The sequence below is a fragment of the Somniosus microcephalus genome, chromosome 3 (genome assembly GCF_052327205.1).
Source record: "Somniosus microcephalus isolate GS21.2 chromosome 3, FLI_Smic_1.0, whole genome shotgun sequence".
NCBI classification, from domain to species: domain Eukaryota; kingdom Metazoa; phylum Chordata; class Chondrichthyes; order Squaliformes; family Somniosidae; genus Somniosus; species Somniosus microcephalus.
The window spans coordinates 255,648,740-255,792,918 of NC_140989.1; positions in this window are offsets into that span (position 1 = coordinate 255,648,740).

Below are 144,179 nucleotides of genomic sequence, written 5' to 3' on the forward strand. Positions count from 1 at the left end.
CCTACAAGCTATATATCATTTTGCCTAGGCTAACAAAGAAAACAGACCAAAGAAAAATACTGCAGATGCTGGAAATCTGAAATAAAAACAGACAATGCTGGAAATACTCAGCAGGTCAGGCAGCATCTGTGGAGAGAGAAACAGAGTTAACGTTTCAGGTCGATGACCCTTCATCAGAACTGGAAAAAGCTGGAGATTGAACAGGTTTTTAAGCAAGTGCAGGGGCAGGGAAAGGGGGGAGGGGAGGAATGAACAAAAGGGAAGGTCTGTGATAGGATGGCAGGCAGGAGAGATTAAGAGACATTAAGAGACATTAAGAGATGGTGCAAGGCAAAAGGAGATGGTAATGGGACAAGTTAGGAAACAAAAGATGGCTCTAGATGAAGTGTAAATGGCACTGGCAGAATGAAAGGCAGGTGCCATGTGGGAGAGAGAAAAAAAATAATAATAAATAAAATAAATGGAAAACAAAAAAGAATATGAGCAGAGATTATGGTCTGAAATTGTTGAACTCTATGTTGAGTCCAGAAGGGTGTAAAGTGCTTAATCGAAAGATGAGGTGCTGTTCCTCGAGCTTACATTGAGCTTCATTGGAACAGTGTAACAGGCCGAGGACGGTGAGGTCGGAGTGGGAATGGAGCGGAGAATTAAAGAGACAGGCGACCGGAAGCTCGGGGTCACCCTTACGGACTGAACGGAGGTGTTCCGTAAAGCAGTCACCCAATCTGTGTTTGGTCTCCCCAATGTACAGGAGAGCGCATCGTGAGCGGCGAATACAGTATACTAAATTACAAGAAGTACAAGTAAATCACTGTTTCACCTGGAAGGAGTGTTTGGGGCCCTGGACAGTGGGAAGGGTGGAGGTAAAAGGGCATGTGTTGCATCTAGAATTTGGACCACTAAAGAAAACAGACACATCGGAGACCAAAGGTACAATCCACTGCACCACCACTAAGACTATCAAATCAGTGTTGCAGCAGCAACACAGCCATGGGTAGACTGCAAGAAAGCATGGATATGGGCATATCTTCTTCTTCTTTGGCAGTCCCTCAGAACCGAGGATGACTTGCTTCCACATTAAAAACGAGTTCGCAGGTGACTGATGAGTCCAATGCGGGACCTACAGTCTCTGTCACAGGTGGGGAAGGGGCGGGCGGGTGGGGTGCTTGGGTTGACGTGCGCTCCTTCCGCTGTTTGCGCTTAGCTTCCACTTGCTCCCAGCGAAGAGATTCGAGGTGTTCGGCGCCTTCCTGGATGCTTCTCCTCCAATTTGTGCAGTCTTGGGCCAGGGATACCCAGCTGTCGATGGGGATGTTACACTTTTTCAAGGAGGCTTTGAGGGTGTCCTTGAAGCGTTTCTTCTGCCCACGTGGGGCTCTCTTGCCGTGCCGGAGCTCCAAGTAGAGTGCTTGTTTTGGGAGTCTCGTATCGGGCATGCGGACAATGTGACCCGTCCATTTGAGCTGATTGGGCTGACAAGGGTAATAATCTCTGGATTATTACCTGAGCCACGAGCGAATTTGGCTAGGACAAATAAAATTAGAGAGTTAAATGCGTGGCTCAAAGACTGGTGTGGGAGAAATGGGTTTTGCTTCCTGGGACACTGGCACCAGTACTGGGGCAGGAGGGAGCTGTTCCGTTGGGACGGGCTTCACTTGGCCAGTGCTGGGACTAGAGTCCTGGCGGATCATATAACTAGGGCTGTAGAGAGGGCTTTAAACTAACTAGTGGGGGGGAGGTTCCTAGAGAGCAAATAATAAAAATGTCAACAGAGAAGGTAATAGACTTAGGCAGCAGTGGGGAAATTAAAAACCAGAGCGTGTCAGGAAGGGGCAGAAGGTATGGAGTAAAAGGTAAAGTAATAAAAAGGGCAAAAGCAGGAACTAAGTGTCACAAAACATCTTTGAAAGTTCTCTATCTGAATGCACGTAGCATTCGTAACAAAATAGATGAGTTAATGGCACAAATAACAACATATGGGTATGATCTTGTGGCCATTACAGAAACATGGCTGCAGGGTGACAATGCCTGGGAATTAAACATGCCAGGTTATTTAACGATCAGGAAGGACAGGCAGGAAGGAAGGGGAGGTGGGGTGGCTATGTTAATAAAGGAAGGAATCACTGTAATACAGAGAAATGATATTGGGTCAAAAGATTAGGATAATGAAACAGTTTGGGTGGAGGTAAGGAATAATAAGGGGAAAAAACACAAGTGGGCGTAGTCTATAGGCCTCCGAACAGTGGCAACTCTGTTGGACGGAGTATCAATCAGGAAATAGTTGAGGCTTGTAATAAGGGAACATCTATAATTATGGGGGATTTCAACTATCATATTAATTGGACAAATCAAATTGGGCAGAGCAGCCTTGAGGATGAGTTCATTGAGTGTATTAGGGATGGGTTCTTGAGCAGTATGTAACTGAACCGACCAGGGGGCAAGCAACCTTAGATCTGGTCCTGTGTAACGAGACGGGATTAATTAAAAATGTCCTAGTAAAGGATCCCCTTGGAATGAGTGACCATAACATGGTTGAATTCCATATTCAATTAGAGGGTGAGAAGGTTGGATCTCAAACAAGCATGCTAAGCTTGAATAAAGGAGACTATGAAGGTATGAGAGCGGAATTGAGTAGAGTGGATTGGGAAAATAGATTAAAGGGTAAGATGATACATGATCAGTGGTGTACATTCAAGGAGTTATTTTACAGCTTCCAAAAAAAATATATTCCACTGAGAAGAAAAGGGTGTAAAAGAAAAGACAGCCATCCGTGGCTAAGTAAAGAAATTAAGGATAGTATTCGACTAAAAACAAGGGCATATAAGGTAGCCAAATCTAGTGGGAGGATAGAGGATTGGGAAAACTTTAAAAGACAGCAAAAAATAACAAAAAGATTGATTAAGAAAGGGAAGATAGATTATGAAAGTAAATTAGCAAAAAATATAAAAACAGATAGTAAGAGTTTTTATAGTTATATAAAAAGAAAAAGGGTGGCTAAAGTAAATGTTGGTCCCTTAGAGGATGAGATCGGGAAATTAATGGTGGGAAATATGGAGATGGCAAAAACACTGAATGAATATTTTACAACAGTCTTTACAGTAGAAGACACTAAGAATATCCCAACACTGGACAAACAGGGGGCTAAAGGGGGGGAGGAGCTAAACATGATCAAAATCACTAAGGAAGTGGTACTCGGTAAAATAATGGGACTCAAGGCGGATAAATCACCTGGACCTGATGGCTTACACCCTAGGGTCTTGAGGGAAGTGGCGGTAGGGATTGTGGATGCATTGGTAATAATTTTCCAAAACTCCCTGGATTCGGCAAAGGTCCCGGCAGACTGGAAAACTGCTAATGTAACACCCTTATTTAAAAAGGGCAGTAGACAGAAGGCTGAAAACTATAGACCGGTTAGCCTAACATCTGTGGTAGGTAAAATTTTGGAGTCCATTATTAAGGAGACAGTAACAGGACATTTGGATAATCATAATTTAATAGGACAAAGTCAGCATGGTTTTATGAAGGGGAAGTCATGTTTGACAAATTTGCTGGAGTTCTTTGAGGAAGTAACGTATAGGGTGGATAAAGGGGAACCAGTGGACGTAGTGTATTTAGACTTCCAAAAGGCATTTGACAAGGTGCCACACAAAAGATTATTGCTTAAGATAAAAAATCACGGGATTGGGGGTAATATTCTGGCATGGATAGAGGATTGGCTATCTAACAGAAGGCAGAGAGTTGGGATAAATGGTTCATTCTCAGACTGGCAATCAGTAACTAGTGGTGTTCCGCAGGGGTCAGTGCTGGGTCCCCAACTCTTTACAATCTATATTAACGATTTGGAGGAGGGGACCGAGTGTAACATATCAAAGTTTGCAGATGATACTAAGATGGGAGGGAAAGTAGTGAGTGAGGAGGACATAAAAAACCTGCAAGGGGACATAGACAGGCTAAGTAAGTGGGCAGAGATTTGGCAGATGGAATACAATACTGGAAAGTGTGAGGTTATGCACTTTGGCAGGAAAAATCGTAGAGCAAGTTATTATCTTAATGGCAAGAAACTGGAAAGTACTGAAGTACAAAGGGATCTGGGGGTCCTGGTGCACGAAACTCAAAAGGTTAGTATGCAGGTGCAGCAAGTGATTAAGAAGGCCAATGGAATGTTGGCTTTCATTGCTAGGGGGATAGAATATAAAAATAGGGAGGTATTGCTTCAGTTGTACAAGGTATTGGTGAGGCCGCACCTCGAATACTGTGTACAGTTTTGGTGTCCATACTTAAGAAAGGACATACTTGCTCTCGAGTCAGTACAAAGAAGGTTCACTCGGTTAATCCCGGGGATGAGGGGATGGACATATGAGGAGAGGTTGAGTAGATTGGGACTCTACTCATTGGGGTTCAGAAGAATGAGAGGCGATCTTATTGAAACATATAAGATTGTGAAGGGGTCGGATCGGGTGGATGCGGGGAAGATGTTCCCGATGATGGGTGAAACTAGAACTAGGGGGCATAGTCTTAGAATAAGGGGCTGCTCTTTCAAAACTGAGATGAGGAGGAACTACTTCACTCAGAGATGGTAGGTCCATGGAATATGCTGCCCCAAAAAGCTGTAGAAGCTACATCATTACATAAATTTAAAACAGAAATAGACAGTTTCCTAGAAGTAAAGGGAAGTAAGGGTTACGGGGAGCGGGCAGGAATTTGGACATGAGTCTAGGTTCAGATCGGTCATGGCCCTGTGGGTAGCGGAGCGGGCCCAGGGGCCGTGTAGCCTGATCCTGCTCCTATTTCGTGTGTCTAATTCTGTTAGATTCAGGAGATGGTTCTGTGATAGTGGATTGGCGGTTAGGATCAGATCAGCCATGATCTTATTGAATGGCGGAGCAGGCTCGAGGGGCCGATTGGCCTACTCCTGCTCCTATTTCTTATGTTCTTATGGTCAAAGCTTCGATGCTGGGGATGTTGGCCTGAGCAAGAACACTGACGTTGGTGCGCTTATCCTGCCAATGGATTTGCAGGATCTTGCAGAGGCAGCGTTGGTGGTACCTGTAATATTTGCATATTGATTTATCATTGGCCCGCAGGCATCTGTAAGGAATACCTATTATATTCACATGTGATCACATGCTGAGTTGTCATTGGCCTGCAGGCTATTGTTTAGAAGAGCCAGGGGGTCCTGACTCCATCTGGTCCACACGGTGCTGTTCTGCTGTGAGTCAGAAAAGACCTGATGCTTCATTAAAAGATTTTAAATTGTAATACTCCGTTGTCCTGCAATTTATTATTTTTGTACAAAGTGTGCAAAACAAGACATGGTGTCAGAACAGGGATTTGAAATGGACATCGTTGGAGCTCCCTTACCTCGAATGAATTGGGAATCTTTGAACTTACATAGAGAATGGTGCAAGTTCAAGCAACATGTGGAGTTGATGTTTTCGGGTCCACTGAAAAGCAAAGGGGAGGAAGAAAGATGCAGCTACCTACTCCTGTGGATCGAAGAAAAAGGGAGAGACATTTTTAACACATGGTCTCTCACCACGGATGAAGCAAAGGTACTGAAAAGTTATTTTGACCGTTTTGAAGCATATGTGATGCCCAAGACAAATACGATATTCGCTAGGTACAAGTTTCAGGAGAAAGTACAAGGAACTAGTGAGTCGTTTGAACAGTTCGTGACTGAGTTAAAACTGCTGGTAAAAGACTGTGTATATTCAGATAAAGATGACATGGTCAGAGACCGCATCGTGTTTGGAATACATTCAGCTAAAGTGAGAGAGAAACTTTTGAATGTTGGGTCCGGGCTAATGCTGAACAAAGCTATGGACATAGCTAGATCACACGAGATAGCCCAAGCACAGTTGAAAACCATAACCGGCGCCACGAACAGCTCGCGTGAACAGAGAGTGCACGCAGTTAATAAACACACACCAAAGAACACTGCCCAGAGAGCGTGTTTCAGAACAGAAAGAACAGCGAGAGTTCTAAAAATGGGTGACACAGACATAAAACGCTTCAAAAACTGTGGATATTGTGGAAACAACTGGCATGGAGAAAAGGAGTACTGCCCTGCCAAAGGAAGGCAATGTACTAAATGTGGTAAACGGAACCACTTTGCTAAAGTCTGCAGGACTGTTTTCAGAAAAGCAGTACATACAGTGAGTGACAGCCAAATGCCAGATAGAGAGCCAAATGCAGAGGAACTGTTTATTGATTCTGTGTCACAGGAAAAACAGATTTCAGGGACTGAGCAAGCCTATGCCGATATTGAGATAAGAAAACAGGGCACAGAGCTTAGGTTTAAACTAGACACTGGATCTCAGGTTAATGTAATTCCTCTGAGTGAGTGTCATAGCTTGAAGGATGAGTGTGAGCTACAGCCCACCTCACGCAGACTGACCGGCTATGGGGGTGAGCAGCTCATTGTAAAAGGCACATGCGTGATGAAATGCAAGTACAAAGAAACGACATGATGTTGGACTTGTACATTATTGACATTCAAGCACCTCCAGTGCTAGGTCTAAAGGCATGTTTAGACATGGACCTCATCAAGCTAGTGCTATCATTGACAGCACCAGTTGAGAAGCAGGCAGTCATGGAGGAGTTTGCTGACGTTTTCAAAGGAATCGGACTATTCCCAGGTGAATGTACTATTCACCTTGACACAGCAGCAACCCCTGTGGTTTTCCCACCGAGAAGGATACCCCTTGCTCTATGTAGTCACCTGAAGGAGGAGCTGCAGAGCATGGAGAATACAGAAATCATCGTCCGGGAAACAGAACCGACAGAGTGGGTCAACGCGTTAGTAATGGTTGAGAAACCACGTACAGGCAAGCTCAGAGTCTGTCTCGACCCCAGAGATTTGAACAAGGCTATCAAACGCCCTCACTACCCTCTACCAACGCTAGATGACATCACACCCAAGCTAGTGGGAGCACGTTACTTCAGTGTAATGGACGCACAATCAGGATACTGGACTATCAAGCTCATGGAAGAGTCATCTAAGCTAACAACATTCAACACACCATTTGGACGCTACCGATTTCTGCGTTTACCATTTGGTCTTATCTCAGCTCAGGATGAATTCCAGCGGAAGATCGACGAAACCTATGAAGGCCTCGATGGAGTAGTCGCAATCGTAGATGACATCCTCATCTATGGCAGGAATAGAGAGGAACATGACAGGAACTTCCGTGCGATGCTACAAAGATCACGGGAGAAAGGTATCCAGCTCAACCCCAAGAAAAGCATAATCAGATCCACCGAGGTCAGTTATTTCAGGCATCGCCTCTCAACTGATGGCATTAAGCCGGATCCAGAGAAAATCTCCACCATCAAGAAGATGGAGCCGTCGAAGAACCGCGCAGAGCTAGAGACAGTACTAGGCATGGTTAACTACTTAGCCAAGTTTGCCCCGAGCCTCTCCGAAATCAACGCACCCATGCGTCAGTTGCTCAAACAATCCAATGAGTTCTTGTGGGACAAACAACATGACACAGCATTTCAGAAAATGAAAGACCTAATCACCAGAGAACCAGGACCAGTTCTTGCCTACTTTGACCCCAACAAAGAGCTCAGACTACAAGTGGACGCGTCAAAGTACGAACTAGGCGCAGTATTACTGCAAGAAGGAAAGCCCATCGGCTACGCTTCCAGATCTCTCACAGACAGTGAAATCAACTATGCTCAAATCGAGAAAGAGCTGTATGCAATTCTGTTTGGATTTAAGTGTTTCCACCAGTATGTCTATGCCTGACAAGTCATTGTGGAATCCGATCACAAGCCCCTCGAGTCAATCATGAGGAAACCACTAGCTGCAGCCCCACCGAGGGTACAGAGAATGATCCTTCAGCTACAGAAGTACGACTTCACAATCATTCACCGTCCAGGCAAAGACATTCCTTTCGCAGACATGCTCTCCAGAAAGTCTCTTAGCTACCAGGACAGCAGCCTCAGTGAAGGCATGGATGTGCAGGTGCACATGGTGTACAACAGCTTACCTGTGAGTGACTCAAAACTGAAGGAGATCCGAGCAGGAACAGAGAAAGATGTACAACTCACACTGCTGAGCAAAGTCATACATGAAGGATGGCCTGAGGAAAGGAGGAAATGCCCTCAGAGCATATCTGAATTCTGGAACCACAGAGACGAACTGTCACAAATCAATGGAATCATCTTCAAAGGGGAGAAAATCATCATTCCTACCAGTCTCAGAGAAGAGATGTTGACAAAAATTCATGCTGGACATATGGGCATGGAAAAATGTAAACAAAGAGCACGTGACATTATGTTTTGTCCTGGAATGTGCAAACACATTGAGGACATTGTCGGAAAATGTTCCATTTGTCTAGAACACCGCCCATCAAATGTCAAAGAGCCCATGATACCTCACCATATCCCAGACAGGCCCTGGCAGGTCGTTAGCTGCAAGCAAGTGCATGCAAAACATGTACAGAGACAGCAACACCAAAAGAGATACTATGACAGGTCAGCTAGACTACTGCCGCCGCTGCACAATGGAGAATCCGTCAGAATCCAGGAGCATGACTACTGGAAGCCTGCAGTCGTCATCCAGCCAGCTGACACTGAGCGATCGTATCACGTCCGCACCCCAGAAGGACAGGTGTGCCGCCGCAATCGCAGGCACCTCCTGAACACCAAGGAACAACACCGTCATTCCGACGAGAGGTCAAGCCTAGAGTTATCCTTGTCTTGTGAACTGCCAAAGGGTGTAGGCGAATCGCTGCCCCCAAAAAAACTGTACATCGTTATTGAAACGTTGAGATGTTTTCAGTGCTACTTAAATGTTGAGTTTACTTATATGTTGATGCTACTGAGAACATTATGTAGAAGAAAGGTTCAAAAGTAATGGATAACACTTTTCTTTTAAAAGAAAGGGGATGTAATATTTGCATATTGATTTAACTTTGGCCCGCAGGCATCTGTAAGGAATACCTATTATATTCACATGTGATCACATGCTGAGTTGTCATTGGCCTGCAGGCTATTGTTTAGAAGACCCAGGGGGTCCTGACTCCATCTGGTCCACACGGTGCTGTGCTGCTGTGAGTCAGAACAGACCTGATGCTTCATTAAAAGAGTTTAAATTGTAATACTCCGTTGTCCTGCAATTTATTATTTTTGTACAAAGTGTGCAAAACAAGACAGTACCTACCAACCTGCCCCCGCCACACAGTACTGCCCCCTGATTATGAAAATCCACAACAAGGCCTTGGACAACGTGAACCACTTTCCATACCTTGGGAGCCTACTGTCAACAAGGGCAGACGTTGAAGATGAAGTCCAACACCGCCTTCAGTGTGCCAGTGCAGCCTTCGGTCGCCTGAGGAAGAGAGTGTTTGAAGATCAGGACCTCAAACCCGGCACTAAGCTCATGGTCTACAGAGCAGCAGTGATACCCACCCTGCTGTATCCCTCAGAGACATGGACCATGTACAGCAGGCACCTCAAAGCACTGGAGAGATACCACCAACGCTGCCTCCGCAAGATCCTGGGCATATATCCAGCCCCTAGCTCACCAGTGATTTGGGTCCCCCTCCCAGCTGTAAGAACATAAGAACATAAGAAGTAGGAGCAGGAGTAGGCCATACGGCCCCTCGGGCCTGCTCTGCCATTCAATAGGATCATGGCTGATCCGAACCTAGACTCACGTCCACTTCCCTGCCCGCTCCCCGTAACCCCTAATTCCCTTATCAGCTAGGAAACTGTCTATCTCCATTTTAAATTTATTTAATGTCGCAGCTTCCACAGCTCTCTGAGGTAGCAAATTCCATAGATTTACTACCCTCTGAGTGAAGAAGTTTCTCCTCATCTCAGTTTTGAAACGGCAGCCCCTTATTCTAAGATTATGCCCCCTAGTTCTAGTCTCACCCATCAGTGGAAACATCCTCCCCGCATCCACCCGATCAAGCCCCCTCACAATCTTATATGTTTCGATAAGATCGCCTCTCATTCTTCTGAATTCCAATGAGTAAAGTCCCAACCTACTCAACCTTTCCTCATAAGTCATAAGGGTGAATAACAATAGAAAGTACTTGTGTTGCTGCAGGCGCCAGCTGAATAGCAGCTTCTCGCCAATAACCTGCCACAATAGAAGGCTATTCATGAAGAACCATGAGAAATTGAGGCAGCTGTGAACTCTGACATTTTATCTGTCAACATTTATTGCCACCATTTTTATAAAAATAGTCCACAAGAACCAGAAGTGGTCCAAACTCAGCAAAAATAAAATAAAATGGTATTTGGAAGTTCAACAGAAATAGTTCATTTGGATTTTTGAGTTTGGAGTTCAGCTCTTCCTTCATCCTTAAATTATAACTGAAAACATGAAACATAAAAAAATTGCATTTTCCAGCAATCAATTTTTCCACCATCCTTAAGCTGCCAACATCACACACTATTTCCCAACCCCGAGAATAGTCAGATGACCAGGCCTCTGCCAACACGGCATCTGAGTTGGTGCCTGAGAGATGTGTGAATGCAACGGTTGACTCACTCTCTGATTTTTGACTTCCTTTTTCTTGCGATAGCCTGACTTCGATTGAAAACTTACCATGTGGGGAATCATGAGTATCTACCCACACTCACCAATATGCAACTGGTTTTAGTGGTCATCTTTCAGAAAGTTCATCTTCTCCCAAATAAAGTTACTATCTCAACACTATATTATCCTCTTTAGTACTGGCAAAACAGTGCCACGGTGCCTTGGAGAAGCAGGTTATGTAAATTACCCCATTCCACAGAGTTCCTGATCCCAGTCGTGCTGCTGTGGAAAGAAGAGAGGCCAAAGGTTGGGTGGGAAGAAACATCTGACAATATGCTCCTCCTGGTAGGAGGAAGAGTGACATTGACTGAGTCCTGGGAATGGGTCATCTGCTTGCCACAGGAGATGCAAGGCCTGACAACAGTTTACTGTTCATTGGCTTTAAAGGGCTTTGGGACATCCTGAGTTCCTGAAAGGTGCTATGTCTTTCTTCCTTTCTAATCTGTTTTTAGTGATGTTGGTTGAGGGATAAATATTGGCCAGGACACTGAGGAGAACTCCCCAAACCTTCTTTGAAATAATGTCGTGGGTCATTTATAGCCACCTGATCTGAAAGAAGGCATCTCCAACAGTAAAGCATTCCTACAATAATGGTAACGGGTATGAAAGGAGTGGCTTGGGCATTGTAGGAATGCCTTATGTTGTTGGCATGGGGTGGTGCCAACCTGGTGCATCATGTGGCATCCAGGGTGTACAGCATCAAGTCAAGTAAATCTGGCCACGGTGAGGGCATCCCTGGCATCCCGGGCAGCAATGTGGTCGGGTGCTGATGCCCTGTGTCCTGTGATTGATTGCGGAGAAGGCTGGTGTTGTTGTTGCTGCTGGTGTGCCCAGTGATGCTGGTGTTGGGGCTGATCTTAGTAGGATTCTGAGGACCAAGGTGAGATATTTTCAAGTGCAATGATGCTGATGGAATAGATGGCAGGTGAGGTTGAGATGACAGAAGTTGTTCCAATGAGGTGGCCCTGGATAGAGAGTTGGCTCCAAACACTTGCAAGCTGCAGAAAGCTCAATATGTCTTCCAAATGCAGTAACCAACAGTTTCTGAGAATTTAAAGTGAATAGGTGTAACATGGGATCTTTTATACAACTTTGGCAGCTGTCAGGTCATGAGATAAATCAATGCTGAATCTACTCACGACATGCTGAGCTGATGTGCTCCCCGAGCAGCGGGTAACCCGTGGGGGAGCACATAAAATTGAAATGTCAGCATAAAATAACACCTAATTGGATGTTAACAATCCATTTAATTATGTCAATTGCCTCCCCCGCTGCTTGGTGTCGGGTCTGCTGAGCACTAACAGACTCGACATCTGGGAGACTCGCGTGTCAATCTTTTCTATTTTGACAGCGGACCCGCCTCCGAAACCGCCCTCTGAGCGCTGGCAAAATTCAGCCCTAAGGCTCAGTCCTAGCACTCTCAACTCTGAACTACTCAGCTGAATGCGTGGATTTAAAAGTAATCAACAGAATAAAAGTTCTCTGAAATTGTGATTTTAATGAATTGCCGTTAATGTTCGCCAAATCAAATCCAATGGAAACAACAGATGTTAAAAGGTTGAAAATAATGTTAAAGCAATACAACTCAAAGGATTAGACAGTGCATTCATTGAATTCAATTCCTGTAGCTTCAAGATGCTGAAAGAGAGGTTTGTGGTCTGCCAAGTGCCAGGAAGTTTCAGCCCTCAATGGTTAAATCTTATAGAGAGGCTCTACTGTGTGAATGAAGGCAGAACAGTCCTCATTTATAATTGCTGTACAATGTCTTCCATACCCCAGTAATTCACAGCAAGAAAAAAACCTTATGAAATCTTTCCACCAGTCTCCTGATCAACATTTCCTCTTGCAACATGCACACACTTTAAAAAGGCCACAAAGGCCGTGAATAGGCAAATGTGGAAAATTATACAACTTCAAATTCAACACCATCCCACATAATGGAAACCGAACACACTGCAAATACGCAGTGAGTCGGGCAACATCTGAAAGAAAAGAAATCAGTTAATGTTTTGTGTCGAACCCATCATCATTCCGAATGAACGCATCAAGCCATCCTTTTCTTTTAGATGCTGATTTCCAGCCTTTTTTTGCCTTGATGTCAAATTTCCAGTATTGGAGATTGTTCTTTCCATCTCGGTATTCTACGCATGGTTTTACGCAATATAACAGAATGGAGGAAATTCAAGGGCAGTGCCGCAGACTCAGAATTTGGGCATGTGAGACCGTTCAGCTTCAATTTAAGACTCGGTGAGACAGCTCAATCCACCCCTTCCCCCACCCCCACAAGCCCCAGCTTCATGTCTATGATCCATTCATTTGCTCATTATTCTGTAGGTATCAGAAATAAATGTTTAAATAGGGGGGGGGAAAGCAAAACTTAGATGAAAAGATTAGTAGGCATTAGAAAACTTGCACTGGGATAGAGTGACATAACCAACACAACAGTGTAACAGTTTGAGAGAATATTTAAAAAAAAATTTGTGCTTAGCTTCTCCTGAATGGCAGAGATATGACATAGTGTTGGAGGATGTACCAACCTTATCCCTGACATTGGACAGTTATTGAGATGCTGGGTTGATATACAGTATTGCCGTGCATTAACTAGGTGATGGATGACTAAACTATTTGCTGTGGGGCCACGTTATACATCTCCCATTGAGAAAACAGAGACCATTCATTTCCAGAGACTTAACAGTTTCACGAAAATTATAATACACGTCACCAAACCCCCATTTGTATGAGCAATAGTTATTCAGTTTTTGGATTAACTAGAAGTGACAAAAAAAACTATGCAACAATTACTGCTCCAACACGACTAGACACGATTTAGTTCGTAGTGCATCATTGTTATATAAATGGCAATATAAAGAGATGTCAAGTTGGCAAAATTAGGCTACAGCACAAACTAAATGTAATAGCAGTAGTCCAACATCTGTGAGATATATTGATTCATCAGTGTTACTTTGCTACAATCAGACTGAATCATTAAATATAAAATCCTTTGAGCAAACTGAACACTGAATGGACAATGTACATTATGGATTGAAGAGGGAAAGAGAGCTTCAGGATTTAGCTATGCAATTATAGTCTCTAATAGAACAAACGTACATTTATCTAGTACATTTTGCATCCTCAGGACATCCCAAAATGCATCACAACCAAGGAATAACTTTTTTGCTAGGGCAATTAAGGATTGGCAATAAATGCTGGTCTTGCCAGTGACGGCTGAAACAGGCAATCACGTAGGCCATCCTTGTGAAGACCCCAAACAAAATGGCCATGGGCAGATTTAGAGCTGGAATAGAGCGGAAAGTTCAGCTCTGTAATTTTTAGAGGGCTATTATCCTCAGATTTCTTAGCGTTAGTATTTCAGAGCATCAGAATTCATTTTAACAGCTTTACAAACTGTGGTTTATAATATGAAAACTATCTATCTAGGTTATTATAAAACTAAAACAAATGTATTTTGGGATATCATAGTTGTTGGGGGATCCTTTTAAAAAAGATGGCCTTGGCGAGGTTGGTAAGATTGAATCTATAGAAATTGTATTAAGGTCTGGAGCAGAGTGGTCCTGGCGGAACCTAAACTTAGCGTCGATGAACAAGTTATTGGTGAGTAAGTGCCGCTAGAAACATTCCATCACTTTGTTGATGATTGAGAATAGGCAAATGGGATTGGATTTGTTCTGCTTTTTGTGGACAGGACATACCTGAGCAATTTTTCGCTTTGTCGGTGTAGATGCCAGTGTTGTAGCTGTACTAGAACAACTTGGCAAGAGGCACGGCTAGTTCTGGAGCACAAGTCTTCAGCATTCAGCTGGGATGTTGTCGGGGCCCATAGCCTTTGCTGTATCCAGTGCGCTCAGCCGTTTCTTGATATCACGTGGAGTGAATCGAATTGGTTGAAGACTGGCATTGTGATGGGGACATTAGGAGGAGGCCGAGATGGATCATCCACTCGGCACTTCTGGCTGAAGATGGTTGTGAACGCTTCAGCCTTGTCTTTTGCACTCCCATGCTGGGATGTTCATGAAGCCTCCTCCTCCCGTTACTTGTTTAATGGTCCATGACTGATGTGGCAGGACTGCAGAGCTTTGATCATATCCATTGATTGTGTGATCGCTTCGCTCTCTATAGCATGCTGCTTCTGCTGTTTAGCATGCATGTAGTCCTGTGTTGTAGCTTCGCCAGGTTGGCACCACACTTTCAGGTACACCTGGTGCTGCTCCTCTACACTCCTCATTGAACCAGGGTTGGTCACCTGGCTTGATGGTAATGGTAGAGTGAGGGATATGCCGGGCCATGAGGTTGCAGATTGTGGTGGAATACAATTCTGTTGCTGCTGATGGCCCACAGCGCCTCATGGATACCCAGTTTTGAGCTGCTAGATCTGTTCTGAATCTATCCCATTTAGCACAGTGGTAGTGCCACACAACATGATGGAGGGTGTCCTCAGTGTGAAGATGTGACTTTGTACTTTTTTGTAGTGGTTCAGTACAACTGAGTGGTTTGCTAGGCCACTTCAGAGGGCAGTTAAGATTCAATCACATTGCTGTGGGTCTGGAGTCACATATAGACCAGACCAAGTAAGGACGGTGGGTTTTCTTCCCTAAAGGACATTAGTGAACCAGTTGGGTTTTTACGACAATCGATAGTTTCATGGTCACCATTACTGATACTAGCTTTTTACTCCAGATGATTTAATTAACTGAATTCAAATTCACATACTGCTATGGTGGGATTTGAACTCACATCTCTGCATTACTGGTCCATGCCTCTAGATTACTAGTCTAGTGTAGGAGTCTACGTACTCCTAGCAAAAAATACTGAACTCGGAGAGGTTCAACAGAAAAGGTTTAATTCTTGAGACTGCATGTTGAACACAAAATGGCGTCAGAGCCTACACCAAGCATGACTGCCTTTTCTCAGTCCCCAGCTTCGACTGCTCCTCCCCCGCTCTGGGCTTAACTATGTTGCAGATCGAGTTTCTTAAAGGTGTGATCCTTCTTAAAGGCATGACGCCTGATTTATAGTCTACGGATCGAAAAGCGGATTGTGTCCTTTCTGTGGTCGGTACGCCACACAGCTCCCCCCAGAATCCGCTAGTAGGGAGTGTACAAACCGGCGTGGCGGCTTGATGGCACGGCCGGAACGGCTCTTGGCAGTTGGTGTCGGGAGCGGGGCGGTTGGATGCGTCAGGCTCTTAGGCGGTCTGCCCCGCGGTGGGGGTTGGCCCACTTGAACGGGTTCGTCGGGCTCTAGGTGCGCCAGCTTGAGCCGGTCGACCGACACCTTGTCAGTTCTGCCGCCCACTTCGAGGAGGAAGAACTTGTTCCCCGTCTGGAGTACCTTGTAGGGTCCGTCGTATGGGGGCCGTAGAGGTCCTCGGTGGGCGTCATGGCGCACAAAAACAAATTTGGCCATGTGCAGGCTAGGTGGTACGCGGGTTGCTGGTTCGCCGTGCCGGCCGGTGGGTACCGGAGCGAACTGTTGTGCTCGGTTGGCGAAAGCGCGGCGTTGCTGGTCAGCCGACCAGGGGGTCGTGGCGGTGGGCAGGAACTCTCCGGGTACGCGCAGCGGCTGGCCGTACACGAGTTCCGCCGCCGAGGCTTGCAGGTCTTCCTTGACCGCGGAGCGTAGGCCAAGTAGCACCCATGGGAGGTGGTCGATCCAAGCCTCGTCCTCGAGGCTGGCGCGGAGGGACGCCTTCATGGACCTGTGGAATTGCTCGCACAGTCCGTTGGCTTGGGGGTGGTAAGCCGTGGTGCGGTGAACGGCCACCCCGAGGTTTTGGGCGATGGCGGCCCGCAGATCAGAGGTGAACTGCGGGCCTCTATCCGACGTCATGTCGGAGGGGACACCGAACCGAGCGACCCAGGTACCGATGAACGCCCTCGCAATGTCAGCGGTGGTGGTGGACGTCAGTGGAATGGCCTCGGGCCAGCGGGTGGTACGGTCCACGATTGTCAGCAGGTGCGTGTGACCTTGTGATGGCGGCAGGGGGCCGACTAGGTCGATGTGGACGTGGTCAAACCTTCTTTCTGGCACGGTGAACTCCTCGAGTGGGGCTTTGATGTGCTGGTGGATTTTGGCACGCTGGCAAGCTATGCAGGATCTGGACCAGACGCGCACATCTTTGCGCGGGCCGCACCAGACAAATCGGTTGGCCACCAGTCTAATGGACGCGTGGGTGCCGGGGTGTGAGAGGCCGTGGACGATGTCGAACACCCGTTTTTGCCAGGACGCCGGGACTACGGGGCGGGGTTGTGCCAAGGAGGCGTCGCATTTGACTGTGACGGCGGACGGGCCGCAGGCGACGTCGGTCAGTCGCAGCCCTGGGAGGGTTGTGGGCGCGGAGAGCAGATCGGGGTCGGTGCATTGCTCCGCTGCCAGTTGAGCATAGTCCACTGCCAGGTGGGCGCCGTGGACGGCGGGGCGGGATAGGCAGTCGGCCACCACGTTGTCTCGACCGGAGACGTGCCGGATGTCCGTGGTGAATTCGGACACCGCGGCGAGCTGGCTTTGTTGCCTGGCTGCCCACGGGTCCGCAGATTTCGCCATCGCGAATGTCAGGGGTTTGTGGTCGACAAACGCGGTGAAGGGGCGGCCCTCCAGAAGAAATCTAAAATGGCGGACTGCCAGGTACAGTGCGAGGAGCTCGCGGTCAAAGGTGCTGTATTTGGCCTCTGGGGGGCGCAGTTAGCGGCTGAAAAAGGCCAGCGGTTGCCAGGCCCAGTCGACCCACTGTTCGTACACGGCGCCGACCGCGTGGTCAGAGGTGTCCGTGGTGAGGGCCACCCTGGCGTTGGGCTGTGGGTGAGCGAGCATGGTGGCGTCGGTGAGCGCCTTTTTGGTCGAGTCGAAAGCGGTCAACATGTCCACCGACCACTCGATCGCCATTCTGTCTTTCTTACCCCGGAGGGCTTCGTATAGGGGCCGCATGAGGGAGGCCGCTCCGGGAATGAAGCGGTTGTAAAAGTTGATCATCCCCAAGAACTCCTGGAGGCCTTTGATGGTGGTAGGCCGGGGGAACTGCTGGACGGCTTGCACCTTGGCGGGCAGTGGAATGGCTCCGTCCTGCGTGATGTGGTGGCCGAGGAATTCGATCCTGCTGAGGCCGAATTGGCACTTGGCTGGGCTGATGATGAGCCCGTGCTCACTGAGCCGCTGGAACAGGGTGCGGAGGTGCTCGATGTGTTCCTGCTTGGAGGAACTAGCTATCAGGATGTCATCCAGGTAGACAAAGAGGAACTTCAGGCCCTGGAGGACTGAGTCCATGAGCCGCTGGAAGGCCTGGGCCGCGTTTTTGAGGCCGAAGGGCATTCGGAGGAACTCGAATAGCCCAAAAGGGGTGATTATGGCCGTCTTGGGAACGTCCGTGGGGTGGACTGGCACCTGATGGTAACCGCGCACCAGGTCGACTTTGGAGAAGACTGAGCGGCCGGCCAGTCTAGCCGAGAAGTCTTGAATGTGCGGTATGGGGTACCGATCCGGCGTGGTGGCGTCGTTTAGGCGCTGGTAGTCCCTGCAGGGGCGCCATTCCCCATCGGGTTTGGTGACGATGTGGAGTGGGGAGGCCCAGGGGCTGTTGGAGCAGCGGATGATGCCGAGCTGTTCCATTGTGGCGAACTCGGCCCGCGCGATCTCCAGCTTGGCTGGATCCAGCCTGCGGGCGTGGGCATACACCGGTGGGCCTGTGGTGGGGATGATGTGTTCTACCCCGTGCTTAGCAACTTTCGCGGAGAAGGTCGGGTTGGTGAGGGCTGGGAACTCAGCCAGGAGTGCTGAGTAGTCGTCCGTTGAGCGGGCGCGGCACTGCCACGCCATGTCGGCGGGTTGGGGGGGGGGCCATGGCGCCCGGGATAGGTGACATGGCGTTCATGTCCACGAGGCGGCGCCGAGGCATGTCGACCAACAGGCCGTGGGCGCACAGGAAATCCGCACCGAGGAGCGGGGAGAGCAACTTGGCGGTGATAAACTCGCAGTGGTAGCGGCGGCCTGCGAGGTCGATGGTGACGGTGCGGGTGCCGTACGTCTGGATATCGGTGCCATTGGCGGCAGCCAGCGCAGGGCCGCGGCCGCCTCGCTGGATCTCGAGGGCGGACGCGGGGATGATGCTGCGCTGCGCGCCCGTGTCGCATAGGAAACGGCGTCCGGAGGCGCTGTCCGTAACGTACAGCAGCGCGCCTGCTTGCCCCATGGCCATCATGTAGGCCGGTGTGGGGGCGGTTGGAAATGTGCAGGGATGGCTGCAGCGGCGTGCCCGTGCGCCGAACCGGGTATGGAAGTAGCAGTAGCCCTGGGTCGGAGGGCTTGGGGGACGTGGGGGGCTGGGGGGCCTCGTGGCCGAGCTGTGTGGCCGCGCGATAGAGGGTGGAGCACGTGCCGACGCTGCGGAGGCCAGGTCGGGGGTGACGGCGTGGTTGGAGCCGGCGGACAGGAGCTTATCGGCTTCGTCAGCCAGGACCTCGAGGTCCGTGAGGCTGGACGCCACGATCGCCGGGCGGATGCTGGGAGGTAGTTGGCGGATAAAGAGCGTGTGGAAGAGGGAGCCTGGCGGTTTCTCGTCGGTCAGAGCAAGCATGTGTGAGAGCAAGTCTGACGGCGTGGAGTCACCGAGGCCCGGGAGGTCGAGGAGGTGGCAGTTGCGCAAAAATTGGGAGGCTGTGAATTTTTTAAGGAGCGCGGCCTTGAGATGTGCGTACTTGCCTTCCTCCGAAGGGTTTTGTAGTGTTGTCCAGACTTTCGTGATTGTGGAGCTGCCCAGGGAGGCGAGGAGGTAGTCGTACATCGTTGCGTCGGCGGTGATGCCGCGGAGTCGGAATTGCGATTCGGCTTGAAGGAACCAGGCGGTGGCTAGGTTCTCCCAGAACTCCGGCAGCTTCACAGAAACTGCGTTTGTGTCAGCCATGGTTACGCTTAGGAGTCGTCCTGAGCGTCGGGGTCACCAATGTAGGAGTCTACGTACTCCTAGCAAAAAATACTGAACTCGGAGAGGTTCAACAGAAAAGGTTTAATTCTTGAGACTGCATGTTGAACACAAAATGGCGTCAGAGCCTACACCAAGCATGACTGCCTTTTCTCAGTCCCCAGCTTCGACTGCTCCTCCCCCGCTCTGGGCTTAACTATGTTGCAGATCGAGTTTCTTAAAGGTGTGATCCTTCTTAAAGGCATGACGCCTGATTTATAGTCTACGGATCGAAAAGCGGATTGTGTCCTTTCTGTGGTCGGTACGCCACACAGCTCCCCCCAGAATCCGCTAGTAGGGAGTGTACAAACCGGCGTGGCGGCTTGATGGCACGGCCGGAACGGCTCTTGGCAGTTGGTGTCGGGAGCGGGGCGGTTGGATGCGTCAGGCTCTTAGGCGGTCTGCCCCGCGGTGGGGGTTGGCCCACTTGAACGGGTTCGTCGGGCTCTAGGTGCGCCAGCTTGAGCCGGTCGACCGACACCTTGTCAGTTCTGCCGCCCACTTCGAGGAGGAAGAACTTGTTCCCCGTCTGGAGTACCTTGTAGGGTCCGTCGTATGGGGGCCGTAGAGGTCCTCGGTGGGCGTCATGGCGCACAAAAACAAATTTGGCCATGTGCAGGCTAGGTGGTACGCGGGTTGCTGGTTCGCCGTGCCGGCCGGTGGGTACCGGAGCGAACTGTTGTGCTCGGTTGGCGAAAGCGCGGCGTTGCTGGTCAGCCGACCAGGGGGTCGTGGCGGTGGGCAGGAACTCTCCGGGTACGCGCAGCGGCTGGCCGTACACGAGTTCCGCCGCCGAGGCTTGCAGGTCTTCCTTGACCGCGGAGCGTAGGCCAAGTAGCACCCATGGGAGGTGGTCGATCCAAGCCTCGTCCTCGAGGCTGGCGCGGAGGGACGCCTTCATGGACCTGTGGAATTGCTCGCACAGTCCGTTGGCTTGGGGGTGGTAAGCCGTGGTGCGGTGAACGGCCACCCCGAGGTTTTGGGCGATGGCGGCCCGCAGATCAGAGGTGAACTGCGGGCCTCTATCCGACGTCATGTCGGAGGGGACGCCGAACCGAGCGACCCAGGTACCGATGAACGCCCTCGCAATGTCAGCGGTGGTGGTGGACGTCAGTGGAATGGCCTCGGGCCAGCGGGTGGTACGGTCCACGATTGTCAGCAGGTGCGTGTGACCTTGTGATGGCGGCAGGGGGCCGACTAGGTCGATGTGGACGTGGTCAAACCTTCTTTCTGGCACGGTGAACTCCTCGAGTGGGGCTTTGATGTGCTGGTGGATTTTGGCACGCTGGCAAGCTATGCAGGATCTGGACCAGACGCGCACATCTTTGCGCGGGCCGCACCAGACAAATCGGTTGGCCACCAGTCTAATGGACGCGTGGGTGCCGGGGTGTGAGAGGCCGTGGACGATGTCGAACACCCGTTTTTGCCAGGACGCCGGGACTACGGGGCGGGGTTGTGCCAAGGAGGCGTCGCATTTGACTGTGACGGCGGACGGGCCGCAGGCGACGTCGGTCAGTCGCAGCCCTGGGAGGGTTGTGGGCGCGGAGAGCAGATCGGGGTCGGTGCATTGCTCCGCTGCCAGTTGAGCATAGTCCACTGCCAGGTGGGCGCCGTGGACGGCGGGGCGGGATAGGCAGTCGGCCACCACGTTGTCTCGACCGGAGACGTGCCGGATGTCCGTGGTGAATTCGGACACTGCGGCGAGCTGGCTTTGTTGCCTGGCTGCCCACGGGTCCGCAGATTTCGCCATCGCGAATGTCAGGGGTTTGTGGTCGACAAACGCGGTGAAGGGGCGGCCCTCCAGAAGAAATCTAAAATGGCGGACTGCCAGGTACAGTGCGAGGAGCTCGCGGTCAAAGGTGCTGTATTTGGCCTCTGGGGGGCGCAGTTAGCGGCTGAAAAAGGCCAGCGGTTGCCAGGCCCAGTCGACCCACTGTTCGTACACGGCGCCGACCGCGTGGTCAGAGGTGTCCGTGGTGAGGGCCACCCTGGCGTTGGGCTGTGGGTGAGCGAGCATGGTGGCGTCGGTGAGCGCCTTTTTGGTCGAGTCGAAAGCGGTCAACATGTCCACCGACCACTCGATCGCCATTCTGTCTTTCTTACCCCGGAGGGCTTCGTATAGGGGCCGCATGAGGGAGGCCGCTCCGGGAATGAAGCGGTTGTAAAAGTTGATCATCCCCAAGAACTCCTGGAGGCCTTTGATGGTGGTAGGCCGGGGGAACTGCTGGACGGCTTGCACCTTGGCGGGCAGTGGAATGGCTCCGTCCTGCGTGATGTGGTGGCCGAGGAATTCGATCCTGCTGAGGCCGAATTGGCACTTGGCTGGGCTGATGATGAGCCCGTGCTCACTGAGCCGCTGGAACAGGGTGCGGAGGTGCTCGATGTGTTCCTGCTTGGAGGAACTAGCTATCAGGATGTCATCCAGGTAGACAAAGAGGAACTTCAGGCCCTGGAGGACTGAGTCCATGAGCCGCTGGAAGGCCTGGGCCGCGTTTTTGAGGCCGAAGGGCATTCGGAGGAACTCGAATAGCCCAAAAGGGGTGATTATGGCCGTCTTGGGAACGTCCGTGGGGTGGACTGGCACCTGATGGTAACCGCGCACCAGGTCGACTTTGGAGAAGACTGAGCGGCCGGCCAGTCTAGCCGAGAAGTCTTGAATGTGCGGTATGGGGTACCGATCCGGCGTGGTGGCGTCGTTTAGGCGCTGGTAGTCCCTGCAGGGGCGCCATTCCCCATCGGGTTTGGTGACGATGTGGAGTGGGGAGGCCCAGGGGCTGTTGGAGCAGCGGATGATGCCGAGCTGTTCCATTGTGGCGAACTCGGCCCGCGCGATCTCCAGCTTGGCTGGATCCAGCCTGCGGGCGTGGGCATACACCGGTGGGCCTGTGGTGGGGATGATGTGTTCTACCCCGTGCTTAGCAACTTTCGCGGAGAAGGTCGGGTTGGTGAGGGCTGGGAACTCAGCCAGGAGTGCTGAGTAGTCGTCCGTTGAGCGGGCGCGGCACTGCCACGCCATGTCGGCGGGTTGGGGGGGGGGCCATGGCGCCCGGGATAGGTGACATGGCGTTCATGTCCACGAGGCGGCGCCGAGGCATGTCGACCAACAGGCCGTGGGCGCACAGGAAATCCGCACCGAGGAGCGGGGAGAGCAACTTGGCGGTGATAAACTCGCAGTGGTAGCGGCGGCCTGCGAGGTCGATGGTGACGGTGCGGGTGCCGTACGTCTGGATATCGGTGCCATTGGCGGCAGCCAGCGCAGGGCCGCGGCCGCCTCGCTGGATCTCGAGGGCGGACGCGGGGATGATGCTGCGCTGCGCGCCCGTGTCGCATAGGAAACGGCGTCCGGAGGCGCTGTCCGTAACGTACAGCAGCGCGCCTGCTTGCCCCATGGCCATCATGTAGGCCGGTGTGGGGGCGGTTGGAAATGTGCAGGGATGGCTGCAGCGGCGTGCCCGTGCGCCGAACCGGGTATGGAAGTAGCAGTAGCCCTGGGTCGGAGGGCTTGGGGGACGTGGGGGGCTGGGGGGCCTCGTGGCCGAGCTGTGTGGCCGCGCGATAGAGGGTGGAGCACGTGCCGACGCTGCGGAGGCCAGGTCGGGGGTGACGGCGTGGTTGGAGCCGGCGGACAGGAGCTTATCGGCTTCGTCAGCCAGGACCTCGAGGTCCGTGAGGCTGGACGCCACGATCGCCGGGCGGATGCTGGGAGGTAGTTGGCGGATAAAGAGCGTGTGGAAGAGGGAGCCTGGCGGTTTCTCGTCGGTCAGAGCAAGCATGTGTGAGAGCAAGTCTGACGGCGTGGAGTCACCGAGGCCCGGGAGGTCGAGGAGGTGGCAGTTGCGCAAAAATTGGGAGGCTGTGAATTTTTTAAGGAGCGCGGCCTTGAGATGTGCGTACTTGCCTTCCTCCGAAGGGTTTTGTAGTGTTGTCCAGACTTTCGTGATTGTGGAGCTGCCCAGGGAGGCGAGGAGGTAGTCGTACATCGTTGCGTCGGCGGTGATGCCGCGGAGTCGGAATTGCGATTCGGCTTGAAGGAACCAGGCGGTGGCTAGGTTCTCCCAGAACTCCGGCAGCTTCACAGAAACTGCGTTTGTGTCAGCCATGGTTACGCTTAGGAGTCGTCCTGAGCGTCGGGGTCACCAATGTAGGAGTCTACGTACTCCTAGCAAAAAATACTGAACTCGGAGAGGTTCAACAGAAAAGGTTTAATTCTTGAGACTGCATGTTGAACACAAAATGGCGTCAGAGCCTACACCAAGCATGACTGCCTTTTCTCAGTCCCCAGCTTCGACTGCTCCTCCCCCGCTCTGGGCTTAACTATGTTGCAGATCGAGTTTCTTAAAGGTGTGATCCTTCTTAAAGGCATGACGCCTGATTTATAGTCTACGGACCGAAAAGCGGATTGTGTCCTTTCTGTGGTCGGTACGCCACACTAGTAACATAACCACTATGCATTTTGGGGTCACAAAACATTCATTTTGAGTTACCAAAGGTCAGTGCGTGCACAACACATGCTCCACCCATTAGTACTAGGCGCAGAAGGCTAAACCGGTGTTGCTTAAATGGATCGCTGCAGATCGCTGAGGAAAACAGGAAAGATGCGGTTATTTAAATAAAAAGATTTTTGCGGGGCTAGGGGGAGCATAAACCCTCCACAAAAATCTTCTCACCTGCTGCTGGTGCCCCCTCCATGCCCCATTCCTGCAATTGCCTCCTCTCCCCCTTTAACTCATTACTTCCAACTCAGCGCCACATAGGGGCCACATGATTTTCAGCCCCCCCTCGCCCCACAGAAATGGCGAGCTGCCTGGTTCAGCGATTGCAGTTCACCATGCATATTGACACTGCCCAAAGTCCACCTCCTGCCACCTGGCCAACGTCAGCCCAGAATTAAAACAGGCCCCTCTTAAGTTAAAAGGGCCTTGGCTTACCTTTTGCGGAGTGTCTATTGACAACACTGTGTCAGTCAATGAGTTGGAGGCAGGGCACGATTTACAACAGTCTGTTTTACAGCATACAAAGTCTATTTACTCAGCAAAAAGCAGAGAGCCTATTTAAAAAGCACACTACAGTAAACAGTCTATTTAGTCAGTAAACAGAGTCTATTTAAACAAAGTCTGTATGAACTACAGCAAACTGAACTCATGACCAAAACTACAGCAAAGTCTCCCAATAAAAGCAGGGTGAATTCTCCAGCAAAATACAGTGAGTGGAGGAGAGTTACATAATACAAATTATGTGCGTAAAATCAATCCCAGTCACTTACACCAGGCACGATTGATAGGGGAATTACTCAATCATCTCCATTCTGGCTGGGACTTGTAGTGTCACTATATGCAGCCTACGTTTTAAGTGTTTAAATACACCCAGATAACATATCCAAAAAAGATCTAAAACGCCATTTAAACTCATCAGATCTCAAAGTATGGAAGAAAATGCCATCTAATTTCAGGCTAATCCCCTGATCCTGAGGCAGTGACATGTTACATTTAGCTCCCCTCCCCACTGAGTAGATTGCACTTCTCCCATTATTTCCATTTGCAGCTTTCAATTCAAAAGTGGATTTAAAACGTTGCCAGAAGAGTGTGAGTAGAAAGGAATGTAATCCACCAAAATCATACAAAAAGCTGGATATGTATATAGCAATTGCTAATCTAAATTACCTCTCCTTCCCTTGTAAGATCTGCATAGTGTCAGAAGTGATCTTTAATTCAGTCACAGTGTTAAACGAGATGTAAAAGTTCCAATATGGAAAAAAAATCACTGCAATGAAGTTATTGTAGCACAACGTTAACTTTTGTCATTGGACAGACTTACACGTTGAATTCCCTGCTGAACCGGCCATTCATGACTGATTGAGCATGAAATTGGTGACAAGGAGTAAGTAAGATTTTCAAGGAAGTCATTGGAATGGGAATTCCTACAGGGATTCAGAGTCAGGACCGACTGGTGCACGTAATTTGGTCAATAATGAAGTTAGCTATTGACTGCTCAGAGACAAGTGACACTTGGGGCAGTCACAGAATGGAGATCCCATTGCAATTTGTCACCTGGTTACCTTGATTGTGGTGGCAAGGTAAGTCCCGATTCATTTGAGTCAAGGCTCCTCTTGCCATTGGAATGTACCTGAATCAACAACTGGGTCAACAACATTCATTTCATTCAAATGCACACCTCTTACCAGTATCAACGGCAAGTGCAATCTTCTGCAGAATCCCAACCCTTTAAATGACCAGCTCCTGCTTGTGTGTTTATATTAAAAGACTTGGGGGGGGAAAATTGAGTCGTGCCCCCTTTGGGGTGCTAACTTCGCCCGGGCGCTACTTTTAGCATCCCAGAAAAATTAGCGCCCCCGTGGCCGAAATTGAGTGGTAGTGCCCCAAGAGGGAAACGGGGTGCTACTGGAAGCGCCCCTCCTCCCTCTTGTGGCACTGCGAGGGAATATCGCGGCGCTACATGCCGCAGCGCCACATGTCACGCCACAGTATTGCAGGCATTCCTCCCCTTCTTAAAGGGGAGGGACCTTGCGCAGCGTGACCCGGGGCCCAGCTGGCCCACTGGGGATTGGAGTGCCAGCAAAAGAGCCTGGCACTCAAGAGAAGTGCCGGGCTCATGGAGCGCAGCCGGCACTCTGCAGGGGGGGTGGGTCAGGAGGCCGGGGATGGCAGTGGAGGCAGGTGCTGGCAGGCGGCCAGCAAAAAAATGGCCGCCCGGCACCTCGCCCGTAAATAGCGCCACCCCGGCTGCAGGTAGACCTCCCTGACAACTGTTGGACATAGCGTCCGGCGGTACCAAAGATGGCGGCTGGGGTGCGAGTGGGGCACTGCGCACGGCAATGACGTCATCGCCGACGGCGCAGCACCGCAGGGTGCTAACGGTTACCACCACCGCTAACCTTCCGCTAGTTGCTTTGCACCGGGAGGCGCAAAGCAACCGAATTTTTCCCCCTTGGCCTCTCCCTCAGATAGCGGCCTGCAGATAAATGACTAAATGTCGCAAGCAAACGTTTCACAAAATGAATTGGAACATTCTTGAGAACGAAGCTGAAGTTTAACACGTTCTGTAGCGTGACAGAAAGCAACTTATACAGAGCTAAATCTTACATGACAATGTACGGGCTCTGGTTTTCTAGCCACATTCTCCACGTAGTAACCACTCCTTTGGCATTGAAAGAGACAATTATTTTGATAACAAAAATTGCAATGGCAGTTATATTAAAGTAATTCTATTATGAAGATGAAGACTGCACATTGTATAAGGCTGTAATCACTCCAGATATCAGAGATATAGGTTGGCTCAGCTCGCCATCATTTTCCAAATTCCCTAGATGAAATACACTTACGGTCATGTAATGAATTGCTCAGGGTTATGTAAAGAAAGAGAGACTTGTGTTTATATAACGTCTTTCACAACCTCAAAATGTCCCAAAGTGCTTTACAACCAATGAAGTACTTTTGAAGTGTAGTCACTGTTGTAATATAGGAAACGTGGCAGCCAATTTGCGCACAGCAAGCTCCCGCAAACAGCAATGAGATAATGACCAGATAATCTGTTTTAGCAATGTTGGTTGAGGGATAAATATTGGCCAGGACACCGGGGAGAACTCCCCTGCTCTACTTCAAAATAGTGCCGTGGGATCTTTTATGTCCACCTGAGGGGGCAGATGGGGAGAACTGAAGCAATGTGAGAGGTTTCTTTATAGTCATCCAAAGATCAATTTTCTGGTCCCGACCCTAAAGCTGGGGAGCAGAACACTGGTCAAATTGTGCGGGATTTTCCAAGATCAGCCTCATTACACACTCATAAGGAGCTCTCGGCATGCATTCAGACTGGCACTGGAGCTCGCTGACTCAGCTCAGAAGGGAAGGGAGGTCACAAGATAAACAAAGCACAGCAGTAGCTCTTAAAACGTTTTCAGCTACTACTTAAGTGGACACATTAATTTTTGAAGCATAGGTCTGGAGAATTGGCTGAAGCAAGGGGCAGCTGCATTCTGCTTTCAGGCCTTCATACAGCAAGTGCAGTAATGGGGAGTTGCCCGCTTCGCTAGCCCAGGGCACCACCCTACAAGAAGTGACCAGGCTGCTTAGCAGGAGTTGGCTCACAGATTGGATGGAGTTTCAAATCTCCAGAGGACCCCAAAGCAGAAAGAGAAAAAAAATGAATACCCTCAGGGAGTCTACTGAGATAGAGGGAGCCAACATTAGATTATATCAATTAGATGAAGAAGGAACTCGCATTTATATAGCGCCTTTCACGACTTCAGGGCGTCCCAAAGTGCCGTTATAGCCAATGAAGTACTTTTTGAAGTGTGGCCACTGTTGTAATATTGGAAACGCGGCAGCCAATTTGCATACAGCAAGATGCCACAAATAACAATGTGATTGTGGCAGAGCCACTGAGGGACTTTGAGCAACTGTACATAATTCCCTTTAATGAGGTTTGACTCCAACCTAAGCCTGTACCAGTCTGTTAGTGATTTCTGTGTTTGTACATACTGTTTGCATGCACGGGGCGCGGTCCCTTTAAGACTGCGGCAAAGCGTGGGTAAACGCGATGACGTCATGCTGCTAATCACGTGACCACCCAAGCGTGGGAAAAACATGATGACGTCATGACGCCATCCACGGGACCGCCCTGGCAGTCCTCGTGGAGCCTCCGACCAGCAAAGACCTGTTTTCGTGGTTCTCCTGTACAAACTGTTTAAACTCGTTAGTTTTGCATTAAAACTCGTATGTTTGAACGCCTGAGTCGAACACGGTTCTTAGATAGGAATTAGAGACAATTCCTACATGATAATGGCAAGATAATCTGTTTTAGTGATGTTGGTTGAGGGATAAATTAACTCCCCTGCTCTTCTTTGAAATAGTGCTATGGGATTTTTTACGTCCACCCGAGAGGGCAGACGGGTCCTCGGTTTAACGCCTCATCCAAAAGACAGCACTTCCAACAGTGCAGCACTCCCTCAGCAGTGCACTGAAGTGTCAAGCTGTTTTAGTGGCAAAGTGCATCCTTTCTGCTGATGTGAGGCGTGCAATTGTGGCTGGGCATCTATATCTCTAAAGAAGCACAGTTCAGGAGTACCATAACTCATGGAAGGGCGGCGATCAGATAAAGGAACTGCTGAGTGACAAGCTGTTGTACTTGAGATGCTGCAACATATACACAGCCACTTCTCTCGGTGCTTGGAACTCCCGTGTCCTCCTGGAAACAGTTGGACAGTGTCATCCTTTCACAGTGTCTGGAAGCAGCATGAGGTTTAAAAGCTGTAATTACTTTCTCTGCTACCAGTAAGTAATTATCTATTGGTGAGGATGACTCAAGGTGCGCATTCAGCTTGTAACAGATGTCAGTGAGCATGTGTCTCTGGTAAGGAGGAAAAAAATGGACAGACTCCTGTTCGGGCAAGGTCGATTCATTGACCATTAATCATGTATAAATCTTCCAGAAGTAATATTCTCTCCTCTTTTTTTGCCCGATCTCCAATGCTGGATAAGTATTGGGATCACTTACCAGACATATTTCCTGGCTCACATCCGGGTTACGATCTGTAACCTTGCTTTAGTTGTAACTTTAGTAACACGGAGCTCGAGATTATTTAGTTTGGAAGACAGCAGTCTTTTTTTTGGTCAGATCTGCTCCAAATTAACCATCAAAACACTGGATCACATTGCAGCTGGATTGGAAAATGCAGAGCTGTAGTCATCACTTGTTAAGGGTTGAATTACTTTCAAAAAGATCAGAAGTAGAAGCATGGAAATCTGTAGCTGCAGTAAATGTGCAGTAAATGCGCAGTAATGCTGCCACTCACAGGATGATTAGGTTCTGGAAATGGTGGCTGCCAATTGCCAATGGCACCGCAAATTGATTTTTAAAGGCACCACAGAAAAGCAATAACATCTGAGGGTATTACTATTAGTTATCGGTTCAACTTCAGTGACTTACTATTCGTTACTGGTGGAATCAAAGTCCCTCCCATCTCTCGTTTCCCCCTTGCGTATCTCTCCCCATCCTCAGTTTCCTCTCTCCTCCGCCCACAGTTTCCCCTCTCTTCCGCCCACAGTTTCCCCTCTCCTACACCCTCAGTTTCCCCTCTCCACCGCCCACAGTTTTCCCTCTCCTACACCCTCAGTTCACCCTCTCCACCGCCCACAGTTTCCCCTCTCCTCCACCCTCAGTTTGCTCTCTCCTACACTCTCGGTTTCCTCTCTTCTCCACCCTCAGTTTCCTCTCTCCTCCACCCTCAGTTACTCCTCTCCTCTACCCTCAGTTTCCCCTCTCCTCCACCCTCAGTTTCTCCTCTCCTCCACCCTCAGTTTCCCCTCTCCTCCACCCTCAGTTTCTCCTCTCGTCCACCCTCAGTTTCTCCTCTCCTCCCCCCAGTTTTTTCCACTCCTCCCCCCCCAGTTTCTCCTCCCCCCTCAGTTTCCTCTCTCCTACACCCTCAGTTTCCTCTCTCCTCCACCCTCAGTTTCCTCTCTCCTCCACCCTCAGTTTCCTCTCCTCTCCACCCTCAGTTTCCCCTCTCCTCCACCCTCAGTTTCCCCTCTCCTCCACCCTCAGTTTCTCCTCTCCTCCACCCTCAGTTTCCCCTCTCCTCCACCCTCAGTCTCCTCTCCTCCATCCTCAGTTTCTCCTCTCCTCCACCCTCAGTTTCTCCTCTCCTCCACCCTCAATTTCTCCTCTCGTCCACCCTCAGTTTCCTCTCTCCTCCACCCTCAGTTTCCTCTCTCCTCCACCCTCAGTTTCCTCTCTCCTCCACCCTCAGTTTCCTCTCCTCTCCACCCTCAGTTTCCCCTCTCCTCCGCCCTCAGTTTCCCCTCTCCTTCACCCTCAGTTTCCCCTCTCCTCCACCCTCAGTTTCTCCTCTCCTCCACCCTCAGTTTCCCCTCTCCTCCACCCTCAGTCTCCTCTCCTCCATCCTCAGTTTCTCCTCCACCCTCAGTTTCTCCTCTCGTCCACCCTCAGTTTCCTCTCTCCTCCACCCTCAGTGAGAGTAAGCTTGCAGGGAACATAAAAACTGACTGTAAAAACTTCTATAGATATGTGAAGAGAAAAAGATTGGTGAAGTCAAGCGTAGGTCCCTTGCAGTCAGTATTAGGTGAATTTATAATGGGGAATAAAGAAATGGCAGACCAATTAAATACATACTTTGGTTCTGTCTTCACAAAGGAGGACACAAATAACCTCCCAGAGATGTCGGGGAACATAGGGTCTAATGAGAGGGAGAAATTGAATGAAATCAGTATTTGTAGGGAAATAGTGTTAGGGAAATTGATGGGATTGAAGGCCGATAAATCCCCAGGGCCTGATAATCTACATTCTAGGGTACTTAAGGAAGTGGCCCTAGAAATACTAGATGCATTTCTGGTCATCTTTCAAAATTCTATAGACTCTGGAACAGTTCCCATGGATTGGAGGATAGCTAATGTAACCCAACTATTTAAAAAAGGTGGTAGAGAGAAAACAGGGAATTATAGACCGGTAAGCCTGACATCGGTAGTGGGGAAAATGCTAGAGTCCATTATAAAAGATGTAATAGCAGAGCACTTGAAAAACAGTGACAGGATCGGACAAAGTCAACATGGATTTACAAAAGGTAAATCATGCTTGACTAATCTACTGGAATTTTTTGAGGATGTAAGTGGTAGAATAGATAAGGGAGAACCAGTGGATGTGGTGTATTTGGACTTTCAGATGGCTTTCGATAAGGTCCCGCATAAGAGATTAGCATGCAAAGTTAAAGCACACGAGATTGGGGATAAGGTACTGTCTTGGATAGAGAACTGGTTGGCAGACAGGAAGCAAAGAGTTGGAATAAACGGGTCTTTTTCCGAGTGGCAGGCAGTGACTAGTGGGGTGCCACAGGGATCGGTGCTAGGACCCCAGCTATTCACAATATATATAAATGATCTAGACGAGGGAACTAGATGCAATATCTCCAAGTTTGCAGACGACACAAAGCTGGGTGGGCGTGTGTGCTATGAGGAGGATGCAGAGAAACTCCAGTATGATTTGGACAGGTTGGGTGATTGGGCAGATGCATGGCAAATGCAGTATAATATGGATAAATGCAAGGTTATCCACTTCGGTGGCAAAAACAGGAAGACAGATTATTATCTGAACGGCAATAGATTGGGAAAAGGGGAAGTGCAACAAGGCCTGGGTGTCCTTGTGCACCAGTCGCTGAAGGTAAGCATGCAGGTGCAGCAGCTGGTTAAGAAGGCAAATGGTATGTTGGCCTTCATCGCGAGAGGATTCGAGTACAGGAGCAAGGATGTCTTGCTGCAGTTGTACAGGGCCTTGGTGAGGCCACACCTTCAGTATTGTGTGCAGTTTTGGTCACCTTATCTCAGGAAGGATGTTCTTGCCATGGAGAGAGTGCAGCAAAGATTCACCAGACTGATACCTGGGATGGCAGGAATGATGTATGAAGAGAGATTGGGTCGATTAGGCTTATATTCACTAGAGTTTAGAAGAATGAGAGGGGATCTCATTGAAACTTATAAAATTCTAACAGGACTAGACAGACTAGATGCAGGAAGGATGTTCCCGATGGCGGGGGAGTCCAGAACCAGGGGTCACAGTTTAAGGATAAGGGGTAAGCCATTTAGAACAGAGATGAGGTGGAATTTCTTCACCCAGAGAGTGGTGAACCTGTGGAATTCTCTACCATACAAGGCAGTTGAGGTCAGTTCATTAAATATATTCAAGAAGGAGTTAGATATATTTCTTAAGGCTAAAGGGATCAAGGGATATGGGGAGAAAGCAGGGGCAGGATACTGAATTTGGATGATCAGCCATGACCTCATTAAATGGCAGAACAGGCTCGAGGGGTCGAATGGCCTATTCCTGCTCCTATCTTCTATGTTTGTATGTTTCTCAGTTTCCTCTCTCCTCCACCCTCAGTTCCCTCTCTCCTCCACCCTCAGTTTCCTCTCTCCTCCACCCTCAGTTTCCTCTCTCCTCCACCCTCAGTTTCCTCTCTCCTCCACCCTCAGTTTCCTCTCTCCTACACCATCAGTTTCCCCTCACCTCCACCCTCAGTTTCCTCTCTCTTCCACCCTCAGTTTCCTCTCTCCTCCACCCTCAGTTTGCGCTCTGCTCCACCCTCAGTTTGCTCTCACCTCCACCCTCTGTTTCCTCTCTCCTCCACCCTCAGTTTCCCCTCACCTCCACCCTCAGTTTCCCCTCTCCTACACTCTCAGTTTCCTCTCTCCTCCACCCTCAGTTTCCTCTCTCCTCCACCCTGTTTCCTCGCTCCTCCACCCTCAGTTTCCTCTCTTATCCACCCTCAGCTTCCTCTCTCCTCCACCCTCAGTTTCCCCTCTCCTCCACCCTCAGTTTCCCCTCTCCTCCACCCTAAGTTTCCCCTCTTTGCCCTCAGTTTCCTCTCTCCTCCACCCTCAGTTTCCCCTCTTCGCCCTCAGTTTCCTCTCTCCTCCACCCTCAGTTTCCCCTCTTCGCCCTCAGTTTCCCCTCTTCGCCCATTCACGGGTGGTTTCCTGGGTCTCAGAGCATCTCACACAACAGATGCTGGCGCAAAACCACAAGAAAAATACTCAATGACAGGAGACTCAACCATTATAAGGTAAATCCAATAAAATTTGCTGATGTCATGTGATCAGACCTCCAGCTATTCTTCCAACAAGAGCTGGCAACCATAATTGCCATGGGATCATTTACACCCACCTGAGAGGGCAGATGGTTTAATATCTCATCTGAAAGATGGCGGGCTGGATTTTCATTGAGGAGGCGGGTAGGAGGCGGGACTACAACTTTCGGGGTTGTAGTCCTGCCTCCATCGAGTTCTAGCCAACCCACGCGATTTTGACTTGATTGACCTTGTTGAGCCTGCCCAGCGGGCTCAGCAGGCCAATTAAGGGCCACCCGGCAACAGGTGATGTCACAGATTGATGTTTCATCTGTCAAGACATTTTGACAGATGAAATATCAGCGTTTGACAGCTGTTTGAAGCTGTCAAACACTGACAATCTGTACTCCAGGTTAATTCCTTCCTCTCAGGATGATTTAGAGATCTCCCCGGAACAGAAAGCTGACAGCTGGAGCTTTTGACAGCTCGCGGTCATTCTGCTTTCTGTGCCGGTGAGATGAGGGACTCCCGAGACCTGAAGGAAGGAAGGCTGTAAATGTAAGTACATGTAAGTAAAACTTCTTTAAATACTTTACACACACCAAACACACTTACCTCTGCACTGATGCACCCATCACTCACCTGAACACCGGACATCTTGACAAAAAAAAAGCCCTTCATCCCGACGGCCCGCCTCGCTAACTTGACGTGGTTTGGAGCCATCGGGAATCCCACATTTCACCAATGAAAATAGGGATTAGGCTAAAAACTGCCTGTTGGCAGTTAATTGGCACTAATCCCCTTCCCGCCTTGGGGAGGCGGCTCCCAGCAGGTCGGGTATCCACCTCCTTTGAAACTGGCATGGAGGTGGGTTGGGGGCGGGATGGGTTCGTGCCCCCCCGATTTCGGGATTTTAACTCCCAACACGCCTCCAATCCCGCCTCCACGGCCCAATGAAAATCTTGCCCGGCATCTCTGACAGTGCAGCACTCCCTCAGTACTGCACTGGAGTGTCAGCCTGGATTAGATACTCAACTCTCAGGAGTGGGATTTGAACCCACAACTTCCTGACTCAAAGACAAAGGCGGAAAAATTCAGTTGGTTGACAACTCCCGTTAGCGCCTTAAGAGGGCGCTAATGGGGCGCAAAGCAACTAGCGCCCGTGCGCGGCGATGTTTACGCCACTCACAAAATTAACTAGACATTTTGCGGCGGCGCTAAACACTACCGCCACGATCTCCTGCGCCAGCAGATCGTGACATCAGCCGAGTGTGAAACGCCCCGGTAGCGCCCCAGACCGGAAATTGAGTGGCACCCCATGCCTTACCGCCTGCTGCTAGCAACGACAGGTTGAGGGGAGCATTTTGCAGTCAGGAAGGGACTGGGGGAGTGCTATTTAAAGGTGACTGCTTCCTGCCTTTTTTTGTTGGTGACATTTTTGCACCACGCATTCTGAGAGAGAGAGAGAGAGACTTCTGGAGAGATTCAATGCTGTGTAAAGGAGTTTTGGGTACTGAGCAGCACTTTGCAGGTTCATTTTGATTTGCCCTTCCTTTTATCGATTTAGAAGAGACTGTGGGGGCTGCACTCTGAGCTCTTTTCCTGGGTCTCTCCATTGTTCTTTCCAGCAGATTTGATGTAAAGGCCTCTCCAGGCCGAGATTCAAGGCTGCAATGAGCAGGGTGTGGATGGAGAGCAAAATCAACCCTCCCCTTTAAGAACTGGCCGGCGCCATTGTGTCTGTGTTCCATTGCTGACTGACATCACATGAGCTTCGCCAGTGCTCTGAAGTAGCACCTCGCTCCTCGGCCTTTGCGCCTTAAGAGAGGTGTGTAGCACTTGATTTAGCGCTCCAATCAACTCCGGGGGCGATAAAAGCCAAGTTTGCAGTTGGAGGCGATAATTAGTGCCAGGCGCTAAACTTTGTGCAAGGCCGATAATCGCGCCCCAAATGGGGCGATACTGAATTTTTCCCCCAAAGAGTGTTACCACTGAACTAAGGCTGGCACCTTACAGCACATGCAATATTGCAAAAACACAATCAAATCAGAACTTTTGCCCATGTTCTTGCTATACATATCCTGAATAAATATTCACTCATCAGGTCCTCCTCCATGTACATCATAGCCCTTTACTCAACGCAGCAGCACTGTGCCCACCCCCGCACCGTGACATCACCAGTTGCCATCGCACAGAATCCTCCATCTCGGTGATGTCACCACCCACCCCCCATCCCACCGTAGAGAGCTGGTGGTGGAGTGACCAAAAACAAGACTAGCCTGGAGTCTGGGAGGCAAGGAGGACAGACAGAGTGGGAGGAAGTGTGACCCTTGGTGTAGGGAAATAAGAACATAAGGACATAAGAAATAGGAGTAAGAGTCGGCCATTCGGCCCCTCGAGCCTGCTCCGCCATTCAATAGGATCATGGCTGATCTTCTACCTCAACTCCACTTTCCTTCACTATCCCCATATCCCTTGATTCCCTTAATATCCAAAAATCTATCGATCTCTGTCTTGAATATACTCAACGACTGAGCCTCCACGGCCCTCTGGGGTAGAGAATTCCAAAGGTTCACCACCCTCTGAGTGAAGAAATTTCTCCTCATCTCAGTCCTAAATGGCCGACCCCTTATTCTGAGACTGTGACCCCTGGTTCTAGACTCCCCAGCCAGGGGAAACATCCTCCCTGCATCTACCCTGTCAAGCCCTTTAAGAATTGTGTATGCTTCAATAAGATCTTCTCTTATTCTTCTAAACTCTAGAGATTATAGGCCTAGTCTACTCAACCTCACCTCATAGGACAATCCCCCCATCAGAGGAACCAGTCTGGTGAATCTTCATTGCACTCCCTCTATGGCAAGTATATCCTTCCTTAGATAAGGAGACCAAAACTGTACACAATACTCCAGGTGTGGTCTCACCAGGGCCCTATATAATTGCAGCAAGACATCTTTACTCTTATACTCAAATCCTCTTGTAATAAAGGCCAACATACCATTTGCTTTCCTAATTGCTTGCTGTACCTGCATGTTAACTTTCAGCGATTCGTGTACGAGGACACCCAGGTCCCTCTGAACACCAACATTTCCCAATCTCTCACCGTGTAAAAATACCCTGCTTAGTATAGTGGGTGACTGGAAGGGGGAATCGGAGCATTGGGGCACTGGGCGAAGCGGGGGGTGGGGGGAGGGAGTGACTGCGGACTGGGGAAAATGGGAACAGAGTGTAGAACCACATTCAATGGAGACAACTGCAAAATCTAATCCACAAGATTTACAACACAAAACAACTATACACCTTGTAGCACTCCTTGAACTGATCCACTCGCACTACCCATGCGCAGGTCCCAATTCTCACTGGCTTAACCGGGTTTTAGGTTCATCACAGCTGTGTAAGCTGCAGTCCGGCACTTTAGTTCATTGCCTGTGTTGCAAACTTTTTTTTTAAAGAACATAACTTCTTGAAATGGGTGAATTCCAGTCAGATCAATTCACTCCACTTAGGGGAGAGTTTTATTATTTCCTATACAAAAAAATGCAGCCAGCCCACACTTTGTTTCTTCTCACATCTACTCAGTATTGCACATTAAAGCATTGAGTAATGCCAGGGGCAGATTTAAATATTTCCATATATCCGCTGGGACCAGGTAATAGCTGCAGAGACCATGACGGCTTTCCGCCAGTGGGGAGCTGTGTTCAGTAGAACATTCTTCCCATCAATTTTCGTACCTATAAAGTGCCAACATCTGCCCCTTTGGTGCTGCCACTGTTTAGGCCTGTGAACATAAGAACATAAGAAATAGGAGCAGGAGTAGGTCATTTGGCCCCTCGAGCCTGCTCCGCCATTCAATAAGATCATGGCTGATCTTCTACCTCATCTCCACTTTCCTGCACTATCCCCATATCCCTTGATTCCCTTAATATTCAAAAATCTATCGATCTCTGTTTTGAATATACTCAACGACTGAGCCTCCACGGCCCTCTGGGATAGAGAATTCCAAAGATTCACCACCCTCTGAGTGAAGAAATTTCACCTCATCTCAGTCCTAAATGGCCGACCCCTTATTCTGAGCCTGTGACCCCTGGTTCTGGATTCCCCGGCCAGGGGAAACTGTGCTTGTGCCTCTGCCACTCTTAGTTTATTACATAGAATCTACAGCACAGAAACAGGCCATTCGGCCCAACTGGTCTGTGCCAGTGTTTATGCTCCACATGTGCCTCCTCCCACCCTACTTCCTCTCACCTTATCAGCATATCCTTCTATTCCTTTCTCCCTCATGTATTTATCTAGCTTCCCCTTAAATGCATCTATGCTATTCACCTCAATTACCCCTTGTGGTAGCAAGTTCCACATTCTAACAACTCTCTGGGTAAAGAAGTTTCTCCTGAATTTCCTACTGGATTTATTAGTGACTATCTTATTATTTATAACCCCCAGTTTTGATCTCCCCACAAGTGGAAACATCTTCCCTATGTCTACCCTATCAAACCCTTTCATAATCTTAAAGATCTCTATCAGGTCACCCCTCAACCTTCTCTTTTCCAGAGAAAAGAACCTCAGCCTGTTCAGCTTTTCCTGATAAGTATAATCTCTCAGTTCTGGTAGCATCCTTGTAAATCTCTTTTTCATCGACTCCGGTGCCTCTATATCCTTGTTATAATATGGAGACCAGAACTGTGCCAGCTAATGTATCCATATACCTCCAGTACACACTACTGCCACAATAGCAGTGGTCAAAGGAACCCTGATCAGCCTCCTAAATACCCCCCACTCCCTTCCCCCCTCTCCACAAGAAAAAATAGAGCAAGACTGCAAATCAGGCCTTGGTATAAATCATACCAACTGAGATCTGGCAGCTCAGGGCCCAAAATCTCTGGGGAGGGGAGAATTTATAACAAGAAGACTTTTGTACAGGATAGGAAGTAGTTAATAAAACATTCACATTACATTTAGCAATCTTACAGTTATGAAGGCTTACAGGACACAAAAAAGCCACGTTCTGCTAGTATGGAAGAAGAGTGACAGTGAAAGATCCTGGCGCATTGCCAACTGTGAATTCAACAGGGACAGATACACATTGAACAGCAGGCAGAAGTTAAACAGGCAGCAGCTAGTGTAATAAAAGCCTCTGAAAGGCACAGAATAAAATCCATCAATATTGAGCGTCAGGTAATGGATCTTAGCAATCTGTGCACACCAAAAATCAATGAAGACCTGCTACTGTACCGTAGTTTCACCAATCAGATTACAAATCCCTGTTGCCTTTGTTTCCAGGGAAGTATAATCGTTCCAAAAGCAGACTGTGTTCCCTTGTGCTTCAGCTCCCAGCTGCCAATCAGTAAGCTCTTCCCCGTCACACAAAACAGTGGCATTTCTGATTTGATTTGGGTTGGTGGGGGGTGAGAAGTGAACCTTTGCAGCTCGTAGATTTGCCAGCTCTGGCTGGATACATTCCTGGAGCTTTCATATAGAATCATAGAATAGTACAGCACAGAAGGAGGCCATTCGGCCCATCAAGTTGACATAGCCGGCTCTTTCAAAGAGCGATCCAGTTAGTCCCATTCCTCCGCTCTTTCCCCATATACCTGCAATTTTTTCTACTTCAAGTATTTATCCAATTCCCAATTCCCTTTTAAAAGCTACTATTGAAACTGTATTCACCACCCCATCAGGCAGGACATTCCAAATCCTAACCACTCGTTGCATAAAAAAGTTTTTCCTCATGTCGCCTCTGGTTCTTTTATCAATCATCTTAAATTTGTGCCCTCTGGTTATCGACCCTTTAGCCATTGGAAACAGTTTCTCTTTATTTACTCTATCTAAACCCTTCATGATTATAAAAACCTCTATCAAATCTCCTCTTAGCCTTCTCTGCTCTAAGGAGAACAACCCCAGCATCTCCAGTCTATCCACATAACTCTAATCTCTCATTCCCTGGAACTATTCTAGTAAATCTCTTCTGTGCCCTCTCTAAAGCCTTCACATCCTTCCTAATAAATACTGTGGCAACAAGAGCAGGTCAGAGGCTAGGTATTCTGCAGCAAGTGTCTCACCTCCTGACTCCCCAAAGCCTTTCCACCATCTACAAAGCACAAGTCTGGAGTGTGATGGAATGCTTTCCACTTGCCTGGATGAGTGCAGCTCCAACAACACTCAAGAAGCTCGACACATCCAGGACCAAGCAGCCTGCTCGACTGGCACCCCATCCACCATTCACTCCCTCCACCACTGGCGCACTGTGGCTGCAGTGTGTACCATCTACAAGATGCACTGCAGCAACTCGCCAAGGTTTCTTCGGCAGCACCTCCCAAACCCACGACCTCTTCCACCTAGAAGGACAAGGGCAGCAGGCACATGGAAACACCATCACCTCCAAGTTCCCCTCCAAGTCACACACCATCCTGACTTAGAAATATATCGCCGTTCCTTCATCGTCGCTGGGTCAAAATGCTGGAACTCCCTCCCTAACAGCACTGTGGGAGTACCTTCACCACACGGACTGCAGCGGTTAAGAACATAAGAACATAAGAAATAGGAGCAAGAATAGGCGACTTGGCCTCTCGAGCCTGCTCCACTATTCAATAAGATCATGGCTGATCTTGGGCTCAAAGCCACTTCCCTGCCCGCTCCCCATAACCCTTCACTCCCTTATCTTGCAAAAATCTGTCTATCTCCACCTTAACTGTATTTAATAACCCAGCCTCTACGGCTCTCTGGGGCAGAGAATTCCACAAATTTACGACCCTCTGAGAGAAGAAATTCCTCCTCATCTCAATTCTAAAAGGGTGACCCTTTGTTCTGAAACTGTGCTCCCGAGTTCTAGATTTCCCCATGAAAGGAAACATCCTCTCTGCATCTACCTTGTCGAGCCCCCTCAGTATCTTATATGTTTCAATAAGATCACCTCTCATTCTTCTAAATTCCAATGAGTATAGGCTCAACCTGTTCAACCATTCTTCATAAGTCAACCCCCTCATCTCTGGAATTAACCGAGTGAATTGTCTCTGAACTGCCTCCAATGCAAATATATCCTTCCTTAAATAAGTAGACTAAAACTGTATGCAGTACTCAAGGTGTGGCCTCACCAATACCCTGTACAGTTGTAGCAGGACTTCCCTGCTTTTATACTCCAACTCCCTTGCAATAAAGGCCAATATTCCATTTGCCTTTTTGATTACTTGCTGTACCTGCATGCTAACTTTTTGTGTTACATGCACAAGGACCCCCAGGTCCCTCTGAACTATAGCATTTTGTAATCTCTCTCCATTTAAATAATAATTTGCTTTTTTATTTTTCCTGCCAAAGTGGATAACCTCGCACTTTCCCACATTATACTCCATCTGCCAAATGTTTGCCCACTCACCTAGCCTGTCTGTATCCCTTGGCAGATTCTTTGAGTCCTCTGCACAACTTGCTTTCCCACCCATCTTTGTATCATCCGCAAACTTGGCTACATTACACTCGACCCCTTCATCCAAGTCACTAATGTAGATTGTAAATAGTTGAGGCCCCAGCACCGATCCCTGTGGCACCCCACTAGTTACCATTTCCCAACCGGAAAATGACCCATTTATCCCGACTCTCTGCTTTCTGTTAGTTAGCCAATTCTCTATCCATGAGCTCTTATCTTATGCAGTAACCTTTTATGTGGCACCTTGTTGAATGCCTTCTGGAAATCCAAATACACCACATCCACTAGCTCACCTTTATCTACCCTGCTCGTTACATCCTCAAGGAACTCCAGCAAATTTGTTAAGCATGATTTCATAAAACCATGCTGACTCTGCTTGATTGCATTATGATTTTCCAAATGCCCTGCTACCACTTTCTCAATGAAAGACTCCAGCATTTTCCCAACGACAGATATTAGGCTAACTGGTCTATAGTTTCCTGCTTTCTGCCTCCCTCCTTTCTTAAATAGAGTGTTACATTTGCGGTTTTCCATTCCGCTGGGACCTCTCCAGAGCCCAGGGAATTTTGGTATATTGCAACCAATGCATCCACTATCTCTGCAGCCACTTCTTTTAAGACCCTGGGATGCAGGCCATCTGGTCCAGGGTGTTAGATCCGTGTGTTAATGGAGACACGGAATGCAGGAGTTGATTTAACAAGTGTTTACTGAACAAAGTCTGGAGGTGAACGAACAACACAAGACGCTACACAGGCTTATATACCCGAGTGGTCACTACTGGTACTACAGTATACAGGGGCTTCAAAAACATAGTTCCTCTTAAAGGTACATACACTAAACAGGGGTCTTGTCATCTTTTAATCCCATTATTTTACCAAGTACATTTTCCTTAGTGATAGTGATTGTCTTTAGTTCCCCCTTCCCTGTGGCCCCTTGATTATCCATTATTGGGATGTTGTTAGTGTCTTCTACCATGAAGACAGATACAAAATATTTGTTCAGATTCTCTGCCATTTCCCCGTTCCCCATTATTAATTCCCCATTCTCATTCTCTAAGGGACCAACTTTAGCTACTGTCTTCCTTTTTATATACCTGTAGAAGCTCTTACTATCTGTTTTAATATTTCTTGACAGTTTACTCGCATAATTCATCTTCTCTCTCTATTATTTTTTTAGTCATCCTTTGCTGGTTTTTAACATTTTCCCAATTCTCTGGCCTCCCACCAATCTTGGCAACATTGTATGCCTTCGCTTTCAATTTGATACTTCCTCAGTTAGCCACGGATGGTGCTCCCTTCTCTTAAAATCTTTCTTTCTCACTGGAATATATTTCTGTTGAGAATTATGAAATATCTCCTTAAATGTCTGCCACTGCATTTCAACTGTCTTACCTTTTAATTTATTTTTCCAAACCACTTTAACCAGTTCTGCACTCATGCCATTGTAATTGCCTTTGTTTAAGACCAGGACACTTGTTTGAGATACAACTTTCTCACCCTCCAACCGAATTTGAAATTCAACCATATTATGATCACTCTTACCTGGAGGATCCTTTACTATGAGATCATTTATTAATTCTGTCTCATTACACAGTACTAGATCTAAGATAGCCTGCTCCCTGGTTGGTTCCATTACATACTGTTCTAGGAAAACATCCCGGATACAGTCTATGAACTCCTCCTCAAGGCTACCATGGCCAATTTGATTTGTCCAATCAATATAGAGATTAAAATCACCCATGATTATTACCGTACCTTTTTTACAGGCCTCTATTATTTGTTGATTTATACTTTGTCCAACAGTATTGCTACTGTTCAGGGGCTTGTAGACTACGCCCACCAGAGACTTTTTCCTCTTATTATTTTTTATCTCCACCCAAACCAATTCTACATCTTGATCTTCTGAGTCAATATCACTTCTCAACACTGCACTGATCCCATCCTTTACCAACAAAGCCACCTCACTTCCCTTTCCTTTCTGTCTATCCTTCTGAATTGTCAAATACCCTGGAATATTCAGTTCCCAGCCCTGGTCACATTGCAACTACGTCTCTGTAATGGCGATCAGATCATACCCATTTGTATCTATTTGTGCCATCAACTCATCTATTTTGTTATGAATGCTGTGTGCATTCAGATATAGAGCTTTTAACTTTGTCTTGTTACCATTTCTCCTTGTTTTGGTCCCATTTTCTGTTGCATCTTATTTTTAAACATTCTGGCCTAGAAATTCAGTTGCCTTAGCGCCGCTTTTGAGGCGCTAGAGGGACTAGCGCCAGAGTTATGGCCAGTTTTAAAATTCCCTGGGGCCCTAAATCGGCGTTGCACCGGTAGCGCTGCGCCGGCACCGATGACGTCATTGGTGTGCGCAGCGTCCCGGTTGCCATGCCGACGGGCCCCAGCGCCGAAATTCAGTTGCGGCCGCCTCGCCCGTGGCAGCCGCAACTAAGACTCTGGCAACAGAGTCCAACATGTGTTTGCGCCGGCGCATTAAAGGCCCCGCGGCGGCCGGCCGCTTTCCCGCCGGCCGCCTGCCCGCAGCTCCCTCCCCGGACTTCTCCCCCCCCCCCGCCCCCCCCAGAACAGATGCAAGCCCGGCACTTGTCCGAGGTGCCGGGCTCATTTTTGAAGAGATTTGCGCGGGCCGCGGCCGGGTGCAGGCAGCTCCTCCTTAACGGAAGGAGGAGGCCTGCACTTCCCGAGCCTGCCGCACCGCATCGGGTGCCGCAGCGCCGGAATTGCGGCGCGAAACGGCAGTTAGCGCCGATTTACCGCCGCAAAGACCCTTAAGTAGCGCCGGCAGCCGTTTGGGCGCGGCCCTGCTGAATTTTTGGCGCGCGCAGGGGGACTTAGCGCCGGCACTAACTTCCGGCGCTAAAGCCCTGGCTAAGCCAAAACCCAATTTCTAGGCCTCTGTCTCTTCCTGTCACACTCTGGTTATTATTTCCTCCATCTCTATACTGCTCTATTGTTTTCACATTTCTCATTGACTTTTTAAATTCCCGCTCACCTGAACCCTCCCCGCTGTTGTATCCGTGTGTTAATAGAGACACGGAAGGCAGGAGTTGGTTTCACAGGTGTTTACTGAACAAAGTCTGGAGGTGAACTAACAGATACAAGACAATATACAGGCTTATATAGCCCGAGTGGCCATTACTGGCATTACAGTACACAGGGGGCTCTTAAAGGCACATACACCACAATTCCTCCCCTTTTAGACAACCAGTACATAATATTTTAAGGAATCATTAATTAACATGTTACAAGAACAATAATCTACACATTGCTGCCGTTAATCAATTATAAGTCAGTCTCTCTGGAGGCTTCCTGACTCGGTCCGGATAATGCCTCGGTGGTGTAGTAGTTTCTGGTGGTGTAGCAGGTTCTTTTGGCGAGGCTGATTCGGCTTGAATGCCAGTGTCGGGTTCATCTGGTTCCAGTATCACCGGATCGGAGGTAGATACTATGGGTATCTCTGCTTCATCATTAGGCGTATAGAGTTGTGGTGTAGGTTGTCCCTTTTCGGGTGACTCTATGATCTGGTCAGCATGGCGCCTTATTATGCTTTCTCCAATGTCCACGGTATACATCAGCGGTCCTAGTCGTGTGCAAATAGTTCCAGGCTGCCATTTCTCGGTACGGTAGTCCCGGGCCAAAACTTGTTGACCTATCTGGAAGGTTCTAGTTGGCCTTTCATTCATGCCTTGAAATTGCCGGTTCTCCACGTCCCTTCTGATGTTTGGCTTGATCAAATCCAGCCGGCATCTTAGGCTTCTATTGAAGAACATCATGGCGGGAGTTTCGTTTGTAACCACATGTGTTGCATTCCTGTATGCAAACAAGAAGTTATCTACCTTATGCTGAAGTTTTTTGTCTTCATTACCCATGGCCTTTATGGCCTTCTTGAAGGTCTGGACAAACCTTTCAGCCAATCCATTGGTGGCGGGATGGTATGGGGCGGACGTGTAGTGCTTAACCCCATTGTTTTTTAAGAACTTCCTGAATTCGTCGGACACAAATTGCGGTCCATTATCAGAACAGATCTGTTCAGGCAGCCCATTCCTGGCAAATATGGTCCTTAATACTGTGATGGTTTTTTCCGTGGTGGTGGAGGACATCTTTATTACCTCCGGCCACTTGGAGTGTGCATCAACCGTGATTAAGAACATTGAGTCCATAAATGGACCAGCAAAGTCGATGTGTACCCTTTGCCATGGAGATGAGGGCCACTCCCATGGATGTAGAGGGGCTTGTGGTGGGGCGTTTTGGACCTTCTGGCATCCTAGGCAGCTCTTGGTCATACCGGGCCACCACACAAACGCTCTGGCTAGGTTCTTCATTTTCACTCCACCCAGATGCCCCTCATGAAGCTCCTTTAGCACTTTATCCTGGAGTTTGGGTGGAATCACCACTCTGGATCCACACATCAAGGTTCCTCGGCACACTGACAGCTGTTCTCTTCTTTGCGAAAATGCTGGCAACAGTGGTTCACCATGTGCTGGCCATCCCTTCACCATTAAATCGTAGACTCGTGAGCGAGTCGGGTCATTTCGCGTTTTCTTTTCAATGGCAGAATTTGTTACTGGTAGACATTCCACTATGGTTGAGTGGAACATCTCCACTGGGTCTACTGTAGATGCCTCTTCTACCGTTGGCAACTGTAGGCGTGATAAACCGTCAGCATTCCCATGCTGTTTTGATCCTTTGTATTCTATGTCATATTGGTGTGCCCCTAGGAAAAGGGACCACCTCTGTAGCCTTTGCGCTGTCATAATGGGAACACCCTTTTTAGGGTTGAATATGGAGATGAAGGGTTGTTGATCAGTCAACAAGGTAAATTTTTGTCTGCGTAGGTAATGGTTGAATTTCTTCACTCCCCATACCAGGCTGAGTGCTTCCTGTCGATCTGGGCATAGTTACACTCAGCTGAGTTCAATGAGCGTGATGCAAAAGCTATCGGCCGCTCCGAGCCATCAGGGGATCTATGCGATAATACCGCTCCTACGCCGTAAGGGGATGCATTGCACGCCAGTCTGATTAGCAGTGATGGGTTGTAATGAGCCAAAACTTCCTTGGACCTGATCAAGCCTTTGCATTTATGGAAGGCATATTTACAGTCTTCGCTCCATTTCCAAATTACTCCCGTTTGTAGCAGTTCGTTAAGAGGGTGCAGAAGAGTTGACAGGTTCGGTAAAAATTTATGATAGTAATTTATCAATCCCAGGAACGACCTTAATTGTGAGACATTTTCAGGTGCTGGGGCTTTTATGACCGCTTCAATTTTTTCAGGTGACTTATGCAACCCTTCCTCGTTAATTATGTGGCCACAATATGATATTTGTTTCTGGAAAAATTCGCACTTGGGGCGATTTGCTCGTAGGCCCCGTTCTCTCAGCCTAGTGAGCACCTGTTTCAAATTGGCAAGGTGCTCGTTGTCGTTTTCTCCTGTTATAAGGATGTCGTCTAGGTAGCATTGAGTCCCCGGAATCCCTTGGAGGACTTGCTCCATAGCTCTTTGCCAGATAGCTGGAGCTGATGCTACTCCGAAAACCAGTCGATTGTACTGGTACAGGCCTTTGTGTGTATTTATCGTGAGATACTTTTTAGAGGCTTCTTCAACCTCCATCTGTAGATATGCCTGTGCCAAGTCAATTTTGGTGAAACGTTTCCCTCTGGATAGTGAGGCGAAAATATCTTCTATCCTCGGAAGAGGATACTGTACCGTGTGAAGGACCGGGTTTACAGTCACCTTGAAGTCCCCACAGATGCGAATTTTTCTCTGTTCTTCAGATTTAGCATTATTCAACGTTTTCTTCATGACCGGGACGATGGGTGTTGCCCACTCGCTCCAATGTATCTTGGATAATACGCCTGCCTTTTCCAAATTCTCCAGCTCTGCCTCGACTGCTGGACGAATTGCGTATGGCACCGGCCTTGCTTTAAAAAACTTGGGAATTGCTGCATCTTCCACTTTTATTGAGGCGGTGATGCCTTTCAAGGTTCCTAGTTTCTGTTGAAACACTTCCTTGGCGTTGGCCAAGATGTCTTTTAATCGTTCAGGTATGATGTCATCATCAATTTTTTTCTTACTAGTCACCGTCAGTGCCTGAATGGAGTGCCAGTCTAAACGTATCTTCCTGATCCATTCACGTCCCAACAGTGGTGGACCACCATCTTGCAGAACGTATAAATACAACTTCTGTATTTCCTTGCCGTTGTATACAACAGGCACCCTTATTTTCCCTTTGGGGTATACTTTCTGCCCCGTATATGTTTTCAAGATAATGGATGTGTCTTTCAAAGGTATATGCGGAAATAGCCGCTCGTAATCCCGTCGACTTATGACGGTCAGAGCTGATCCTGTATCTAGCTCCATTTTAACTGGGGACCCCGCTATCGTGAGGGTAACCCAAATGGTGTGGTAATCTTCTTTGGCAATTACATTATGTAATTTGAGACAGCTTAGTCTCTTGTTTCCGGAATCGCTATCGCTCTTCTGGTCTTCGGAGCTACTGTCCGTCATCATTTGTACCTTCCTGTACTTTTCCTTATTGATTTTTTCCTGTCCGTGGATTTTTTGTGTCCAGATCGGCATACACGTGCAATTTGTCCAATCTTTCCGCATTGCCTGCATGCTTTGTCCTTGAACCAGCAGTCCCTCTGGTCATGGGTGGATCTGCCGCAGCGATAACATCTCTCGAAACCCTGTGTCATTTCATGGGTGCTGAAGTCCTGTGTCTTTTGCTGTATCTCTGCAGCTCCTCTTGCGGCTGCTTCGTATGATACAGCCATACTGAAAGCCTTGTCCAGTGTCAAATCTTTCTCAGAAAGTAGCCTTTTCTGTGTTCCTTCACTTAGGAGACTGCAGACGAATTTGTCTTGAAGAGAATCTGCCAGTCCTGCCCCGAATTGGCAGTGCTTTGATAGCTCCTTAATTCGGTGAGGTAATCAGCGTTACTTTCAATCTTGTGCTGATTCCTCTTGAAGAATTTTAATCGTTCCGCTATCAGCAGCGGTGTTGGGTTTAAGTGCTCCTGTAGGGTATCAACAATCTCCTTAAAATTCTTGTCCTTTGGTTTGGCTGGAGTGATTAAGTTTCGTAACAGCCCGTATGTCCTTGCGCCCATTAGATTTAGAAGTACTGATGCCTTTTTATCATTTTCTATTCCATTTGCTGTGCAATATGCCTCCACTCTTTCCACATATGTGGTCCAATCCTCTATATCGTTATCGAAAGCATTAATATTGCCGGCCTTAGGCATCTTGAAAAAAAAATGGCGCTTCCCGCGCTTTCCTTTCTTCCCTGCAGAAAAAAATGGCGCTTCCCGCGCTTTCCCGCCGCTGCTGCTGCTGCTGACAACGCTGTTTTCCGCGGTTTTTATTTACAGGTGGAGACTCGTTCCCGCCGGACTCTCTGGGACTTTTCCCCCCCTCTGCTTGGTCCGAACGCCGACCTGCTTTGCAGCGCCGGCCGTCTCCCGAGTGCTCCCCCCCTCTGTCTCTGTTTGCCTCCGCCTTCGTTGCTCGGCCCCGCTGCAGAGCCAGCCGATGGAGCCCCAGCCCACTGCCCAGGAAGGATTATTGCAGTACCTGCCACCAGCTTGGCTAGCTGGTGAAACCACAGTTTTGTTTTTTTTTCTTTTTTTTCTTTTCTTCGACTTTCGTCTGAGGAATCGATCTCCTTGAGGTGCTGCCGAATTGCAGGTAAGTCCGTTTCCAATTCGTCGCCACTGTTGTATCCGTGTGTTAATAGAGACATGGAAGGCAGGAGTTGGTTTCACAGGTGTTTACTGAACAAAGTCTGGAGGTGAACTAACAGATACAAGACAATATACAGGCTTATATAGCCCAAGTGGCCATTACCGGCATTACAGTACACAGGGGGCTCTTAAAGGCACATACACCACACCCCCCACTACTTAGTTTAAAGCTCTCTCTACAGCCCTAGTTATTCGATTCGCCAGGACTCTAGCCCCAGCATGGTTCAAGTGATGCCTGTCCAAACAGAACAGCTCCCTCATATCCCAGTACTGGTGCCAGTGCCCCACAACTTGAAACCCATTTCTCTCACACCAGTCTTTGAGCCACTCGTTCATTTCTCTGATCTTGTTTACCCTATGCAAATTCGCTCGTGGCTCAGGTAGTAATCCAGAGATTATTACCTTTGTGGTTCTGCTTTTTAATTTAGTCCCTAGCTGCTCATACTCCCTCAGCAGAACCTCTTTCTTTGTCCTACCTATGTCATTGGTACCTACGTGGACCATGACAACTGGATCTTTCCCCTCCCACTGCAAGTTTCTCTCCAGCTCAAAGGAGATGTCCTTAACCCTGGCACTGGGCAGGCAACACAGCCTTCGGGACTCACGCTCTCGGCTGCAGAGAACAGTATCTATCCCCCTAACTATACTGTCCCCTATCACTACAACATTTCTTTTTACTTCCCCCCACTTGGATGGCTGCCTTTACCACGGTGCTGTGGTCAGATTGCTTATCCTCCCTGCAGTCCCTGCCCTTGTCCACACAGGGAGCAAGAATCTCGTACCTTTTGGACAAGGCCAAGGGCTGAGGCTCCTCCATTGTTACCTCCTGGATCCCAACACCTGCCTTGTTTGTAGTCACACCCTCCTGTCCCTGACCATGGCCAAATTGGAAGTAATGAAGACCTCATTACAGCCTTGGTCCAAACATGGACAAACGAGCTGAATTCCAGAGGTGAGGTGAGAGTGACTGCCCTTGACATCAAGGCAGCATTTGACCGAGTCTGGCATCAAGGAGCCCTACTAAAACTGAAGTCAATGGGAATCAGGGGGAAAACGCTCCACTGGCTGGAGCCATACCTAGCACAAAGGAAGATGGTTGTGGTGGTTGAAGGTCAATGATCACAGCCCCAGGGCATCGCTGCAGGAGTTTCTCAGGGCAGTATCCTAGGCCCAACCATCTTCAGCTGCTTCATCAATGACCTTCCCTCCAACATAAGGTCAGAAATGGGGATGTTCACTGATGACTGCATAGTGTTCAGCGCCATTCACAACTCCACAGATAATGAAGTAGTCCATGCCTGCATGCAACAAGACCTGGACGACGTTCAGGCTTGGGCTGATAAGTGGCAGGTAACATTTGCGCCACAGAAGTACCAGGCTATGACTATCTCCAACAATCGAGAGTCTAACCGCCTCCCCTTGACATTCAATTGTATTACCATCGCCGAATCCCCCACTATCAACATCCTGGGGGTTACCATTAACCAGAACCTTAACTGGACCAGCCACATAAATACTGTTGCAGCTCAGAGGCTAGGTATTCTGCGGCGAGTGTCTCACCTCCTGACTCCCCAAAACCTTTCCACCATCTACAAGGCACAAGTAAGAAGTGTGATGGAATACTCTCCACTTGCCTGGATGAGTGCAGCTCCAACAACACTCAAGAAGCTCGACATCATCCAGGACCAAGCAGCCCACTTGATTGGCACCCCATCCACCACCTTAAACATTCACTCCCTCCACCACCTGCGCACCATCTACAAGGTGCACTGCAGCAACTCACCAAGGCTTCTTCAGCAGCACCTCCGAATCGCACAACCTCTTCCAGCTAGAAGGACAAGGGTAGCAGGCGCATGGGAACACCACCACCTCCAAGTTCCCCTCCAAGTCACACACCATCCTGACTTAGATATATATCGCCGATCCTTCATCGTCGATGGGTCAAAATCCTGGAACTCCCTCCCTAACAGCACTGTGGGTGTACCATCACCACATGGACTGCAGCGGTTCAAGAAGGCGGCTCACCACCACCTTCTCAAGGGCAGCTAGGGATGGGCAATAAATGCTGGCATTGCAAGCGACGTCCTGATCCCATAAAAGAATATATTTAAAAAATTTACTCTAGTGGGTGTGACTGCCTCCTGGAACTTAGTGTCCAGGTAACGCTCCCCTTTGTGTTGCGGTGTCCGAAGCTCGGACTCCAGCTCATCAACTCTGAGCTGAAGTTCCTCGAGCAACCAACATTTGCTGCAGATGTGGTTGCTGTGGACCTCAATGGTGTCCACCAGCTCCCACATGCAACAACAACAACACAGTGCCTGGTCACCCATCTCAATTAATTAATTAATTAATTTTTTTAAATTTGGAACACGTATATCTTTTAATCTACACCAAGGCACTTAAATTTAGACGTCCAAGTTTGGAAAAAAGTGTGAAATAGAGAAATACTCACCAACCAATCACTTACCTGCTTCCTGGTGACATCACACTTAGATTACTTTTTAACTTCTTTACACTGACCGGTCCGTTGTAGCCGTTCTCGCTCACCTTTAAATCAGCCGATGAGCTCTCGTACTCTCCAGCCACTCTCGCTCACCTTTAAATCAGCCACCAAGACCTCGCACTCTCCAGCCGTTCTCACTCACCATTAACTCAGCCGATGAGGTCTCGCGCTTTCCAGCCGCTCTCGCTCACCTTTAAATCAGCCGCTGAGGTTTTGCGCTCTCCAGCCGCTCTCGCTCACCTTTAAATCAGCCGCCGAGGTTTCGCGCTCTCCAGCCGCTCTCGCTCACCTTTAAATCAACCGCCGAGGTTTTGCGCTCTCCAGCCGCTCTCGCTCACCTTTAAATCAGCCGCCGAGGTTTTGCGCTCTCCAGCCGCTCTCGCTCACCTTTAAATCAGCCGCCGAGGTTTCGCGCTCTCCAGCCGCTCTCGCTCACTTTTAAATCAGCCGCCGAGGTCTCACGCTCTCCAGCCGCTCTCGCACACCTTTTTCAAGCAGGCGGCTCCCCACCACCTTCTCAAGGGCAATTAAGGATGGGCAATAAATGTTAGCATTGTCAGCAATGCCGACATCCCAGGAACGAATAAAATAAATACTCCACCATTGGCTAAACTAGTATTTTAAATAGGTTTAGCATAACTTCCTGGCTTCTGCACTCTATGCCTCTAATTATAAAGCCCAGGATCCCATCAGCTTTATTAACTGCTTTGTTAACCTGTCCTGCCACCTTCAAAGACTTGTGCACAAACACCCCAAGATCTCTCTGTTCTTGCACCCCCTTTAAAATTGTACATTTAGCGTGTATTGTCTCTCCTCATTCTTCCTACCAAAATGCACCACCTCACACTTTCCAACGTTGAATTTCATAAGAACATAAGAAGTAGGAGCAGGACTGGCCATACGGCCCCTCGGGCCTGCTCCGCCATTCAATAGGATCATGGCTGATCCGAACCTAGACTCACATCCACTTCCCTGCCCGCTCCCCGTAACCCCTAATTCCCTTATCAGCTAGGAAACTGTCTATCTCCGTTTTAAATTTATTTAATGTCGCAGCTTCCACAGCTCTCTGAGGTAGCAAATTCCATAGATTTACTACCCTGTGAGTGAAGAAGTTTCTCCTCATCTCAGTTTTGAAAGGGCAGCCCCTTATTCAAAGATTATGCCCCCTACTTCTAGTCTCACCCATCAGTGGAAACATCCTCCCCGCATCCACCCGATCAAGCCCTCTCACAATCTTATATGTTTCGATAAGATCGCCTCTCATTCTTCTGAATTCCAATGAGTAGAGGCCCAACCTACTCAACCTTTCCTCATAAGTCATAAGGGTGAATAACAATAGAAAGTACTTGTGTTGCTGCAGGCGCCAGCTGAATAGCAGCTTCTCGCCAATAACCTGCCACAATAGAAGGCTATTCATGAAGAACCATGAGAAATTGAGGCAGCTGTGAACTCTGACATTTTATCTGTCAACATTTATTGCCACCATTTTGCGCGGATTGGCCGGACGTCAAAGTAGGCTGATCAAAAACCCGAAAGGGGAAGTCCCGCCTTCTTCCCGACAGGTTCGACAAAATCCACTCCATGGTTGCAGGGTAACCAAAGCTAGGAACTGAATGTTCCAGGGTACTCAACATAAGAACATAAGAAGTAGGAGCAGGAGTAGGCCATACGGCCCCTCGGGCCTGCTCCGCCATTCAATAGGATCATGGCTGATCCGAATCTAGACTCACGTCCACTTCCCTGCCCTCTCCCCGTAACCCCTAATTCCCTTATCTGCTAGGAAACTGTCTATCTCCATTTTAAATTTATTTAATGTTGCAACTTCCACAGCTCTCTGGGGTAGCAAATTCCATAGATTTACTACCCTCTGAGTGAAGAAGTTTCTCCTCATCTCAGTTTTGAAAGGGCAGCCCCTTATTCTAAGATTATGCCCCCTAGTTCTAGTCTCACCCATCAGTGGAAACATCCTCACCGTATCCACCCGATCAAGCCCCCTCACAATCTTATATGTTTCGATAAGATCACCACTCATTCTTCTGAATTCCAATGAGTAGAGGCCCAACCTACTCAACCTTTCCTCATAAGTCAACCCCCTCATCTCCGGAATCAACCGAGTGAACCTTCTCTGAACTGCCTCGAGAGCAAGTATATCTTTTCTTAAATATGGAAACCAAAACTGCACGCAGTATTGCAGGTGTGGCCTCACCAGTACCCTGTATAACTGAAGCAAGACTTCCCTGCTTTTATACTCCATCCCCCTTGCAATAAAAGCCAAGATTCCATTGGCCTTCCTGATCACCTGCTGTACCTGCATACTAACCTTCTGTGATTCATGCACCAGGACCCCCAGATCCCTTTGTACTGTAGCACTTTGCAGTTTCTCTCCATTTAGATAATAACTTGCTCTTTGATTTTTTCTGCCAAAGTGCATAACCTCACACTTTCCAACATTATATTCCATCTGCCAAATTTCTGCCCACTCACTTAGCCTGTCGATGTCCTTTTGCAGGTTTTTTATGTCCTCCTCACTCACTGCTTTCCCTCCCATCTTTGTATCGTCGGCAAACTTGGATATGTTGCACTTAGTCCCCTCCTCCAAATTGTTAATATAGATTGTAAAGAGTTGGGGTCCCAGCACTGACCCCTGCAGAACACCACTAGTTACTGATTGCCAACCCGAGAATGAACCGTTTATCCCAACTCTCTGTTTTCTGTTAGATAGCCAATCTTCCACCTATGCCAATCCCATGATTTTTTATCTTGTGCAGTAATCTTTTGTGTGGCACCTTGTCAAATGCCTTTTGGAAGTCTAAATACACCACATCCACTGGTTCCCCTTTATCCACCCTGTTTGTTACATCCTCAAAGAATTCGAGCAAATTTGTCAAAGATGACTTCCCCTTCATAAAACCATGCTGACTCTGTCCGATTAAATTATGCTTATCCAAATGTCCTGTTACTGCTTCCTTAATAATGGACTCCAACATTTTACCAACCACAGATGTTAGGCTAACTGGTCTATAGTTTCCAGCCTTTTGTCTACCTCCCTTTTTAAATAAGGGCATTACATTAGCAGTTTTCCAATCTGCTGGGACCTTTCCTGAATCCAGGGAGTTTTGGAAAATTACCACCAATGCATCCGCAATCCCTACCGCTACTTCTTTCAAGACCCTAGGATGTAAGCCATCAGGTCCAGGGGATTTAGTCGCCTTAAGTCCCATTATCTTACCGAGTACCATCTCCTTAGTGATTTTAATCGTGTTTAGCTCCTCCCCCCCATAGCCCCCTGTTTGTCCAGTGTTGGGATATTTTTAGTGTCCTCTACTGTAAAGACTGATACAAAATATTTGTTCAGTGTTTTTGCCATCTCCATGTTCCCCACTACTAATTTCCCGGTCTCGTCCTCTAAGGGAGCAACATTCACTTTAGCCACCCTTTTTCTTTTTATATAACTGTACAAACTCTTGCTATCTGTTTTTATATTTTTTGCTAGTTTACTTTCATAATCTATCTTCCCTTTCTTAATTCATCTTTTAGTTATTCTTTGCTGGCTTTTAAATGCTTCCCAATCTTCTATCCTCCCACTAGATTTGGCTACTTTATATGCCCTTGTTTTCAGTTGGATACTATCCTTTATTACTTTACTTAGCCACGGGTGGCTGTCTTTTCTTTTATGCCCCTTTTTCCTCAGTGGAATAGATTTTTCTTGAAAGTTGTGAAATATCTTCTTGAATGTACACCACTGTTCATGTACCGTCTTATACCTTAATCTATTTTCGCAGTCCACTTTAGTCAACTCTGCTCTCATACCTTCATAGTCTCCTTTATTTAAGCTTAGTACGCTGGTTTGAGATCCAACCCTCTCACCCTACAACTGAATTTGGAATTCAACCATGTTACGGTCACTCATTCCAAGGGGATCCTTTACTAGGACATTTTTTATTAATCCTGTCTCATTACACAGGACCAGATCTAAGATTGCCTGTCCCCTGGTTGGTTCAATAACATACTGCTCAAGGAACCCATCCCTAATGCACTCTATGAACTCTTCCTCAAGGCTGCCCTGCCCAATTTGATTTCTCCAGTCAATATGAAAGTTAAAATCTCCCATGATTATAGCTGTTCCCTTATTACAAGCCCCAACTATTTCCTGATTTATACTCTGACCAATAGAGTTGCAACTGTTAGGAGGCCTATTGACTATGCCCACTAGTGACTTTTTTCCCTTATTATTCCTTATCTCCACCCAAACTGTTTCACTATCCTGATCCTTTGACCCAATATCATTTCTCACTATTGCAGTGATTCCATCCTTTATTAACATAGCCACCCCACCTCCCTTTCCTTCCTGTCTGTCCTTCCAAATAGTCAAATAGCCCTGGATGTTTAGTTCCTAGTCATGGTCACCTTGCAGCCATGTTTCTGTAATGGCCACCAGATCATACCCATGTGTAGATCATCTGCCATGTCTGCCCATTCTACTAGCCTGTCTATGTCTTGAAGTCTATTACAATCTTCCTCACTGTTTACTGCACTTCCAAGTTTTGTGTCATCTGTAAATTTGGAAATTGTGCCCTGTACCCCCAGGTCCAAATCCTTAATGTATATCAAAAACAGCAGGGATCCGAGTATTGAACCTTGGGGAACACCACTGCAGTCTGAAAAATGGCCATTCACCACAACTCTCTGTTTTCTATCTCTTAGCCAATTTTGTTTCCATGCTGTTACTGCCCTTTTTATTCCATGGGCTTCAATTGTGCTAACAAATCAAATATGTTGTACTTTATCAATCACCTTTTGAAAGTTCATATACACAACATCAACAGCACTATCCTCATCCACCCTCTCTGATACCTCATCAAAAAAGTCAAAAACTCAATCAAGTTTGCTTAACAAACCCATGCTGGCCCTTCCTTATTAGTCCATGCTTGTCCAAGTGACTGTTAATTTTCACCCAGATTATTGTTTCTAAAAGCTTCCCCACCACCGATATTAAACTGACTGGCCTATAATGCCAGTTTTTTCCTTCTCCCCTTTTTTGAACAAGGTTGTAACATTTGCAATCCTCCAGTCCTCTGGCCCCACCCTGTGTCTAATGAGGATTGGAAGATTGTGGCCAGCACCTCCGCAACTTCTACCCTTACTTCCCTCAGCAACTTAGGATGCATTCCACCCGGACCGGGTGACTTCTCCACTTTAAGTACTGCCAGCCTTCCTAGTGCCTCCTCTTGATCTATTTTTATTTCATCCAGTATCCCGACAATCTCCTCGTTTACCATAGCTTTGGAAAAGTCCTCTGCCTTGATAAACACCGATGAAAAATACTCATTTAGATTCATCACATAACCTCGAGCCTCCCACCCAGTCAAACAGCCATTTTTCCCATCTCCAATATTTTTATAATTAATAAAAAAAATTGTTCAAAAAAAAACACACCATTTTTTAATTGCCCCTATGATTTTGCTCCTGGGTGTTGCTTGCTGCAGTGACGGGGAGATTAATCTTTAATTCCTGGAGACTCCAGGGCAATGCTGCAGGGTTGGCCACCATAGCAGCCAGTTTATCATCTCAGGTGATCTGGAAGATGCAACATGGCCAAAGTCCAGGATAAGTAACAAGTACATTCGTAAGAGTAGTTAGGTTGCAGAAACAGATCATGTTTTGCCATGGTTATGATTGGCAGGAACCCTGGCTGATTCCGCCACCCCTCCCCGTCCCCCTACCCAAGCACAATATTGTGCAGACTTCCAGGAAAGGGCACCGGACTGCCTGGATCATTCTAGTGCTTCCCAAGCCAAACTTTTCCGTACAAGTTACAGATCTGAAAGATCTGAAAGCCGGATTTGGAAGGAGTGTAACAGTTGAACTGAACAAGCATGCATTACTGCAAGGCCATTCAGAAAAGACTAAAGCTATGAACAAAATGGGAGTCATTATGGGGGCAAAATTCACCTCCTTTGCGCCCACTGTTAGTGCCTCTGTGGGGCACTAATGGGGCGCAAAGGGCTTATCGCCCGGGTGGGGCCGCTAATAGTGCCTGCTGAGAAATTCGGCGGGGCGCTACTGAGGCACTAGCCAATAGCGCTGCACCACCGCCGGTAGTACCCCGGGCCGCTGCACCGCTGGCGGCGACGTCATCACTGAGTGACGCGACCCCTTAGGGCCCCGCCGTGGCCCCTTAGCACCCCATGGCTGAAATTCGGCAGTGTCCCGTGAGGCTGCCACAGGCGATGTCAGCGACAGCCTTGCGGGTCGCGAGACAGGCCGCACACTGCTGGCGGGGTGCTAATTAAAGGGGCGGTCCGGCTGCGTTTCCCCCCCCCCCACCGGCATTTTTTATTTTAGCTGACCCCCCTCTTGGCGGCCCTTGGCATGTTCTGTGTCTGCCATCGCGCCCTCCTGAAGGGATAATTACTAGTCCTAGCTCTTTTCGGGCTACCCCGGATCAGGCGTATTCCTCAGACGTTCACCTTCAACTAAAGTTAGAGATAGCCGAATTCTATAAGACGCTTAATTGTGTCTAAACATCCAGGCTATCTCTCCCTAAAGGAAAGGAACAACTTGAAGCTGTTACCATCCTCCAGATAGCACTTTTAAGAAGTTTAACTAGACTGTAACCTTCTGGATATTATGAGGGTCCGGAAAACCCCCCAGAACTCTGCAACTCCTCACCAAAGAGTGCACAGAGATTGAGTTTGCGAGTTTGATACAGAAATACTCTGTGAGACAATTCTAAAAATATATAGATTTATTAAAGAACCGACATGTAGTTAACAGCTGGTGATTCAATCGCAACTTTAACAGTTCAAAATACAAATAGCTTACATTTCTTATTCTCAGAGATCCTTATTCTCAAATCTTAACTTTGTTACATTTTTACATTTCTTATTCTTATTTCTAATCCAGGATATCCACCAAAATCAAATAAAAGTATCTCTTGATCGCTGTGACTCAAAGAGTTAAAAACTTACAGAGCCTGCCTCTGAAGCTGAGAATCGCTTGCCCCTTCCAGCGACTTCTGACTTTCTATCTGAAAGTTCCATATTTTATACTTTTTCTCAGTGGTATATCCTTTGAAGTTTTCTGCTGATGTAAGCTAATTATCTCTAGTCATATCTCTGCTGACTTCTTTCTACTCTTACTGTCAATTCAGCTTTCAGAATCCTGTCTGCTGTATAGGTGTTCAAAAACTTAGCATAAAAAAATGGTTATAGTAGATTTATCTCTTTGATGCCATTCTTACAAAGTTCTTCCATTCAATTTTTAAATCACCTTTACTGGTTATAAGCAGACATTGTGTCTCCTAACTGTTCCATTTTCAATACAAAAACCATGTGATTGCTTGTTGTCATCTATTGATATCATATTTACAAAGTCTCCTGTTTGTACCTTTTACAATATATAAATCAAAAACACTTCAACTAGGGTGTTCTATGCATTTCTTAGCTACTTCAATGGTTATATCATAGACGTCATGTCTGTTTGTTCTATGTTTAACATAAAACTATTTTAAGGGAGGTATTTCTTTTACTTGATGTCATTTTTTCAAAGGCACATTTTTTATTTATTTATGTGATGCTTTCTGAAGTGTTGGTTTATAACACTTAACTTGGGCATTGCTATTGTGTTTCTTCCAATGTTCAGACATAGAGGAACCTCCAACCTATTGTTTCAACAGGGCTATTGTCTTAGTATTAACAACCGATTCCCATTTCAAAAGCTTGTATGGTGTTTACAACTTTTGTGTCAACAACCCTTCATCTTATCTCAGAAGCCTATATTCTGTTTACAGCCTGTGTCTTTGAGGCTTTTAGATTTTTAAACCCAGTTTAATAAAGTCAAAAATTCTGTTCATAGGATGGTGTATCTTTCTGAAATATGGCTATTCCTTTACACTCCAGCACCGCCTCTCAGTGCTGGGTTGCAGCCACGGCACCATGCTGCCCTGGTGGGCTAGTGGAGGCCATCAAATGGTCTGCAGAGTGCACAGCGGCCCTCCCCTTTAATGAAAGGGGAGGGGTGCTGACATGTGCACCAGCACTACCGCGCTTTGCACCCCACGCACCATCCCAAGAGGAAGCGCAGCACCCGAGATAGCTTCCTCACTGGGGTGGTAAACCCAATTTAGCGGCCGGGGCGGGAGTTCCGCCCCGAGCACTAAATGTGAGGCGCTAATTCGGTTACCACCCCCAAACGGGACATAACCGAATTTCGCCTCCATGTTTCTTTCATTCTTACATAATCGTGAGCATTTCCTTGTGTGTTAGAAGTAGAAATCTGTATGAAACATATTGGCCCAAAATTTGCAATCGGTGGCTTCCCACGCGGGCAGATGCCTCCGACCTGTAAAAAATCTACGCATTTACCTGGTGGCCCAGGAGGTATAGAAGCTTGCGATCCTGGGCCTCTCTGTGTACACACGGGCAGAGGCCCATGTGGGCCAGCCCAACCAATAAAAGAAAGGAATCCCTATTCATTCTTATGGGAGTTCCGTACATATGGAACTCCCATAAGTAGGAATGGGGATCACTTAAAAAATATATAAACACATGAAATAAATAAAAGAAGAACATTGCATATTTAAAATTAATTAAAATGCCATTAATTAAATATTTTAAACAAAAATTATATTTTTTAATTAAAAAAATTATGTTTTAACGGGGCTAAAAATAATCTTACCTAATTGGACAGGGTTTTGAATATATAAATGAGTGAAAACATTTTATTGTTCTATTTTTTAAAACTCATGCTTTTACCTGGTGGCCTGGGAGGTATGAAGGCTTGCGATCCTGGGCCTTTTACCAGGCGTAAGAATTTCATGGACACTCAGCGGGTGGAAGTTGTGCAAATAGTGCAACTCTCCACCCGCAGAGGCCTTCTCCCGGGGATGCAGAGGCTTGACAGACCGCAAATTCCGGGTTTTAGCGCATGCCTAAACCCAGAACTTGCGCGGCCCTTACGGGCGTGTACACACATTGGATGCATCCGTAGGGGTTGCAAAATACGGCCCATTGCATTTTAAGCAACTAGACTCGTTTCAGTCATCACTCATGTGTAAGCAGTTATCTATGTGCAGGTCTAGCATAGGACCATGGGCGATAGTGCTACATCAGTAATAATAATATAATATAATAATAGTCAACTTTATTGTCATTGTTAGTGCACAAGTGCAGTACAACGAAATGTAGGCTTGCGGCTCCCGAGAGTGTACATTTAGATTAAGACATTTAAACATTCAACATTCATTTGGCTTGTAATACATTAACATAAACATAATAAAGTGCATTGGCAGATGTGCAGGCTTTAGAGTTTATTTGTGGAGTTCAGTAGGATGACAGCCCTGGGAAAGAAGCTGTTCCTAAATCTGGTCGTTCGGGTGCGAATGCATCAGTACTACATTACCTCATTGAAACATAAGATTCTGAGATGGCTTGACAGGGTAGATGCTGAGATGTTGTTTCCCCTGGCTGGAGAATCTTAGAACTAGGGGTCACACTCTCAGAATAAGGGGTCGGCCATTTAAGACTTTAATGAGGAGAAACCTCTTCACTCAGAGGGTTGTGAATCTTTGGAATTCTCTACCCCAGAGGGCTGTGGATGCTCATTTGTTGAGGATATCCAAGACGGAGTTCGATAGATTTTTGGGCACTAAGGGAATCAAGGGATATGGAGATCAGGTGGGAAAGTGGAGTTGAGGTCGAAGATCAGCCATGATCTTATTGAATGGCAGAGCAGGCTCAAGGGGCCGTATGGCCTACTCCTGCTCCTATTTCTTATACATAGATACATAGATACATAGAAGATAGGAGCAGGAGTAGGCCATTCGGCCCTTCGTGCCTGCTCCGCCATTCAATGAGATCATGGCTGATCCTTTAATTCAGTATCCCGTCCCCGCCTTCTCTCCGTAACCCTTAACCCCTTTTGCCCGTAGAAATATATCTAATTCCCTCTTAAATATATTTAATGAGCTGGCGTACACTGCCCTCTGTGGCAATGAGTTCCACAGGTTCACCACTCTCTGAGTGAAGAAATTCCCCCTCATCTCTGACCTAAATGGTTTAGCCCTTATCCTTAAATTATGTCCTCTAGTTCTGTTCTCACCCGCCAAGGGAAACATTCCTTCTGCATCCAGTCTGTCTAGACCTGTCAGAATTTTATACACTTCTATGAGGTCCCCTCTCAATCTTCTAAACTCCAGTGTGTACATCCCTAAACTACATAGTCTCTCCTCATAGGTCATTCCCGCCATTCCTGGTATCAGCCTGGTGAATCGCCGCTGCACCCCCTCCATGGCAAGAACATCCTTCCTCAGATGAGGCGACCAAAACTGTACACAGTACTCGAGGTGTGGTCTCACCAGTGCCCTGTACAGCTGCAGCAAGGTATCCCTGTTCCTGTATTCTAACCCTTTTGCTATGAAGGCCAGCATACCGTTTGCCTTCTTGACCGCCTGTTGCACCTGCATGCTCGCCTTCAGTGACTGGTGTACAAGAACACCCAGGTCTCTCTGTACTTCCCCCTCTCCCAATCTATTGCCATTTAAATAATAATTTGCCCTCCCGTTCCTGCACCCAAGGTGGATAACTTCGCACTTGTCCACATTATAGTGCATCTGCCATTTATCCGCCCAATCGCCCAGTCTGTCCAAATCGCTCTGGAGCTTCCTGGTCTCTTCCTCTGAGCCCACCCCCCCTCCTAGTTTAGTGTCGTCTGCAAATTTGGAAATGCTGCATCCGACTCCCTGATCCAGGTCATTAATGTAAATTGTGAACAGCTGGGGGCCCAGGACAGATCCCTGTGGTACCCCACTTGTTACTGCCTGCCATTCAGAAAATGAGCCGTTTATTCCAACTCTCTGTTTTCTATCTGACAGCCAGTTCCCTATCCACGCCAATACTTTCCCCTTTATCCCATGAGCCTCAATTTTCCATGCTAATCTTTTATGTGGGACCTTATCGAAGGCCTTTTGGAAGTCCAGGTACACCACATCTACTGGCTCTCCCCCATCTATTCTACCAGTTACTCCCTCAAAAAATTCCAATAGATTAGTCAAGCACGATTTACCCTTTGTAAATCCATGTTGACTCTGTCCTATCCTGTCCCCATTTGCTAAGTGCTCCGCTATTTCATCCTTAATGATGGACTCCAGCATTTTGCCCACAACTGATGTAAGGCTTACAGGTCTGTAATTACCTGCTTTTTCCCTACCCCCCTTTTTGAATAGTGGGGTAACGTTAGCTACCCTCCAATCCATGGGCACTGTTCCCGAGTCTAATGAATTCTGAAAAATCATCCTTAGTGCATCCGCTATCTCTAGGGCCACCTCCTTCAGTACCCTAGGATGCATGTTATCAGGCCCTGGGGATTTGTCCACCTTCAATCCCTTTAGCTTCCTTAACACCATATCCTTAGAGATATTGATTTGCGTCAGTTCCTCCTTTGCCAATGTCCCTATTTTTCCCGATATCCCAGGGAGGTTTTTTGTGTCTTCCTTCGTAAAGACTGACCCAAAGTATGCATTTAGTTGATCTGCCATTTCCTTATTTCCCATTATATATTCCCCCGTATCTGACTGCAATGGACCAACTTTGGTTTTCACCAGTCTTTTCCTTTTGATATACTTATAAAAGCTTTTGGAGTTAGTTTTTATATTTTCCGCCAGCTTGTTTTCGTAAGCTATTTTGCCCCTCTTGATTATGCCCTTTGCCCTCCTTTGCTCTATCTTAAACTGTTCCCAATCTTCCGCTCTGGCGCTTTTTTTGGCTATTTTATATGCCCTATCTTTGGATTTTATGCTGTCTCTAATTTCCCCTGTTATCCACGGTTGAGTCACCTTTTTAGATTTCCTTTTATGCCAGATTGGTATAAACAATTTTTGCAATTTTGTCATTCTATCTTTAAATGTTTGCCATTGTTTATCTACCTCCAGTCCTCCCAGGAACGTTGTCCAATCAGACCTACTCAGTTATGTTCCTTATGTAACATTAATTTACTCACTGAACCATTATCCTTACCTTTAATTTGAGTAGGTGAACATAACAATGAGCTGTTTTCCACCAATGCGACACTAGCAGTGTCCTCAGTGTAGACTTTACAGAGTACTGGGGGCAGAAATTGTACACTCATTCCACAGTCCGGATATGTTTTCCACCATTTAATCTTTCCAAAATTTGCTTTCTTTGGTCCTGAAGAAACTTGGTGACTCCAACTGCTGCCTTGGATGCTAGGCCTGAATTGCAACTTTTCTTTGTGCTCTTGCATATGGACTTCCTTATTTTCTCTCTCATGTTTGAGTTATACAACCAAAAGTCACACCCATGTAAAGAACATCTGTAACATCCATTTAAATAGGTATTGTCACCTGGTTAATTGTCTCACTATCCAGAACAAATGCCACTAGATCAACATCAACAGACCCCCCAAAAAGTCAAATCAATAACAAATGATCTGTCCAAACCAAAAATGCTTACTAATTAAAGCTATTTTATAAAGTAGTCATTGTTGTAATGTAGGAAATGCGGCAGCTAAGTTGTGCACAACAAGCTCCTACAAACAGCAATGAGATAATAACCAGATAGTTTTAGTGATGTTGATTGAGGGATAAATGTTGGCCAGGACACCAGGAAGAACCCCACTGCTCTTCTTCAAAATAGTGCCATGGGATCTTTTACATCCATCCGAGAGGGCAGATTGGGTCTCAGTTTAACGTCTCATCTGAAAGACGGCACCTCCGACAGTGCCGCACTCCCTTAGTATTGCACTGAAATGTCAGCCTAGATTATGTCTTGAATACAGGAAATCCTTCTGCATGAAATGGAATGGCACAGAGGGAATTCCCAAGAGATAACTCAAGTTGTCCGGTAGAAGCATGCTAGGGGGTTTCGGGGCCTCACACTGATGAATTACTCTGTTTGAGCATGGGTGAATTTGGACAGAACCGTTCAACTTCCTTTAGTCATCTCAATGCGCTTAAGAAATTAAGGGCTAGGTGCTGATTTATTTCAAGGATGGGTATTAACAGCAGGACAGACATAACTAATGCATCAAGCAACGTCCAGCAGATCTCCAACTCTGGTGACCTTCACAGCAAGGGCTCATCCATGTGCTTGCGAAGCAGGGAATTCTGAGGGAGCAGCTCAGTAAGTGTCTTGTTTTGGAGAGAGCACCTGCTGGAAGAGGCTACATAGAAACATAGAAACATAGAAGATAGGAGCAGGAGTAGGCCATTCAGCCCCTCGAGCCTGCTCCGCCATTCAATGAGATCATGGCTGATCATCCAAATTCAGTACCCTGTTCCTGCCTTCTCCCCATATCCCTTGATCCCTTTAGCCTTAAGAAATATATCCAACTCCTTCTTGAATATATTTAATGAACTGGCCTCCACCGCCCTCTGTGGCAGAGAATTCCACAGGTTCACCACTCCCTGGGTGAAAAAATTCCTCCTCATCTCAGTCCTAAATGGCTTACCCCTTATCCTTAGACTATGACCCCTGGTTCTGGACTCCCCGGCCATCGGGAACATCCTTCCTGCATCTAGTCTGTCCAGGCCTGACAGAATTTTATAGGTTTCGATGAGATCCCCTCTCAATCTTCTAAACTCCAGTGAGTATAAGCCCAATCGACACAATCTCCCCTCATACATCATTCCTGCCATCCCAGGTATCAGCCTGGTGAATCTTCGCTGCACTTCTTCCATGGCAAGAACATCCTTCCTCAGATAAGGCGACCAAAACTGCACACAATACTCAAGGTGCGGTCTCACCAAGGGCCTGTACAACTGCAGCAAGACATCCTTGTTCCTGTACGCGAACCCTCTTGCTACGAAGGCCAACATACCATTGCTAAGGTCCAGACCTTCAGTAGCTCCTTTCATTTAGATAGGTGAACATAATAGCATAGCTATTGAGCTTTATTTTCCACCAGTGTGGACAGCCGATGTTCCACACCCAGTGTCTGCACATCCATGTTGGCAGGTAAAAATCTGTAAGAATTTAAACTTCTCCCACTGTACTGGGGTCATCCCCTTGAGCCACCATGACTCAATCACAATGGCCCCCTTAGCTCTCAATTCTGTTACCGCTGCTCCCAGCTCCTATGTGATGATTTATGATGCTTTGCTGGGAGATCAAACTCTGCTACATGCTGAAGATGGTGACTGGAATTGACCTAGAATGAATGTGGCCTATCGGCCTATACTACGTTATTCAATAAGCTTTATTGACATCTGAGGCTGAGGGTACCAGGCAGGAATAAGCTGGTCTTGTAATGGTTTTGTAAGATTAGGAATTCCTGCCCACAGCATAGGGCAGAGTTGGATTCCCGAGCAGCATCAGGTAGGAGTGGTGAGGGACAATGGGTTGGGAAGAAGAGTCGTCTGTGAAGTGGGAGACAGAGAGTGAATAGTGCTATTGTGAGCAGGAGGAGGGGAGAATAGTGAAGAGTAAGCTTGAGGTCATCCAAAACTCTGCTGCCCATGTCCTAACTCACACCAAGTCCCTTTCACCCATCACCCCTGTGCTCGCTGACCTACATTGGCTGCCAGTCCTGCAATGCCTCAAATTTTAATATGCTCATCTTTGTTTTCAAATCCCTCCATGGTCTCGCCCCATCTCTGTAATCTCCTGCAGCCCTACACCCTCTGAGATCTCTGCGCTTCTCTAATTCTGGCCTCTTGAGAGCATCCCCAGTTTTAAATCACTCCATCATTAGCGGCTGTGCCTTCTGTTGCCTAGGCCCTAAGTTCTGGAATTCTCTCCCTTATCCTCTCTGTCTCTCTACCTCTCTTTCCTCCTTTAAGATACTCCTTAAAACCTACCTCTTTAACCAAGCTTCTGGTCATCTGTTCTAATATCTCCTTATGTGGCTCGGTGTCAAATTTTGTTTGATAACGCTCCTGTGAAGCACCTTGGAATGTTTTACTACGTTAAAGGCACTATATAAATGCAAGTTGTTGTTGTTGCTATTGTGAATTGGGGGAGGGAAAACAGTGCAGCTGTGAAATGGTAGTGAGGAGGGAGAAGATTACCTCTGTGTAACTATGGCAAATGTAGTAATAGTTTTTAAAACAATTGAATGATTTAGCAACAGAATACAGATCAGGCGTATTCCCCAGAGGTTCACTCTCAACTTAAGTTAGAGATAGCCAAATTCCATAAGACGCTTAAATGGGTCTAAAGGTTCAGGCTATCTCTCCCTAAAGGAAAGGAATGACTAAAAACGTTACCATCCTCCGGATAGTACTTTTAATAAGTTGAACTAGACTGTAACCTTCCGGATATTATGAGGATCCGGAATATTCCCCAGATTTCTGCAACTCCTTATAAAAGAGTGTACAGAATTTGTGGGTTCGTGAGTCTATACAGATTCACTATTTGAGACAATTCTAAAAATATATTGTTTTATTTAAGAGCCGACATTCAGTTAACATCTGTTGAATCAGTTGCAACATTAACAATTCAAAGAACAATTAGCTTACATTTCTTATTTCTCAGAGGTCCTTATTCTCAAATCTTTACTTCATTATATTTCTTATTTCTTATTTCTAAATCCAGAACATTTCTTATTTCTTATTTCTAAATCCAGAACCTTCACCAAAAATCAATCACTTTGATTTACCCGAGACTCATAGTTAAAAACTTAGAGATGCCTCTGGAAAGTTGAGAAACACCCTGCCCGTTCAGCATGTTCTGACGTTCTGTTAAAAAGGTCTTATTTTTATACCCTTTTGGCTTTGGTTTCTTCTTTGATGTTCTCTGCTGATGTCAGCTAATTGTCTTTATTGATACCTCTGTTTGAATGCTTCCTTTGAATGCTTTCTATGTTACTATCAATTCAACTATTGCATGCATAATTATTTCTCTACTTTTAGGTGTTCCAAGAACCATCATAAAAACAATGACAGCTATGGTTTTTGTTTGATGTCATTCTTACCGAAGATTCTTCATTCATTTCTTAATATTGGCTTAACTGCTTTTTAGCAGACATTTTGACTCCATTCTGCTTCAAGTTTAATACAAACACAATGCAATTGCTTGGTGTCATCTATTGAAGTTATATCTTCAAAGTCTTGTTGGTATGGTTTTTACTATATGTAAATCAAAACCACTTTAACTGTGTGTTTACTTGCTTTCTAGCTATCTCAATTGGTTGCTTGTTTCCTGTCATCCAAGTTTAACTTAAAACTATTTGACTAGCAGATATTTTTTTTCTTGATGTCATGTTTCAAAGGCACATGCCTCTTTTAATGTTTGTATTTCTGTTTTATCGTGTTAGTTTTTCACACTTTAAATTGTGTCCCTCATTGTGTTCGTTGCAAACCATAGACCTTTCGGAAGCACCAATGGTTTGCTTCATTCTTTCATTGTTTTAGAATATTTAACTAATTCCCATTTCAAAGCTTGTTTGCAACTTTGTTATCAACTGATCTTATCTCAGAAGCCTGTATTTCTGTTTACAGCCTGTGTGCTGAGACGTGTGTCTTTTAAACCCAATATGTCTTTTATTAATAATATTAGAAACCTGTTCATGGTATCGTGTATTTCTCTGAATCATGGCTATTCCTTCACAGGAAATGCACCAGGCCAGATTTGGGAGAACACAGAGATCTTGGAGGGTTGTAGGCTGGAGGAGGTTAGAGAGATAGGGAGGGGCGAGGCCATGGAAGGATTTGAACACGAGGATGAGAATGTTTAAATTGGGGCATTGCCAGACTGGGAGCCAATGTCAGTCAATGGGCAGAGGGGTGATGGGTGAATGGGACTTGGAGTCCAGTTAGCATAAAGGCAGCAGAGTTTTGGATGAGCTCAAGTTTATGGAGGGTGGAAGGTGGGAGGCCGGCCAGGAGCACATTGGAATAGTCAAGTCTGGAGGTACATTGATAGCCCTGCCAATTGTATTACTCATGAATTATGGATCTTTCCAGCTTGTGAAATAAATGCACACTAACAGTGCAGCACCATCTATCTATTCTTTAGTAGGGTGCATTAATATACATGACATTTTGTAATATAAATGAATGAGTTCTGGGCTCTGGGTTATATTGTTGCTTCTCCTAATAATATTTGCACATCAAAGGCTGCAGTCAAATATTTGCACTGAAATAAATCAGTGTTGAGTGCTGTCATTGAAAATATGGGGATGGTTACATAGGATATACGGCCCAACCAGTTCATGCCGGTTTTTATGCTCCACTCGTGCTTCCTCTCGTCTTTCCTCATTTAACACTATCAGCATAGCCCTCTATTCCCTTCTCCCTCATATGCTTATCTAGCTTCCCCTTAAATGCATCTATGCTATTTGCCTCATCTACTCCCTGTGGTAGCGAGTTCCATATTCTCACCACTCTCTGGGTAAAGAAGTTTCTTCTGAATTCCCTATTGGATTTCTTGGTGACTATCTTATATTGATGGCCTCTAGTTATGCTTTTTTCCACATGTGGAAACATTCTCTCTGTACCTACTCTATCAAAACCTTTCATAGTTTTAAAGACCTCTATTAGGTCACTCCTCAGTCTTCTCTTTTCAAGAGAAAAGGGACGCAGCCTGTTCATCCTTTCCTGATAGGTATATCCTCGCATTTCTGGTATCATCCTTGTAAATCTTCTCTGCACCCTTTCCAGTGCCTCTATATCCTTTTTATAATATGGCGACCAGAATTGTATGCAGTAGTCCAACTATGGTCTAACCAAGGTTCTATCCCTCTAGAAATAAACCCTAGTGCTTGGTTTGCTTTCTTTATGGCCTTGTTAACCTGTGTCGCTACTTTTAGCGATTTGTGTATTTGTACTCCGAGATCCCTTTGCTCCTCTATCCCACCCAGACTCACACTCTCCAAGTAATAATTGACCTCCCTATTCTTCCTACCAAAATGTAATACCTTACATTTATCTGTGTTGAAATTCATTTGCCACTTATATGCCTATTCTGCAAGTTTATTAATGTCCTCCTGTAATTTGTTGCAGTCCTCCTCAGTATTGACTATCCCCCCCAATTTGGTGTCATCCGAAAATTTAGAAATTGTGTTTTTGATTCCAAAGTCTAAATCATTAATATAAATTGTGAACAACAGTGGACCCAGCACTGCTCCTTGTGGAACATCACTACCCACCTTCTGCCACTGTGAATACCTAGCCTTTACCCCTACTCTCTGCTTTCTGTCTTGAAGCCAGCTAGCTATCCATTCTGCTACTTGTCCCCTGACTCTGCATTTTCTGACCTTATTCATTAGTCTATTATGTGATACCTTATTGAAGGCCTTTTGAAAATCTAGATAAATTATACCTACTGCATTACCCTTGTCTACACTCTCTGTTACCTCTTCAAAAAATTCAATGAGGTTGGTCAAGCAACACTTTCCCTTTTGAAATCCACGTTGACTATTCATTATTATAGTCTTGGCTTCTAGACGTTCTTCTATTTTCATCTTTAGTAGGGATTCCATTATTTTTCCTACCACTTATATTAAGTTGACTGGTCTATAGTTCCTTGGACATGTTCTATCTCCCTTCTTAAATATAAATATTATGTTAGCTATCTGCCAGTCCTCTGGCACTATACCTTTTTTAACAAATTATTAAGTATGTGTAGTAATGCCTCTACTATCTCTCCCCTAGATTCTTTTAAAATGCGCTATGTAATCCGTCCGGACCATGGTTTTTTTCCTCTTTGAGTTTGATTAATTTATTTAATATATCTTCTCTTTTTATTTTAAATGCATTTATTTCATTACTAATCTCATGATCCAATGTCATGTCCACCTGTTCTATCTCCCTGGTAAATACTGAAGCAAGTAATTATTTAATATTTCTGCCATCTCTCTATCGCTGTCTGTGGTATTATCCTGTCCATCCCTTTGTGGCCTCAATCCCATTCTTTTTTATTTATGTGCCTGTAAAATATTTTACCATTTTGTTTTATGTTCCTTGATAATTTAATTTCATAGTTCCTCTTTGCCTTCCTAACTTTTTATTTTGACTTCTCTCCTAATCTCTTTGTATTTTCCCTCATCATGCTCTCCCCTGCTGTCCATGTACTTAATGTATGCCTCTTTCCTTAGCCTCAATTTTTCCCTTATGGCTTTATACATCCATGGTGTCCCATTAGTGTTTAGTTTTTTTTTAGCGGAATATATGTCTCCTGGACTCAGGTATTAATGTATTCATCTTGAAATCTTGCGATCAATTTAAAATACAAAAAGAAAGGCAATGAAGCTGTAACATCATGAGACAAAATATTTAATGGCATAAATAGTGGAATGAATGAAGGGAGCATGAAAGGTCATAGGCAAAAATAAGGAGCACTCGGCCCATTGGGCGTGATTCCACTAGTACCCTAGCTCTCCCATTATCGCATCCAGTTGCATTTTGAAGGTCCAAAATGTTTTTGTCTCAATACTCAATAAGATTTTCTCAAATGTCCATTGCTCTCCAACTAATAAAGTTCATCCTAAGGATGCATTTGTCTGCAAAAGGAGGACTACATAAGTTTACAGCACAGAAAGAGGCCATTTGTGTCTGTACTAGAGCAATCAAAAACTAATCCCACTGCCCTGCTTTCTCCCCATAACCCTATATCTTCTTCTGCTTCAAGTATTTATCTACTCTTTTTTGCTTAAAAGATGCAATGGTCCCTTCCTTAATTAGCCCCTGTGGGAAAGCATTTGCCGCTCTAAGAAGTCTTCGTGTGAAGAAATATCTTTTGACTTCTCTCCTCACTTGAGAACAGGCAGCTGCACTGGATATTTTTCAAAACAGTGAGATTTACACTTGACTCAAAGTTTCTAGTGTGAACCATATAGCACCTTTGTGTTACAACTGTTGCCACTGACAGCAGGCCCCAATCTCAGCAGTAGAGATACTGGACAGTAAACAGGTGGAACAACTTCATGAAGTGCTTTTTCAGGTTTCCTCTGGTGGCACCAGTACTTTTGGCAGGGTTGGCTGCTATTTTTTTTCCTTGGACGAGGATGGGGCTAAGTGGTCAGCCTGATCGTATTCAGGCCCGGATTGTCCTCGGCCATTTAGCTGCCTGGAATGAAAGTCCCGATTCGCAGCTTTCAAACAATCTTGGCTGAGCAATCTAGGCTTGCAACCGCGCACCTGGGTTTTCTTTGTGTTGCTGCGAACTCTGTGGAACCTTCTCCACAAAGTAAACAGTGCAGATTCCATTGTACGAGGTGTTCTGGCATACTGCAGAAAGATAAATGGACGGGATCTGTAATGTTAGGATGATGTTCATGTTATAGAACTGGCTGTTCATGCATTTAATAAATCAGGACATTGAATACCCAGGAGTGATTATCACTTACCAGGCAATAATCTCATTGGGTGGGAATCAAATACCATTATAACATAGGATTACATAGGATATATGGCACAGAAACAGGCCATTCGGCCCAACCAGTCCATGCCGGTGTTTATGCTCCGCTCAAGCCTCCTCCTGTCTTTTCTCATCTAAATCTATCAGTGTAACCCTCTATTCCCTTCTCCCTCATATGCTTATCCAGCCTCCCCTTAAATGCATCTATACTATTTGCTTCAACCACTCCCTGTGGTAGCGAGTTCTACATTCTCACCACTCTTTGGGTAAAGAAGTTTCTTCTGAATTCCCTATTGGATTTCTTGGTGACTATCTTACATTGATGGTCTTTACTTATGCTCTTCCCCACAAGTGGAAACATTCTCTCTGTATCCAATCTATCAAAACCTTTCATAATTTTAAAGACCTCTATTAGGTCACCCCTCAGCTTTCTGTTTTCAAGAGAAAAGACACCCAGCCTGTTCATCCTTTTCTGATATGTATATAAATTGAGAACTCAAGAGGTTTATAATCATCATCATTTATTTGTTGTCGTGGGGTCTTGTGATGGGACTCAGACACATGGAGTAAGGAGTAAGCGAGTTCTCATGTACACAGGAGCTTTCCCCTCCCCGGCACCTGTAGCTCCTTGCCTTTTTGTTCCTAACTACCAGCCATCTGGCTCCTGCGTTAGCCTCATATATTAACATATAACCCTGTAACATGCTAATCAGCAACAACGTGCACTGATATGGTTTTCCTTGAGTTGGCAAGATGTCAGAGAACACATTACAATGTGAAGAAGAAAAAAAATGGACATTGTGCAGGAGATGAGGGCAGGTGGCCAGGGCAAGAAAAGGAGAAAAGAAAAGGTTTGAGATGACCTTTGAAACCAGGAAGGGAGGAGGTAAGGCTGAGGGATTTAGGGAGGGAGTAAGAGAGGGTAGGGACACAGTGGATGGAAGTGCGGGTAGGGACACGGTGGATGGAAGTGCAGACACCAACAATGGTGCGTAGAGGTTGGGGAACAATGTGCGGACCAGTGTCAGAGAAGTGGCATAAGAGCAGGGACATAGGAGGTCACCGAAATTTGTTGGAGACACGTCGAGGTGATTTTCTCAGCCCCGAGGAGGCGGGTTTGGAGGCGGGAAAGGCAGGAAAATCGGAAACAATGATTGCGGGTTCAGAACCCACCTCCAACCCAACTCCACGGGATTTTGCCGGTGTCGGTTTTGCAGGACGGGAGACAGTCCCACCTCCAGCTGGCCAGAGAGCTTGTTAAAATGGTCGTTAAGGGCCTTTCTAATCCCATTTTGAGAGGCCCTCCTTATTTTTCAACCATTTCAGCGTGTTCCATGACCCTCCTAAACCATGCCAGCTAAACCTGGTGGGTTGACAAGTAGGTGGCCTCCTCCCAGCTGCAGCTCCACCATTAAATCAGAGATTTCATCAGGGATTAGTTGTAGCTGGCAGAACTTTGCTTTAAAAGCTCTTTCAGCACTTTTAGCAGGCCTTCCAAAGTCGGAGGTGCTGCAGCTTGTTTCTATCAACTGTGGGACCTCCTTGGAAGACCCTCTCCCTGCTTGCAATGAGCGCTTCCCCAACGGAGGCATCTGCAAGCATAGACCTCAGATTCGGATGAGGAGCATCCACAGCAGCAGCAGAACCAGGCAGCTCAGCAACAACAGCAGCAGAAGCCCCAACCTCCTGCTCAGCCACCTGATGCTGCACAGGACAGAAGGCGCCAGCGTATCGAGGCACCTCGCCGCACTTCGACCAGGTCCATCATCGAGCAAACCATTGGGTTGTTGAAGATGCGCTTCTGATGCCTTGACCGATCAGGTGGAGCCCTGCAGTATACATCATACAGGGTCTTCAGAATGGTCATGGTCTACTGTGCACTGCACAACACCACACAGCGTCGTGGCTTGCAGCTTCCTGATAAGTAAGTGGCTCAGTTCCAGGCCTCCTCAGATGAGGATGAGGAGGAGGATCTGGAGGAGGACAGAGTGCCGGCCTATCGACCAGCCGCAGCGGCAGCATGTGAGCACATCGCTGACCGTGATGCAAGGGATGAACTTATCCTGGCCAGATTTGCATAGGTTGCCCAAGTTGGCACATATCCTTGGCTCCATCTTAAGACATCATAGGCAATGGACATGACTCGCTGGCCTCCTTTCACTCTGGCCACCAACCTGACAACGCAAGTGTCGCAGAGCCCGCAATGTGGAGCTGCCTAAGGCGAAAGAACAGATGCAACGACGCCAACATTTTGCCATCAAATCATTTTAATGCTTTCCAACAGGGATGGCTTTTTATCAATACACATAAACATTCGCCCAATCTGCACACAGATCTGGAGGTTATATCCCTTGCCAGCTGGACCCACACAGCCTTGGTTTCTTTGGGAGGCCTCTTCCTCCCAGATGAGTGGAAGAGCACCTACCTGCTAGCTCTCATCCCCTCAACCAACATTTGCAGTGCCTCATCCAAGAACCTCGGGGAGGCCCTTGCCTTGGAATTGGACATAGTGGTTTCTCAAAATATGTTGCAGGTGGTGCAGCATTGGCAGAAATCCAGTGGAATGATCCAAGGCAGCAACCAGCCCTTAACTCAGGCTGGAAAAGTGATGTCAGCAGAGGCGGGTTTCAGTCCCCAAACACTAATGGACCAAGGGCAACCCATACCTCTGAAATCAACTGGCCAATCAGGGGAACATCGCAATTTTTTCAATTGGGGCAAAGGGATCCTGACAAGAACATGGGATGGTGGGAGTGTGGGGGGCTTAGTGTGGGTAAGGAATGGAGTAGCGATATTCTGAATGCGTTATCATTTATGGAGGATGGAAACTGGGAGAACATTAAAGTTGTGCCTCCAGGTGATAAAGGCATGGATTGGAGTCTTGGCAACAGTCAGAAAGAATCAGAGGCAGAAGTGGCAGTGTTGCAAAGTTGGAAAACTGCAACCTTAGCAATAACTGTACAATCCAAAACCCCCGAGATGAGACTCTGCCTGGAAATCACTCTCCTGCATCTAAATTCTGTTTTTTTAAAATAAAATGTGGAGTTACATGCAAACAAATGAATAATGACAGACAGGAAAAGACCTACTGGTCTATCCAACCTGTCCCACAGAGTTGTGATGCCTCGTGCATCACAATATATATAATTCCCACCCCACCGAGAGCTATGTAATCTCCTGGGAGAGGCAAAAACCAGATTAAAAACTTCGGCCAATTAGGGGCGAGAAAATGGAAAATTCCTCTCCAACCCCCTAAAGGTGTTCGAAACTAGTCAAGGAGATCGCATTGGCCCTGCTTTACATTACAAGGTACCTTTTGTACGAGGGGATCTCCGCCCCAGCCAGAAACCGGTCCAGCTCTCGCTTGAAGGAATTCAACGAATCGGCAGCCTGTCCCACAGGTCCCCTATTCGCTGGGAAAAGAAGAACTGCCTATCATCCAATTCTGCCCTTACATAACTTGTAAGCGTGACCTCTGGTTCTCCGTAACCTATTTAATTGAAATAATTGGCCCGCATAAACATGATGTGGTTTTTTTCTCATGCTCTTTTTCTCAGCGGCTCATGTTATGGCAGTCACGGCTCTCTGTAATTTATTGTTAATGATCCTCACCAATAGATCAATAACTGACTGTGATGTGATCAATGCAAAATGATTAAGCTATAATATGCTGTTGATTGGCAGAGCAATGCTAAGTTTCCCTTCTGTATTTATCACAGCCACACTGTTGCATTGCACAGAATCCAATATTAACAGTAGACTTTCCACTTTCAATTATTTGAACTGACCCAGTAATTATGTCCTCAAACAATTTCATGCAGTAATTACTGACCTTCCGTTAGCTAATCTTTCGATTGTCAAAACGAATTAGTTGTCTGCCAAACAGGTCAGACTATTAGAGCAGTGCTGCATTGGAGAGAGAGAGAGAAAACAAGAGCGTCACAAAATCAGCTTATTCCATCGTAAAATACAGACAGGGACTAGTGAGAAAGTAAACAGCTGAGAAAATGCAAGGAGCTGAAAGTTGTCTCGCTGTGATTGATGATCCTTTCACGATTGACTGATGAAGTAATAGCTGTAATCATCACCATCTTCTTAGTTCGATGTGCCCTGCCGTTCTTCCATTGCACGCTTGCAATTTAAGGCAATTTCAGACGCGGGATTAAATGTTGCATGAAGCATTAGGATGGTTTTATATATTTTTTGTGTACAATTAGTTACGCTTACCCACATTCACAACATTAAATAAAACAAAACATTCCCGTCTTCCTCTGCACATATGTTTTGTGAATGTGTGTGCTTGGCACTGACTGTGCTTTAATGAAATGTTGCTGGGGATAAGTGTATCTACCCATGACAGCCACCAGGTAATATACACAAACATTCTGTGCCGTAAAACAAACAGAATGTCAACCCACTCAGCTGGGAGGCACGCTCTCCTCCATGTTAATGAGGTCACAGCAGAGGAGCAGGACACATTTAAAATGATCAAGGAGCTCTCAACATTTGCCTCAATGTGTATTTGCATCACCTGTGGGTTTTGCTTTAAAAAGGAGGTGACGTTCCCTTATTAAAACAAACGGAAACGTGACTCATTCCCAATGGCTGCACGCTTTGTGTGGCACATTGTGACACCACAGAGATCCGAGCTGTTACTCCTTGTGGCCATTTCAAATCATGAGTTCATAAGCTGGCATGGCTGCAAGGGTGGGCTGGAGGTGGAGGGAGAGAACAAGTGTTTAGTCATGATGCTCCAGGCCATCATGGTGTAGGGCAGGCTTGTAAGGTTCTCAAAATTCCCACATTCCCCCAAGGTTATTAATAAAAGGGACCCTGTATGGACAATTTAAAATGGGTACCCAAAAGATGGCGTCCGCACATCGTGACCAAAAGCCTGTAAGATTTTACAAGCTTGGACTCTGCAGCACAGAACAGGCAGTTTTGGGAAATCGAAACTTAAAATGCATTTCTGTGAAAAGGACTTTGTGTTTGAAAAGCCAGACAGCTAGGCAAACATTGAATATGCATTTCGTCAGATCGAAACAGATCTACCCAGTTAGGCCTAAGCATAAGGTCATTAGTTTGTCCGCATAAATAATCGGAAACAGCTTAAGGAAGCCACCAAAGCTGCACAGGCCGATTAAAATGCATTAATGACAATACAGCCCGGACATCGGGCCATCAGGTGCAATAAACGGCCATCTAAAGCCAGTTAGTTTAGATTGGTATAATCATTTAAAACAGCCCGCCAAAAGTCAAACAATGGACTGACCTGATTTGGCACGCAGATAAGGAGTTGAAGAAACGGGTATAATTGTAGGCCCTCAGTAGCAACGGCGCTCTCCTGCTCCTCTCTCTTGACTCTGACCTCTTGTGTGGTCTTGGGCTGCTGCCGCTCGTACTTGTGCCCTGGCCTCATGGCGGGTTCTCTTCTTGCTCCCCGCATTAATTTTACAACCAAGGACATCCAGACCAATCGTGGGTGGGGAACGAGACCCGAGTCCAATGTCATACAGGACACACGGGCTGCAAAAGGGGGGGCAGACGAAACGAGACGAGACAAGGGGAGACGAAGGAAAAGGTAAAGACCCGACAAGAGCAGAGAAGGGCAGCAGAAGACACATTGATAAAAACCAGGCGCCTAGTTATAAGCTGGCGCTTGAGGAAGAAATCATATTGTATGGACAGTGAGAACAAGTTGGCTATTGAACTCTGCGTATAAGCTGGCGTTAAACGCAGGTATCCACGCCACAACAAATATACCGACATTCAAAGAATGGGTAGAAAAATCTAAGCAGTCAAGACTGCCAACCGTCCCACAAATGCAACGTTACCGCCGACAACCGCCCGAGGGAGAAGAAGAAGAGAACCCATCGTGACGAGACGACGACGTTAGCTGAGGAAAAGAAAGGTGTGTTGCAGCAACAGCTCCAGCACCGCGCCCTGAGACCACATGGCGACGGAGTACCCCAAAGGACAGAAGCCCAAACCTCAAAACTCGCAACTGTTAAAGCAACAGGCTTGGATTTGGTGAGCATGGATTCCTGGCTCCTCATAGCTTAATCTAGTTAGGTATAGGGGTGGGATAAGGATAAGGGGATTGTTAATGTAGTTGTTTTCCCTCGATGTGCCGTGTGTTCCCCATTCCATGTATAAGTATAGTTATTGTTTATGCCTGTAATTTTTATCAGTAATTTCTCATCAGACTGTTTTTTCGTTTCTGTTTTAATAAAATCTTGGTTTTCTTACACCAAACCACTTGCCTACTCGATTTTCTGTATCGCCGCCTGTACCTAAGTCCGGTGTCTAGAACCCAGGGGTGTGGGAGCGATTCGAACTGCTCACAGGCAGTCAGGGGCATAACTGACTGGGCACACGCCACCCCCTACAGAAAATGGAGACCGCGGCAGGACACCGGCAACAGGGTTGCGATACGGTAGACAATGGTTCGGATGAGCAAACCATGATGGAGGAAAGGATTTCTGACTATGGCCTAGAAATTCGGTATAGCCACGTATGGGGCGCTACAGCCGGGCGGTCGCAAAATTTTGCGCCTGGCGCAACTTAGCGCCACCTTTGCCGATATTCAATTGCATCGCCCCAAGAGGTTGCTGCAGCACCAAAGCAGGCGATGCACGAGTATCATAAGGCGCTAAGCCGGCGATCCGGGGTGTTATCACCGAGGGAAGGCGCAGCGCAGGTGCGGCGAGTTATTGATTGAAGGCGGACAGGTGCCGGTCAGCACTTAAAGGGGGAGGGTGGAATTGTTTGGCTGCCACGCCCTGCACACTGCAGCCCTGAGGGAAGGCCTGAACAGTGCTAATTCAACTGCTCCACGCCCAGGAGAATGGAGAAGCCAAGGGAGAGAGCGCAGCGCTTCGGCGAGGGTGACCTGAGGGTGCTGGTTGGCACAGTTGAGTGCAGGCGCCATGTTCTGTTCCCTGAAGGTGGCAGGAGGCCGCTGCCCTCCGAATGTCGGAAAGCCTGGAGGGAGGTGGCAAGCAGGGTCGCCTCCAACAGCGTGGATGACAGGACTCCCCTCCAATGCCGTAAAAAATTCAACGACCTCACTCGGGTTGTCAGAGTGAGCACCCTTTCCAGTATCCTCCTCATCCCTGCATCTGCTCCTCAGTTGATGGCCAAAGGGACGTAAAAGCCCTACTGCCCAGCCCTCATCCAGCAGCTATGGGACTGTCATGAAAAGCACTTGCATATTCAGGAGTTTATACACTGTCAGGGCTATTCCACCATGGGAGGCTGTGCAGGCAAGGTGAGGGCTTCACACTGTCAGGGCTATTCCACCATGGGAGGCTGTGCAGGCGAGATCAGGGCTGCACACTGTCAGGGCTATTCCACCATGGTAGGCTGTGCAGGCAAGATCAGGGCTTCACACTGTCTGGGCTATTCAACCATGGGAGGCTGTGCAGGCAAGATTAGGGCTTCACACTGTACTTAGAGGCCATCCTCTCTCTTGCAGGGCAAGCTGGCGCACAACCGGAGACAGCAGCGCCAGACCGGGGGAGGCCGTCCTGACATTAAGCAGCTCAGCGACCTAGAGCTGTGAGTGGAGCAGATCATGGCAGGCCAGCTGATTGGCCCCATCGCGACTGGAGATGCTGACCCTGTTCTGGGCACCAATGGTAAGGTCCTCACCTTTTTGACCTCTCTCTTTCCACCTGCATCTCACGCCAGCATCCTTTGCCACAATCGAACCAATGCAGTGCATAGCAGCACTCATGCCTCCCTCGCTGCCATCCTGTCCTCACTCTAAAGCAGCTCTTGTGCCTCCCTGCTTTCAGATGGTGACTCGCCAGGTGAGGAGGTGGCCCCTCAAGCTGGCACTGTGTCGGACTCAGACCTAGAGGAGGAGGAAGAGGAAGCCGCCCCATCAGGGACACGCTCGGCCGAGGCAGCCCATGGCCATGCTGGGGAAACATCTTCCCTGGAGGGGAGCAGGGGGGGAAGTGTCGGAGGAGAGTTGTGCTCCGGGGACCAGCGGGCTGCAGCAACGCGGGAGAGGTGGGGAAGCTCGGCGGCCTTCTCCCCGGAGAGAGAGTGTGGCCTCCAGTCCTGCTACAGTGAGCGCAGAGGAGGTGCGGCTCCTTGTGGAAATGGGCGCCCAGGCTGAGCGTAGGCACACTGAGCTCATGGCTGCAGTGGCAAGGATGCCGGACTCCATAGAGTCTCTGGCAAGGAGTGTTCAGGAATTCGGGGCAGCACAGGCCAGGAGTCTGCAAGAATTCAGTGCAGCACAGGCCAGGAGTCTGCAGGACTTTGCGGCAGTACAGGCGGCCTCCAGCCAAGTGCTCAGTCGTGCCGTGCATTCACTGGTTGGTGTCATCCAGACACAGACCACGGCCACACGGGCACTAACTGCTGCCACCCTCGCTGGCTCAGCCAGGCATCGCTGGGGCACTCGCTGCACTGCAGCAGCCCAGCGGTCTGTGCTTCAGCAGATTGCTGCGCATGCTGCAGTGCTGGCCCGTGCGAGTGCCAGTGAATCAGCCGACCAGGGAGTGCCTGTGCTCTGTCAGGTTGGCAGCATTCCTGCAGCCAACACTGTCACTCCTCCACTGCAGCTGCCACCACCCGTAGGACAGACTGCTGCCGCCCAAGCTGAGTTGGAGCAGTCCACAGCCGGGCCCTCCAGGCCCAGAGCTGGTCCAGGCCGACCCCCAAGGGCATCTGCTGTCTCACCAACTAACCCTCTGCAGCCTTCCCCCAGTCTTGCTGCAGCCACTGGGGTCCCATTGAGGAGGAGCTGCAAGGCGAGTAGGGGCCATGTCCGGAAGCGAGACGGATCACCCTCGCAGGTGAAAAAGTAGAAGGTCTGACCAATTTTGTTGTTTTTTATAAACAGGCCGAGACTGTTGTATTTCTTTTTTATAACCAGGCTGAGACTGGCGTTTTTGTTTTTTACATGAAGGCCGAGACTGGTGTATTTGTTTTTTATATAAAGGCCGAGATTGGTGTATTTGTTTTTTATATAAAGGCCGAGACTGGTGTACTTGTTTTTTATATGAAGGCCGAGACTGGTGTGTTTTTGTTTGGGGGGTTTCTCAAATAGTTTGGCATGCGGGAAGGTCACAGAGTTATAAGAGTAAAACATTTTCTTTAATCGCACTGTCCATGTTTGCTTTTGGAAGTATTGGTTGCCTTGATCGGCTGAGGGCTTGCGGAGCGGCTACATTCATCTTCCTTCATTGGCACAAGCCATTCCCTGAGAGGGGGCCTAGAATCGAGTTGCAATATGCCGCAGACGGATGGCCCTTGCACTTTCTGCCTCCCTCCCATCCTGGTCCTCCTCCTCCTCCTCCTCCTCCTCTGGTGGTCCTCCAATATCTGCTGGTAGTGTCTGAGTCTTGCGGATAGCCAGGTTGTGCAGCATGCAGCACACGACAACGAAATGGGAGACTCGCTCAGGCGAGTACTGTAGGGCTCCCCGGAACGATCCAGACAGTGGAACCGTTGCTTCAGCACGCCGATTGTGTGCTCAATGATGTTCCTGGTTGCTTGATGGCTGTCATTGTATCGCTGTTCTGCAGGGGTGCTGGGCGCACGGAGCGGGGTCATCAGCCAGGTGCACAAAGGATAGCCTTTGTCACCGAGAAGCCATCCTCGTGGGTAAGGCTGGGCCTGGAAAAGGTCTGCCACAGAAGTCTGGCGCAGGATGAAGGCATCGTGGCTGCTGCCTGGAAAGCGGGCATTGACAGCTAGTATGAGCTGCCTGTGGTCACACACCAACTGCACGTTGAGCGAATGGTAGGCCTTCCGGTTGCGGTAATCCTCGGCATTCTCCAGAGGTGCCCGCAAAGCCACATGCGTGCAGTCAATGGCGCCCTGCACCATGGGGAAGTCCGCTAATGTTGCAAATCCCATTGCACGCTCTTGCTGCTTGTCGAGGGTCATGGGGAAGGAGATGAACTGACGTCTCCTTCTGAAAAGGGCATTGGTCACCTGGCGGATGCAGCAATGTACCGCGAACTGGGAGATGTTGGAAATGTCCCCAGTAGCGGATTGGAAGGAGCCGGTGGCATAGAAGTTGAGAGCCACCGTCACCTTCACTGCCACCGACAGAGACGTCCAGCTCCTCAGCTGTGGCTGCAGATCTCTCTGAAGCAGGTGGCAGATCTCTGTGACCACCCCCCTTCTGAATCGCAGCCTCCGAACACACTGCTCCTCAGACATGTTCAGATATGAGAACTGCTGGCGGTATACCCTGGGTGGGTAAGGCCTCCTGTGCCGACGCCTGTTGGCCCTTCTCCATCTGGCCATGACTGGCAGCCTCTCACGGCATCTCTGAGCCCTCTGAATGCAATGCAGTAAGCCAACGTTTGCACCCATTGCAGCCCCCATTAGATGTATCGAATTAATGCTATGGCACTGAAAGTTAATTACAAGTGCAAAGCTCTGGCCTGAAGCCAGAAGTACCTGAGCGAGTGTTGATTCAAACCAGAAAGCTCTCTCCCTTTGTCTCTCTCCAAATATCAGTGTCTCACAAAGAAGGAGTGCAGCAAAATGGCTGACATTTATACTGCAGGAGGAGTCCCCTTTAATTAGCGCCCCCCGCGCCCCGCAGCGACTGGGAAACATTCCCCTTTACCAGTTGCTGGGGGCGCCAGACGCACAATAGGCCGGCGCCACTGAGTTTCCGGTTCGGGGCGCACAAAGGGTGTTGCACCATGAAATGACGTCAGGATCTGCGCGCGCAGCTGAGCGCGCAAAGCTTTTGCGCCGCCGCTAAATCGTTACTGAATTTCACGAGAGGTGCAGATCGCACCGCGCCCGGCCGCTAGCCGCTTAGCGCCCCACTTCTCACCCTCTTAAGGCGCTAGCGGCTGGCGCAACCAACTGAATTTCTAGGCCTATGTATTTAGCAAGGTGAATATCACAAAGAAGTGGATCACCACTCTGTTAAGGGCTGGGCGTCCGGTAGATGCAGCAGCTAAGTGGACAGAGGGAAAGGAACACAAGAAGTCCTTAGAGAAGACAGTCTGGCTGATGTGTTTCAAAAAGCAGGTCCAGCTTTTGGACAGGCTCGTTGCAGCACAGGCAGCCGAGTTAAAGGAGTCAGCCCTGGAGATCCAGGATAAGGCTCTAGCAGGGGAGAAGTTATTGGTAGCATTGCAGGCCTTGAATCAGGAGAGAGTGCATTTAATGGGAGAACACAAGGCCCAGTTGGAATACCTACGGTGCCAAGTCACCGAGGCCAAGGGAAATGAGTTAAGGTTGTGGGAGAAGAACGCCCGCTTGGCAAGGCAAGTTAGGGAACAGGAAGAGAAAGTGCAGGAGGTAAAGGCAGCTTACAAGCTAGCGAGCGAACAGGGGTTTGAGGAGGCAGACCATGGCCCCTGTAAAGAGCGGATAGAAAATCTGAGCCTGGCCCTCAGGAAGGCAAAAGCATGGTATGCCTCATAAGCCCAAAGGCAGGTCAGGCGAATTTTATGGGGAACAAGGGGAGGACAGTTCCAACGTCACTGGTAGTGCCTGTTTTGATTTCTTTTTGGGTTCAATAAAGACTCATTTCTGAAAGAGAATGTTGTTTAATCTAAAGTCTTGTTCAAGACTTTCTACAGCTTTTTACAGAACACACTATGCTGTGATGCATCTAGAAAGAAACTGAAAGTAAAACTCCTCTGGACTCTTTGTCTCTCACATGACCTCTGCTGGTCAGGCACAAGTAATCAAAAACACAGACAAATATGCTGTAAGGCATAAGTAATCAAACACAGACAAATATCATCACTATTTGCTGATATCATTACATCTCCCTTTCTTAAAACAAAAGTATTTTACTTTTAACAAACAACATTTAATGAACTTACATTATCATTATCATGATCAAGGTTTTTTACCCTTGCTTTGTGTGTTCACATGAAATATGTCAATACACTAGAACTTGAAGAAAGAATAAGATAACATTACTTCCTTCTTTAACAATAGTCCTTAAATTTGCTCAATGAGTCTCTCAGGAGGCTTCACGTGTCTTGAGGATTTTCTGATTGATTGTCCTTGAATCTGAGTTGTTGCCTCAGATGATTGGTTCTCAGCTGTGTGATCAGGTTGTTCACCAGTATCAGTCTCTTGACCTGCTGTGGCTGGTCCCATGAGAAGATCTCGACGATTTCTTCTCAGAACAGCACCCTCATCTGTCTGAATGGTGTATGATCTTGGTTGAACTTCACTCAGGACAGTTCCCTTCTGAGTCCATGTGTTTGTTTTGTCTTTCAACCTTACTTGGTCACCAGTGTGGAGTTCAGGTAGGTTTTGTGTTCCTCTGTCATCGTAGTACTTTTGCTTTTCTTTCTGTTGCTCTTTGAACTTCCTCACTTTCTCCCCCTCTTTTGTTTTCAGGAGGTTCTCCGGGATGGGTAGGTTTGACCTTAGCCGACGTCCCATCAGGAGTTGGGCTGGTGACATACCACACTCGAGTGGCGTTGTGCGGTATACAAGCATGCTTTGGTAGAAGTCAGTTCCACTGTCTTTTGCCTTGTACATCAGTCTTTTCACTGTCTGGACCGATTTTTCCACTAGTCCATTGGACTGTGGATAGTGAGGACTTGACGTTGTGTGGACAAAATCCCACTCTTTGGCAAAGTGTCGGAAATTTGCATTGTTAAACTGGGGTCCATTGTCTGTGAAGACCTCGCTTGCCACGCCATGTCTGGAGAATATGGCTTTCATACTTCTTATCACAGCTTCTGCAGTGGTGGTGTACAGTCTACAAACCTCTGGATACAGGGAGTAATAATCTGTGACGACAAGATAGTCCTTCCCTTGACATACGAATAGGTCAGCGCCTACCTTCTGGTAAGGTCTGTCTGGTGCTGGGTGTGGCTTTAGTGGTTCTACCGGATTGCTTGCTCGATATTTCAGGCATATTGTGCAGTTTGACACCTCATTTGTCACATCTTGGTTGATTCGTGGCCAGTACATCACCTCTCGTGCTCTTTTCTTACACTTTTCGATTCCCAGATGTCCTCCATGGATCTTTTTTAGCATCTCTCTTCTCAGACTCTTTGGGATAACTATTTTACTTCCTTTGTAGATGATGTCTTCGACCACTGATAGTTCCGCCCTGCAGTTCCAGTACTCTGCTATATCAGGTGAGCAGTCTTGCTTCATGTTGGGCCATCCATCCAAGATGATTTTTCTCAGTCGTCTCATTGTTTCATCTTTGTTTGTCTCAGTCTTTATGAGCTCCATTTTTGCATCTGCTATGGGCAGTGCACTTGTGATCATGTCCACGTAGGCGTTCACTTTTTCATCCATTGTGGTGTTTGCGGGCTCACTTGGGTCAACAGCTCTGGACAACGTGTCTGCTGTATACATCAGCTTACCCGGTGTGTACGCAACATTCAGTTCATCATAGACTGTCTCACCTTCGCTTTCCACAATGAGGACTCTCTTTACCAGGTTCAGTCTCTCACAGGCTTTTAAACCTAGTATGGCTTGCACATCCTTTGGCACCACGACTAATGCTAGCGTGTGCTCTCTGTCCTTGTGTGTTACTTTGACAATGCATTTTCCTTTCACTGGTATATCAGTACCTGAGTATCCGGTCACTTTCACTTGTATTCCATGTAACTTTGGTTTGGATCTAATTCTCTTAAAATCGGTCTCTGATATCACATTAACTTGTGCTCCAGTATCCAATTTAAATGGAATGTGTATGTCGTTCACTTTTAGTGTCAACATCCAGTCTCTTTCTTCTCTTTTGTTTTCAGACACAACATCTACATAGAATTCCTCTATCTCGCTTTCATCTACTGTATGGACCTTGCTTTGTTGCGCTTGGTTCTTACAGCAACCGGCATAATGGTTGTTTTTGTTGCATCTATTGCATGTTTTACCATATGCTGGACACTTTCTTGGTGGATGCTGTGTACCGCATCGACTACATGACTTCCGATTGTCTCTTTCATTTTCGTTTGCTGGCCACGTCTCTTTTTTCACATTGGCGCTCTCTTTGTTAAACGGTTTGTATCCGTTCTTTCTCACTGCATCCACGTTGCAGCTACTGTCACTGAACAGCTCCTTTGCCTGCAACTTCACAGTCTCTGTAACCCTACACAGTGCTATGGCTTTTCACAGGTCTAGATCTTGCTCTCTTAGCAGTCTTTCCCTTAGACCATTATCTCGAATACCACACACCAGTCTGTCTTTTATCAGCGAGTCTGTGAGTCCCCCAAATTCACACGATTTGCTCCGGTTTCTCAGTTCAGTCACATACTGATCAATAGTCTCGCCGATTTTCTGTACACATGTGAAAAATTTGTGCCTCTCAAAGGTCACGTTGCGTTTAGGTATGCAGTAGGCCTCAAACTGTTCCATTATTTTATCTAGCTTCATTTTGTCTCCATCAACAGCAAATATGAAATTATTATATACCTCCAGCGTTGCATCACCCACGACATGTAAGAACACGGACGATTTTTGTTTATCACTTTTCTCGTCAGCTCCGATTGCCGCTAAATACAACTCTAAACGTTGTTTGAACCTTCTCCAATTTTCAGCCACATTACCTGTTAATTGAAGCGTCGCCGGTGGGAGTAAACCTTCCATTTTTCACTTCGTTAGCTATTCTCTAATGGTAAGCAACGATGTTCTCTTCTGGCTTGCTAATATGTGGAGAGCTGATTTCGCTTACTTGCCACAACTGCTTTCACTGTCCCATCAAGTTGCTAACTTCAGATTTTTTCTCTTTCAGCCACTTCTGACATCATGTTTTGATTTCTTTTTGGGTTCAATAAAGACTCATTTCTGAAAGAGAATGTTGTTTAATCTAAAGTCTTGTTCAAGACTTTCTACAGCTTTTTACAGAACACACTATGCTGTGATGCATCTAGAAAGAAACTGAAAGTAAAACTCCTCTGGACTCTTTGTCTCTCACATGACCTCTGCTGGTCAGGCACAAGTAATCAAAAACACAGACAAATATGCTGTAAGGCATAAGTAATCAAACACAGACAAATATCATCACTGTTTGCTGATATCATTACAGTGCCCAGGGATGACCCGGTTGAGGGACAGGAGGTCTCACGACCACCACCCGTAGTGCCAAGCTTCAGCGAGGTCTGGCAGCAAGGGGTGGTGGAGCCAGAGGTGGGAGCGGAGGTGGAGCAACCGCCGCCAGAGAGGTCAGAGCCAGGACCGATGTGCCCAGCACGGCATCGGAGGTTCGGCCCACCCGTCATGGCGACGATGAGGGACCCCTCCAAAACCAGTTCGTATTACCCTATAGCACCCAACAGCTTAGGGCTATGGTCAACCATATCCCGAAGCTGTCCGAAAAGGGAGACCCCTCGATCCACTTCAGGGACATAGAGCAGGCAGCCAGCGTCAATGACTGTGATGGCGCTGAGCAGGCCAAGATGCTGCTATTCTCCCTGGAGAGTAGTCTCCTCCAATCCCTCTCTGACGAGTGTAAGAGGGGGCAGAGCGGGTATGAGGAGCTCAGAGATGCGGTTCTAGAGGCCATGGGGATGAATGAGGGAAGTCCTTTCTCCCGTGTGGAGAAGATGGTGCAGCTCGCAGGGGAAATCCCGCAGGCTTTCGCGGACCAGTTATGGCCGGTGTACCGGAGGGCCTGTCCGGGGACGCCGAACCGGGTGTTCCTGAATGGGGATCCCCTGGCCCATTGGCTCCGTTGCCTGGGGGCGAACAGCTTGCCATAGGTCTGGGCCAAGGCAGAAGTCTGGTTCGACCCCAAGAACCCCCAGACCACCGAACGTACGGTGATCAGACAGTTGACTCTAGCCTATAAGAACGGTAGGGGAACCGATGCACACCCACCTAAGGGAAAGGTGCATGAGGTAAAACCCGAACCGGGTAGGAAAGAGTGGCACCAGGAAGGGAATAACCCCCCCAACACAAAGACGAATTGTTACGGGTGTGGGAAGGATGGTCATTGGCAGAAGGAGTGCAAAAACCCTTCGAAAGACAACAAGGGAAAGAATTCCACAGCCCCAGCCCAAAAGGCAGGGGCAGGAATCCCTCCCGCAGAGGTCGAGTCACTTTTGGACAGCATGAGGTCCTTATTGACTGGCCAGGGGAGAGTAGCAGCCGCTACCGGTGTTCTGACCCCGTCAGCTCCATCCAACCCACAACCGTGACTAGAGCCAGCGCAGCCTGTTTACCTGTGTTCTCTCCGGTATGATGAATGGAAAAGACCCCTCTTGGAGATGGAGGTAGAAAAGGTGATGGGGACCTATCTGTTGGACACGGGGGCATCATGCACCGTGGTCTACTCAGCTAACCCCACCACCTCGCCTCAATCTAATGGGGTCCCATACAGTCTGTCGGGGTTCACAGGCAAAGAACAGGCTGGGTTGCCAGGCAGCATTTGTCAGGCTCAAAAAGGATTTGCAGACCGCACCAGCTCTAGGAGCCATAGATGGGGGGAAAGAGTTCTTCCTGGAGGTAGCGGCCAGCGGGGACAGCCTGAGTGCTGTGCTGCTCCAAGAGTGGCATGGCCGGCTGAAGCCGGTGGTCTACTCCTCCAGGATACTCACGGATGTGGAGAGGAGCTACTCCAACTGTGAGAAATGTAAGAAGTCACACAACACGAGGTTATAGTCCAACAGTTTTATTTGAAATCACAAGCTTTCACAGCGCTGCTCCTTCATCAGGTGAAGTGCTACTCCTTCACCTGATGAAGGAGCAGCGCTCCAAAAGCTTGTGATTTCAAATAAAACTGTTGGACTATAACCTGGTGTTGTGTGACTTCTTACATTTGTCCACGCCAGTCCAACACCGGCATCTCCACACCAACTGTGAGAGGCACCTTTTGGCCACACATTGGGCTGTGAAAAGATCACTGATCTTCACAGGCACCTCTCCCATCACCCTCCTTACCCATCACCCACCCACCCAGATGCTTCTGGATGGGAGGATCAAGCATGGAACAGTGAGCAGTGCCCACATTGCCCGCTGGACCTTGCTCCTCCCACAGATGCATCTTAGAGTGAAAGGTCTCTGCGAGCCAAAACTCACAGCCAACCTAGTATATCCTGGAACAGCCCACCAGTGTTCCATTGAAGGGGTTTGGGAAGTGAACATAGGTTTACGGGCCGGGATACATCCCACGGGCCGCGAGATCTATGTGGATGGTTCCAGCACGGTATCTGCTGGCGAGCGTCTCACGGAGTGTGGAGTTTATGACCCAGCGGCAAACATTGCCCTGGCGATTAAGCTCCCCAGCACGATGAGCGCCCAGCAGGCTGAACTGTCCGCGGTGGTGTACGTCGTTACACACCCCAAAATCTTCCCCACCCCCTACACAATTTGCTCAGACAGCATGTTCACGTGCAATTTGTGTATGGAGTACCTGGCCATCTGGTCCCCCCATGGATACACCTCCGCCGATGGGAGACCCCTCACAGTGAAACCCCTGCTGGAAAAGATCCTAGCAGCAGTGGGGGAGGAAGGGGAAGTTTTCATCCATAAGGTGATAGCCCATTCCTCCACAGAACCCCGCGGCCAGGGCAACCAGCAGGTTAACTTGCTCGCTAAGAAGGGTGCCCGCACAGGCACTTTCTGGGACCCATTTGGGTCCAGACCCATGGCGGCGGTCAGAGGTAGTGTAGGGGGGCATCCTTTACCCGGTTTATGGTAATTTACCTTCCTTTACCTGGTTTATGGTAATTTACCTGGTCAGGCAGCCCTTTTGCCACTGCACTTTGACCAGCTCCAATCAGCGGTTTCGAATCGCTAAACCCCTCCTTCCAGTTCTGACTGGAGGAACTTATAATTAATGATATATTAAAATGGACAAATGGTCTGGATGCGAGAAAGTCAAATTTTATTAAACTAAAGAAACTACACCACACGATTAAAGTAATCACGGTAAAATGGCTTAAAATAAGGGAGGGAAAAACGGACACAATGAGGGAAAACGACTAAAATAACAATTCTTAACGAAATCCCAACTTTATCCCCACCCCTAAGCCTGCCCTAAGTTGCCTTGTGGAAGGCCAGAAAAATATATGCTCACCACTGTAATGCCAGCTCCGTGCCCCACGAGATCTTCACTGTCCTGAAGTAAAGAAACACCCCAGTGTTTTAAAAGTAAACTGCTGGTGTTTTTACCTCTTCAGACAGACTCCACGCTGTAGAGGGCACACGGAGGCAAGCCAGAGAGAGAGAGATGCCTCTGAGAAGCTATCTCTTATACTCCAATTTTGGGGCCCAAATGTTCCCGCCCAGATCCAGAAGTTTCTGGGCTAAAATGAAAGGGACCCAACTGTCCCCATTGTCCAGTAATGGGTGATTCAAACCCATTCAATTTTAAACTGTTCCTCTTCTCAGTTTAAGTGTCTCTTCTGTGATAGCTGCAGTTTTGAATGTGTCTGCATTCATCCTGATGGGTTTGAACGGAGTTGCATTACTATGTAAACAGAAACCCATTGTCTGTGGTCAACTGAGACTGCAGTCTCAAGTGGTTGCTCCTTGTGCAAACATCCTTGTAGCAGTTTCTGTAAACAAATCGATTTACACTAACTAGTGGGGGGGAGGTTCCTAGAGAGCAAATAATAAAAATGACAACAGAGAAGGTCATAGACTTAGGTAGCAGTGGGGAAATTAAAAACCAGAGCATGTCAGGAAGGGGCAGAAGGTATGGAGTAAAAGGTAAAGTAATAAAAAGGGCAAAAGCAGGAACTAAGTGTCACAAAACATATTTGAAAGTTCTCTATCTGAATGCACGTAGCACTCGTAACAAAATAGACGAGTTAATGGCACAAATAACTACATATGGGTATGATCTTGTGGCCATTACAGAAACATGGCTGCAGGGTGACAATGCCTGGGAATTAAACATACCAGGTTATTTAACGATCAGGAAGGACAGGCAGGGAGGAAGGGGAGGTGGGGTGGCTATGTTAATAAAGGAAGGAATCACTGTAATACAGAGAAATGATATTGGGTCAAAAGATCAGGATAATGAAACAGTTTGGGTGGAGGTAAGGAATAATAAGGGGAAAAAAACACTAGTGGGCGTAGTCTATAGGCCTCCGAACAGTTGCAACTCTGTTGGACGGAGTATCAATCAGGAAATAGTTGAGGCTTGTAATAAGGGAGCATCTATAATTATGGGGGATTTTAACTATCATATTAATTGGACAAATCAAATTGGGCAGGGCTGCCTTGAGGATGAGTTCATTGAGTGTATTAGGGATGGGTTTCTTGAGCAGTATGTAACTGAACCGACCAGGGGCAAGCAACCTTAGATCTGGTCCTGTGTAACGAGACAGGATTAATTAAAAATGTCCTAGTAAAGGATCCCCTTGGAATGAGTGACCATAACATGGTTGAATTCCATATTCAATTAGAGGGTGAGAAGGTTGGATCACAAACAAGCGTGCTAAGCTTGAATAAAGGAGACTATGAAGGTATGAGAGCGGAATTGAGTAGAGTGGATTGGGAAAATAGATTCAAGGGTAAGACGATACATGATCAATGGTGTACATTTAAGGAGTTATTTTACAGCTTCCAAAAAAAATATATTCCACTGAGAAGAAAAGGGTGTAAAAGAAAAGACAGCCATCCGTGGCTAAGTAAAGAAATTAAGGATAGTATTCGACTAAAAACAAGGGCATATAAGGTAGCCAAATCTAGTGGGAGGATAGAGGATTGGGAAAACTTTAAAAGACAGCAAAAAATAACAAAAAGATTGATTAAGAAAGGGAAGATAGATTATGAAAGTAAATTAGCAAAAAATATAAAAACAGATAGTAAGAGTTTTTATAGTTATATAAAAAGAAAAAGGGTGGCTAAAGTAAATGTTGGTCCCTTAGAGGATGAGACCGGGAAATTAATGGTGGGAAATATGGAGATGGCAAAAACACTGAATGAATATTTTGTATCAGTCTTTACAGTAGAAGACACTAAGAATATCCCAACACTGGACAAACAGGGGGCTAAAGGGGGGGGAGGAGCTAAACACGATCAAAATCACTAAGGAAGTGGTACTCGGTAAAATAATGGGACTCAAGGTGGATAAATCACCTGGACCTGATGGCTTACATCCTAGGGTCTTGAGGGAAGTGGCGGTAGGGATTGTGGATGCATTGGTAATAATTTTCCAAAACTCCCTGGACTCAGCAAAGGTCCCGGCAGACTGGAAAACTGCTAATGTAACGCCCTTATTTAAAAAGGGCAGTAGACAGAAGGCTGGAAGCTATAGACCGGTTAGCCTAACATCTGTGGTAGGTAAAATATTGGAGTCCATTATTAAGGAGACAGTAACAGGACATTTGGATAATCATAATTTAATAGGACAAAGTCAGCATGGTTTTATGAAGGGGAAGTCATGTTTGACAAATTTGCTGGAGTTCTTTGAGGAAGTAACATATAGGGTGGATAAAGGAGAACAAGTGGACGTAGTGTATTTAGACTTCCAAAAGGCATTTGACAAGGTGCCACACAAAAGACTATTGCTTAAGATAAAAAATCACGGGAATGGGGGTAATATTCTGGCATGGATAGAGGATTGGCTATCTAACAGAAGGCAGAGAGTTGGGATAAATGGTTCATTCTCGGACTGGCAATCAGTAACTAGTGGTGTTCCACAGGGGTCAGTGCTGGGTCCCCAACTCTTTACAATCTATATTAACGATTTGGAGGAGGGGACCGAGTGTAACATATCAAAGTTTGCAGATGATACTAAGATGGGAGGGAAAGTAGTGAGTGAGGAGGACATAAAAAACCTGCAAGGGGACATAGACAGGCTAAGTAAGGGGGCAGAGATTTGGCAGATGGAATACAATACTGGAAAGTGTGAGGTTATGCACTTTGGTAGGAAAAATCGTAGAGCAAGTTATTATCTTAATGGCAAGAAACTGGAAAGTACTGAAGTACAAAGGGATCTGGGGGTCCTGGTGCATGAAACTCGAAAGGTTAGTATGCAGGTGCAGCAAGTGATTAAGAAGGTCAATGGAATGTTGGCTTTCATTGCTAGGGGGATAGAATATAAAAATAGGGAGGTATTGCTTCAGTTGTACAAGGTATTGGTGAGACCGCACCTGGAATACTGCATACAGTTTTGGTGTCCATACTTAAGAAAAGACATATTTGCTCTCGAGTCAGTACAAAGAAGGTTCACTCGGTTAATCCCGGGGATGAGGGGATGGACATATGAGGAGAGGTTGAGTAGATTGGGACTCTACTCATTGGAGTTCAGAAGAATGAGAGGCGATCTTATTGAATCATATAAGATTGTGAAGGGGTTGGATCGGGTGGATGCGGGATGTTCCCGATGATGGGTGAAACTAGAACTAGGGGGCATAGTCTTAGAATAAGGGGCTGCTCTTTCAAAACTGAGATGAGGAGGAACTATTTCACTCAGAGGGTGGTAGGTCCATGGAATATGCTGCCCAAAAAGCTGTAGAAGCTACATCATTACATAAATTTAAAACAGAAATAGACAGTTTCCTAGTAGCAAAGGGAATAAAGGGTTATGGGGAGCGGGCAGGAATTTGGACATGAGTCTAGGTTCGGATCGGTCATGGCCCTGTGGGTAGCGGAGCGGGCCCAGGGGCCGTGTAGCCTGATCCTGCTACTATTTCGTGTGTCTAATTCTGTTAGATTCAGGAGATGGTTCTGTGATAGTAGATTGGCAGTTAGGATCAGATCAGCCATGATCTTATTGAATGGCGGAGCAGGCTCGAGGCGCCGATTGGCCTACTCCTGCTCCTATTTCTTATGTTCTTATGTTCTTATGATTGTCTCTGCAGGGAGTGGCTTCCCAAACTGCCTTTGATTGGCAGATTCAAACGGGCTACTCCCCAGTGTAAACAAACAGCTTGTAGGTTACCTGACCTGCCCAATACCACAGGGTGATCGACAGCTCGGGCTCCATTCAAATGCTAATGGCCTGTCTGTCCTTTTTCCTGCTGAAAATTCTGTTTCCATGAGGTTCAAAACTCCAGAGTACATCCTTTTCTTTAATAAAATGTACTATCTTAAAGTGTGCGATTTTTACAAAGTCCTTTGATTCCAGTGTCCAAGTGCTGCTTAGCTCATGGGCTCCTTAACGCAGCCTTTTGCGGTTCTGGGCACGTTTTAAAACATTGTCCAACCCAGAGACAATTTAAATCACACAAAGTCTTCGTCCACGATGTGGATTAATATTTCCCGATCTTCGGGGGCTGAGGGGATTTTGCGAACCCCTACAGTAGGGATGGGACCCAAGGGAGTGCAGAGGTAGCTTTAGCCCCGGACTTTAAGACGGTCCAAGCCCAAGACCCTGTCCTTAAGGCGGTTCTCAGTGCAATAACCGAGGGAAAAAGGGTAGAGGATCCGTACGGCACAGCGACCCTCTCCGTGAAAGAGGGCATGCTGTTCCGGGGGGGTTGTGCCACAGCAGCACCGGAGGGAATTCCTTCAACTGGCCCATGAGGGTCCAGGAGCAGGACACCCCGGGCCTGAGACCACCTGGCAACGGGTGGAACAGGCGGGATGGTGGCCGGGACTCAGGGAAGATGTCCGCGAGTTCTGTGCAGGCTGTCTTGTGTGCGCTGCTAATAACCCTGGCCCCACAAAAGGAAGGTACCTATGGGACACATCAGGAGGGTAGAGGGACCATGGCAGTCGATACAGGTCAACTACATCAGGCCCCTGCCCACCGCCCAGGGAGGCTATAAGTACTGCCTAGTTCTGGTGGAAGTGTTCACCAAATGGGTAGAGGCCTTCCCCTGCAGAACAGCCACAGCTCTGGGTACTGCCAGGATCCTGGTCCGGGAAGTGTTCTCTTGGTGGGGGCTACCATAGTATGTGGAGTCCGACCAAGGGAGCCACTTCACCGGACTGGTGATGCAGAATACCCTTGTGCTGCTAGACATCGAGGAGAAGTGGCACGTGGCCCATAACCCACAGTCATCAGGGATTGTGGAAAGAATGAATAGGACCCTGAAAGAAGGGTTGAGGAAGGAGACAGTGGACTCGCCCCATAAATGGGCCGAGGTCCTACCGTTGGTTCTGATGGGGATCCGGGCCAGCCAGTCGAAAAGCACGGGGTACTCCCGGTACGTGCTGATGACTGGCAGGGTCATGCGGACCCCCACCCACGTACTAGCCCCAGTGCTCACGGAGAGTCAGCACAGGGAGGTAAATCGGGACAGGTTCGCCCGAAACCTCTTTGAGCACCTTAAATAGGTCCACGAGTGGGCGGCTGGGAACATGGGAAGGCAGGATCGGAGCAGCCGATTGCTGCTCGAACCCTGAAAGCACCACGAGTGGGAGGTAGGAGATCAGGTCATGGTGAGGAACTATGCCCGAGTAGGGAGTTTGGAGCCATTGTACATGGGGCCCTACAGCATTGTAGATAAAGCCAACCCCATGGTATATGCCGTTAAGGTGCCCCGGCATACCAAATGGTTTCATATTAACCAGTGCAAACTGTTTAAACCTGAAAGGGGAAAACAGCCAGTTGGGGTAAGGTCTGAGGATAAAAATCCTCAGCCTGTAGCAGGAGCGAGTTCACAGACTGCATAGGCAGGCACTGTGGCTTGCTTAAAGGGAGGGGCCATCCTGCCCATCGATTGGGACACTCCCCCACTCTTCTGGGCTCCAGATGAGGAGGGACCTGAGGGTGAAGACCCCGCCCCTAGCCCAGGTGTAGAGGAGGAGGGACCTGAGGGCGAAGACCCCGCCCCGGACCCAGTTTTGGGACCTGGGGGTGGAGACTCTCAGCCTGCAGCAACAGCCTGCACAGAGTTACCTGCCCCTAGCCCAGGTTCGGGAGAGGTCAAGCCTAAGGGGGAAGATCCCCGGCCAGCGGCGGTGGTAAGCCCACAGGCCGTACCGGAGGGGACAGCGGTTCAGGTTAAAGGCCCATCGGCCAAGAAAACCCCACCTGCCAAAGCCCCTAGAAGGTCCCCACGGACGCCCCAACCCAGGAAACCCTGGTCACCAGCTCCCCAGTTTAAAGGGACAGCCTCCCGAGTCAGGGGGAAGTCAAAGGACAGAGGTCCCCAGCTAGCCGCCACGGGCGGCGAGGGACCAACAGTGCAGGACGGTGCAGCCACGCCGGAGGAAGCGGTGTGCCGCAGCCCAACCAGGAATTAGCCTGGCCGCCCGGAGACGGGCGGCGGATGTATATAGTTTAGGTAATGTAAGGTTATTGTTAAGTTTAAGTATTTAGCTTAAGTTCGGGTGTTTTAGCTTAAGTTAAGTAAGGTGATGGGTAGTTTTAGATAAGTAATAATCTGCTAAGAGTGTGTATTTGAGTCGTGGCCGCCAGGCTCGAATATGCTTCACCCAAGCCAGAGAATCTCTTGGGGACCTGGTTGTATGTTTTTGTATCTGTTGCAGAAAGACTGTCGAGATGAAGGGGGTCGTAATCCTACTTGCCCTGATGGGACTGAGCCTGGGAAAGAGGGGCGACATAGAGGACTCTCACATCTACGGGTGCTCAGGGGATAGAGCGCCAATAGCGACCGACGGAAGCGGTGAACGGGATGCAGAGGAGACCGCTGTCTACGTCCACGAGGGAAGGTGGCCAGGGTGGCTGGGGTCCAATTCATCTCAGTACTCCAGCCAGACCGGGTTCACGTACGGGGAGGCCTCCTTCCTGTGCCCCAGGGTACGGGTTGTTACCACAAGGGTCAGCGTCACTGTAGGAAAACGTATATGTCTAACATGCAAGGGACACATTCCTTTGGATAGGTGGTGGTGGCTCAGGAAACAGAGCAAAGATATGAGAAACCCTGCAGTCGAGTGGGAACGGTTGGGGAACAATACCCACTGTACGATTACAGGGACTCACGGAGGATTAAGTGTGTGTTGGGACAAGTGGTGGGAGCCGGATCAAGGGATTTACATCTGTATGTGGGGGTCAGAGAGAGTCTGCCCCGCAGGCATCCCATCATTTTCCACCGGCAGTGGCAAGACGCCGGGGAGGGGATGAAGTGGGATTCCAACCTGAAGGCGTGCGCAGTCCCATTCTCCCCGATCCCAGTCAATGCCACTGAGCTTGTGGCCCACTCCCGAAAGCCCCTGCCCATGGCGCAGGTGGCGAGGTTACCCAGGGAAGGGTGCCCCACCACCACCAAGGGACCAGGGAATGGGCTGGTACTAGTACCTACAGATCAGGTGCTGTACCAGGGGGTACATTACGCGGTGGCCTCCGTGATTTTAAATCTCACCTAGGTACATTTACCGGAGTGGTGTCCCAAAGAAACAGAGCAGCTATACCAGGCCCTATTAAAGGACATGTTCAGAAAGTTTTTTGAGTTTGATTTCGCCAATGTCGACAAAACCGAACTGTACACCACACACCGCGAGCTTTTGGGTAATGCAGGGAGACGAAGAAGGGGAGTACGGAATGATGTTTTTATTGCGTTTAATACTGGGTCCTCTGTCATCAACAGTTTGGATGACATAGAGCTGCAGACCCAGATAAATGGTTTAAAAACACAGTTAAGGGAGATATTACTGGATGAGAACAAAGTAGTGGGCTCGGAGTTGCATGAGGACCAGGCCATGACGGTCCATTTAAAGCAGATTATAGCAGAGTTGGAGAAGCACGCAAAGACGGTAAATGCCCTCATAAGGGAGGACAGAAATGCTTCTGACCAGACTGTGCAGAACGAGGTGTGCGTGCTATACGGGGCATGGTTGCTGGGCGAGGCCCGCAGTAATCTGGAGGATGTAAAACAGGGTTTATTCCCCTCCTGGATCAGCAACAAACACCTCGCAGCCCTCCATCCATTTGAGAATGCATTAAGCCCATGCCAACTCCGGCTAGCCTCTGAAGCCTACCCAGTCCCAGTGGATTGTGGGCGGTCCAACCACACAATCATGGGAGTGGTAGTTAGGATGCCGGTCATGGGTAGGACAGCCCGACCCGCACCGGTATACAGGGTTGAGAACATTGGAGTCATTCAAGGGGGTGCACACATTCGTTTCACAGCAGTCCCACCTTACGTCATAAAGTGGGAGCACGCTATGACAGGTACTGACCTCTCAGGGTGCCGGAGCTGGGGAGCACACATAATCCTGTGTCCCCAGCACTTGAATGCCTATTCAAAACCGCAGTGCGGGTTCAGAGCTGCTGGCGCGAAACCTATAAATTTTACCATGGAGGCAATGGCACAAGGCCATGTTCCCCCGCAGATAGCATATATAGGAGGTGGGACATATTGTGTCACCACAGGTGCATCCCACTACCAGCATGGACAGCGTAGCTGGTGTCAGGTTAGTGACAGCAGTTTCTGTTTTAAACCCGAGGCAGAAGTTCAAGTGGCCCAGGAGCAAATTGTCCCCATTCCTGAACCCTCCACTGTTCACCTCACTGTGAAGGAGAATTTTACCAATCTGCAGAAGTATGTAGCGCATTTTGGCTACGAAATTCCCCCTCTCCCAGAGCACCTTACCAAGATACTCAAAGCTGTTACAGTTTCACAGAAGCATTTTTACACTCCAGAGTGGAAAACAGTAGAGATAGGGGCTAAGACATTGGATATTGTGATTTCACCCTGGTGGGACATTTTCACTAACATAGAGGTTCCTTCGTGGATCAGACTGGCTTCCCACATTCCCGTGGTTTGCCAGTTAGGGATAGTGTTGTATCTAGTCTGCATCCAGTGCAAGGGAAAAGGTCAGATGCTAGAATTCCAAAACCAGAGTATCTGGAAGGAACATTATTATGTGAAGGTGGAGGGAGATACGCCTGTTTGAGTTTTTTGTATTTTTGATTAAAGATTGTTGTTTTTTAGTGTTTGTTGTTTTTAATAAAGATTTTGCGACGCGTTGTTAATAAAGATGTATGTGTACCAAGTGGTGCAGCGGTGTTGGACCCCTCCATGCTTGGATGTGTGTAACAGACTGTAATTATTCTATGTATGCTTATGTACACTACATTTTCGCGGAATGGGAAGTGCATGTGTCGTGGGTATATTTGATAGGTAATTGCAGGGGAAGGTTGACTATGGAGGGTCAGAAATTTTGCTCACCTTTTAAGGACAATACTTCAAGCAAGTTTTAGTATCACAGGGGGGAGTGTAAGGTTCTCAAAATTCCCACATTCCCCCAAGGTTATTAATAAAAGGGACCCTGTATGGACAATTTAAAATGGGTACCCAAAAGATGGCATCCGCACCTCGTGACCAAAAGCCTGTAAGATTTTACAAGCTTGGACTCTGCAGCACAGAACAGGCAGTTTTGGGAAATCGAAACTTAAAATGCATTTCTGTGAAAAGGACTTTGTGTTTGAAAAGCCAGATAGCTAGGCAAACATTGAATATGCATTTCATCAGATCGAAACAGATCAACCCAGTTAGGCCTAAGCATAAGGCCATTAGTTTGTCCGCATAAATAATCGGAAACAGCTTAAGGAAGCCACCAAAGCTGCACAGGCCGATTAAAATGCATTAATGACAATACAGCCCGGACATCGGGCCATCAGGTGCGATAAACGGCCATCTAAAGCCAGTTAGTTTAGATTGGTATAATCATTTAAAACAGCCCGCCAAAAGTCAAACAATGGACTGACCTGATTTGACACGCAGATAAGGAGTTGAAGAAACGGGTATAATTGTAGGCCCTCAGCAGCAACGGCGCTCTCTTGCTCCCCTCTCTTGACTCTGACCTCTTGTTTGGTCTTGGGCTGCTGCCGCTCATACTCATGCCCTGGCCTCATGGCGGGTTCTCTTCTTGCTCCCCGTATTAATTTTACAACCAAGGACATCCATACCAATCGTGGGTGGGGAACGAGACCCGAGTCCAAAGTCATACAGGACACATGGGCCGCCAAAGGGGGGGGCAGACGAAACAAGACGAGACAAGGGAAGACGAAGGAAAAGGTAAAGACCCGACAAGAGCAGAGAAGGGCAGCAGAAGACACATTGATAAAAACCAGGCGCCTAGTTATAAGCTGGCGCTTGAGGAAGAAGTCATATTGTATGGACAGTGAGAACAAGTTGGCTATTGAACTCTGTGCATAATCTGGCATTAAACGCAGGTGTCCACGCCACAACAAATATACCGACTTTCAAAGAATGGGTAAAAAAATCTAAGCAGTAAAGACTGCCAACCGTCCCAAAAACGCAACGTTACCGCCAACGAGACGATGATGGTAGCTGAGGAGAAGAAAGGTGTGTCACAGCAACAGCTCCAGCACCGCCCCCTGAGACCACGTGGCGACGGAGTACCCCAAAGGACAGAAGCCCAAACCTCAAAACTCGCAACTGTTAAAGCAACAGGCTTGGATTTGGTGAGCATGGATTCCTGGCCCCTCATAGCTTAATCTAGTTAGGTATAGGGGTGGGATAAGGATAAGGGGATTGTTAATGTAGTTGTTTTCCCTCGATGTGCTGTGTGTTCCCCATTCCATGTATAAGTATAGTTATTGTTTATGCCTGTAATTTTTATCAGTAATTTCTCATCAGACTGTGTTTTCGTTTCCGTTTTAATAAAATCTTGGTTTTCTTACACCAAACCACTTGCCTACTCGATTTTCTGTATCGACGCCTGTACCTAAGTCCGGTATCTAGAACCCAGGGGTGTGGGAGCGATTCGAACCACTCACAGGCAGTCAGGGGCATAACTGACTGGGCACACGCCATCCCCTACAGGCTTGATGGATCAGCAAGATGGCGTCCGTAGCGGACGCAGGGTAAGCGTTCTCCCTGAGTCGGTCGGCCCACTCCCGCTACAGACGCTGTGCATCGGCGCTGATGAATTCAGCGAGTCGGTGGGGAGGCAGCAGAAGCAGCGATGGAGGCCACGACGACCCGCTGTAGCACGGCAGCTGGCAGCTCCTCGGCGGGAGGCTCGGAGGTTGAACCGGTAGGAGGGGAGGCGGCCAGCGGACCGAGGGCGGGAAAAGCAGGCCCTGGAAGGTCGGACACTGCGGGAGGCTCGGAAGTCAGACCGGGTGGAAGAAGAGCCAGGGAGAAGCAGGCCCCGGGACGTCGGTACCACGGTGGCTGAAGATTGTTGGGCAGGAGTGCGGGAAAGGCGGAGCGAGGCGAGAGCGGACCCTATTGTGATGGCGCCGATGAAGATGGCTGCCGTCCTTGCGGGCTCCATGCGTACCAGGCAGCTAAGTGTCCTTTGCTGCTTGGGGCGCTCGGCTCGTTAAGAAAAAAGCATTTCATTGACTGGATTTCACTTGTTGTATTTGGTTATGTGACAAATAAAAATTGAAATTGAATTGAGCTGGTCTTTTCCTGCCTGTCAATTTCGCGTATGTTCCTATGAATTCAGATGGGCTGAGGCCATTCTGCCCCCTTTATCTAATCTATCCAGATGAGAAGATTACTTCCTGCCAACACCTTCCCCTCCCCCCACCACATCATCTCGCTGTATCTTGATTCAAGCTAAGGTTCTCACCTTCATTACCCTACTCAACAGACCAGTCCAAGTTTTTAATATTTATTTGCTCCAAGCTGTTCCTGAATTACTGTCCTAAACTTTCCTTTCACCAGTTTTAATCTTGGCCCCGCAATTGCTCTCGTATCCTGGCAAACCTTGATGCATAACACAGGCAAATCAATGAATCTGGGTGCTGAATATCAGTAACTTCTTTCCAATTTACTAACAGGATAACAGAGATTCAATTCATCAACTCTACACACAAAGTTTTAATGGCATGCTGTTATTTAAAAAAGGAAAAGGACTGAGCTTACACTGTTTATAAATGTGTTCTGGGGTTGTGGATGACACTGTCAAGAGAGTATTTGGTGCCCATTCCTAATTGCCCTGAGGACATCTTAATACACTTGAGTCAACCATGCAGCCTGGAGTCACATGTAGGCCTGATCAGATGGTAGGGCTTGGTTCCCTTCCCTGAAGGAGATTAGAGAACCTTGTGGATTGCTCGTCCAGTAGCATAACCACCAGGCTTCCATACCCATTGCACTGGAAGAGCTCAGAAAACATGTCTATTTCATAGGGACGAGAGTTAAGATTCTCACTCAACTGCCAACAGAGCGATTGTTTTTCAAGAAACACACAGTGAGACAGATTGCGAATGCAATGAAAGGAATAGAACTGTGTTTATTGCAGCAAGATGCACAGAAACAGGTCACATTTGTAACCATGAATTTAGCTGAAAGCAAGTTAAACTGAACAGATCAGATACTTTGTTTAAGACTAACTGTGTTAGTCTGGCCTACACTGCTCTAATACTGGACATGTGCACAGTACATTAGATGACAAGGGTTAGGCCTGTGAGGAACAAGATTCATGATTTAAGGTAGTGAAACTCATTGAAACCTATGGAGTCAAAATGGATCAAGATGGGTCCAATTTTCTTTTTAACAAAATGAGTGGATTGTGGCGGAGCCACCAAGGGTCTCAGAACAATTGGTAATAATCCCTTTAACTACAGTGTAGTGCAACTGCGGACTGCACCTTTAAACTGCCTGTTAACTGTACTGTATTGTGTTTTCCTGCACTCCACGTGATGACGTCATGACGCCGATCACGTGACCACCAGTGGCGCAAAGAACGCGATGACGTCATGACGTCAGCTTCCAGAATCTTCCAGTAGTCGTCGAGTGCCCAGCAAGCTGTGTACCGTTTCTCCTGTAGTTTCCCTGTTAACTTCGTTGTTCATTAAAACCTGTTGATTTGATTCATCGAGTCGAATACCTTATTCAGATAGGAACCTCCGTTCCTACATTGGTGACCCCGATCTCGTTGGACAACTTTCGTCGAGGATGAACACGAACGCCGTCGCCCTTAAACTGCCACAGTTCTGGGAACAGCAGCCAGCAGCATGGTTTTTCCAGGCAGAAGCACAGTTCGCTCTCCGGGAGGTCACAGCGGATGCGACCCGTTATTATCACGTGGTTGCCGCTCTCGACAGTGCCACGGCCTCGCGGGTTGTCAGCATCCTTGGAAGCCCACCGGAGGAGGGCAAGTGCGAAGCGCTTAAAGCCCGTTTGCTACAGGTATTTGATCTTAATAAGTCGGAGCGGGCACGCAAGCTTATTTCCATGCCCGGCCTCGGGGACTCAAAACCGTCAGAGCTGATGAGTCAAATGCTCACGCTGTTGGGCGCGGAACCCGAATGCTTTTTATTCCGTGAGCTTTTCCTCTGCCAGCTACCCGAACCGGTTCAGGCGGCATTGGCCAACACTGCCATCACAGACGGTGCTGAACTCGCTGCAGAGGCAGACAAGATATTTACTGTTACTCAGCAATGTTGTGCAGCCACGAGGCGCCTTTCCCCCATGCGAGCGAAGCCCGGCCCTCCCCCAGCAGGATGGTGCGCGTACCACGCCCGTTTTGGCGCCAAAGCTCGATGTTGCCGGCCTCCTTGCAGTTTCTCTCAAGAAAAAAAAACTCCAACAAGCCCGCATCCTCCCGGATGGACGACAAGGTCTAAAAAGCACAGCAAGTTAGCTATGACGGCGGGCTCAGCGGGCAAACTCATTTACGTTACGGATTCCGTTACGGGCCGACGATTCCTGTGCGACACTAGTTCACAGTGCAGCATCCTCCCAGCTTCAAAGCGGGACCTACTATCCGGTGGCCAGGGCCCTTCCCTCGTGGCAATAAATGGCGCTGCCATGCGTACGTTCGGGAAACGGACGGTAAACTTAACCTTCGCCGGTCAGCATTTTGTCTGCGACTTCATTACAGCTAAGGTCTCACAGGCCATCCTGGGTGCTGATTTTTTCTGTGCAAACGGTCTGCTGGTCGACGTCCAACACTGCCGACTCATTAATGCGTCCACTTTCCACGCAGTGCCCTGCCACTGCAGCACCGCCGTGTCCTGGTCGGTGGCCTGTGCGGTTCCGTCACAAGACGGGTTTACGCACCTGCTCGGCGAATTCCCGGAGCTCACCAGGCCTACTTTTTCAGCTGCAAGCACACGGCACGGGGTGGAGCACCATATCTCCACGACCGGAGCACCCGTTTACGCTCGGGCGCGGCGATTAGAAGCTGGCAAGCTGGCAGCCGCAAAGGCTGAGTTCCAGACCATGGATCGCCTCGGGATCATCCAGCGTTCGGACAGCCCTTGGTCCTCCCCACTGCATATAGTACCCAAACCAGGCGGCGGATGGCGACCTTGCGGGGATTACAGATGCTTATATGACGCCACGACACCGGACAGGTATCCTATTCCCCACATCCAAGATTTTTCGGCACATCTGGCTGGCAACGCTATATTTTCTAAAGTGGATCTCGTTCGTGGATATCACCAAGTTCCGGTACTCCCTCCAGACGTCCCCAAAACGGCAGTCATCACTCCGTTCGGCCTGTTCGAGTTCCTCCGCATGCCATTCGGTCTGAAAAACGCAGCGCAAGCATTCCAGCGGTTGATGGACTCTGTCTTACGGGATCTGCCCTTCATTTTTGTATATTTGGACGACATCCTAATAGCCAGCAAGGATACGACAGCTCACATGACCCATTTACGTACACTTTTTGCCCGACTCAGCCAACACGGCCTTATTGTCAATCCGGCTAAATGCACGTTTGGAGTATCCAGCATTGATTTCCTGGGACACAGGATTACCCCAGAAGGCGCCGTCCCGCTAGCCACTAAGGTAGAGGCAGTTACCGCATTCCCACAGCCTCACATGGTCAAACCCCTACAAGAGTTCTTGGGAATGGTAAATTTTTATCATCGTTTTGTCCTCAAGGTGGCCCGGTTAATGCAACCTCTGTACGAAGCACGAAAAGGAAAGTCGGGCAAGGATGTTCTCACTTGGACACCGCAAATGGACCAGGCATTCCGCGATACCAAGGTGGCGTTGGCGGATGCAACTATGCTAGCACACCCACTCCCGGGCGCGACTGTTGCCCTCACTACGGATGCCTCCGACTACGCCATCGGAGCGGTGCAAGAGCAGTGGGTCGACGGGGGTTGGCAGCCGTTAGCCTTTTTCAGCTGCCAACTGCGCAAGAACGAGCGAAAGTATAGCACTTTTGACAGAGAGTTGCTAGCCCTGTTTTTGGCCATCCGGCATTTCCGTTTCCTGCTAGAAGGCCGTCCGTTCACTGCATTCGTGGACCACAAGCCGCTCACCTTTGCCATGGCCAAAACGGCGGAACCTTGGTCAGCTCGGCAGCAGCGCCACCTCACGTTTATATCCGATTTCACAACGGACTTGCGGCATGTGTCAGGCAAGGATAATCTCGTGGCAGATTGCCTTTCCCGGGTTCCAGTCCAGGCAGTCCACCTGGCCATCGATTTCGTCGGACTGGCAGAGGATCAACTGGCAGCTCCAGAGGTACAAGCGTTTAGGACCACGCTTTCCAGTTGGCAGGTTGCAGACGTGCCGTTTCAAGCGGCAGGAACCACGCTCTTGTGCGACACATCCATGGGAGTGCCCCGGCCCATTGTGCCGGTCGAATGGCGCAAGAAGGTATTCCAGGCAATCCACGGGTTATCTCACCCGGGGATGCGGGCTTCTCAACGGCTACTGTCCCGCAAATTCGTTTGGAAAGGCATGCATTTTGGACGTCCGGGACTGGACAAACAATTGCGTCGATTGTCAAAAATCCAAAGTCCACCGTCACGTCAAGGCTCCGGTGGCCAACTTCCCTGTGCCCGAGCGCCGTTTCGGCCACGTTCACGTGGATTTAGTAGGTCCCCTTCCTGGGTCACGTGGATTCACACACCTCCTGACGGTGGTAGACCGGACCACCAGGTGGCCAGAGGCGATTCCCTTGGCCGCTACCACCGCAGCAGACATCGCCAGGGCATTTCTTTCGTCGTGGGTGGCTCGGTTCGGGGTGCCATCGGACATCTCCTCGGACCGCGGTCCGCAATTCACATCAGAGCTGTGGAACGCAGTGGCAGAAGGCCTGGGTACCAAGCTGCACCGTACTACCGCGTACCATCCGCAGGTGAATGGCCTGTGCGAAAGGCTCCATCGGTCTCTCAAAGCGTCCCTCCGTGCCAGCTTGCGGGGACCCAACTGGGTGGACAGGCTCCCATGGGTGATGCTAGGCCTCCGGACAGCACCAAAAGAGGATCTTCAGTCTTCATCGGCTGAGCTGGTTTATGGCCAGACACTCAGAGTACCAGGTGACTTTCTCCCTCCACACACCGAACCATGGTCTGCAGCTCAACAGCTCCTACTTCATCAGGAGGCGGCCAGGACTTTCCTGCCCATCCCAACCTCGCACCATGACCTGCAGAGGCCTCACGTCCCGACAGAGCTCATGAGGTCGGACTATGTCTTTATTCGACAAGACGGTCACAGAGACCCACTCAAGCCACCGTATACCGGACCTTTTCGTGTCATCTCATCAGGGGAAAAGTTTTTCACAGTCGAAGTCGGTGGAAATTCTGATACCGTCTCTATCGACCGGCTCAAACCAGCCCACCTGGATCGGAGTGAGCCTGTCGTGGCTGCCCAACCGCCTCGCTGCGGCCGACCGCCGTTAGCCGCCAGACCAGCCGTGCACCTGCCCACCGTCGAACAGCCCGATTCGACCTCTGATGCACCTGCACCTCTGACTACCGTTTCTGCCTCGCCCGGGACGCTGCTTCTGCCGCAATACGGCACTGCTTCTTCTACTAATGCCCCGTTTCCGCTGCCTGAATTTCGTCGCCGTTCAGTCAGGATCATTAAGCCTCCTACTCGGTTGACAATGTCCGTTAAAGTGGATTCTGGGGGGGCACCTGTGGCGGAGCCACCAAGGGTCTCAGAAAAATTAGTAATAATCCCTTTAACTACAGTGTAGTGCAACCGCGGACTGCACCTTTAAACTGCCTGTTAACTGTACTGTATTGTGTTTTCCTGCACTCCACGTGATGACGTCATGACGCTGATCACGTGACCACCAGTGGCGCGAAGAACACGATGACGTCATGACGTCAGCTTCCAGAATCTTCCAGTAGTCGTCGAGTGCCCAGCAAGCTGAATAGACCTGTGTACCGTTTCTCCTGTAGTTTCCCTGTTAACTTCGTTGTTCATTAAAACCTGTTGATTTGATTCATCGAGTCGAATACCTTATTCAGATAGGAACCTCCGTTCCTACATTGGTGACCCCGATCTCGTTGGACAACTTTCGTCGAGGATGAACACGAACGCCGTCGCCCTTAAACTGCCACAGTTCTGGGAACAGCAGCCAGCAGCATGGTTTTTCCAGGCAGAAGCACAGTTCGCTCTCCGGGAGGTCACAGCGGATGCGACCCGTTATTATCACGTGGTTGCCGCTCTCGACAGTGCCACGGCCTCGCGGGTTGTCAGCATCCTTGGAAGCCCACCGGAGGAGGGCAAGTACGAAGCGCTTAAAGCCCGTTTGCTACAGGTATTTGATCTTAATAAGTCGGAGCGGGCACGCAAGCTTATTTCCATGCCCGGCCTCGGGGACTCAAAACCGTCAGAGCTGATGAGTCAAATGCTCACGCTGTTGGGCGCGGAACCCGAATGCTTTTTATTCCGTGAGCTTTTCCTCTGCCAGCTACCCGAACCGGTTCAGGCGGCATTGGCCAACACTGCCATCACAGACGGTGCTGAACTCGCTGCAGAGGCAGACAAGATATTTACTGTTACTCAGCAATGTTGTGCAGCCACGAGGCGCCTTTCCCCCATGCGAGCGAAGCCCGGCCCTCCCCCAGCAGGATGGTGCGCGTACCACGCCCGTTTTGGCGCCAAAGCTCGATGTTGCCGGCCTCCTTGCAGTTTCTCTCAAGAAAAAAAAACTCCAACAAGCCCGCGTCCTCCCGGATGGACGACAAGGTCTAAAAAGCACAGCAAGTTAGCTATGACGGCGGGCTCAGCGGGCAAACTCATTTACGTTACGGATTCCGTTACGGGCCGACGATTCCTGTGCGACACTGGTTCACAGTGCAGCATCCTCCCAGCTTCAAAGCTGGACCTACTATCCGGTGGCCAGGGCCCTTCCCTCGTGGCAATAAATGGCGCTGCCATGCGTACGTTCGGGAAACGGACGGTAAACTTAACCTTCGCCGGTCAGCGTTTTGTCTGCGACTTCATTACAGCTAAGGTCTCACAGGCCATCCTGGGTGCTGATTTTTTCTGTGCAAACGGTCTGCTGGTCGACGTCCAACACTGCCGACTCATTAATGCGTCCACTTTCCACGCAGTGCCCTGCCACTGCAGCACCGCCGTGTCCTGGTCGGTGGCCTGTGCGGTTCCGTCACAAGACGGGTTTACGCACCTGCTCGGCGAATTCCTGGAGCTCACCAGGCCTACTTTTTCAGCTGCAAGCACACGGCACAGGGTGGAGCGCCATATCTCCACGACCGGAGCACCCGTTTACGCTCGGGCGCGGCGATTAGAAGCTGGCAAGCTGGCAGCCGCAAAGGCTGAGTTCCAGACCATGGATCGCCTCGGGATCATCCAGCGTTCGGACAGCCCTTGGTCCTCCCCACTGCATATAGTACCCAAACCAGGCGGCGGATGGCGACCTTGCGGGGATTACAGACGTTTATATGATGCCACGACACCGGACAGGTATCCTATTCCCCACATCCAAGATTTTTCGGCACATCTGGCTGGCAACGCTATATTTTCTAAAGTGGATCTCGTTCGTGGATATCACCAAGTTCCGGTACTCCCTCCAGACGTCCCCAAAACGGCAGTCATCACTCCGTTCGGCCTTTTTGAGTTCCTCCGCATGCCATTCGGTCTGAAAAACGCAGCGCAAGCATTCCAGCGGCTGATGGACTCTGTCTTACGGGATCTGCCCTTCATTTTTGTATATTTGGACGACATCCTAATAGCCAGCAAGGATACGACAGCTCACATGACCCATTTACGTACACTTTTTGCCCGACTCAGCCAACACGGCCTTATTGTCAATCCGGCTAAATGCACGTTTGGAGTATCCAGCATTGATTTCCTGGGACACAGGATTACCCCAGAAGGCGCCGTCCCGCTAGCCACTAAGGTAGAGGCAGTTACCGCATTCCCGCAGCCTCACATGGTCAAACCCCTACAAGAGTTCTTGGGAATGGTAAATTTTTATCATCGTTTTGTCCTCAAGGTGGCCCGGTTAATGCAACCTCTGTACGAAGCACTAAAAGGAAAGTCGGGCAAGGATGTTCTCACTTGGACACCGCAAATGGACCAGGCATTCCGCGATACCAAGGCGGCGTTGGCGGATGCAACTATGCTAGCACACCCACTCCCGGGCGCGACTGTTGCCCTCACTACGGATGCCTCCGACTACGCCATCGGAGCGGTGCAACAGCAGTGGGTCGACGGGGGTTGGCAGCCGTTAGCCTTTTTCAGCCGCCAACTGCGCAAGAACGAGTGAAAGTATAGCACTTTTGACAGAGAGTTGCTAGCCCTGTTTTTGGCCATCCGGCATTTCCGTTTCCTGCTAGAAGGCCGTCCGTTCACTGCATTCGTGGACCACAAGCCGCTCACCTTTGCCATGGCCAAAACGGCGGAACCTTGGTCAGCTCGGCAGCAGCGCCACCTCACGTTTATATCCGATTTCACAACGGACTTGCGGCACGTGTCAGGCAAGGATAATCTCGTGGCAGATTGCCTTTCCCGGGTTCCAGTCCAGGCAGTCCACCTGGCCATCGATTTCATCGGACTGGCAGAGGATCAACTGGCAGCTCCAGAGGTACAAGCATTTAGGACCACGCCTTCCAGTTGGCAGGTTGCAGACGTGCCGTTTCAAGCGGCAGGAGCCACGCTCTTGTGCGACACATCCATGGGAGTGCCCTGGCCCATTGTGCCGGTCGAATGGCGCAAGAAGGTATTCCAGGCAATCCACGGGTTATCTCACCCGGGGATGCGGGCTTCTCAACGGCTACTGTCCCGCAAATTCATTTGGAAAGGCATGCATTTGGACGTCCGGGACTGGACAAACAATTGCGTCGATTTTCAAAAATCCAAAGTCCACCGTCACGTCAAGGCTCCGGTGGCCAACTTCCCTGTGCCCGAGCGCCGTTTCGACCACGTTCACGTGGATTTAGTAGGTCCCCTTCCCGGGTCACGTGGATTCACACACCTCCTGACAGTGGTAGACCGGACCACCAGGTGGCCAGAGGTGATTCCCTTGGCCGCTACCACCGCAGCAGACATCGCCAGGGCATTTCTTTCGTCGTGGGTGGCTCGGTTCGGGGTGCCATCGGACATCTCCTCGGACCGCGGTCCGCAATTCACATCAGAGCTGTGGAACGCAGTGGCACAAGGCCTGGGTACCAAGCTGCACCGTACTACCGCGTACCATCCGCAGGCGAATGGCCTGTGTGAAAGGTTCCATCGGTCTCTCAAAGCGTCCCTCTGTGCCAGCTTGCGGGGACCCAACTGGGTGGACAGGCTCCCATGGGTGATGCTAGGCCTCCGGACAGCACCAAAAGAGGATCTTCAGTCTTCATCGGCTGAGCTGGTTTATGGCCAGACACTCAGAGTACCAGGTGACTTTCTCCCTCCACACACCGAACCATGGTCTGCAGCTCAACAGCTCCTACTTCATCAGGAGGTGGCCAGGACTTTCCTGCCCATCCCAACCTTGCACCATGACCTGCAGAGGCCTCACGTCCCGACAGAGCTCATGAGGTCGGACTATGTCTTTATTCGACAAGACGGTCACAGAGACCCACTCAAGCCACCGTATACCAGACCTTTTCGTGTCATCTCATCAGGGGAAAAGTTTTTCACAGTCGAAGTCGGTGGAAAGTCTGATACCGTCTCTATCAACCGGCTCAAACCAGCCCACCTGGATCGGAGTGAGCCTGTCGTGGCTGCCCAACCGCCTCGCTGCGGCCGATCGCCGTTAGCCGCCAGACCAGCCGTGCACCTGCCCACCGTCGAACAGCCCGATTCGACCTCTGATGCACCTGCACCTCTGACTACCGTTTCTGCCTCGCCCGGGACGCCGCTTCTGCTGCAATCCGGCACTGCTTCTTCTACTAATGCCCCGTTTCCGCTGCCTGAATTTCGTCGCCGTTCGGCCAGGATCATTAAGCCTCCTACTCGGTTGACAATGTCCGTTAAAGTGGATTCTGGGGGGGCACCTGTGGCGGAGCCACCAAGGGTCTCAGAAAAATTAGTAATAATCCCTTTAACTACAGTGTAGTGCAACCGCGGACTGCACCTTTAAACTGCCTGTTAACTGTACTGTATTGTGTTTTCCTGCACTCCACGTGATGACGTCATGACGCTGATCACGTGACCACCAGTGGCGCGAAGAACACGATGACGTCATGACGTCAGCTTCCAGAATCTTCCAGTAGTCGTCGAGTGCCCAGCAAGCTGAATAGACCTGTGTACCGTTTCTCCTGTAGTTTCCCTGTTAACTTCGTTGTTCATTAAAACCTGTTGATTTGATTCATCGAGTCGAATACCTTATTCAGATAGGAACCTCCGTTCCTACAGGATCATACTTCCAAACCATGATCTACACAGTCAGACATGGACTGCTGTGTTATAACTTTTCAAAATGCAATAGACGTTTCGTATATTAAACAAAAATGGAAATCAGGGCCAAATTGGGAGATTACAAAGAACCTTCATCCGATCAGCATGGTGCTTCTTTGCTTGCTGTGGTGTTCAATATCCCTGTGATGGGGATTTATATGTAATTGGAAATGAGCGAGACAGAAAGAAGAGAAAGGGGGTCGCTTTGACTTTGGCTGATAGTGTAAAGCGGGCGATATTGATTTAGCTGCCCATTACACATCTCTCCCAAAATTGATATTGCTTATTTTACACAATGGCCCAAAGTCAAAATTATCCCCAAAGAGTTTACAAAAAGCTGAGCTGTATCAACGTAGAGTGCTTCAGAACCTGCTCTAGTTTGGAAGAGGGAGGTGTGTAGTTGAGGTAACTCCACTTCAAACTGTGTAAGCAGAAGTGCAGTCACTTGAAAAGTGAAAGTGCAGCATGCTGCATCCAATCAGAGTAAACAGTGGAGCAATGAGGAGACTGCTGCTTTCAGTGGAGGTGGAACATGAATCCAGTTATTGGTTGCCCAGGTTGAGGACTAGCCCTTCTTTTTTAAAGCTTGCAAAGCCCAGACAGTATGTGGTCTTAGATTCTGCCTGTGGGAGGGGTGAAGAGCAACCTACCAGTGATACGCAGGGAGACCAGTATTGCAGACCTAAAAGATGAGGGAAATGTGCCCATTAGTGAGCCAGAAAAGTCACCTGTCCCCAGCAGCAGTTATGCAGTGTCCATTTCACACTCAATAGCTATTGTAAATTTGGCCTAGAAATTCCGGAAATTCAGTTTGAGCGCCCCAAATGGAAGCGCGGCACTACTCGAGGCGCCCCACATCTGTCTTGGGGCGCTGCAACTGAAGTTTGCAGCACAACGTGCCGCAGCGCCACACACTGCGGCACGGCGTGCTGCAGTACTGCAGGCCGTCCTCCCCTTCTTAAAGGGGAGGGGCCTGCTGCAGTGCGATCTAAGATCGCGAGTGCCGGCAAAAGAGCCCGGCACCGAGGAGAAGTGCAGGGCTCTTGGGAGACAGCCGGCACAACGCGGGGGTGGGGGGCTCAGGAGGCAGGGGAAGGCTGCGCGAAGAGGGGTGCTGGCAGGCAGGTGCTGGCAAGCGGCCAGCAAAAAAAATGGCCGCCCCGCACCTCAGCGCCTCTACCGCCGCAGGTAGGCCCCCCTGAACCGGTCGCAAATTGCGACTGGTGTTACAGCAGGGGGCGCTACCAAATTTTGCGATCGGGGCGGTAGCGGGGCTCTGCGCACACTGATGACGTCATCGGTGGTGGCGCAGCGCTAATGGCTAGTGCCGCCATTAGCGCCCCGCTAAATTTCGCAGGAGGCGTGGCCAGTGGCGCTAAACCCACTAAGTGCCCTCTTTGGGCGCTAACTGGTGGCGCAGCCCACCAAATTTCTAGGCCAAAATATTTAACAACTGGCTCTCAAACCGACAAAACAATTGTGCCATCACAAGGCCTCAAAATACAGTCTGTATAATTATTTTGATTGTGCATTATCATTTGAAAAGAGTAGTCTTGTTTGAAAAGTTAGTGATGGTGAGCTACATGTTAAGGCTGAATCCAGATTGTAGTGAACAATCATGCCTGGAATCGACTTTTCTTGAAAGGTTGAGATTTGTCATTTGTGTCAACATCACATGTGTAGGTGCCAGCCTGTTACGTGTGACAGACTTAATGTTATCGTTCACTAATAAATCCAATAAGGAATTCAGAAGAAATGTCTTTACCCAGAGCGTTGTTAGAATGTGGAACTCGCTACCACAAGGTATAGTTGAGGCGAACAGCATCGATGCATTTAAGAGGAAGCTCGGTAAACACATAAGGGAAAAAGGAATAGAAGGATCTGCTGAGAGAGTGAGAAAAGGTAGGGTGGGAGGAGGCTCCTGTGGAACATAAACATCAACATAGAACAGTTGGGCCGAATGGCCTGTTTCTGTGCTGTAAAATTCTATGTAATTCCATGTTGTTCATTCACAGCATGACAACGAATGGCATTTACCTCTCCTAACTCCGTACAGTTGTGTGTAGGTGAACATTCAACAACATATCATTTCCACCACTTATAGATCATATCGGAACACTATTCAGCATATTCTCCTGCATTGGTTGCTGCTCTCGTTATTTTGCAATAGTTCACCTAGAATCAAGTCGAGATGTAGGTGCCATATTCTACAATTTAAAGCATGCTAAATTGACAGCCACTCCAAAAAAAAGGCAATAATGTGAAATTAACCTAATTTAATTTGAATCAATGGGGCAGTAATTCCTCCCCAAACGCGTGAGTACGGAAGGGGTACTCACGCGTCTGGCCGGAGGAAATGCTGGTTTTCAGCATGCACAGCGCATGCGCTGAAAACCGGCATTTCCTCTCCTCTCACCCAAGAGGTGAAGAGGCTAGCGCGTGCACTGTAGGGGGCAACGCGTGCGTCTTGGATTTCCTCTGTTTTGGGGGATATACGCATGTGTAAAGGCTTCCGGTCTTTACGCTTGTAAAAAGCACACGTAAGTATTTATTTTTACAGGTAAGTGGTGTTTTAGTGCAAATTAGAATTTTTTTTCTCCACAGGTTTATTATTTTAAAGAATCTACAATAAGGTAAGTTTAGTTTTAGACCCTTTTTATTAAAAATTTATTTTTTCAAAAAAAAATTATTGTTTAAATTTTTTTTAAAACTTATTTATACTTAATTTAATGATTGGGATGTTTTTTTAAATTTTATTTAAAGTTTAAGTAGTGTTTTGGGGTGCAGTACTTTTCATGAGTTTGACAGTTCTTACTCTCAAACTTATGAATGAAGTTTCCCCTCCCCTGATTGGCTGAACAGTGCTCACCTGATCCCAGCCGGCACATTGCACTAACTAAGCCGCTGGGTCAGGTTAGCACAGTGCGCCGACATCAGAACCAGGCCACTGACAGGAAATCCACAGCGGGCCAGGTTTGAGATGTCGGCGCGCCGGGTAAGTGCACATCGGGGGCTTGCACGCGCGGCAAGCCCCCGACACCAAGTTCTGGGCCCTTATGTTATGTGTAATCTTGTGACATTTATAAGGCTAATGCCCAGCATGCGTTCTGCCTTTAAGCATTTCTTTGTGTTAAATGTGGCGCGTATTTGTGTGAGAATAGGCTATAATTATTTCTTTGTCAAAGGCTCTGATGTGGGTTGTGCTCTACTGGGTATATATAGAACAGTAGGGGATTATCCCTGATTGGCAGCAGCTGTGTACGAAACACGTCAAGCATACCAACAAGCGTTTATGAATGAAGCAGCATTTATGAAATGCACATATGGGCCGGGACTTTGCTCACGTTGGTGGGTCCGATGCGGGTGATGTCGGTGGCGGGTCATGGCCCCGCTGCTGGCTCCATCCTGCTGTCTAAAATGAATTTACGTTGATAGGCCTTGTTAAGCCCACCCAGCATGTTTTCCGGCCCAATTAGAGGAAGTGGGTCTGGTGATGTCATTCATGATGCGGCATCAGCCGGTTTCCTTAAAGGGGCCATGGCCACCTTACTTTTGACGTTTGTGCTGTCAGTGTTCTACAGCATTGAAGTGCAGTGAACTCTGGCAATCACTGCACAGAGGTACAGGGCTACGCCCAGGTTCTCCGATGACTCCTTCCATATGCTATGGACATAGTCACAGCACGCACGGAGGTCCTCTTCCCTCCCGATGGGCAGAAAACACCTCCCCAGGAGACCAAGACAGCCTGGTTGCACATTGCACAGGAGGGCATAAGCAAGGATGTGGTCAGGAGGACCTAGCTGCAGTGGCGCAAACATTTCAATGATCTCATAAGATCACAAAACGTTAGTACAAAGCCGCACTCACCCGCATCCTAGTGCAATCATACCAACTAACAACACACAAGGGTAGCCATTTGGGTGTTTTATCCAATGTTTATGTGAAGTTTCTATTAATGTTCTGTCAAACATTGAAATCTTTGTTTGTTCAACACTTTCTGGTCTTGAACAGATATGTGTGCGCCTTTGGAAGTGGCTTAGTGAGTTGCAGTGAATGATGAGACATAATGGTACCCCCCGCAATGGTGGTGAGTGTGAAAGGAATGGCTTGGTCATTGTAGGGGTGTTGGTGTGGGATGGTGCCAACCTGGCGAATCATGTTGCAGCCACATGGATGTACAGCATAAAGTTAAATAAATCTGGCAATGATGAGGCGATCCCTGGCCTCCTGGGCAGTAATGTGCTCAAGTGCTGATGCCCTGTGTCCTGTGCAGCATCAGGTGATTGTGGAGAAGGTTGGTGTTGTTGTTGGTGCTGCTGGTGTGCCTGGTGCTGCTGGTGTTGGGGCTCATCGTGGTCTGATTCTGAGGACGAAGGTGAGACAGTATAAATGGCACCCATGCTGATGGAATTGATGGCAGGTGAAGTGCAGATGACAGAAGTGAAGATGACAGAAGTGATCTGTCAATGCTGAGAGAGGTAATGAGGTGAGACTGGATGGAGACTTGTGGAAGGAATTGCAGCATGCTGAATCTGTTGTGGAAATGTAGTGAGGAACAGCTTGTGGCTAAGGAAAGTGATGATCTGTCAGGTGGGAGCTTTTACTGTACATTTGAAACTGTCAAGGAATCAGCTGGAGCAATGGCCACTGGACTCCTGCCTCAGGTTGACAGATGTGGTCACCGAACAGAGTGGTTCCCATGGCCATGAAGTTAAAGTTAAAAAGTAAGGTAAAAATCCTGTTAAGGATCTGGTAAGTACATTATAATTAGTTTAATTGGGTCGCCCACCGCTGCCTGTCGGGTATGCTCAGCGTTGACAGACTCGACATTGGGAAAGGCATGTGGAGGTGGGTTGACAGCACGTTCCCGACCTGCTGTCAAAAAAAAACACTTTCCCACCCGACCCGCCACCAATCCCACCCGCTAACACCCCAGAAAATTCCGGTCATAGTGTTATTGGGCAAATCTCTACTCCACCTAGAATAATTCTACAGTGCCTATGACCACAGCAGAGCTTATTTCATGTAAATCAATATAAAAACAAGATGCGTCCTACTGGCATTGTTGTCACGCCCACTTCCTCTATGAGCTATGACACAGAAGTATCTTCTCTCCAAGAAGAACTTTGTATTACATGACTGGTACTGCAATTCTCCATCACAAGCCAAGGAAGCAAAACATCCTGAAGTACATAACAAAGTGCAGTTTCACCATTGCACATTGTAAGTTACTTCCTATTTTTGAGTGGCTGGTGGAACCAGAAATTGTGACAACAACATCAACTTGTATTTATATAGCACCTTTAATGTAGTGTCAGCTGTGACTCAGTTGGTAGCACACTCGCCTCTGGGTCAGAAGGTTGTGGGTTCGGAGTCCCACTCCAGAAACTTGAGCACAATAAATCTAGGCTGACACTCCAGTACAGTACTGCACTATCAGAGTGGTGTCTTTCAGATGAGCCATTGAACTGAGGCCCCTCTGCTCTCTCAGGTGGACGTAAAAGATTCCATAGCCATATGTTGAAAAAGAGCAGCAGAGTTATCCCCAGTGTCCTGGCCAATATTTATCCCTCAATCAACATCACTAAAAAACAGATTATCTGGTCATTATCACATTGTTGTTTGTGGGAGTTTGCTGTGCGCAAATTGGCCACTGTGTTTCCTACCTTACAACAGTGACTACACTGCAAAAGTGCGTCATTGGCTGTAAAGTGTTTTGGGGCGTTGTGAAAGGTAGCAGGGAGCAGCGAGGCGAGGAGCCCGGTATAAAAACCGACGCGAGCACCGAGGCCCGACAAGTTCCAGGGAGCAGCGAGGTGAGGAGCCTGGTATAAAAACCGGCGCGAGCACCGAGGCCCGACCAGTTCCAGGGAGCAGCGAGGCGAGGAGCCTGGTATAAAAACCGGCGCGAGCACCGAGGCCCGACCAGTTTGGACCAGGGACCAGCGAGGAGGAGCCCAGTATAAAAACCGGCGCGAGCACCGAGGCCCAACCAGTTTGGACCAGGGACCAGCAAGGAGGAGCCCGGTATAAAAACCGGCACGAGCAGCGAGGCCCGACCAGTTTGGACCAGGGACCAGTGAGGCGAGGAGCCCGGTATAAAAACCGGTGCGAGCAGCGAGGCCTGACCAGTTCAGACCAGGGACCAGCGAGGAGGAGCTTGGTATAAAAACCGGCGCGAGCAGCGAGGCCCGACCAGTTCGGACCAGGAACCAGCGAGGAGGAGCCCGGTATAAAAACCGGCGCGAGCACCGAGGCCCGACCAGTTCGGACCAGGGCCCAGCGAGGAGGAGCCCAGTATAAAAACCGGCGCGAGCAGCGAGGCCCGACCAGTTTGGACCAGGGACCAGTGAGGCGAGGAGCCCGGTATAAAAACCGGCGCGAGCAGCGAGGCCTGACCAGTTCAGACCAGGGACCAGCGAGGAGGAGCCCGGTATAAAAACCGGCGCGAGCAGCGAGGCCCGACCAGTTCGGACCAGGGACCAGCGAGGCGAGGAGCCCGGTATAAAAACCGGCGCGAGCAGCGAGGCCCGACCAGTTCAGACCAGGGACCAGTGAGGCAAGGAGCCCGGTATAAAAACCGGCGCGAGCTGCGAGGCCCAACCAGTTCGGACCAGGGACCAGCGAGGCGAGGAGCCCGGAATAAAAACCGGCGCGAGCAGCGAGGCCCAACCAGTTCGGACCAGGGACCAGCGAGGCGAGGAGCCAGGTATATAAACCGGCGCGAGCAGCGAGGCCCGACCAACTCAGCAGCGGGGAGAGAGGTAAAAAGTAATCGGAGTGTGACGTCACCAGGGAGCAGGTAAGTGATTGGTTGGTGAGTATTTCTCTTTTTTAAGCTTTAACTCTGTGGTTTATAGTTGCTAAGGTCTTTCTGGTGTAGCGGGGACTGTTGGTAAACCATACAAGCGCCTTAGAGTTTATCTTTAATTGGTGGTAGTGAATTAATTTAAATTAATTAAAGGGTAAGTCATGTCAGGACAGCCCAGCCCCGTGTTATGCTCCTCTTGCTCTATGTGGGAATTCAGGGACGCTGCCGGTGTCCCTGATGACCATGTGTGCCAGAAATGCATCCAGCTGTAGCTACTAGCAGACTGCATTGCGGCACTGGAGCTGCGGATGGATGGGCTTTGGAGCATTCACGATGCTGAGAGGGTCGTGGATAACACATTTATTGAGTTGGTCACACCACAGGTAAGGGCTGCATAGGCAGAAGGGAAATGGGTGACCATCAGGCAGAGCAGTAGAGGCAGGCAGGTAGTGCAGGGGACCCCTGTGGCCATCCCCCTCTCAAACAGGTATACCGATTTGGATACTGTTGAGGGGGATGACTTACCAGAGGAAGGCAGCAGCAGCCAACTTCCTGGCACCAGGAGTGCTTCTGCTGCTCAGGAAGGGAGGAAAAAGAGTGGGAGAGCAATAGTGGTAGGGGATTTTATCGTAAGGGGAACAGATAGGCGTTTTTGTGGCCATAGACGTGACTCCAGGATGGTTTGTTGCCTCCCTGGTGCCAGGGTCAAGGATGTCACTGAACGGCTGCAGGGCATTCTGAAGGGGGAGGGTGAACAGTCAGAGGTCGTGGTTCACATTGGGACCAATGACATGGGTAGGAAGAGGGATGAGGTCCTGCAGCAAGAATTTAGGGAGCTAGGTAGCAGATTAAAGAGCAGGACCTCAAAGGTTGTAATCTCTGGATTACTCCCGGTGCCACGTGCTAGTGAGTATAGGAATAGGAGGATAGAGCAGATGAATGCATGGCTAAAGAGTTGGTGCAGGAGGGAGGGCTTTAGTTTCCTGGATCACTCGGCCTGCTTCTGGGGAAGGTGGGACTTGTACAAGTCGGACGGGTTGCACCTGAACCAGAACAGGACAAATATCCTTGCGGGGAGGTTTGCTAGCACTGTTCGAGGGGGTTTAAACTAAAATGGCAGGGGGTTGGGAACCTGAGCAGGGAGACAGAGGAAAGGGAAACAGGGATAAAAGCAAAAGATAGGAAGGAGAAAAACAAAAGTGGCAGTCAGAGAAATCAACGGTTTAAATCAAACGTGGCCACAGTAAATAATAATTCTAATAGGTCTAAGAGCGTTAAAAAAACAAGCCTGAAGGCTTTGTGTCTTAATGCAAGGAGCATTTGTAATAAGGTGGACGAATTGGCTGCGCAAATAGAGGTAAACGAATATGATTTGGTTGGGATTATGGAAACGTGGCTCAAGGATGGCCAAGACTGGGAACTCAACATCCAGGGGTATTCGATATTCAGGAAAGATAGGCAAAAAGGAAAGGGAGGTGGGGTAGCATTACTGGTTAAAGAAGGGATTAATACAATTGTAATGAAGGATATTAGCTCTGATGATGTGGAATCTGTATGGGTAGAATTGAGAAATACTAAGGGGAAAAATACATTAGTGGGAGTGGTATATAGACCTCCCAACAGTAAGGCGGAGGTTGGGGATGGCATTAAAAGGGAAATTAAAGAAGCGTGCAATAAGGGCACAGCAGTCATCATGGGTGACTTTAATCTACATATAGATTGGGCCAACCAAATCAGTAACAATACTGTGGAGGAGGAATTACTGGAGTGCTTACGGGATGGTTTCCTGGACCAATATGTCAAGGAACCAACCAGAGATCAGGCCATCTTAGATTGGGTATTATGTAACGAGAAAGGATTAATTAGCAATCTTGTTGTACGAGGCCCCTTGGGTCAGAGCGATCATAATATGATTGAATTCTTCATTAAGATGGAGAATGAAGTAGTTGACTCAGAGACTAGGGTCCTCAATTTAAATAAAGGAAACTACGATGGTCTGAGGAGCGAGTTGGGTAGGATTGATTGGGGAATGGCACTCAAAGGGTTGACGGTGGATAGGCAATGGCAAACATTCAAAGACCGAATGGATGAGCTACAGAATTTGTTCATCCCAGTTTGGCATAAAAATAAAACAAAAAAGGTGACTCAACCGTGGCTAACAAGGGAAATTCGGGATAGCATAAGATCCAAGGAGAGGACATATAAATTGGCCAGAAAAAGCAATAATCCTGAGGATTGGGAGCAGTTTAGGATTCAACAAAGGAGGACAAAGGGATTAATTAAGAAAGGGAAAATAGAATATGAGAGTAAGCTTGCAGGGAACATAAAAACTGACTGTAAAGGCTTTTATAGATATGTGAAGAGAAAAAAATTGGTGAAGTCAAGCGTAGGTCCCTTGCAGTCAGAATCAGGGGAATTTATAATGGGAAACAAAGAAATGGCAGACCAACTAAATTCACAAAGGAGGACACAAATAACCTCCCAGAGATGCCGGGGAATATAGGGTCTGATGAAAGGGCGGAACTGAAAGAAATCAGTATTTGTAGGGAAATGGTGTTAGGAAAATTGATGGGACTGAAGGCCAATAAATCCCCAGGGCCTGATAATCTACATCCCAGGGTACTTAAGGAAGTGGCCCTAGAAATAGTAGATGCATTGCTGGTCATCTTCCAGAACTCGATAGACTCTGGAACAGTACCCATGGATTGGAGGGTAGCTAATGTTACCCCACTATTCAAAAAAGGTGGTAGAGAAAAAGCGGGGAATTATAGACTGGTAAGCCTGACATCGGTAGTGGAGAAAATGCTAGAGTCTGTTATAAAAGATGTAACAGCAGAGCACTTGGAAAGCAGTGACAGGATCGGACAAAGTCAACATGGATTTACAAAAGGTAAATCATGCTTGACTAATCTACTGGAATTTTTTGAGGATGTAACTGGTAAAATAGATAAGGGAGAACCAGTGGATGTGGTGTATTTGGACTTTCAGAAGGCTTTCGATAAGGTCCCACATAAGAGATTAGCGTGCAAAACTAAGGCACATGGGATTGGGGGCAAGGTATTGACTTGGATAGAGAACTGGTTGGCGGACAGAAAGCAAAGAGTTGGAATAAACGGGTCTTTTTCCGAGTGGCAGGCAGTGACTAGTGGGGTACCGCAAGGATCGGTCCTAGGACCCCAGCTGTTCACAATATATATTAATGATCTGGACGAGGGAATTGGATGTAATATCTCCAAATTTGCAGACGACACAAAGCTGGGTGGGAGGGTAAGCTGTGAGGAGGATGTCGTGAAACTCCAGTACGATTTGGACAGGTTGGGTGATTGGGAAGAAACATGGCAAATGCACTATAATGTGGATAAATGTGAGGTTATCCACTTTGGTGGCAAAAACAGGAAGGCAGATTATTATTTGAATGGCAATAGATTGGGAGAAGGGGAAGTGCAAAGAGACCTGGGTGTTCTTGTGCACCAGTCGCTGAAGGTAAGCATGCAGGTGCAGCAGACGGTTAAGAAGGCAAATGGTATGTTGGCCTTCGTAGCAAGAGGGTTCGAGTACAGGAACAAGGATGTCTTGCTACAGTTGTACAGGGCCTTCGTGAGACCGCACCTTGAGTATTGTGTGCAGTTTTGGTCGCCTTACCTGAGGAAGGACGTTTTTGCCATGGAAGGAGTGCAGTGAAGATTCACCAGGCTGATACCTGGGACGGCAGGAATGACGTATGAGGAGAGATTGTGTCGATTAGGCTTATACTCACTGGAGTTTAGAAGATTGAGAGGGGATCTCATCGAAACCTATAAAATTCTGTCAGGCCTGGACAGACTAGGTGCAGGAAGGATGTTTCTGATGGCCGGGGAGTCCAGAACCAGGGGTCATAGTCTAAGGATAAGGGGTAAGCCATTTAGGACTGAAATGAGGAGGAATTTCTTTACCCAGAGAGTGGTGAGCCTGTGGAATTCTCTGCCACAGAGGGCGGTGGAGGCCAGTTCATTAAATATATTCAAGAAAGAGTTGGATATATTTCTTAAGTCTAAAGGGATCAAGGGATATGCGGAGAAGGCAGGGACAGGGTACTGAATTTGGATGATCACCATGAGCTCATTGAATGGCGGAGCAGGCTCGAGGGGCCGAATGGCCTACTCCTGCTCCTATCTTCTATGTTTCTATGTTTCTATGTGCTATATAAATGCAAGTCTTTCTTTTATTTCTCTTAATAAAATGTCCCAAGGCACTTCAAAGGAGCGTTATCAGTCAAAATTTGACACCGAGCCACACAAACAGATATTAGTACAGGTGATCAAAAACATGATCACAGAGGTAGGTTTTAAGGAGTGTCTTAAAAGAGGAGAGAGGTGGAGGTTTACGGAAGGAATTCCAGAACTTAGGGCCTAGGCATACAAAACATAAAAATCAATGGACAGGAAAAGACCATCAAGGGTCTATCAAGCCTGCCCCGCACTCATGATGGCCGGAGCATCATGACTGAACACTTCCTCTCTCCAGCCCGCCGCCGCTCCCCCCGCCACCCACCAAACCCCCCAAAAAAATCTCAATCAAATTGCCCCTTAACCTTCTATATTCCAGCAAATACAAGCTTAGTTTACATAATCTCTCCTCATAATCTAAACCTTGGAACCCTGGTAACATTTAGTTGAATCTGTGTTGCACTCTTCCAAGGCAAATATATCCTTTCTATGGTGTGGTGCCTTGAACTGTACGCAGTACTCCAGATGTGATCTAACCAGGGCTTTATCTAGCTCTAGCAAAACTTCCACCCCTTTATATTCTAGCCCTCTAATTTTAAAGGCTAACATTCCATTATCCTTTTTGATTATTTTTTGTACCTGACTACTGCATTTATTGATGTTTGTACATGGGCCCCTAAATCTCTTTGGATCTCCAGTGTTCCTAGCTTTTCACCATTTAAAAAATACACGGATCTATCCACTTTTGGTCAAAAATGAGAATGAGAGGTGATGTCATTGAAACATACAAAATTCTTACAGGGCTTGACAGGGTAGATGCCGGGAGGATGGTTCCCCTGGTTGCGGAGTCTAGAACCATGAGTCACAGTCTCAGAATAAGGAATCGGCCATTTAGGACTGAGATGAGTTGAAATTTCTTCACTCAGACGGTGGTGAATCTTTGGAATTCTCTACCCCAAAGGGCTGTGGAGGCTCAGTCGTTGAGTATATTCAAGACAGAGAGTGATAGATTTTTGAATATTAAGGGAATTAAGGGATATGGGGATAATGTGGGAAGGTGGGGTTGAGGTAGAAGATCAGCCATGATCTTATTGAATGGCGGAGCAGGCTCGAAGGGCCAAATGGCCGACTCTTGCTCCTATTTCTCATGTTCTTATATTCTTAAAATGGATGACCTTACATTTACGTGCGTTGAAATTCATCTGCCACGTTTTGCCAACTCACTTAATCTATCAACGTCTCTTTGCAATTTAATGCTCCCGTCTACACTACTTACTATGCCACAAATCTTTGTGTCATCAGAGCTGGGAAAAGTGGCTGTTGGACTCGTTGGGGCGGATGGAGGCGGGAAATCACGCGATGAAACCTCCAGGAATATTTCCAACCAGAGTTGGCAACCCTACATAGCATTCACTGTTGCCTTGGATGTCTTCGAAGAAGGTTAAGCCAAGGACGTGACAGCAAGCTTTCGGAGGTGGCATGAGGGGAAAGCTTGGCAATTCTTTATTTTTCTCTTCAAAAATCTGGGGGAAGCAACAAACATTTCCCAACCACCCTGCAGCCAACTCACATTGCTCATACGGATGATGTGTGGGGAAAATAAAATCCCAAATTAAAATCACATTGATAGGCAGTGAATAAAAACATACTGTAAATGTTCTAGGATTTTGAGTACACACAGCATTACTCATAATGATGTGTCTTTGCCTAACCAAGTGTAACTTCCTGACACGGTCAGATTGAACTCATGATGATGTTGATGTTTACAGGAAACTACAGAAAATGCATGCTTAGGCAACAACTGATAAATTCCTCGTGACGTCTTATTTTTGGCATAAATTAGTCAGTTGGATTTCTGGTGTCATGTACGCACTGATTGTGAAGGAAATATAAAATTAGATGTTAGTCTGAGCATATTTAGCATATGATTGATAAATTTAAGGAAAAAGTAAAGCCGGTAAAGAAAACAATCAATTTATTAACTGGATTCAATCTCATTGGCAAGTTAAACAACATTATTATCCCCACTCCAGAGATTTGAGCACAAAACCTAGGCTGACACTCCAGTGCAGTGCTGAGGGAGTGCTGCACTGTCGGAGGTGCTGTCTTTTCAATGAAACATTAAACTGAAGCCCCGTCTGCCCTCCCAGATGGACATAAAAGATCCCATGGCACTATTTTGAAGAACAGGGGAAGTCTCCCCAGTGTCCTGGCCAATATTTATCCCTCAACCAACATCATTAAAAAACAGATTATCTGGTCATTATCGCATTTTGTGTTTGTGGGACCTTGCTGTGCACAAATTGGCTGTCATAGTTCCGACATTAGAACAGTCACTGCACACCAAAAGTATTTCATTGTAAAGTGCTTTGGGATGTCCTGAGGTCATCAAAGGTGTGATATAAATGCAAGTACTTTGTTTTTATTGTAGCTTTATCCTGCATCTAATCCATGCGGCCAAATTGATGTTAATACTGAGTGAGAAATAAGTAAAAATATTCCATTCCTCTACACTGACATTTCCCATTTTGATGAGAATTAAAATCCACCCCACACATAACTCAGTAACAAGTAATGAATGATACAAAATAATCAACAGCCTTTGAACTTCTCCAGTTTATTTCTGGGAATTCAGACATCAACATTTTATTTGTGAGTATTTAGGGGCTCCAGCAATCAGTCTTTATTCTAAAGCCCTGGTCATCAGTCTTAGTCTGTGTGAGATTGCTTTTGCAAGTAGAAAACATGATTAGTTGTTCCAGCCACCGGGGAAAGAACGTGCTAAGTCTGAAAAAACTCATGTGCTGCATTAGGGCTTGGTGTCTCTGGACTGAAGGAGGGAAAAGCCAGCCATGGCCTCCCTCTTCTCTCTCCTGCTTCAAGATACGGTGACCGCTGCTGGAAATTGTAGTGTACGTGCATTATGTGGGGGCAATGTTGTGACCTCCCCGGGGGCAGGTCAAATAGCCCATGATGAAAATGTTCTGATGGATGAGGGAAAGTGCTTATGGTCCCTTAACAATTCCAGCCAATGGTAGTTTAGGTAAGCATTAACCAATTTAAAGTAAACAGATTAACACTTAAGAAAGAAAGACTTGCACTTCACGACCACTGGATGTCCCAAAGTGCTTTACAGCCAATGAAGTACTTTATTTTTGATGTGTAGTCACTGTTGTAATGTAGGCAATGCAGCAGCCAATTTGCACACAGCAAGCTCCCACAAACAGCAATGTGATAATAACCAGATAATCTGTTTTTTGTTATGTTGATTGAAGATTAAATATTGGCCAGGACACCGGGGAGAACTCCCCTGCTCATCTTCGAAATAGTGCCATGGGATCTTTTACATCCACCTGAAAGATCAGACAGGGCCTCAGTTTAACATCTCATCTGAAAGACGGCATCTCCGACAATATAATACTTACATTCCCACCCAGCTTTGTATCATCAGCAAATTTGGATACATTTGGTCCCCTCATCCAAATCATTGCTGTAAATAGCTGAGGCCCAAGCACTGATCCTTGTGGTACCCCACTAGTTACAGCCTGCCAACCCGAAAATGGCCCGTTTATTCCTACTCTATGTTTTCTGTCCATTAACCAATCCTCAATCCATGCTAATAATTATCCCCAATCCCACAAGCCCTAATTTTGTTTAACAACCTCTTGTGTGGCACCTTATTGAATGCCTTCTGAAAATCCAAATACACTACATCCACTGTTTCCCCCTTATCTATTCTGTTAGTTACTGTAGTGTCCGTGTGTAGATAAAGACACTGAAGACAGGAGTTGGTTCATAGGTATTTACTAAGCAAGTCTGGGGGGGGTTCTAAAGGATATACACAATACACAGGCTTATATAGCCCAAGTGGCAATTACCGGCATTGCGCACACCTGGGGCTCTTAAAGGCACATACACCACAATTGCTTTTAAAGGCACATACACCACAATTCCTCCCCTTCTAGCTAACTAGTACATCATATTTTAAGTAATTATTAATTACATGTTATATGCAAAATAATATACATTGCTGTATTAATTAATTATAAGTTAGTCTCTCAGGAGGCTTCCTGACTCGGTCCGGATAACGCCTCGGGGGTGTAGTAGTTTCTGGTGGTGTAGTAGGTTCTTCTGGTAAGGCTGATTCGGCTTGAAGGCCAGTGTCGGGTTCATCGGGTTCCAGTATCACCGGATCGGAGGTAGATATGGGTATCTCGACTTCATCGTTAGATGTATAGCGTGGTGGTGTAGGTTGTCCCTTTTCGGATGACTTGATGATTTGGTCAGCATGGCACCTTATTGTGCTTTCTCCGATGTCCACGGTATACATCAGTGGTCCTAGTCGTGTGCAGATAGTTCCAGGCTGCCATTTCTCGGTACGGTAGTCCCGGGCCAAAACCGGTTGGCCTATCTGGAAGGCCCTAGTTAGCCTTTCATTCATGCCCTGAAACTGCCGGTTCTCCACGTCCCTTCGGATGTTGGGCTTGACCAAATCCAGCCGGCATCTTAGGTTTCTATTGTAGAACATCATGGCGGGAGTTTGGTTTGTAACCATATGTGTTGCATTCCTATATGCAAATAAGAAGTTATCCACCTTGTGCTGAAGTTTTATGTTTTCATTACCCATGGCCTTTATGGCCTTCTTAAAGGTCTGGACAAACCTTTCAGCCAATCCATTGGTGGCGGGATGGTATGGGGCGGACGTGTAGTGCTTTACCCCATTGTTCTTTAAGAACTTTCTGAATTCTTCGGACACAAATTGCGGTCCATTATCAGAACATATCTGTTCCGGCAGCCCATTCCTGGCAAATATGGTCCTTAATACTGTGATGGTTTTTTCCGTGGTGGTGGAGGACATCTTTATTACCTCCGGCCACTTGGAGTGTGCATCAACTGCGATTAAGAACATTGAGTCCATAAATGGACCAGCAAAGTCGATGTGCACCCTTTGCCAGGGAGATGAGGGCCACTCCCATGGATGTAGAGGGGCCTGTGGCGGAGCATTTTGGACCTTCTGGCATCCTAGGCAGCTCTTGGTCATGTCTTCGATGTCTCCATCGATACCTGGCCACCATACAAACGCCCTAGCTAGGTTCTTCATTTTCATTCCACCCAGATGCCCCTCGTGAAGCTCCTTTAGCACTTTATCCTGGAGTTTGGGTGGAATCACCACTCTGGATCCACACATCAAGGTTCCTCGGCACACTGACAGCTGTTCTCTTCTTTGCGAAAATGCTGGCAACAGTGGTTCGCCATGTGCTGGCCATCCCTTCATTGTTAAATCGTAGACCCGTGAGAGAGTAGGGTCATTTCTGGTCTCCCTTTCAATGGCAGAATTTGTCACCGGTAGACATTCCACTATGGTAGAGTGGAATATCTCTACTGGGTCTACTGTAGGTGCCTCTTCTATCGTTGGCAACGGCAGGCGCGATAAACCGTCAGCATTCCCATGCTGTTTTGACCCTTTGTATTCAATGTTGTATTGGTGTGCCCCTAGAAAAAGGGACCACCTCTGTAGTCTTTGTGCCGTCATAATGGGGACACCTTTCTTAGGGTTGAATATGGAGATGAGGGGTTGATGGTCAGTCAGCAAGGTAAATTTTTGTCCGTGTAGGTAATGGTTGAATTTCTTCACTCCCCATACCAGGCTGAGTGCTTCCCTGTCTATCTGGGAATAGTTACGCTCAGCTGAGTTCAATGAGCGTGACGCAAAAGCTATCGGCCGTTCCGAGCCATCAGGGAATCTATGGGACAATACCGCTCCTATGCCGTAAGGGGATGCATCGCACGCCAGTCTGATTGGTAGTGATGGGTTGTAATGAGCCAAAACTTTCTCGGATGTGATTAAATCTTTACATTTATGGAAGGCACGTTTACAGTCTTCGTTCCATTTCCAAATCACTCCTGTGTGTAGAAGATCATTAAGAGGGTGTAGAATAGTTGATAAGTTCGGTAAAAATTTATGATAGTAATTTATTAATCCCAGGAATGACCTCAATTGTGAAACATTTTCAGGTGCTGGGGCTTTTATAACTGCTTCAATTTTTTCAGGTGACTTATGCAACCCTTCCTTATTAATTATGTGGCCACAATATGATATCTGATTTTGGAAAAATTCGCACTTGGGGCGATTTGCTCGTAGGCCCCGTTCTTTCAGCCTAGTGAGCACCTGCTCCAAATTGGCAAGGTGCTCGTTGTCGTTTTCTCCTGTTATAAGGATGTCGTCTAGGTAACACTGAGTCCCCGGAATCCCTTGCAGGACTTGCTCCATAGCTCTTTGCCAGATAGCTGGAGCTGATGCTACTCCAAAAACCAGTCGATTGTACTGGTACAGGCCTTTGTGTGTGTTTATTGTGAGATACTTTTTAGAGGTCTCCTCAACCTCCATCTGTAGATATGCCTGTGCCAAGTCAATTTTTGTGAAACCTTTTCCTCCGGATAGTGAGGCGAAAATATCTTCTATCCTCGGAAGAGGATACTGTACCGTGTGAAGGACCGGGTTTACAGTCACCTTAAAGTCCCCACAGATGCGAATTTTTCTCTGTTCCTCAGAGTTATTTTTCAATGCTTTTTTCATGACTGGAACGATGGGTGTTGCCCATTCGCTCCAATCTATTTTGGATAATACGCATGCCTTTTCCAAATTCTCCAGCTCTGCCTCGACTGCCGGACGTATTGCGTATGGCACTGGTCTTGCCTTAAAAAATTTTGGAATTGCTGCATCTTCCACTTTTATTGAGGCGGTGATGCCTTTCAAGGTTCCTAGTTTCTCTTGAAACACTTCTTTGGCGTTGGCCATGATGTCTTTTAATCGTTCAGGTATGATGTCATCATTGTTTTTTTCCTTACTGGTCACCGTCAGTGCCTGAATGGAGTGCCAGTCTAAACGTATCTTCCTTATCCATTCATGTCCCAACAACGGTGGACCACCATCTTGTAGAATGTATAAATACAACTTTTGTATTTCTTTGCCGTTGTATACCACAGGCACCTTTATTTTTCCTTTGGGGTATACTTTCTGCCCCGTATATGTTTTTAAGATAATGGATGTGTCTTTTAGAGGTATATGCGAAAATAGCCTCTCGTAATCTCGTCGATTTATTACGGTTAGAGCTGATCCTGTATCTAGCTCCATTTTAACTGGGGACCCTGCTATTATGAGGGTAACCCAAATGGTCTGGTAATCTTCATTGGCAATTACATTATGTAATTTGAGAGAGCTTAGTCTCTTGTTCCCGGAGTCGCTATCGCTCTTCTGGTCTTTGGAGCTACTGTCCGTCATCATTTGTACCTTTCTGTGCTTTTCCTTATTGATTCTTTTCCCATTAGTGGATTTTTTATTTTCAGATCGGCATACACGTGGAATGTGTCCCATCTTTCCGCATCGCCTGCATGCTTTTTCTTTGAACCAGCAATCCCTCTGGTCATGGTTGGATCTGCCGCAGCGATAACATCTTTCGAAACCCCGTGTCATTTCATGGGTGCCGAAGTCCTGTGGCCTTTGCTGTATCTTTGCCGCTCCTATTGCACTGAAAGCCTTGTCCAGTGTTAAATCTTTTCCAGAAGATACCTTTTTTTGTGTTTCTACACTTAGGGGATCGCAGATGAATTTGTCTTGCAGAGAATCTGCCAGTCCTGCCTCGAATTGGCAGTGTAGGGTATCAACAATCTCCTCAAAATTCTTGTCCATCGGTTCGGCTGGAGTGATTAAGTTGCGTAACAGCTTGTATGTTTCTGCGTCCATTAGATCCAGAAGCACTGAAGCTTTTTTTTCATCTTCTATTCCATTTGCGGTGCAAAACACCTCCACTCTTTCTACATATGTGGTCCAATCCCCTATCTTGTTATCAAAAACATCAATATTGCCAAAGTTAGGCTCTGTTTCGTTATCAAAAGCATCAATATTGCCAGACTTAGGCATTTCAAAAAAAAGATATGGCGCTTCCCGCGCTTTTTTTTTTCTCTCTCTCTGTAGCAACGATATGGCGCTCCCTGCGCTTTCCCGCCGCTGCTACCGATAACAATGCTGTTTTACTGTGGTTTCCGTTTATTCACTGTTGGAGACTCGTTCCCGACGGAGGTCTAAACGCTGACCTGCTTGCCGCGCCGGCCGTCTCCCGAGTGCACCCTCCCAGTCCGTTATTGCTTGCCTCCGATTTCGCTGCCTGTCTCAGCTGTAGAGCCCGCTGCTGGAGCCCCAGCCTGACGCCCAGGAAGGATTAGCGCAGTACCTGCCACCAGCTTGGCCAGCTGGTGAAACCACAGTTTCTATTACTTCCTTGAGTCTTCTGGATGCTGGAGGAATCGATGTCCTTGAGGTGCTGCCGAATTGCAGGTAAGTCCGTTTCCACTTCGTCGCCACTGTAGTGTCCGTGTGTAGATAAAGACACTGAAGACAGGAGTTGGTTCATAGGTATTTACTAAGCAAGTCTGGGGGGTGTTCTAAAGGATATGCACAATACACAGGCTTATATAGCCCAAGTGGCAATTACCGGCATTGCGCACACCTGGGGCTCTTAAAGGCACATACACCACAATTGCTTTTAAAGGCACATACACCACAGTTACGACCTCAAATAACTCTAACAGATTCATCAAACACAATTTCCCTTTCATAAATCCGTGTTGACTCTGCCCAATCCTATTATTATTTTCTAAGTGCCCTGTTACCACATCCTTAATAATAGATTCTAGCATTTTCCCTACTACTGATGTCAGGCTAACTGGTCTGTCGTTCCCCATTTTCTCTCTCCCTTCTTTCTTAAATAGTGGGGTTACATTTGCTACCTTCCAATCCGTGAGAATCATTCTAGAATCTGTGGAATTCTGGAAGATGACAACCAATGCATCCTCTATCTCTATAGCCACCTCTTTCAAAACCATAGGGTGTAGGCCATCAGGTCCAGGGAATTTATTGGCTTCAGTCCCATTAATTCTTCCAGTACTAATTTTTTTATGAGAGATTGGGAAATGTTGGTATTCAGAGGGACCCTGGTATCCTTGTACATGAATCACAGAAAGTTAACATGCAGGTACAGCAAGCAATTAGGAAAGCAAATGGTATATTAGCCTTTATTACAAAAAGGATTGGAGTAGAAGAGTAAAGAGGTCTTACTGCATTTATATATGGTCTTGGTGAGACCCCATCTGGAGTACTATGAATAGTTTTGCTCTCCTTACCTAAGGAAGGATATACTTGCCTTAGAAATAGTGCAATGAAGGTTCACCAGGCTGATTCCTGGGATGGGGGACTGTCCTATGAGAAGAGATTGAGTAGACCAGGCCTATATTCCCTTGAGTTTAGAAGAATGAGAGGTGATCTCATTGAAACATACAAAATTCTTACAGTGCTTGATAGGGTAGATGCAAGGAGGGTGTTTCCCCTGGCTGGGGAGTCTAGAACCAGGGGTCACAGTCTCAGAATAAGGGGTTGGCCATTTAGGACTGAGATGAGGAAAAATTTCTTCACTCAAAGTGTTGCGAATCTTTGGAATTGTCTACCTCAGAGGGCTGTGGATACTCAATTGTAGACTATATTCAAGACAGAGATTGATAGATTTTTCGATATTAAGGGAACCAAGGGATATGGGGATAGTGCGGGAAGGTGGAGTTGAGGTAGAAGATCAGCCATGATCTTACTGAATGGCGAAGCAGGCTCGAAGGGCCGAATGGCCTGCTCCTCCCTCTGAATGACAGTATCACATTTCTTAACTAGGAGAGTGGGAAAACAAGCCACCTGCTCCTAGGCATTTGCCAATCTTGTGCTACATCCTGTTGCTAGGCGACTGAGGGCTGTCTAGGTTGATTCTTCCTCCAATGTTTGCACCTTGCGCTTTCCTCTGAGATTTGTGATTAAGAAGCCATTCCATGAGTAAATTGCAGTCATGGACAGCGCATATATGCTGACCTTCTCCATTTTCCACACATTAATGGATGAAAAACTGCGTGCACTGAGGTTTCCAACCCTCCAGGATTGGCCTAGAGTCTCCAGGAATGAAAGACTAATCTCCAGGACACTGCTGCAAGCATCCCAGGAGAAAAATCATTGGAACAATAAATTATTGTGGCTTTCTAAAGTCTTTGAAAATTTTTGTTCATTAGTTAGAAAATCGTCCAATCGTGTAATTAAGAATCTATTCGTTTTCCAATTGCTGTAGGAAGCTGGTCCACAGTGAGGAAGGACATGTCGGGCGACCAATGGCAGGAGTGTGGGGAGGCAGGAGACCTTGTGATGAATCCTCCAGGACTATGTCCACCCAGAGTTGGCAAACCTACGCCCAGCACTGGTCCTCAGAACCACTCCCACTTCTGCTCCTTATCGACATTCCAAGCTCCTACCTGGGGGATGCAGCTAAGCTACAGACACAAATTTTTACAATAGTTTTGGGAGATCAGGAATTCCCACCAGCAGAAATGATCCATCCCGGGAGCAGCTGCAGCATCAGATAGGAGCTGATTACACAGGAAGATGGTTCCTGGCCATATCCTGCATGCATGAATTACTAAGCTTAGGCAAGACATTTCCCCCAGAGAGATGGCTATCAGAATGGAAAGAGAGGAGGGGGTGAGGGGCACCAGTAGGAACTGGGGGTAGGGGAGCAGAGAGTGCCAGTGTGCATTGCGAGGGAGGAGATAGTGCCAGTCTGCACTGCGGTGGGGGAGAGAGTGCCAGTGTGCACTGTGTGGGTGGAGAGAGAGCCAGTGTGCACTACTGGGGAGGAGAGAGTGCCAACGTGCACTGCGGGGGAGGAGAGAGTGTCAGTGTGCAATACGGTGGGGGAGAGAGTGCCAGTGTGCACTGCGGAGGAGGAGAGAGTGCCAGTGTGTACTACAGGGGAAGAGAGAGTGCCAGTGTGCACGGTGGGGGAGGAGAGAGTGCCAGTGTGCACTGCGGGGGAGGAGAGAGTGCCAGTGTGCACTGCGGAGGAGGAAAGAGTGCCAGTGCGCACTGCGGGGGAGGAGTGAGTGTCAGTGTGCACTGTGGGGGAGGAGAGAGTGCCAGTGTGCACTGCGGTGGGGGAGAGAGTGCCAGTGTACACTGTGGGGGAGGAGAGAGTGCCAGTGTGCACTGCGGTGGGGGATAGAGTGCCAGTGTGCACTGTGGGGAAGGAGAGAGAGCCAGTGTGCACTGCAGTGGGGGAGAGTGTGCCAGTGTGCACTGTGGGGGAGGAGAGAGGGCCAGTGTGCACTACGGGGGAGGAGAGCATGCCAGTGTGCACTGCGGGGGAGGAGAGAGTGCCAGAGAGCACTGTGGGGGAGGAGAGGGTGCTAGTGTGCACTGCAGGGGAGGAGAGAGTGCCAGTGTGCACTGCGGGGGAGGAGAGAGTGCCAGAGAGCACTGCGGGGAAGGAGAGAGTGCCAGTGTGCACTGCAGAGGAGAAGAGAGTGCCCGTGCACACTGTGGGGGAGGAGAGAGTGCCAGTGCGCACTGTGGGGGGGGGTGAAGAGAGTGCCAATGTGAACTAAGGTGGGGAGAGAGTGCCAGTGTGCACTGCGGGGGAGGAGAGAGTGCCAGTGTGCACTGCAGTGGGGGAGAGAGTGTCAGTGAGCACTGCGGGGGGGAGAGAGTGCCAGTGTGCACAGTGGGGTGGAGAGAGTGCCAGTGTGCAATGCGGGGGAGGAGAGAGTGACAGTATGAAATGTGGTGGGGGAGAGAGTGCCAGTGTGCACTGCAGTGGGGAGAGAGTGCCAGTGTGCACTGCGGTGGGGGAGAGAGTGCCAGTGTGCTCTGCGGGGTAGGAGGGAGGGCCAGTGTGCACTGCAGGGAGGAGAGAGTGCCAGTGTGCACTGTGGGGCAGAGAGAGAGCCAGTGAACACTATGGGGGAGGAGAGATTGCCAGTGTGCACTGCAGGAGATAAGCGAGTGCCAGTGTGCACTGCAGTGTGGGTGAGAGTCAGTGTCCACTGCGCTGTGGGAGGAGAGATTATCAGTTTGCACTGTGGAGGAGGAGAGGGTGCCAGTGTGCACTGCGGGAGAGGAGGGTGTGCCAGAGTGCACTGCGGGGAAGTAGAAAGTGCCAGTGGGCCCTGCAGGGGAGCAGAGGGTGCCAGTGTGCACTGCAGATGAGGAGACCATGCCAGTGTGCACTGCTGGGGAGGAGAGAGTGCCAGTGTGCACTGTGGGGGAGGAGAGAGTGCCAGTGTGCACTGCGGTGGAGGAGAGAGTACCAGTTTGCACTCTGGGTCATCAGAGATTGGCAGTGTACACTGCGGGGGAGGTGAGCGTGCCAGTGTACACTGCAGTGAGGAGAGGGTGCCAGTGTGCACTGCGGGAGAGGACACAGTGCCAGTGTGCACTGCGGGGGGCGAGTGCCAGTGTACACTACGGGGAGGAGAGAGTGCCCATGTGCACTGCTGGGGAGGAGAGTGTGCCAGTGTGCACAGCTGTGGAGGAGAGAGTGCCAGTGTGCACTGCGGGGGAGGAGAGAGTGCCAGTGTGCACTGCGGGTGTGGAGAGAGTGAAAGTTTGCACTGCGGGGTAGGAGGGAGTGCCAGTGTGCACAGTGGGGGAGGAGAGCATGCCAGTGTGCACTGCTGGGGAGCAGAGAGTGCCAGTGTGCACTGCGGAGGATGAGAGAGTACCAGTGTCAACTGAGGTGGGGGAGAGGGTGCCAGTGGGCACTGCGGGGGAGGAGAGAGTGCCAGTGTGCACTGCAGTGGGGTAGAGAGTGCCAGTGTGCACTGCGGGGGAGCAGAGATGTCAGTGTGCACTGCTGGGGAGGAGAGAGTGCCAGTGTGCACTGTGGGGGAAGAGAGAGTGCCAGTGTGCACTGTGGGGTAGGGGGGAGTGCCAGTTTGCACTGTGGGGGAGGAGAGCATGCCACTGTGCACTGCGGGGGAGCAGAGGTGCCACTGTGCACTGCTGGAGAGGAGAGAGTGCCTGTGTGCACTGTGGGGGAGGAGAGAGTGCCAGTGTGCACTGCGGGGTAGGAGGGAGTGCCAGTGTGCACTGTGGGGGAGGAGAGCATGCCAGTGTGCACTGCGGGGGAGGATAGAGGGCCAGTGTGCACTGTGGAAGAGGAGAGAGTGCCAGTGAGCACTGTTGGGGAGGAGAGAGTGCCAGTATGCACTGCGGGGGAGGAGAGAGTGCCAGTGTGCACTGCGGGGGAGGAGAGACTGCCAGTGTGCATAGCAGTGTAGGAGAGAGTACTAGCTTGCCGTGTTAGGGAGGAGAGTGTGCCAGTGTGCACTGCGGGGGAGGAGAGAGTGCCAGTGTTCCCTGCAGTGAGGAGAGGGTGCCAGTGTGCACTGCGGGAGAGGACAGAGTGCCAGTGTGCACTGCGGGGGGAGTGTCAGTGTACACTACGGGGAGGAGAGATTGCCAATGTGCACTGCTGGGGAGGAGAGTGTGCCAGTGTGCACAGCTGTGGAGGAGAGAGTGCCAGTGTGCACTGCGGGGGAGGAGAGAGTGCCAGTGTGCACTGCGGGTGTGGAGAGAGTGACAGTTTGCACTGTGGGGGAAGAGAGAGTGCCAGTGTGCACTGTGGGGTAGGGGGGAGTGCCAGTTTGCACTGTGGGGGAGGAGAGCATGCCAGTGTGCACTGCGGGGGAGCAGAGGTGCCACTGTGCACTGCTGGAGAGGAGAGAGTGCCTGTGTGCACAGTGGGGGAGGAGAGCATGCCAGTGTGCACTGCTGGGGAGCAGAGAGTGCCAGTGTGCACTGCGGAGGATGAGAGAGTACCAGTGTCAACTGAGGTGGGGGAGAGGGTGCCAGTGGGCACTGCGGGGGAGGAGAGAGTGCCAGTCTGCACTGCAGTGGGGTAGAGAGTGCCAGTGTGCACTGCGGGGGAGCAGAGATGCCAGTGTGCACTGCTGGGGAGGAGAGAGTGCCAGTGTGCACTGTGGGGGAAGAGAGAGTGCCAGTGTGCACTGTGGGGTAGGGGGGAGTGCCAGTTTGCACTGTGGGGGAGGAGAGCATGCCAGTGTGCACTGCGGGGGAGCAGAGGTGCCACTGTGCACTGCTGGAGAGGAGAGAGTGCCTGTGTGCACTGTGGGGGAGGAGAGAGTGCCAGTGTGCACTGCGGGGTAGGAGGGAGTGCCAGTGTGCACTGTGGGGGAGGAGAGCATGCCAGTGTGCACTGCGGGGGAGGACAGAGGGCCAGTGCGCACTGTGGAAGAGGAGAGAGTGCCAGTGTGCACTGTTGGGGAGGAGAGAGTGCCAGTATGCACTGCGGGGGAGGAGAGAGTGCCAGTGTGCACTGCGGGGGAGGAGAGACTGCCAGTGTGCATAGCAGTGTAGGAGAGAGTACTAGCTTGCCGTGTTAGGGAGGAGAGTGTGCCAGTGTGCACTGCGGGGGAGGAGAGAGTGCCAGTGTTCACTGCAGTGAGGAGAGGGTGCCAGTGTGCACTGCGGGAGAGGACAGAGTGCCAGTGTGCACTGCGGGGGGAGTGTCAGTGTACACTACGGGGAGGAGAGATTGCCAATGTGCACTGCTGGGGAGGAGAGTGTGCCAGTGTGCACAGCTGTGGAGGAGAGAGTGCCAGTGTGCACTGCGGGGGAGGAGAGAGTGCCAGTGTGCACTGCGGGTGTGGAGAGAGTGACAGTTTGCACTGTGGGGGAAGAGAGAGTGCCAGTGTGCACTGTGGGGTAGGGGGGAGTGCCAGTTTGCACTGTGGGGGAGGAGAGCATGCCAGTGTGCACTGCGGGGGAGCAGAGGTGCCACTGTGCACTGCTGGAGAGGAGAGAGTGCCTGTGTGCACTGTGGGGGAGGAGAGAGTGCCAGTATGCACTGCGGGGTAGGAGGGAGTGCCAGTGTGCACTGTGGGGGAGGAGAGCATGCCAGTGTGCACTGCGGGGGAGGACAGAGGGCCAGTGTGCACTGTGGAAGAGGAGAGAGTGCCAGTGTGCACTGTTGGGGAGGAGAGAGTGCCAGTATGCACTGCGGGGGAGGAGAGAGTGCCAGTGCGCACTGCTGTGGGTGGAGAGAGTGCCAGCATGCACTGCAAGGGAGGAGAGAGTGCCAGTGTGCACTACAGTGGGTGGGAGAGTGTCAGTGTGCACTGCACGGGAGGAGGGAGTGCCAGAGTGCACTGCGGAGGAGCAGAGGGTTCCACTGTTCACTACGGGGGAAGACAGAGTGCCAGTGTGCACTGCAGGGGCGGAGAGAGTGCCAGTGTGATCTGTGGGGGAGGAGAGAGTGCCAGCTGGCACTGCGGAGGAGGAGAGAGTGCCAGTGTGAACTGAGGTGTGGGAAAGTGTGCCAGTGTGCACTGCAGTGGGGGGGGGAGAGTGCCAGTGTGCACTGCAGAGGAGGAGAGAGTACCAGTGTGAACTGCAGTGGAGGAGAGAGTGCCAGTGTGCAATGCGGGGGAGGAGAGAGTGCCAGTGTGCACTGCGGGGGAGGAGAGACTGCCAGTGTGCATAGCAGTGTAGGAGAGAGTACTAGCTTGCAGTGTTAGGGAGGAGAGTGTGCCAGTGTGCACTGCGGGGGAGGAGAGAGTGCCAGTGTTCACTGCAGTGAGGAGAGGATGCCAGTGTGCACTGCGGGAGAGGACAGAGTGCCAGTGTGCACTGCGGGGGGAGTGTCAGTGTAAACTACGGGGAGGAGAGATTGCCAATGTGCACTGCTGGGGAGGAGAGTGTGCCAGTGTGCACAGCTGTGGAGGAGAGAGTGCCAGTGTGCACTGCGGGGGAGGAGAGAGTGCCAGTGTGCACTGCGGGTGTGGAGAGAGTGACAGTTTGCACTGTGGGGGAAGAGAGAGTGCCAGTGTGCACTGTGGGGTAGGGGGGAGTGCCAGTTTGCACTGTGGGGGATGAGAGCATGCCAGTGTGCACTGCGGGGGAGGAGTGAGTGCCTGTGTGCACTGCGGGGTTGGAGGGCATGCCAGTGTGCATTGTGGGGGAGCAGAGGTGCCACTGTGCACTGCTGGAGAGGAGAGAGTGCCTGTGTGCACTGTGGGGGAGGAGAGAGTGCCAGTGTGCACTGTGGGGTAGGAGGGAGTGCCAGTGTGCACTGTGGGGGAGGAGAGCATGCCAGTGTGCACTGCGGGGGAGGAGAGAGGGCCAGTGTGCACTGTGGAAGAGGACAGAGTGCCAGTGTGCACTGTTGGGGAGGAGAGAGTGCCAGTATGCACTGCGGGGGAGGAGAGAGTGCCAGTGTGCGCTGCGGTGGGTGGAGAGAGTGCCAGCTTGCACTGCAAGGGAGGAGAGAGTGCCAGTGTGCACTACAGTGGGGGGGAGAGTGTCAGTGTGCACTGCACGGGAGGAGGGAGTGCCAGAGTGCACTGCGGAGGAGCAGAGAGTTCCACTGTTCACTACGGTGGAAGACAGAGTGCCAGTGTGCACTGCAGGGGCGGAGAGAGTGCCAGTGTGATCTGTGGGGGAGGAGAGAGTGCCAGTTGGCACTGCAGAGGAGGAGAGAGTGCCAGTGTGAACTGAGGTGTGGGAAAGTGTGCCAGTGTGCACTGCAGTGGGGGGGGGAGAGTGCCAGTGTGCATTGCAGAGGAGGAGAGAGTACCAGTGTGAACTGCAGTGGAGGAGAGAGTGCCAGTGTGCAATGTGGGGGAGGAGAGAGTGCCAGTGTGCACTGCGGGGGAGGAGAGACTGCCAGTGTGCATAGCAGTGTAGGAGAGAGTACTAGCTTGCAGTGTTAGGGAGGAGAGTGTGCCAGTGTGCACTGCGGGGGAGGAGAGAGTGCCAGTGTTCACTGCAGTGAGGAGAGGGTGCCAGTGTGCACTGCGGGAGAGGACAGAGTGCCAGTGTGCACTGCGGGGGGAGTGTCAGTGTACACTACGGGGAGGAGAGATTGCCAATGTGCACTGCTGGGGAGGAGAGTGTGCCAGTGTGCACAGCTGTGGAGGAGAGAGTGCCAGTGTGCACTGCGGGGGAGGAGAGAGTGCCAGTGTGCACTGCGGGGGAGGAGAGAGTGCCAGTGTGCACTGCGGAGGAGGAAAGAGTGCCAGTGCGCACTGCGGGGGAGGAGTGAGTGTCAGTGTGCACTGTGGGGGAGGAGAGAGTGCCAGTGTGCACTGCGGTGGGGGAGAGAGTGCCAGTGTACACTGTGGGGGAGGAGAGAGTGCCAGTGTGCACTGCGGTGGGGGATAGAGTGCCAGTGTGCACTGTGGGGAAGGAGAGAGAGCCAGTGTGCACTGCAGTGGGGGAGAGTGTGCCAGTGTGCACTGTGGGGGAGGAGAGAGGGCCAGTGTGCACTACGGGGGAGGAGAGCATGCCAGTGTGCACTGCGGGGGAGGAGAGAGTGCCAGAGAGCACTGTGGGGGAGGAGAGGGTGCTAGTGTGCACTGCAGGGGAGGAGAGAGTGCCAGTGTGCACTGCGGGGGAGGAGAGAGTGCCAGAGAGCACTGCGGGGAAGGAGAGAGTGCCAGTGTGCACTGCAGAGGAGAAGAGAGTGCCCGTGCACACTGTGGGGGAGGAGAGAGTGCCAGTGCGCACTGTGGGGGGGGGTGAAGAGAGTGCCAATGTGAACTAAGGTGGGGAGAGAGTGCCAGTGTGCACTGCGGGGGAGGAGAGAGTGCCAGTGTGCACTGCAGTGGGGGAGAGAGTGTCAGTGAGCACTGCGGGGGGGAGAGAGTGCCAGTGTGCACAGTGGGGTGGAGAGAGTGCCAGTGTGCAATGCGGGGGAGGAGAGAGTGACAGTATGAAATGTGGTGGGGGAGAGAGTGCCAGTGTGCACTGCAGTGGGGAGAGAGTGCCAGTGTGCACTGCGGTGGGGGAGAGAGTGCCAGTGTGCTCTGCGGGGTAGGAGGGAGGGCCAGTGTGCACTGCAGGGAGGAGAGAGTGCCAGTGTGCACTGTGGGGCAGAGAGAGAGCCAGTGAACACTATGGGGGAGGAGAGATTGCCAGTGTGCACTGCAGGAGATAAGCGAGTGCCAGTGTGCACTGCAGTGTGGGTGAGAGTCAGTGTCCACTGCGCTGTGGGAGGAGAGATTATCAGTTTGCACTGTGGAGGAGGAGAGGGTGCCAGTGTGCACTGCGGGAGAGGAGGGTGTGCCAGAGTGCACTGCGGGGAAGTAGAAAGTGCCAGTGGGCCCTGCAGGGGAGCAGAGGGTGCCAGTGTGCACTGCAGATGAGGAGACCATGCCAGTGTGCACTGCTGGGGAGGAGAGAGTGCCAGTGTGCACTGTGGGGGAGGAGAGAGTGCCAGTGTGCACTGCGGTGGAGGAGAGAGTACCAGTTTGCACTCTGGGTCATCAGAGATTGGCAGTGTACACTGCGGGGGAGGTGAGCGTGCCAGTGTACACTGCAGTGAGGAGAGGGTGCCAGTGTGCACTGCGGGAGAGGACACAGTGCCAGTGTGCACTGCGGGGGGCGAGTGCCAGTGTACACTACGGGGAGGAGAGAGTGCCCATGTGCACTGCTGGGGAGGAGAGTGTGCCAGTGTGCACAGCTGTGGAGGAGAGAGTGCCAGTGTGCACTGCGGGGGAGGAGAGAGTGCCAGTGTGCACTGCGGGTGTGGAGAGAGTGAAAGTTTGCACTGCGGGGTAGGAGGGAGTGCCAGTGTGCACAGTGGGGGAGGAGAGCATGCCAGTGTGCACTGCTGGGGAGCAGAGAGTGCCAGTGTGCACTGCGGAGGATGAGAGAGTACCAGTGTCAACTGAGGTGGGGGAGAGGGTGCCAGTGGGCACTGCGGGGGAGGAGAGAGTGCCAGTGTGCACTGCAGTGGGGTAGAGAGTGCCAGTGTGCACTGCGGGGGAGCAGAGATGTCAGTGTGCACTGCTGGGGAGGAGAGAGTGCCAGTGTGCACTGTGGGGGAAGAGAGAGTGCCAGTGTGCACTGTGGGGTAGGGGGGAGTGCCAGTTTGCACTGTGGGGGAGGAGAGCATGCCACTGTGCACTGCGGGGGAGCAGAGGTGCCACTGTGCACTGCTGGAGAGGAGAGAGTGCCTGTGTGCACTGTGGGGGAGGAGAGAGTGCCAGTGTGCACTGCGGGGTAGGAGGGAGTGCCAGTGTGCACTGTGGGGGAGGAGAGCATGCCAGTGTGCACTGCGGGGGAGGATAGAGGGCCAGTGTGCACTGTGGAAGAGGAGAGAGTGCCAGTGAGCACTGTTGGGGAGGAGAGAGTGCCAGTATGCACTGCGGGGGAGGAGAGAGTGCCAGTGTGCACTGCGGGGGAGGAGAGACTGCCAGTGTGCATAGCAGTGTAGGAGAGAGTACTAGCTTGCCGTGTTAGGGAGGAGAGTGTGCCAGTGTGCACTGCGGGGGAGGAGAGAGTGCCAGTGTTCCCTGCAGTGAGGAGAGGGTGCCAGTGTGCACTGCGGGAGAGGACAGAGTGCCAGTGTGCACTGCGGGGGGAGTGTCAGTGTACACTACGGGGAGGAGAGATTGCCAATGTGCACTGCTGGGGAGGAGAGTGTGCCAGTGTGCACAGCTGTGGAGGAGAGAGTGCCAGTGTGCACTGCGGGGGAGGAGAGAGTGCCAGTGTGCACTGCGGGTGTGGAGAGAGTGACAGTTTGCACTGTGGGGGAAGAGAGAGTGCCAGTGTGCACTGTGGGGTAGGGGGGAGTGCCAGTTTGCACTGTGGGGGAGGAGAGCATGCCAGTGTGCACTGCGGGGGAGCAGAGGTGCCACTGTGCACTGCTGGAGAGGAGAGAGTGCCTGTGTGCACAGTGGGGGAGGAGAGCATGCCAGTGTGCACTGCTGGGGAGCAGAGAGTGCCAGTGTGCACTGCGGAGGATGAGAGAGTACCAGTGTCAACTGAGGTGGGGGAGAGGGTGCCAGTGGGCACTGCGGGGGAGGAGAGAGTGCCAGTCTGCACTGCAGTGGGGTAGAGAGTGCCAGTGTGCACTGCGGGGGAGCAGAGATGCCAGTGTGCACTGCTGGGGAGGAGAGAGTGCCAGTGTGCACTGTGGGGGAAGAGAGAGTGCCAGTGTGCACTGTGGGGTAGGGGGGAGTGCCAGTTTGCACTGTGGGGGAGGAGAGCATGCCAGTGTGCACTGCGGGGGAGCAGAGGTGCCACTGTGCACTGCTGGAGAGGAGAGAGTGCCTGTGTGCACTGTGGGGGAGGAGAGAGTGCCAGTGTGCACTGCGGGGTAGGAGGGAGTGCCAGTGTGCACTGTGGGGGAGGAGAGCATGCCAGTGTGCACTGCGGGGGAGGACAGAGGGCCAGTGCGCACTGTGGAAGAGGAGAGAGTGCCAGTGTGCACTGTTGGGGAGGAGAGAGTGCCAGTATGCACTGCGGGGGAGGAGAGAGTGCCAGTGTGCACTGCGGGGGAGGAGAGACTGCCAGTGTGCATAGCAGTGTAGGAGAGAGTACTAGCTTGCCGTGTTAGGGAGGAGAGTGTGCCAGTGTGCACTGCGGGGGAGGAGAGAGTGCCAGTGTTCACTGCAGTGAGGAGAGGGTGCCAGTGTGCACTGCGGGAGAGGACAGAGTGCCAGTGTGCACTGCGGGGGGAGTGTCAGTGTACACTACGGGGAGGAGAGATTGCCAATGTGCACTGCTGGGGAGGAGAGTGTGCCAGTGTGCACAGCTGTGGAGGAGAGAGTGCCAGTGTGCACTGCGGGGGAGGAGAGAGTGCCAGTGTGCACTGCGGGTGTGGAGAGAGTGACAGTTTGCACTGTGGGGGAAGAGAGAGTGCCAGTGTGCACTGTGGGGTAGGGGGGAGTGCCAGTTTGCACTGTGGGGGAGGAGAGCATGCCAGTGTGCACTGCGGGGGAGCAGAGGTGCCACTGTGCACTGCTGGAGAGGAGAGAGTGCCTGTGTGCACTGTGGGGGAGGAGAGAGTGCCAGTATGCACTGCGGGGTAGGAGGGAGTGCCAGTGTGCACTGTGGGGGAGGAGAGCATGCCAGTGTGCACTGCGGGGGAGGACAGAGGGCCAGTGTGCACTGTGGAAGAGGAGAGAGTGCCAGTGTGCACTGTTGGGGAGGAGAGAGTGCCAGTATGCACTGCGGGGGAGGAGAGAGTGCCAGTGCGCACTGCTGTGGGTGGAGAGAGTGCCAGCATGCACTGCAAGGGAGGAGAGAGTGCCAGTGTGCACTACAGTGGGTGGGAGAGTGTCAGTGTGCACTGCACGGGAGGAGGGAGTGCCAGAGTGCACTGCAGAGGAGCAGAGGGTTCCACTGTTCACTACGGGGGAAGACAGAGTGCCAGTGTGCACTGCAGGGGCGGAGAGAGTGCCAGTGTGATCTGTGGGGGAGGAGAGAGTGCCAGCTGGCACTGCGGAGGAGGAGAGAGTGCCAGTGTGAACTGAGGTGTGGGAAAGTGTGCCAGTGTGCACTGCAGTGGGGGGGGGGGGAGAGTGCCAGTGTGCACTGCAGAGGAGGAGAGAGTACCAGTGTGAACTGCAGTGGAGGAGAGAGTGCCAGTGTGCAATGCAGGGGAGGAGAGAGTGCCAGTGTGCACTGCGGGGGAGGAGAGACTGCCAGTGTGCATAGCAGTGTAGGAGAGAGTACTAGCTTGCAGTGTTAGGGAGGAGAGTGTGCCAGTGTGCACTGCGGGGGAGGAGAGAGTGCCAGTGTTCACTGCAGTGAGGAGAGGGTGCCAGTGTGCACTGCGGGAGAGGACAGAGTGCCAGTGTGCACTGCGGGGGGAGTGTCAGTGTAAACTACGGGGAGGAGAGATTGCCAATGTGCACTGCTGGGGAGGAGAGTGTGCCAGTGTGCACAGCTGTGGAGGAGAGAGTGCCAGTGTGCACTGCGGGGGAGGAGAGAGTGCCAGTGTGCACTGCGGGTGTGGAGAGAGTGACAGTTTGCACTGTGGGGGAAGAGAGAGTGCCAGTGTGCACTGTGGGGTAGGGGGGGAGTGCCAGTTTGCACTGTGGGGGATGAGAGCATGCCAGTGTGCACTGCGGGGGAGGAGTGAGTGCCTGTGTGCACTGCGGGGTTGGAGGGCATGCCAGTGTGCATTGTGGGGGAGCAGAGGTGCCACTGTGCACTGCTGGAGAGGAGAGAGTGCCTGTGTGCACTGTGGGGGAGGAGAGAGTGCCAGTGTGCACTGTGGGGTAGGAGGGAGTGCCAGTGTGCACTGTGGGGGAGGAGAGCATGCCAGTGTGCACTGCGGGGGAGGAGAGAGGGCCAGTGTGCACTGTGGAAGAGGACAGAGTGCCAGTGTGCACTGTTGGGGAGGAGAGAGTGCCAGTATGCACTGCGGGGGAGGAGAGAGTGCCAGTGTGCGCTGCGGTGGGTGGAGAGAGTGCCAGCTTGCACTGCAAGGGAGGAGAGAGTGCCAGTGTGCACTACAGTGGGGGGGAGAGTGTCAGTGTGCACTGCACGGGAGGAGGGAGTGCCAGAGTGCACTGCGGAGGAGCAGAGAGTTCCACTGTTCACTACGGTGGAAGACAGAGTGCCAGTGTGCACTGCAGGGGCGGAGAGAGTGCCAGTGTGATCTGTGGGGGAGGAGAGAGTGCCAGTTGGCACTGCAGAGGAGGAGAGAGTGCCAGTGTGAACTGAGGTGTGGGAAAGTGTGCCAGTGTGCACTGCAGTGGGGGGGGGAGAGTGCCAGTGTGCATTGCAGAGGAGGAGAGAGTACCAGTGTGAACTGCAGTGGAGGAGAGAGTGCCAGTGTGCAATGTGGGGGAGGAGAGAGTGCCAGTGTGCACTGCGGGGGAGGAGAGAGTGCCAGTATGCACTGCGGGGGAGGAGAGAGTGCCAGTGTGCACTGCGGGGGAGGAGAGACTGCCAGTGTGCATAGCAGTGTAGGAGAGAGTACTAGCTTGCCGTGTTAGGGAGGAGAGTGTGCCAGTGTGCACTGCGGGGGAGGAGAGAGTGCCAGTGTTCCCTGCAGTGAGGAGAGGGTGCCAGTGTGCACTGCGGGAGAGGACAGAGTGCCAGTGTGCACTGCGGGGG